The sequence below is a fragment of the Solenopsis invicta genome, chromosome 10 (assembly GCF_016802725.1).
Source record: "Solenopsis invicta isolate M01_SB chromosome 10, UNIL_Sinv_3.0, whole genome shotgun sequence".
In the NCBI taxonomy this organism is placed as follows: domain Eukaryota; kingdom Metazoa; phylum Arthropoda; class Insecta; order Hymenoptera; family Formicidae; genus Solenopsis; species Solenopsis invicta.
This window is the reverse complement of record NC_052673.1, coordinates 10,623,648-10,767,826: the sequence shown is the minus strand read 5'-3', so window position 1 is coordinate 10,767,826 and position 144,179 is coordinate 10,623,648. Positions and strand designations below refer to the sequence as shown.

Sequence of the window (144,179 nt, the reverse complement as noted above, 5' to 3'; positions counted from 1 at the left end):
AATGAAACATTCTTATAACAGCTCGAAATTTTTCGAAAGCAAATTTTTGTTTGAGTTCCTGCGGGTCGAGAAGAAAGTCCCAACTTTCATCATATCAACGAATGATGGAAGCGAAGACTCATTATGTCGTCAAGTTCGAAATTTCTTTCGAAAATTGCTTTCCTCGGCCCCCAAATATCTTCGTAGCCTCTGATAGCCCACAGAAGATATAGTACTTTTATCATGATGACTTTCTGACCAGGAAAGACTTACCGTCAGTTCTCGTTCTTGAGCAATGCAGCACTTTCTCCAATATTCGAAAGAGTTCTTAACTTTTATCATAGTGATCTCAATGCCAGTGAAAGAAAGTGAATATCAGTCGTGAGTAAAATTGCCGAATTTCCAATAGGTGTTTCTGATATTCACAGAAAGATATACCTTTTACTCACTGAAAGTGGTTTCATATCAGTCACCTCGAAATTTTTGACCAGCCTTGTGCGAATTCTTCAATATCTCGATTTCTCGATAGCTACTTCATTGACGAATCGCTGCTTATTGTTATCAGTCGTTCTCGAGTTTTGTAAAATAGTTCTTCATTACACTGTAAATGACGCTACCTCAAGAAGAGAGCATAGGCTCTTTGTCATGACTTCTAAAGAGCACTGAGACTGTCAAAAACTGAATGAGAAAATTTTTTGTATAGTTTGACTCAGACTTCAGTCCAAGGTTTCAACTTCTACTCCAATGGACGAATCGCTGGGTGCAAACATCTGGTGTTAGCCCTTGAGTAAAATTGTCACTCACGTCTTCCGACTCAGAAGATATACTTTTGCTCGTATGAATTTCTCTAGTGAAAGACTTATATCGTAAATTTGTGTGCTCTTTCGTTAATTTCTCCGTCAATATCTCTTCGCTCGGTCTCCTATAGGTTTCAACTTTCATCATAGTGATCGGGTTCAGTGAAAGACTTCAGTCAAAGCCGAAATTTTTGAGGTACTGATTTTTTTTTCCTGAATTTTTCAATATTCAGTTCACAGAAGATACTTTAAACATGACAGCCGGCCTTCACCGAATGAAAAGAACTGAGTAACGATTTTTGCGAATTCTTTTTATTGATTCTCTGATGAGAAGTTATTCTTAACTTAGGCAGTGAAGACCTTTGTTATATAACAGTCGCCCGAAATTTTGAAAAATTGCCTCGAATTTCTTCAAGATCTTCGTGTCTTCGATAGCCCTCACGTTACCTTTTATCATGACGAATGGAATTTGAATGAAAAATGGAGGTCAAATTTCTCGAAATATTTGAGTACTTGCATTCTTTCTCCGATTAGCTCGAGAAGACTTAACTTTTATCATGCTGTAAAGTGAAAAGAAGAAAGAGAAGAAAATAGTCAAAAAAGTTCGAAATTTCCTTGAGCAAAATTGCTTTCCGAATTTCAATATCTTCGTAACGATAGCTCCACAGAAAGATATATACCTTTACATGATGAATGGGAAGCTGAATCAGAATGAAAACAAAACAAATCAAATATTTCTGGGCTTGCGGTGAATTCTCCAATATGTCTTCTGCAATGAGTAAAGAAGTTCTGGCCCTTTATCATAGTGGATTCAATGCTTTAGTGAAAGATCATATTGGTATCATCAAAGTTCGAATCTTGAAAACAGCTTCTTCATCTTCTGACAGTCCACGCCATACCTTTATCAGATGTATCGAATTTCGAATGAAAGAAAGACGCATCGTCACTCGAGCTGGCGTGCGAGCGATTCGGCCGTTCTGGCCGATAGCCCGGTGTCCTAACAGCATTGATCGAATGACAGCGGAAGACGAAACAGTCGCCGAAAGAGCTCGAATTTCTTAATACCTTCAGGCTTTCTGATAGTTCACGCATTTCTTTGTCATGATGTCGAATTTCGAATCGAAAGAGTTATTTATCAGTCACCAAAGAGTGTGTTTTCTTTTGACTTCCGGGTTCTTCAGCCTTCTGATATCCAGTTGTGTTCTAACTTTATCAGGTAACTACCGCTGCAAGAAAATAGTCAAAGTTCGAAATTGAATTTCTTCAATATCTTCTGTAGCTGATAGCCCACAGAAGAGGCTATACTCTTATGATGGAAGACCATCGTGTCACTGACAAAAATCTTTGTGCGAATTTCTCCAGCTTTGAGTTCTACCGAGATGAAGACTAGATCATCGGCTCGAAATTTTTGCAAATTGCTTTTTTCCGAAATTCTGTCGTCTTCCGTGTCTTCGATTAATATTATAGCACTTATCGAACGAAAAAGCGAGCCATATCAGCAGCTCAGGCGAGAAAATTGGTGAATATTCCGTCATCTTCTGCAGCTGATAGTCTTCTATATTAGTTTAACTTTAATCATAACATCGAATCGCCAGTGAAAATGAGTACGCAGTCGAAATTTCAAAATTATTCTCTCAATACTCTTCTGCAGTTTCGATAGCCCACGAAGATATATACTTTTTTACGTATCGAATTTCTGAATCGAAAGGAAAGACTTCATGTGGTCGAAATTTGCGTGTATTTTTTGTTAATTAATATTTCGATGAGAATTTAACTTTCTTTATAGTGATCAAAGAGCAGCGAAAGACTTGAAAGAAAGTTATAACAAATAAAGTTCTATACTGGAGCAAAATTGATTTTTTCCATTTCTTTCAATACTCAGCCTTCGATAATAATAAGAAATTTACCTTTTGATCATGCAGTCGAATTTCGAACTGAAAACTGTTTGCGTCAAACTCGAAATTTTTTGAGTAAAACATATTCTTTGTCATCTTCTTCGTTCTTCTATATTCTGTCCATCATGGACGCCAGTGATCTGTTAGGCATATATCAGTCGTGTCGAAATTTCAAACTGCTTTCCGAACTTCTTCCATACCTTCTTCCTCACAGAAAGACATCTTTTTTATCAGTTTAGTCGGAATTTCGAACCGAAATGAAAGACATATATCAAATAAAATTTCCTCGAAATATTTGAGTAAGTTGTGTATCTGTCTTCGTAGCTCTAAGATGCCGAGAAGAACTTTATCATAGGATCCACTGCCAGTGAAAAGTTGTTGTTAGAGATATCAAAGCTCGAAAATTGTTTTCCGAATTTCGCCAATATTTCGTACTGATATTCACAGAAAGATATATGTCTTTATCATGATGAATGGAATTTTCGAATAAAGCGAGACATATAAAAACAAATGTTGATTGAGCGTGGCGCACTTCTCCGTGTCATCTCGAGTTGTTCTAACCTTTATCATAGTGGATCCTCAAGAAGAAAGAGACATCAAACAAAAGTTCTAGGAAAATGTTTCCGCTTGCCCACAGAAGATATACCTTTGTCATTTATTTAATGGAATTTCGAACTTTGCCGAAAGATCAGTCAAATTTCTCTAGGGCTTCTGAGCTGAGCAATGGGCTTATGAATTTCTCCGTCACTCGAGTAATAAAGTTTAGATCTATTATTATATCGCGAGGTGCCTAGTTTTTCCTTCGATCTTCGTGCTGATAGTAGCCCACAGAAGATATATACCTTTATCATGATGTATCATTAGAATCGCAAGGAAAGATGCCCAGTCAGCCCCGAGCGCTGGAGCGGATTTCGCAGCGCGCAAACACTGATCGAACGATAAAGTAAACATCTTCGAAAAGGATATCAGTCAAAAGCCTGAGCCTCTGAAAATTGGCTTTTTTTTTCCCACCCCTAATACTCCTGTAGCCTCGATAGCCACTGCACATACTTGTTACTGAAACAAATAAACTCTCGCCTTGAGTGTATAGTTAATTTCAACAGATTCCAGAAGGTTCTAACTTTGTCATGAGGAGAACCAATCGCTGTGGAAGATCAAAAGAAAGATAATAAGACTTTTAACGATTTTTTCCGATACACACACGATTCTCGAAAGACTTATATCACCGAAATTCTTGCGCGCCCTCCATAGCGGAATCCGCGAAATATAAAGTTACCATCAGCCCGAAACTTTTGAGTAAAACCACATCTCTGATGTATCGAATTTTCGAAGGAAGACTCATACGTCACCCTCGAAAGGAGTAGCTATGAATTTCAATACCTTCGTTCGACTAACTTTTATCATAGTGGATTCAATCGCTAAAGTGAAAGACGAAAGAGATATATCAGTCAAAGTTCGAAATTTTTGAGTAAAATTGGTTTTTTTCCGAATTTCTTCAATATCTCTGTGTCGTGATAGCCCACAGAAGATATATACCTTTTATCATGATGAATGGAATTTCTGAACTGAAAAAGGAAAGACATATATCAGTCAAATTTCGAAATTTTTGAGAAAAATTTTTGTGCGAATTTCTCCAATATTTCTGTGTTCTGATAGCCCAGAGAAGATTTCTAACTTTTATCATAATGGATCGAATCGCTAAATTGAAAGACGGAAGAGTTATATCAGTCAAAGTTCGAAAACTTTGAGGAAAATTTTTTTTGCGAATTTGTCCAATATCTCTGTGTTCTGATAGTCCCGAGAAGAGTTATAACATTTATCATAATGGATCGAATCGCTAAAGTAAAAGACGAAAGTGTTATATCAGTCAATGTTCGAAATTTTTTAGTAAAATTGCTTTTTTTGCGAATTTATCCAATATCTCTGTGTTCTGATAGCCCACAGAAGAGATATAACATTTATCATGATGTATCGAATCGCTGAACTGAAAAAGGAAAGTCTTATATCAGGCAAATTTCGAAATTTTTGAGTTAAATTTTTTTTGCGAATTTCTCCAATATCTCTGAGTTCTGATAGCCCCGAGAAGAGTTATAACTTTTATCATAATGGATCGAATGGCTAAAGTAAAAGACGAGACAGTTATATCAGTCAAAGTTCAAAATTTTTTAGTAAAATTGTTTTTTTTGCGAATTTCTTCAATATCTCTGTGTTCTGATAGCCCACAGAAGAGATATAACATTTAGCATGACGTATCGAATCGCTGACCTGAAAAAGGAAAGACTTATATCAGGCAAATTTCGAAATTTTTGAGTACAATTTTTTTTGCGAATTTCTCCAATATCTCTGTGTTCTGATAGCCCCGAGAAGAGTTCTAACTTTTATCATAATGGATCGAATCGCTAAAGTGAAAGACGAAAGAGTTATATCAGTCAAAGTTCGAAAATTTTAGGAAAATTTTTTTTGCGATTTTGTCCAATCTCTCTGTGTTCTGATAGCCCCGAGAAGAGTTATAACATTTATCATAATGGATCGAATCGCTAAAGTAAAAGACGAAAGAGTTATATCAGTCAAAGATCAAAATTTTTTAGTTAAATTGCTTTTTTTGCGAATTTCTCCAATATCTCTGTGTTCTGATAGCCCACAGAAGAGATATAACATTTATCATGATGTATCGAATCGATGAACTGAAAAAGGAAAGACGTATATCAGGCAAATTTCGAAATTTTTGAGTAAAATTTTTTTTCCGAATTTCTCCAATATCTCTGTGTTCTGATAGCCCCGAGAAGAGTTCTAACTTTTATCATAACGGATCGAACCGCTAAAGTGAAAGACGAAAGAGTTATATCAGTCAAAGTTCGAAAATTTTAGGAAAATTTTTTTTGCGATTTTGTCCAATATCTCTGTGTTCTGATAGCCCCGAGAAGATTTATAACATTTATCATAATGGATCGAATCGCTAAAGTAAAATACGAAAGTGTTATATCAGTCAAAGTTCGAAATTTTTTAGTAAAATTGCTTTTTTTGCGAATTTATCCAATATCTCTGTGTTCTGATAGCCCACAGAAGAGATATAACATTTATCATGATGTATCGAATCGCTGAACTGAAAAAGGAAAGACTTATATCAGGCAAATTTCGAAATTTTTGAGTAAAATTTTTTTTGCGAATTTCTCCAATATCTCTGAGTTCTGATAGCCCCGAGAAGAGTTATAACATTTATCATAATGGATCGAATCGCTAAAGTAAAAGACGAAAGCGTTATATCAGTCAAAGTTCGAAATTTTTTAGTAAAATTGCTTTTTTTGCGAATTTCTCCATTATCTTTGTGTTCTGATAGCCCACAGAAGAGATATAACTTTTATCATGATGTATCGAATCGCTGAACTGAAAAAGGAAAGACTTATATCAGGCAAATTTCGAAATTTTTGAGTAAAATTTTTTTTTTTTAATTTCTCCAATATTTCTGTGTTCTGATAGCCCAGAGAAGATTTCTAACTTTTATCATAATGGATCGAATCGCTAAATTGAAAGACGGAAGAGTTATATCAGTCAAAGTTCGAAAACTTTGAGGAAAATTTTTTTTGCGAATTTGTCCAATATCTCTGTGTTCTGATAGTCCCGAGAAGAGTTATAACATTTATCATAATGGATCGAATCGCTAAAGTAAAAGACGAATGTGTTATATCAGTCAAAGTTCGAAATTTTTTAGTAAAATTGCTTTTTTTGCGAATTTATCCAATATCTCTGTGTTCTGATAACCCACAGAAGAGATATAACATTTATCATGATGTATCGAATTGCTGAACTGAAAAAGGAAAGACTTATATCAGGCTAATTTCGAAATTTTTGAGTAAAATTTTTTTTGCGAATTTCTCCAATATCTCTGAGTTCTGATAGCCCCGAGAAGAGTTATAACATTTATCATAATGGATCGAATCGCTAAAGTAAAAGACGAAAGCGTTATATCAGTCAAAGTTCGAAATTTTTTAGTAAAATTGCTTTTTTTGCGAATTTCTCCATTATCTTTCTGTTCTGATAGCCCACAGAAGAGATATAACTTTTATCATGATGTATCGAATCGCTGAACTGAAAAAGGAAAGACTTATATCAGGCAAATTTCGAAATTTTTGAGTAAAATTTTTTTTTTAATTTCTCCAATATTTCTGTGTTCTGATAGCCCAGAGAAGATTTCTAACTTTTATCATAATGGATCGAATCGCTAAATTGAAAGACGGAAGAGTTATATCAGTCAAAGTTCGAAAACTTTGAGGAAAATTTTTTTTGCGAATTTGTCCAATATCTCTGTGTTCTGATAGTCCCGAGAAGTGTTATAACATTTATCATAATGGATCGAATCGCTAAAGTAAAAGACGAAAGTGTTATATCAGTCAATGTTCGAAATTTTTTAGTAAAATTGCTTTTTTTGCGAATTTATCCAATATCTCTGTGTTCTGATAGCCCACAGAAGAGATATAACATTTATCATGATGTATCGAATCGCTGAACTGAAAAAGGAAAGTCTTATATCAGGCAAATTTCGAAATTTTTGAGTTAAATTTTTTTTGCGAATTTCTCCAATATCTCTGAGTTCTGATAGCCCCGAGAAGAGTTATAACTTTTATCATAATGGATCGAATCGCTAAAGTAAAAGACGAGACAGTTATATCAGTCAAAGTTCAAAATTTTTTAGTAAAATTGCTTTTTTTGCGAATTTCGTCAATATCTCTGTGTTCTGATAGCCCACAGAAGAGATATAACATTTATCATGACGTATCGAATCGCTGACCTGAAAAAGGAAAGACTTATATCAGGCAAATTTCGAAATTTTTGAGTACAATTTTTTTTGCGAATTTCTCCAATATCTCTGTGTTCTGATAGCCCCGAGAAGAGTTCTAACTTTTATCATAATGGATCGAATCGCTAAAGTGAAAGACGAAAGAGTTATATCAGTCAAAGTTCGAAAATTTTAGGAAAATTTTTTTTGCGATTTTGTCCAATCTCTCTGTGTTCTGATAGCCCCGAGAAGAGTTATAACATTTATCATAATGGATCGAATCGCTAAAGTAAAATACGAAAGTGTTATATCAGTCAAAGTTCGAAATTTTTTAGTAAAATTGCTTTTTTTGCGAATTTATCCAATATCTCTGTGTTCTGATAGCCCACAGAAGAGATATAACATTTATCATGATGTATCGAATCGCTGAACTGAAAAAGGAAAGACTTATATCAGGCTAATTTCGAAATTTTTGAGTAAAATTTTTTTTGCGAATTTCTCCAATATCTCTGTGTTCTGATAGCCCCGAGAACAGTTCTAACTTTTATCATAATGGATCGAATCGCTAAAGTGAAAGACGAAAGAGTTATATCAGACAAAGTTCGAAAATTTTGAGGACAATTTTTTTTGCGAATTTGTCCAATATCTCTGTGTTCTGATAGCCCCGACAAGAGTTATAACATTTATCGTAATGGATCGAATCGCTAAAGTAAAAGACGAAAGATTTATATCAGTCAAAGTTCGAAATTTTATAGTAAAATTGCTTTTTTTGCGAATTTATCCAATATCTCTGTGTTCTGATAGCCCACAGAAGAGATATAACATTTATCATGATGTATCGAATCGCTGAACTGAAAAAGGAAGGCCTTATATCAGGCAAATTTCGAAATTTTTGAGTAAAATTTTTTTTGCGAATTTCTCCAATATCTCTGTGTTCTGATAGCCCCGAGAAGAGTTCTAACTTTTATCATAATGTATCGAATTGCTAAAGTAAAAAACGAAAGAGTTATATCAGTCAAAGTTCGAAAATTTTAGGAAAATTTTTTTTGCGAATTTGTCCAATATCTCTGTGTTCTGATAGCCCCGAGAAGAGTTATAACATTTATCATAATGGATCGAATCGCTAAAGTAAAAGACGAAAGTGTTATATCAGTCAAAGTTCGAAATTTTTTAGTAAAATTGCTTTTTTTGCGAATTTATCCAATATCTCTGTGTTCTGAAAGCCCACAGAAGAGATATAACATTTATCATGATGTATCGAATCGCTGAACTGAAAAAGGAAAGACTTATATCAGGCTAATTTCGAAATTTTTGAGTAAAATTTTTTTTGCGAATTTCTCCAATATCTCTGTGTTCTGATAGCCCCGAGAACAGTTCTAACTTTTATCATAATGGATCGAATCGCTATAGTGAAAGACGAAAGAGTTATATCAGACAAAGTTCGAAAATTTTGAGGACAATTTTTTTTGCGAATTTGTCCAATATCTCTGTGTTCTGATAGCCCCGACAAGAGTTATAACATTTATCGTAATGGATCGAATCGCTAAAGTAAAAGACGAAAGATTTATATCAGTCAAAGTTCGAAATTTTATAGTAAAATTGCTTTTTTTGCGAATTTATCCAATATCTCTGTGTTCTGATAGCCCACAGAAGAGATATAACATTTATCATGATGTATCGAATCGCTGAACTGAAAAAGGAAAGACTTATATCAGGCAAATTTCGAAATTTTTGAGTAAAATTTTTTTTGCGAATTTGTCCAATATCTCTGTGTTCTGATAGCCCCGAGAAGAGTTATAACATTTATCATAATGGATCGAATCGCTAAAGTAAAAGACGAAAGGTTTATATCAGTCAAAGTTCGAAATTTTTTAGTAAAATTGTTTTTTTGCGAATTTATCCAATATCTCTGTGTTCTGATAGCCCACAGAAGAGATATAACATTTATCATGACGTATCGAATCGCTGACCTGAAAAAGGAAAGACTTATATCAGGCAAATTTCGAAATTTTTGAGTACAATTTTTTTTGCGAATTTCTCCAATATCTCTGTGTTCTGATAGCCCCGAGAAGAGTTCTAACTTTTATCATAATGGATCGAATCGCTAAAGTGAAAGACGAAAGAGTTATATCAGTCAAAGTTCGAAAATTTTAGGAAAACTTTTTTTGCGATTTTGTCCAATCTCTCTGTGTTCTGATAGCCCCGAGAAGAGTTATAACATTTATCATAATGGATCGAAGCGCTAAAGTAAAATACGAAAGTGTTATATCAGTCAAAGTTCGAAATTTTTTAGTAAAATTGCTTTTTTTGCGAATTTATCCAATATCTCTGTGTTCTGATAGCCCACAGAAGAGATATAACATTTATCATGATGTATCGAATCGCTGAACTGAAAAAGGAAAGACTTATATCAGGCAAATTTCGAAATTTTTGAGTAAAATTTTTTTTGCGAATTTCTCCAATATCTCTGAGTTCTGATAGCCACGAGAAGAGATATAACATTTATCATAATGGATCGAATCGCTAAAGTAAAAGACGAAAGCGTTATATCAGTCAAAGTTCGAAATTTTTTAGTAAAATTGCTTTTTTTGCGAATTTTTCCATTATCTTTGTGTTCTGATAGCCCACAGAAGAGATATAACTTTTATCATGATGTATCGAATCGCTGAACTGAAAAAGGAAAGACTTATATCAGGCAAATTTCGAAATTTTTGAGTAAAATTTTTTTTTCGAATTTCTCCAATATCTCTGTGTTCTGATAGCCCAGAGAAGATTTCTAACTTTTATCATAATGGATCGAATCGCTAAATTGAAAGACGGAAGAGTTATATCAGTCAAAGTTCGAAAATTTTGAGGAAAATTTTTTTTGCGAATTTGTCCAATATCTCTGTGTTCTGATAGTCCCGAGAAGAGTTATAACATTTATCATAATGGATCGAATCGCTAAAGTAAAAGACGAAAGTGTTATATCAGTCAATGTTCGAAATTTTTTAGTAAAATTGCTTTTTTTGCGAATTTATCCAATATCTCTGTGTTCTGATAGCCCACAGAAGAGATATAACATTTATCATGATGTATCGAATCGCTGAACTGAAAAAGGAAAGTCTTATATCAGGCAAATTTCGAAATTTTTGAGTTAAATTTTTTTTGCGAATTTCTCCAATATCTCTGAGTTCTGATAGCCCCGAGAAGAGTTATAACTTTTATCATAATGGATCGAATCGCTAAAGTAAAAGACGAGACAGTTATATCAGTCAAAGTTCAAAATTTTTTAGTAAAATTGTTTTTTTTGCGAATTTCTTCAATATCTCTGTGTTCTGATAGCCCACAGAAGAGATATAACATTTATCATGACGTATCGAATCGCTGACCTGAAAAAGGAAAGACTTATATCAGGCAAATTTCGAAATATTTGAGTACAATTTTTTTTGCGAATTTCTCCAATATCTCTGTGTTCTGATAGCCCCGAGAAGAGTTCTAACTTTTATCATAATGGATCGAATCGCTAAAGTGAAAGACGAAAGAGTTATATCAGTCAAAGTTCGAAAATTTTAGGAAAATTTTTTTTGCGATTTTGTCCAATCTCTCTGTGTTCTGATATCCCCGAGAAGAGTTCTAACTTTTATCATAGTGGATCCAATCGCTAAAGTGAAAGACGAAAGAGTTATATCAGTCAAAGTTCGAAATTTTTGAGTAAAATTGGTTTTTTTCCGAATTTCTTCAATATCTCTGTGTCCTGATAGCCCACAGAAGATATATACCTTTTATCATGATGAATGGAATTTCTGAACTGAAAAAGGAAAGACATATATCAGTCAAATTTCGAAATTTTTGAGTAAAATTTTTGTGCGAATTTCTCTAATATCTCTGTGTTCTGATATGCCCGAGAAGATTTCTAACTTTTATCATAGTGGATCCAATCGCTAAAGTGAAAGACGAAAGAGTTATATCAGTCAAAGTTCGAAATTTTTGAGTAAAATTGGTTTTTTTCCGAATTTCTTCAATATCTCTGTGTTCTGATACCCCAAAGAAAAGATATATCTTTTATCATGATGTATCGAATCCCTGAACTGAAAAAGGAAAGACTTATATCAGTCAAAGTTCGAAAATTTTGAGGAAAATTTTTTGTGAGAATATTTCCAATATCTCTGTGTTCTGATAGCCCGAGAAGAGTTCTAACTTTAATCATAATGGATCGAATCGCTAAAGTGAAAGACGAAAGTGTTATATCAGTCAAAGTTCGAAATTTTTGAGTAAAATTAGTTTTTTTCCGAATTTCTTCAATATCTCTGTGTTCTGATAGCCCACAGAAGATATATACTTTTTATCATGTTGTATCGAATTTCTGAACTGAAAAAGGAAAGACTTATATCAGTCAAATTTCGAAATTTTTGAGTAAAATTTTTTTTGCTAATTTCTCCAATATCTCTCTGTTCTGATATCCCCGAGAAGAGTTCTAACTTTTATCATAGTGGATCCAATCGCTAAAGTGAAAGACGAAAGAGTTATATCAGTCAAAGTTCGAAATTTTTGAGTAAAATTGGTTTTTTTCCGAATTTCTTCAATATCTCTGTGTTCTGATAGCCCACAGAAGATATAAACCTTTTATCATGATGTATCGAATTTCTGAACTGAAAAAGGAAAGACTTATATCAGTCAAATTTCGAAATTTTTGAGTAAAATTTTTGTGCGAATTTCTCCAATATCTCTCTGTTCTGATATCCCCGAGAAGAGTTCTAACTTTTATCATAGTGGATTCAATCGCTAAAGTGAAAGACGAAAGAGATATATCAGTCAAAGTTCGAAATTTTTGAGTAAAATTGGTTTTTTTCCGAATTTCTTCAATATCTCTGTGTCCTGATAGCCCACAGAAGATATATACCTTTTATCATGATGAATGGAATTTCTGAACTGAAAAAGGAAAGACATATATCAGTCAAATTTCGAAATTTTTGAGTAAAATTTTTGTGCGAATTTCTCTAATATCTCTGTGTTCTGATAGCCCAGAGAAGATTTCTAACTTTTATCATAATGGATCGAATCGCTAAATTGAAAGACGGAAGAGTTATATCAGTCAAAGTTCGAAAACTTTGAGGAAAATTTTTTTTGCGAATTTGTCCAATATCTCTGTGTTCTGATAGTCCCGAGAAGAGTTATAACATTTATCATAATGGATCGAATCGCTAAAGTAAAAGACGAAAGTGTTATATCAGTCAATGTTCGAAATTTTTTAGTAAAATTGCTTTTTTTGCGAATTTATCCAATATCTCTGTGTTCTGATAGCCCACAGAAGAGATATAACATTTATCATGATGTATCGAATCGCTGAACTGAAAAAGGAAAGTCTTATATCAGGCAAATTTCGAAATTTTTGAGTTAAATTTTTTTTGCGAATTTCTCCAATATCTCTGAGTTCTGATAGCCCCGAGAAGAGTTATAACTTTTATCATAATGGATCGAATGGCTAAAGTAAAAGACGAGACAGTTATATCAGTCAAAGTTCAAAATTTTTTAGTAAAATTGTTTTTTTTGCGAATTTCTTCAATATCTCTGTGTTCTGATAGCCCACAGAAGAGATATAACATTTAGCATGACGTATCGAATCGCTGACCTGAAAAAGGAAAGACTTATATCAGGCAAATTTCGAAATTTTTGAGTACAATTTTTTTTGCGAATTTCTCCAATATCTCTGTGTTCTGATAGCCCCGAGAAGAGTTCTAACTTTTATCATAATGGATCGAATCGCTAAAGTGAAAGACGAAAGAGTTATATCAGTCAAAGTTCGAAAATTTTAGGAAAATTTTTTTTGCGATTTTGTCCAATCTCTCTGTGTTCTGATAGCCCCGAGAAGAGTTATAACATTTATCATAATGGATCGAATCGCTAAAGTAAAAGACGAAAGAGTTATATCAGTCAAAGATCAAAATTTTTTAGTTAAATTGCTTTTTTTGCGAATTTCTCCAATATCTCTGTGTTCTGATAGCCCACAGAAGAGATATAACATTTATCATGATGTATCGAATCGATGAACTGAAAAAGGAAAGACGTATATCAGGCAAATTTCGAAATTTTTGAGTAAAATTTTTTTTCCGAATTTCTCCAATATCTCTGTGTTCTGATAGCCCCGAGAAGAGTTCTAACTTTTATCATAACGGATCGAACCGCTAAAGTGAAAGACGAAAGAGTTATATCAGTCAAAGTTCGAAAATTTTAGGAAAATTTTTTTTGCGATTTTGTCCAATATCTCTGTGTTCTGATAGCCCCGAGAAGATTTATAACATTTATCATAATGGATCGAATCGCTAAAGTAAAAGACAAAAGATTTATATCAGTCAAAGTTCGAAATTTTATATTAAAATTGCTTTTTTTGCGAATTTATCCAATATCTCTGTGTTCTGATAGCCCACAGAAGAGATATAACATTTATCATGATGTATCGAATCGCTGAACTGAAAAAGGAAAGACTTATATCAGGCAAATTTCGAAATTTTTGAGTAAAATTTTTTTTGCGAATTTGTCCAATATCTCTGTGTTCTGATAGCCCCGAGAAGAGTTATAACATTTATCATAATGGATCGAATCGCTAAAGTAAAAGACGAAAGTGTTATATCAGTCAAAGTTCGAAATTTTTTAGTAAAATTGTTTTTTTGCGAATTTATCCAATATCTCTGTGTTCTGAAAGCCTACAGAAGAGATATAACATTTATCATGATATATCGAATCGCTGAACTGAAAAAGGAAAGACTTATATCAGGCAAATTTCGAAATTTTTGAGTTAAATTTTTTTTGCGAATTTCTCCAATAACTCTGAGTTCTGATAGCCCCGAGAAGAGTTATATCTTTTATCATAATGGATCGAATCGCTAAAGTAAAAGACGATAGTGTTATATCAGACAAAGTGCAAAATTTTTTAGTAAAATTGCTTTTTTTGCGAATTTATCCAATATCTCTGTGTTCTGATAGCCCACAGAAGAGATATAACATTTATCATGATGTATCGAATCGATGAACTGAAAAAGGAAAGACGTATATCAGGCAAATTTCGAAATTTTTGAGTAAAATTTTTTTTCCGAATTTCTCCAATATCTCTGTGTTCTGATAGCCCCGAGAAGAGTTCTAACTTTTATCATAATGGATCGAATCGCTAAAGTGAAAGACGAAAGAGTTATATCAGTCAAAGTTCGAAAATTTTAGGAAAATTTTTTTTGCGATTTTGTCCAATATCTCTGTGTTCTGATAGCCCCGAGAAAAGTTATAACATTTATCATAATGGATCGAATCGCTAAAGTAAAATACGAAAGTGTTATATCAGTCAAAGTTCGAAATTTTTTAGTAAAATTGCTTTTTTTGCGAATTTATCCAATATCTCTGTGTTCTGATAGCCCACAGAAGAGATATAACATTTATCATGATGTATCGAATCGCTGAACTGAAAAAGGAAAGACTTATATCAGGCAAATTTCGAAATTTTTGAGTAAAATTTTTTTTGCGAATTTCTCCAATATCTCTGAGTTCTGATAGCCCCGAGAAGAGTTATAACATTTATCATAATGGATCGAATCGCTAAAGTAAAAGACGAAAGCGTTATATCAGTCAAAGTTCGAAATTTTTTAGTAAAATTGCTTTTTTTGCGAATTTCTCCATTATCTTTGTGTTCTGATAGCCCACAGAAGAGATATAACTTTTATCATGATGTATCGAATCGCTGAACTGAAAAAGGAAAGACTTATATCAGGCAAATTTCGAAATTTTTGAGTAAAATTTTGTTTTTAAATTTCTCCAATATTTCTGTGTTCTGATAGCCCAGAGAAGATTTCTAACTTTTATCATAATGGATCGAATCGCTAAATTGAAAGACGGAAGAGTTATATCAGTCAAAGTTCGAAAATTTTGAGGAAAATTTTTTTTGCGAATTTGTCCAATATCTCTGTGTTCTGATAGTCCCGAGAAGAGTTATAACATTTATCATAATGGATCGAATCGCTAAAGTAAAAGACGAAAGTGTTATATCAGTCAAAGTTCGAAATTTTTTAGTAAAATTGCTTTTTTTGCGAATTTATCCAATATCTCTGTGTTCTGATAGCCCACAGAAGAGATATAACATTTATCATGATGTATCGAATCGCTGAACTGAAAAAGGAAAGTCTTATATCAGGCAAATTTCGAAATTTTTGAGTTAAATTTTTTTTGCGAATTTCTCCAATATCTCTGAGTTCTGATAGCCCCGAGAAGAGTAATAACTTTTATCATAATGGATCGAATCGCTAAAGTAAAAGACGAGACAGTTATATCAGTCAAAGTTCAAAATTTTTTAGTAAAATTGCTTTTTTTGCGAATTTCTTCAATATCTCTGTGTTCTGATAGCCCACAGAAGAGATATAACATTTATCATGACGTATCGAATCGCTGACCTGAAAAAGGAAAGACTTATATCAGGCAAATTTCGACATTTTTAGTACAATTTTTTTTGCGAATTTCTCCAATATCTCTGTGTTCTGATAGCCCCTGAGAAGAGTTCTAACTTTTATCATAATGGATCGAATCGCTAAAGTGAAAGACGAAAGAGTTATATCAGTCAAAGTTCGAAAATTTTAGGAAAATTTTTTTTGCGAATTTGTCCAATATCTCTGTGTTCTGATAGCCCCGAGAAGAGTTATAACATTTATCATAATGGATCGAATCGCTAAAGTAAAAGACGAAAGTGTTATATCAGTCAAAGTTCGAAATTTTTTAGTAAAATTGCTTTTTTTGCGAATTTATCCAATATCTCTGTGTTCTGATAGCCCACAGAAGAGATATAACATTTATCATGATGTATCGAATCGCTGAACTGAAAAAGGAAAGACTTATATCAGGCAAATTTCGAAATTTTTGAGTAAAATTTTTTTTGCGACTTTCTCCAATATCTCTGTGTTCTGATAGCCCCGAGAAGAGTTCTAACTTTTATCATAATGGATCGAATCGCTAAAGTGAAAGACGAAAGAGTTATATCATTCAAAGTTCGAAAATTTTAGGAAAAATTTTACAGCGAATTTGTCCAATATCTCTGTGTTCTGATAGCCCCGATAAGAGTTATAACATTTAGCATAACGGATCGAATCGCTAAAGTAAAAGACGAAAGTGTTATATCAGTCCAAGTTCGAAATTTTTTAGTAAAATTGCTTTTTTTGCGAATTTCTCCAATATCTCTGTGTTCTGATAGCCCCGAGAAGAGTTCTAACTTTTATCATAATGGATCGAATCGCTAAAGTGAAAGACGAAAGAGTTATAACAGTCAAAGTTCGAAAATTTTAGGAAAATTTTTTTTTTTTTTTTTGTCCAATATCTCTGTGTTCTGATAGCCCCGAGAAGTGTTATAACTTTTATCATAATGGATCGAATCGCTAAAGTAAAATACGAAAGTGTTATATCAGTCAAAGTTCGAAATTTTTTAGTAAAATTGCTTTTTTTGCGAATTTATCCAATATCTCTGTGTTCTGATAGCCCACAGAAGAGATATAACATTTATCATGATGTATCGAATCGCTGAACTGAAAAAGGAAAGACTTATATCATGCAAATTTCGAAATTTTTGAGTAAAATTTTTTTTGCGAATTTCTCCAATATCTCTGTGTTCTGATAGCCCCGAGAAGAGTTCTAACTTTTATCATAATGTATCGAATCGCTAAAGTGAAAAACGAAAGAGTTATATCAGTCAAAGTTCGAAAATTTTAGGAAAATTTTTTTTGCGAATTTGTCCAATATCTCTGTGTTCTGATAGCCCCGAGAAGAGTTATAACATTTATCATAATGGATCGAATCGCTAAAGTAAAAGACGAAAGTGTTATATCAGTCAAAGTTCGAAATTTTTTAGTAAAATTGCTTTTTTTGCGAATTTATCCAATATCTCTGTGTTCTGAAAGCCCACAGAAGAGATATAACATTTATCATGATGTATCGAATCGCTGAACTGAAAAAGGAAAGACTTATATCAGGCAAATTTCGAAATTTTTGAGTTAAATTTTTTTTGCGAATTTCTCCGATATCTCTGTGTTCTGATAGCCCACCGAAGCGTTCTAGTTTTTATCATAATGGATCGAATCGCTAAAGTCAAAAACGAAAGTGTTATATCAGACAAAATTTAAAATTTTTAAGTAAAATTTTTTTGCGAATTTTGCCATTATTTCGCGAGTTCTGATAGCCCCATAAGAGTTCTAACCCTTATCATAATGTATCAAATCGCTAAAGTGATAAACGAAAGAGTTATATCAGTCAAAGTACGAAATTTTTTAGTAAAACTATTTTTGCGAATTTCTCTAATATCTCTGTTCTGATTGCCCACCGAAGTGTTCTAACTTTTATCATACTGGATCTGTTGGGTTTAAGTGTTTGTAGATGGCGATGATAAGTAGTTCTTTGTTAGTTCGTGAGACTATCTAGTGTACTGTTGTATCTCTATGCACTGTGTGTACGGTCGTTCTTCATCTTCTTTGTCTAATCGTAATCGTGATAAATCGAAATTTTATACGTGCAAGTGCATATCATGTAATATTCTTTTAATTACTAAGTTGCAATATTTTTAGTTTAGTTTGCGAGAAATGAATTACTTGTATTCTTGTTGCAGGCGCTAGCCTATTGAGTGTACATTGAGTATAATTTTAATAAAAGTTCAAATTGCATTTCTATCTCAATTGGTCCGATTCAAGATTCCCTGATTTTTGCACGGTTCCCTGCACATCAATTGTATCTCACAATTATGGCAGGTTATGTGCCCAGGTGCAAAAATAGCGGAAATAGTAATGTAACCTCCAAAAAAAAACCGAGTAAAGCAAGTAAGAGTCAGTAAAGTGAGGTTATATAGACAAGAATAAAACAAGTACAGGATTGGGCAGAGGAACTTGACACATTTTAATAACCACTTGCGCGGCCGCTATTAATCGGAAGAGGTTGAAACTCCGGGAGAATAAACTAGACACTTGAAGGTTTTTTTGTTTATTTACCAAAAATTATATCGGCTAAATGATGGCCGTTACAAGCAATACAATTTTCGAAGCGTTTTTCGAAATTGTCATACACTTTTTTCAACATCGCTAGCTTTATTTCTGCAATTTCTCTCCGAATATTGGCTCTCAGCTGGTCCAAGGTTCGAGGTTTGTTAGCGTAGACACGTTGCTTCAAATAGCCCCACAAAAAGAAGTCGCACACTGAGAGATCGGGCGAACGTGGTGGCCATGGAAACTCAGTGTTGCGAGACAGCAGACGGGTTCCGAATTCTTCGCGTAGGAAATCCAACGTCTTTTTCGCCGTACGGCACGTGGCGCCATCTTGTTGGAAGAAGGTGCGACGAAACTTGCGTTTCTTCTTCAACTCCGGTATTAAGAACGTTTTTAACATCTCCAGATAGCGCTCCGTGTTGATCGTTCCTTGAAAGAAGTAAGGCCCCACTATTCCCCACTCTGCAACTCCACACCAAACAGTCACGCGTTCGGAATGTAACGGCTCCTCGACTATCTGCTGAGGGTTCTCCGTAGCATAATAACGACAGTTTTGTTTGTTTACTGTCTTGTTCAAATAAAAATGAGCTTCGTCGCTAATCATTAAAAACTTACGGTCAATTTCTTCGTTGTCCAACAACTCCTTCATTTTTTCTGCGAATCTTAATCGAGCTGCATAGTCGGTATATTTCAATTCCTGGGTTATGAGAATTTTGTAGGGATGAAAATTCATCGCTTTCAACATTCTGCTAAACGATCGACGAGACATTCCGAGAGCTTGAGCATGTTTACCGGCAGAACGGCGTGGACTTCGTTGCAAAGAGGTGCGAACGCGTGTCTCATTTTCAGGGGTTCTTACCGTTCTTGGTTGCCCTGGAGGCTTTTGTTTCGTGGCTGTAGCTGTTTGTCGGAAGTTTTTGACCCACAGATTCACAGAATTACGAGAGGGAACCGGATCTCGTGGACGAAGAGAATATTCAATACGAAAATCGCGAATTGCTTGAACGTAGGACTGAGTTATGAAAAAACGCTCGCAAACGAACGCGCGTTGTTGCGGCGGCCACTTCTCCATACTGGAACTGTACTGATATGTAAACATAAACCTTCAACCATCTATTTTTCGCTCCGGAGTTACAGCGCCCTCTTTTCACTTGGAGGGGAATAACGATTTTTTAAAATGTGTCAGGTTTTTCTGCCCAACCCTGTATTAGTATTGAAAGCTAATCATGGTTGAAGCAAAATTGAACTTGGACAAGCTAGTCGAAAAGTCTGATAATACAGGTCTAAGTAATTACACATCATGGCGCTTCAAAGTAAATCTTATACTAAGAACGAAAGCACTCTATAATATAGCCACAGGTGTTACAGTCAAGCCTTCTGAAAACGATGCTTCTTATGATGAATGGTGTAGGAAATACTTGGAAGCACAAACGATCATAGGCATAAACGTTGATGAAAGTATAGCATTGAAAATATGTGTATGCAAAACTGCTTCGGAAATGCTCGAACGTCTGGAAACGCTGTATGGTAAAAGGTCTCAATCGACCAAAGATGGACTACGCATGCAATTCTTCGCTTATAAATACGATGATAATAAAACTGCAGTCGACAACTGTCTTGCCATAGATGGGTTATCGCAGGAGCTGGGTGCTATTGGTGAAAAAATAGAAGATGATTGGATTATCTCTCGAATTTTGAATAGTCTACCAGAAAGGTTTAGTCACTTCCATTCTGCCTGGGATTCGACAGTATCAACTGATAAAACAATTTCAAAATTAATGGAGCGACTTCAACAAGAAGAACACCGTATAAAATTGAGAGACGGCAATTCAGTAGAAAGTCCATTAATTTCTAAAAGCAAAAATAACAAGCTCTATAATAAAACGCATCACAAGAAAAATTTATCACAATGGAAAGGAAATCAGAATCAGTCATCAAGCAATTACAACAATAAATGTTTTAAATGTGGCAAAGTTGGACATCAGAAAACTCAGTGTCATGGAAAGCCGTGTTAAGAGTATTTGGATTATTGTAAAAGAAACTATAAATGTAATAATTGTTAGGAAATTGGCCATTTTATAAAAGAGTGTCCTAAATTGCAAAAGGAAGATGTAAAAGCTTTCATATCAATTGCCTTGTCCGCAACGGAAATAGAATAAATATCAGATGATCATAAATCATGGTATCAAGATAGTGGAGCAACACATCACATGACTGGAAATCTAAGTTGGATGTCAAATCTCACAACGATAGAAAATTCTGCAATGATAATGTTAGGCGATTCAACAAAACTAAAATCATATAACATGGGCGATGTACACATGACAGCTTATAATGGTAAGGAATGGTATCCCATAGTACTTCAGCAAGTCTTGTATGTACCAGAGTTAACATTCAACCTTTTCTCGTTAACAACTGCATTAGATAAAGGATACACTCAACAAGCAAATGCAAGTCAGTCAATTATCCTTGAAAATAACAATCCAGTACTAATAGCAGACAGAACGAAAAGATTATTTCGAATGAGAGTAAGGAACAATAAAGATCAATGTTTGACAGCTATATCAATAAAAGATTGGCACAAACGACTTGCACACCAAAATGTCACTTATGTCAGAGACATACTGAAAAGAAACAACATAAAATATATCGACGACTGGAATGGTTACGAATGTGAAGGATGTGCTTACGGCAAGCAATGTCGCACTACACACAAAACGAATCCGAATACAGCTACAAAATGTCTGGATGTCATACACGTAGATTTAGGAGAATTTTCATTAGGAGGAGCCAAATACTTTCTCTTGTTTAAGGACGACTATAGCCATTATCGAACCATATATTTTTTGAAAAATAAGTCAGAAGCAATTGAAAAGCTCAATATTTTTCTAAAGTTGGTTAACAATCAATTTGGTCGACAGGTTAAAACTCTAAAGTCAGATAATGGAAAAGAAATTAAAAATACTGAAAGTCGAAAGATACTTGAAGAATTTGGAATATTTCATGAACGTTCTGCAAAGTACACTCCAGAACAGAATGGACGTATTGAAAGAGAAATGAGAACTATAGTGGAAGCTGCTCGTGCAGAACATACTGGAAATCTTAGCAAGTAACTTTGGGCTGAAGCTATGAATTATTCCGTGTTTACCATAAATCGTACAGGTACCAGCTCGGGGGTGACACTCTTTTGGACACAGCACGATTGGACACCAACCAATCATCTTGACTTATCTAACCAAACCAACGGAAAAACTCTAGGTATCAGCCGCTGTGAGTGGTGGTGTCCAATCGTGCGGTGTCCAATCGTGCGCACCCCCCAGCTCGGTCAAAGGTAAAAGTCCAGCTGAACTTTGGTTTGGACGTCATGTGAGTATCAAGTCTATGAAGCCATTTGGTTGTAAATGCTACATACTCATACCAAATAAGGATCGTAAGAGGTTGGATAAGAAAAGTCAGAAAGGCATCTTTGTCGGTTATGATCTTGAAGAAACAGGTTATCGTACATATGTTTCAGATAAAAGAAAAATAGAAATATCTTGCGATGTTATTTTTGATGAAAAATTGAATCAAAACCTAAACTCGACGGAAATCTTTCTTAATAGAAAACCAAAAGGCCTGAAAGAAGAAAAACACATCAAAAATTCTGAAAAAGAGGAGCATGTCAATCGACAGGAGGAGAATCATGATACAGAGTCAAGCGATGAAGAAAGCTTTGCCAGCGTTGATGAAGTGGACGAAGAATCACAAATTTTCGATGAAGGTGAAATTCAATCTCAAGATGTACTACAGCGAGGACTACGAGACAAAAAACTTCTGAAGCCACCCAACAGGTATGATCAATGTGCTTCAAATCTAATGGCATTAATCGGAGACGTGGAAGAGATATCGGTCGAGGATGCTTTAAACAATCCAAAGTGGAAACATGCAATGGACGATGAAATTCACTCATTGGACAAAACACATACATGGTCACTGACTGAACTGCTAGAACGTCGCAAAGCACTAAGTAACCGTTGGGTATTTCGAATTAAGGATGATGGAAAAATGAAAGCTCGCCTGGTCGCACGTGGATATGATCAACAGCAAGGCACTGATTATTTTGAAACCTTCTCGCCAGTGGTTCGACATGCCAGCATCAGATTACTATTGAGTTTCGCAGTAAAAGAATATAAACATGTAAAGACTTTTATCATTAAAACTGCCTTCTTGAATGGAGATCTTACTGAGAACATATATATGTCACAACCTCAAGGCTATGATGACGGATCTGGAAGTGTTTGCAAGTTATTGAAGAGTTTATATGGTCTGAAGCAAGCACCTAAATCTTGGAATGTAAAATTTACAAGTTACTTGAAAACATTAAATTTTGAAGCGACGAATGATCCTTGTTTGTTCTACAACGCAAAGAGAACTGTAATAATAGCACTGTTTGTTGACGACGGACTCATCGTAAGTAAAAATCACCAGGATTTGGATCAACTCTTGATTAATCTATCTGCAAATTTTGAAGTCACATCCAAAAATCCAAAATATGGAAAATTGAAATATGTCGGTATGGAAATAAATTTCCTACAGTATGGCATATATCCTTCGAAGTTGTTTCATAGTTCACCACATTTACACTATTTACTCTGCATTTGATTGATAAACGCGGAACTACGCGACGAACCGATCGATCGACTTTATTAATTACTATTAATCACTACTGTAAACACTACAATCATTTGATGCGTTAAAATTACTCGAAGAAACACATATTTACGTTACGATCACACAACACGTGTTCACTCGACGATATGAAGCAGTCGACTGAATGTTATTGGTTATGTCGTTATAAGGGTGTCGAACGATTGGTTAAAGCCATAAGTCAAAACGCGGTAATTCAAAATGAAAATATTGATTAATACGATTTACATCGATACAATTTATTAGAAAAATGTGGCAAATGCATGTTTATTATTACTTGTTAAAAATTGTAAGTGACTTTATCAAGATAATTATTTAGAATATTTATTATAAAAAAAACTTCAAGGATATAATTCTTGAAATCTCCTTGCAGCAACGGATAATCTGCCCTTTTCAGAGCAACCAAATATTTTATTTCGAGGAATATTTTCACAGTTTTCGCAAATATTCAAAAATAAGAAATAAAAAAAATGTTTAGAAAAAATTGATTTTGATAAAATTATTTCTTGAATATTTAGAATGAATAATAATTATCTTGATAAAGTCACTATCATACAATTTTTAACAAATATTGATAAACATGCATTTGCAACATTTTTCTAATAAATTGTATTGATGTAAATTGTATTAACCAATATTTTTATTTTAAATTGCCGCATTTTGACTTATGGCTTTAACCAATCGTTCGACACTCTTATAACAACATAACCAATAACATCCAGTCGACTGCTTCATATCGTCGAATGAACACGAGTTATGTGATCGTAACGTAAACACGTGTTTCTTCGAGTAATTTTAACGCATCGAATGATTGTAGTGATTAGAGTAGTAATTAATAAAGTTGATCGATCGGTTCGTCGCGTAGTTCCGCGTTTATCGATCAAGTGCAGAATAAATAGTGTAAATGTGGTAAAATATGAAACAACTTCGAGGGATAGATATGGATAAAGGACAAATTTAAATTGAACTGTCGCATCGTGGAAACAATAAACTGATTGCCGTGCGCGTGAGTGAACGTGCTTAAACTTGTTTAAAGCCCCTTTCTCCCCCGTCTCTCTCTCTCTCCTTTCCTTTTTGTGCGTTTTAAAAGTGCTACTTTTAACTTGCAAGTGCACATTTAAGTAATTTAATTTACATTAAATTTTATTATTCTCGGGCGTACATTTATTATAATAATGTAAACTTACTTGAAGATTTTACGGTCATCCCGATATTTGACGGCCGGATGACAGATCGAAATTTGACAAGTTAAATGTAGCATAATTAAAGTGACAGAGAGAGAGAGAGAGAGAAAGAAAGAGAGAGAGAAAAAAAGTTTAAATAGAAATGTGCTGTCCATATACTTTTGTCAGTCATTTGAGCACAAGAGGTGCCCCACGGAAACACCCGCGTGTAACAGTGAGTCGCGCCGCCCCTGTCTTGTACCTGACCCGTCATACGCTAACTAATTCTTATTGTAACTTGAAAACTAAGCTCCGGACAAATTTTTGCAAAAGGAAAAATCGTCTCAGAATTCCATTACGAATATGCCAGCTTCGGGACCAATAGGTTATTTTGAATCACCCTATATTTATTCGTGGAAAGACATTTATTTCTTCTTCATCATATGATGCGATGTTAATTACAATTATTTTTTAAGTACTGCGTAAAATGAATGTTTTTTTATTAAAGAACCAAATTCTCTCTGTTACTATTAAACATCTTTTTTAAGTAAAAATATGATTGTGCAAAATATGGGCATATACGTATTGATATGTATTAATATCAATGTTAATGTAAATAATTCAGACTATAATAAATAAAAAATTACGCGAAAGTAGACGTAATTAATCATTTGTGCACATTCTCGACCCCTGTTCTGGATGCAACATACGCGATACGCGACAGATTTTATTTGCAGCAAAATAGATGTTAGCACGGACAACAACCTACATCCATTTCTCGAGAGATGGATGTGGGTTGTTGTCCGTGCTAACATCCACACTGTTTTTAACGGCGGGTTGCAAAATGGATGTGACACGTAGTTCCCATTCTGACTAGGGATGTTCGATCTTGTCAAAAGAATCGATTTTTTGAATCGAACTGAATCGTAACTAAAAGTATCGATCCGTCCAAAAATCGAATGACAAAGAATCGATTTCGCAAAAATCGATCTTTTTTTATTCTTTTAATTTTATACAAAATTGTGCTGTACATTTCAAGATTACATCTGTACTTATTATTTACGTATTGTTTAAACAAAATTTTTTTTATGTAGACAATACAAACAATGTAAATTATTGGATAACATAATACTAAAAAATTAAGAAAGATAAATAAATAATTAAATTGTTAATATATCTGATTTTAATATTGATAAAATAAAATTATTAAAAATTCAAAAAAAAAATAATTTACGTTATTTCTGTATATTGGTAAAAATAAAAGCAGTACGCCTTAAATAAAATATTTTATATTTCTTTTATATTTATCATTATACATACTATTTACATAATTATATACGCGTTAAGGATTGTTGTAAGATAATTGTGTCTTACAGCGTGAGTATTAGTATTTGAGTGGAAGTTCATACACGGGAAGACTCATTTCAGTGTCCGGATAATTACGGAAAGTGGAAAATTATTGTCTCTCTCATTAATTTGTATGTATAACAAAATATTTATTATTTGTTCTCGATTTTAATAATAACGTAGTTTTTCTATTTACATTATAAACTTTTCTTACTTTCTAATTAGTAATGCATATAAAAAATTAATTGGTACTTTAATAACTTATACATACACTCATGTGCTCGTATTGATTAGCAATTATTAGATAACACTTGTAGCACTACTCGCATTCGTTATTCTATTCTTTTAATGTATTTATTAATACCAACGCTAATTTTTTTTAGCGACTTTTAATCGATTTACAGAAGAATAATCGACTATAATTGGTCACTTTCTTACAGATTCCGGCATAAGTTAGCGGTTATGACCTGCATAAACCAACCTTTATAGGCTTTCTACAATAAGCTATTAGTCGGAATCATAAATCATAAGCCATAAAAATTGATCACAGTCAAATATGAAGAGAATATTCGATGTGATTGATCAATTCTTATGGCTTATGACTTATGATATCGACTAAAGGGCCTCGCACATGAAATGCATCACAGAGCATAAACATAGCATAAGATCTCTGGACCAATGGGAATTTTATGTAAATCAATATGGCGATTTTATGTTGGATGCTTATTGGTGCATTGGTCTTATGTTGTGCTTATGTTATGTTATGCATTTCATGTGCGAGGCCCTTTATAGCCTTTATGGGTGCGAATCCATGCAACGGAATAGCGTAATGGAACGAGAGCAAAACCAATCACGAGCGTTCAACAGTTTTCGGAAACTGTTTAAAAAACTAAGAAACGCTCGTGATTGGTTCGCACCCTGAGAATCGAGACCCCGATCTTGGGCCTTGAGAATCGATTCGTCGATTAAATCGGAACTAAAGAATCGATCTAAAAAATCGAGAATTGATAGAAAAAGAATCGATTTTCTAAAAGATCGATTCAAAATCGAACATCCCTAATTCTGACCAGAATAGATGTGCGTCACTAGTGTACGGGAGTTTCGAAGCGTTATAGGAAAAAGGCCGCCGTGGACGCTCTCAGGTTCCTCTCTGGTAGCGCAATCTTTTTATCTTTTAGCATTTTAGCAGATGGAGTCGCTGGTTGGCCGTGTACCAGTAAGCGTGTTTGTAATAGAGTGAAAAAGCGCGGTCAGGATTGCTGATGCAATCCTCCTTATTCCTTGGGCAAGCATATCCTGTATTCCTATTTAAGTCTTTTTGTTTCCCATATAACTATTGAAAGCAAGATAAGAAATACCTTGGTTACTATGGTCAAATCGTCCCCGCCACGTTGTTACACTGGGGACGGGTACCATTAACGTTGAGAAGAAGAAGCATTTTAGCAGAGAGAAACCTGAGAGCCGAGAGGTGCCATAGCGGCCTTTCTCCTATAACGTTTCGAAACTCCCGTACACTAACGACGCACATCCATTTAGGCCAGAATGGAAACTACATGTCACATCCATTTGCAACTCGCCGTTAAAAACAGTGTGGATGTTAGCATAGACAACAACCTACATCCATTTCTCGTGAAATGGATGTGGGTTGTTGTCCATGCTAACATCCATTTTGCTGTTGACAAAAGCTGATGCGTCATGGACAAAAAATGTTGGACGTAAAGATTGGACGCCTATAAATAATTCGTATCTTTGTGAGGTTAAGTAACATATTCATTATAACAAAGTCATAAGAGAACATTAAATATAAAAATTATATCAACATATATTATTTAAATTAATATACAAAACAAGTTTGTAGTATTTTTTATAATATTTATTGATAAATATTATGTGTATTTAAAACACATTACCGATTCACCAGATTCTCATTACTGCTTTTCTTGAAGCATTTGTACATACAACGTACCCATCACAGTATAAATCTTTACTGAATACGGTCTTCGATTAAAATCAAGGTTCGAGATAAAGTGAGAAATTAAATCTTGTTTTTATTTTTCCTTTTTTTGCACAGTATATATATAAATATATACAATCCGCCAATTTAAATGAGCTATTTCGAGCACTTCTACACTTTATATATTTTTTGGTAAAAAAAGAAAAGATATGACACATTTACTATGTTTTTCTGTCTAAAAGGAAAAGCATAACTAGTATTATTAGATGTATAATATGAAGAGAAAATGGATAAGATTCGTAGAACGAATAGGAAATGTTTTATGGAAAAACAATCTCATATTTTTTTTTATATTTATTCTCTCTAATAATATAAAATTACGTTAATAACACGAGATGCGTATGTTACAATATTTCACAATGTAACATGTCTTCGATACAATTATATAGGAAGCGATTGAAGAATTGTCTTGCTCGCACGATCGCATTGAACTAATTCTTATATATCATCGTAGAAATACCGATACAAGTACATATTTTGATTCATAAATTGTAACAGACCTAAAACTAATTTTGTCGGATTTAAAATTAATATTCCTGTAAGATGTAAAAGAGTTTGGTTTGTAGATATGTAATTTAATTATTATAATATAAAAAGAAATATTGAATGCCAAGTCACATTAAAAAAATGGGAATATAAATATGCATAAAAAATTTATTTCTGATATTGTTTGGCATTTAATAAGTTTTTAAAATTTATAAGAAAAAAATTGCAAAATTTAAATTAAAAAAACAATATTAGCACATATTTATACGTCAGGAGACTCTTAACACATAGATCCGCCACTGTTTGTAATTATTGGCTATTTCCCGAAACTAAAAATTTGATTATTTCGGCGGAGACTCAACTTCAAGCCTATTCGCTTCCGAAGTACAAATAAAAAAAATCGAAGATTTCGCTTAAAAACAAACAATCGCGCGCATTCTGTTATGTAACCGTTGTAAATTAGATATACCTGGTATAAATAGTACGAGAACTATATTACAAAAATATACAGCGTCAGTAAAGTAACGCCAGTTACATCCACATTAAACCATCTCAACAATTATGATTTCTTATTTCTATAACTAATTACATAAATACATCTTATATACATCCTTCGCATATGATTCATGTTAGTTGGTAGAAACAGTATTGCATACATGTGTTGAATTCACTATTTTGAATAAAAAATACGGAAAATAATATATCGCGTGGCGACAATGGTATCATTCCTTTTTCTATTTGACCTGTCAAAAAATTAGATTTATGCAATTTATTTTATGCTGCGCGTCAATATGACACTTTTAAATAAGGTGACTAAATAGTCGATTATAAAGATCTTAAAATATAGCCGAAAAGCGATACAATCAAGTTAATCAGCGTAATTCCGTTAACCACCAGGCCTCTACACACAACTGAACTTGACACCTGAAAATTTGACATCAATGTAAATTCTGAGATGGAGATATCCTTCCGAGACATTTTCATTCATACGTTCACAATCGCGTTATGTATAATAATTGTCTTTACGTTTTTGTAATATGAAACTTTCAACGTATTAATGAATATTGCACACGCGCTTGCAATTATCTTTGACATGAAATTTTAAGACGTTCTTCTTTAGTTGTTTCGAAGGTAATGCGTATTAAATATTTTCTGAATCAAGATGCGTTCGATTGTACAATTATATTTAAAAAATTATATTTAACATTAATTTAGTTAAAATTATATTTAACTATTTTAAAGTAGAATTAAATGTTTGTACCATCATCACTGGAGTAGCAGTTATGGCAGTGGAGCTTGTGATTTCGGACGCGTACGTCCGTTCCCATCAATCCATCGCCGAGACGCACATGGCATACGCAACACTTAAAGCATTCCATATGATAGAACAATCGTAGACTTTCGATTATCATCGCAGCGCCTCGACCTAAAAGATTTTAAGGATATTTATAATGATGAAAGAATGTTTTATAGTTTTAACCTATTACATTACCTAATTCCTCTCCGCAGTGTGAACACTTCTTTTTCCCACTCACGCTCAACATTTTTTCCTGATTCCCGTTGTTATTTGCGATTGGCGCATGTTGCGTTTTTTGAGATTGTAGCGTGTATTGGGGCGATTGATGTTGCACAGTCAAGTGTTCTTGATTGTGAACTTGCTCCGGCCTGAAAAAATTTTTTTCATAAATCCTAAAAAGTAAGACTTTGATAAAAGTCTAGTTATAAGTCCAAATATAAATAAAAATTATTTTATTATTAAAGAGATATTTACGTATCATTATTGTAAAATAAATATAAATATCTACAATTTATAAAATAAATTCTTTTGTAAATTGCTAAATATCAGTTAAATTTACCTTCGCCTTGTTAGAAGAGGTTTCTCTTGCGTTTTATTCTGTACCCTTTGTGTTAGAGTTTGTATGATAGAATCTGGTAGCGGTTTACTATCTGCCCGAATTGGAGCGTTATATGGTACGGAAGTACCAGTTACATGCGGCTGAGATTTTCGCGCCGGTGATCGTTGATTTCTCTCATTAATCCTCCTTTGTTCTGCTTCCTGTCAAGAAATAGTAAAAATTTATCTATGTATGATTATATATTACTAGATAAGTATTCGATTTTATTAGAAATTAGATTAACTAAAAAATTAAATCTTTAAAAAAAACGTAATAAATTATTTACTCTCAACAAATTTAAGATTTAATATATCTAATGTATCTAATCTACCTTTATAAAAATTGCGGCCTATATAAAGAAAATAATGCTTGTTCGAATCAATAGAAATAATTATAATACATACTTGAATAAGCCAATGTTGATAGTTCACATCATGAGCACCTCTTGGCACATCACTTTTTCTTCGCTGAACCCACTGATCACCTTGAACAATTCGTGGACGCGGTACCGCGCTTAATGCCTGTAAGGTTTGCCTGGACATTTGTTGACCAGTGTGATTTCCGAGTGTTGTTTGTACCGCATTCTCCCGAATGGATGCATCTACTTGTTGAGGAATGGAATCCGCGGATGGTATACGGCTATTCCTATATAAATTCCCAATTTAATAATACCAATTATCATGTTGCTACATGTGTGATACAGTTTATTACAATCATACAAAAAGATTTTATTTTAATTTAGATATAATTTAGTTAACCTTTATTATATAATCAAAGAAAATTTAATATAATAATAAATATTAATGTGTAAGATGATTTGCGTATCGTATTTACCTGATTGTAACATCTCTTTGTCTCTGATCTAGCATACGTGGTTTAGAAAGTGGAATCGGCGGTGGCGGTGGTCTCCTTCTCGATGCATCTTGAAACTGCAAGTTCGGCATCGAAGATCTGTAATTCACCGCAGGCGTATGATATTTGTACTGTTGCGTGTTATTTTTAATAGAATTCTGCGCAACGTCTTGCAACGATTTCCACTGTTCCTGTAACTGCTCAGCCAATCTGAGCTGCTTCTGCTCGCGATAAACCAAATTATTGCGTTGTCTCTTTAATTCTTCTTGTTCCAATTGTAGAAGTTCCCTTTCCACTCGTAATACTTCCTAAAAGTATATACATATAAAAGTATACATATGCATACGATATATCTATAATTGCATTTATAATTTTTACATGCACGTTTAAAATATTAGATACAATTAGAAATTTTCAAGCTCTTTCGCGTTAATTTTAATTATTTTCTTTTAAATAGAAACAATTATTACTAAAACATAGCAAAAACTTTAAATATTTTTCATAAATACGTTAATTCAAAACATTGTTACTTTTTTGTTTGCTAACTATCCTTATATATGATTTATCTATTCAACATATTATTATGCAAAAAGATATCAATTCTATTGAATCAAGCTGAGATTAGTTAAGATATGTGAAAGAAATTTAAAAGAGATAGTAATAAGAAATGAAAGAGATTTCCTATATGAATATTTATATAAAAGAGTTCCGTGCAAACAAGCGACTAAAACAGTGGTGAAGACAACTGTTGTCTTACCCCAGAAGGGAATTCATCTTCGTTGCTGCTCAACCCAGCACCGACCAATGCCTTGTTCTGCGAATAATTAGCAACGATCCCTCTATCAATATTTACACTACGCTATATACTTGATTTACACCATACTACTGAACAATTAAATCTCTCGGGCAATGTTATAATAATAAACGTGACTACCGTGCAATTTCTCAATGTATAAATAAAAAATAATGAATACTAAAACATTGACGAGAATCAGGATAACATTGCCCAAAGGATAATATTTCCAAGCTACCGGTTAAAAATGCGTGCTTCGGCAAGAAGAAATTTGTGCATAGTTTCAAGTTTCCCCGGGAGGGGGGAGAAAATAAAAAATAAATAAATAAACGATTCAACAGAAATGTCATAGAAAGAATATACTCGGAAAATAAACAGATACCTAAAAAATTCACTATCTACTTCTAAATCAGCTTCTTTTTCCTCCGTTAGTCTCAAGTTCAAAGAATACAAAATTGAGTGAGTTCGCTTTACCTCTTGCTCGCGAATTTGACTTTCCATCGTTCGGATGCGCATCTCCTCCTTGCGACACGCATCAGCGACTCTGCGCTCTTTCGCCTCGATCTCGTTCTGCATCCTCAGTTGTTCCGACTGCGACTCAAGCTCCTCGTCCTTTCGCTTGTCTCCGATGTACTTTGCTTCCTCCTCGGTCATTTGTGCCTGAGTCTCCCGCTGTTTCGCTGTCTCATCGTGTTGCTGTTGCGGTTGCTCGTGTGAGGAATCTTCCTGCTTGCGTGCGCTGTCGTCCCTCTTACGAAATGCGTCCTCATTGCAGCGCAATATTGCCTCCCTCTCCAGTTGCATCTTTTCTTCCTCGAGTTCGCGCAGTTTATGGGCCAGTTTTTCCCCCAAGTCACTATGGCATTACAAATATATTTGATGATTTATCCATCCCCAATGTGAATTAAGCATTCTTTAAATAAATAAAATCTAGAAGATGCTTAAAAAACTTGAAATCTTTCGGATTGTTCTTTACATTTTTATTTTTAAAGAAATGTTTCTTTTATATCAGTCTTTTATATCCGAAAGAATAGCAGAAAAAATGTTACGATAATTCATCCTGTACCTGTTGTATTCGCGATTGTCACCGTATCGCCACTGTTCTTCCTTCTCGAGGACCTCGATGATCTCTCGCTCTTTCTTCGTTATTTCATCCTCTTCGGAGGAAGTGACACTGGCGCCGAAGGGCTCGCTGCTCTGTCTACTGTGCTGCGACATGTCGGGGCTAACCGGCTGCTTCGCCCAGTCCTCGACATGTCCCAACTCGACCCCGGAGTCTCTCTCGTGGCTCGAATCTTGCTCGTAATTACTGTCGGTGTCGTACGAGCGACGATGGAGTTGTTCGATGCGTCTCTCCTCGGCAAGAATCGCCGCCATATCTGGTGGTTTCGTTAGCGTCAACTCGGGTTCGAGATCGTCATCGTTGACCTGCTACAACAAAATCAAAAATGTTCTTCGTTTACAAATCTGTTGATTTAACGTGATTATTTTGGTAGAAGCTGAGATAAATAGAAACGACGGTTTCGCGCTTACCCCTTCAATACCAAGGAAATCGGAGCGTCTCGTGCGCAACTCTTTCTTGATTCTGCGAGTGGAGTTCAATCTCTTGAGCAGCTCCGGCGGAGGAGTCTCTTCGTCGCTCACATCCACTGGAGGTGGCGGTGGTTTCTCCTTCGGGGGTTCTACGCTCGTTGGTGGACTCAGAAGGAAAGATTGATCGGCGATTATCTCCTCGTTGTTGGACAAAGTTAGCGGTAAAATCTGTAAATAACAAAGAACATTTACGTTGTGAATGTCTCTGAATTATCCCATACAATTCTAGTACTGGAAGTGTGCAAATAGTTCAAATTCAAATTGCGTCGAATCCATTGTGATTCGAATCTGAAAGATTCAAATTCAAATAATTCGAAAATTTTGAATCAATTATTCGATTTTAAATCTATTTTTTAATTGTGTTATTTATATATTCTGCGCGAATATATAAATAGAACAATCTTGTCAGCGCATAACAATTTTCGTGCCTAATTGTCGATTAATAAAACTTTTCTACTCTTTTTAAATCTTATAAACTATTTGAAAATATGATAGATAATCGTCTTTGTAAATTTGTTTCAATTCAGATTTGTATCATGATCTTAAAAAATTTTAAACAAAATTTGAAATTGCTTCATTATATTTCCCTGATAAAATGTACTAAAATATTATCACAATTCGACAATAACACAATTTGTAATTATTTATCAGTACAAAACAATACTTAATGTTTATAACAGCTATTATAAATTTTTGCTTAACACATCTTTTGTAATTTTCCAAAAAAATTTTGCAATTAATTTTCTTGTCTATTAACAAAGATCTGCAACGTTGAAAATACTTTATTACTTTTAAATTAACATGTAATGCAAATCTCAGAAAATTTGATTTGAATTCAATTCGTATTCGAATCAAAGAGATTCACTTCGATTCGATCTCGATAAATGTTTCGCACAATGTTTCAAAAGAGATTGAGTCATATGATTTTAAACTAACTTGTTTGGAAATCGGCGAGGTTGGACTCGGAATATTTAGTGTGTCGGCCAAATTGACTTCCTGCTTGGCTAAACTCAGGTTCGTCGGTCGTTCCAGCGGTTGGCCAACTGTCGGCGTGGCGACCATGGTGTTTGGCGCGTCGTGCACATCGACGTCGACGTCGCACTTCTTCATGGTGACGGCAGCGGGCATCCCGACGCTCGCCGACGTCTCTGTCGTTTCCTGCTGCTTGTTCTCGACTGCGGGAGCCGCTGGGCGGTTCGCAACGGCGGTCGCCTCCTCCTCTAGATCCGCTTTCTCGATAACGATCCGTTCCTGAGGAGATGAGTCGCATGTAGCCGAGAGCAACGCATGTAAAATGCAGTTTCGCGCCGTGTGCCGAGATTTTGCAACGCTACATTCTATGCAAATCGACGGATGATGGTCTAGAATGGCGTTTCTCAAATTCGCGAAGATCGGAAACGGATGAAATTTTGATTAAAAGGACAAGATCGTCTCTCGATATCCCGATCGCGCTCATTAGTGCTGAAGGTTACAAAAGTATCCTCCCAACGGGCTAATTAACGTCTCAAGAATATGTTAAAAAATACGTTTTTTGAAACTGTTAATGAGAATAATCATGATACGCGGAGAAAAAAATGTGACACTGCGATATTACAAAAATTAAACTGTTTAATTGAAAAACATATCGCGATTTGCCTCTCCGTTTCTGATTACCCCGATTACCAGATACAGATCAGAAAATAATTTTATGTTGGGCCGTCAAAATAATTATATGCAATAGAAAGCTCAAGCATGATAATGTTGCTGCAACAATTTTGCCATTTTAGCAACCAAGTTAAACATCTGATACAATTTTTTTAATAGTTCAACATAATTATGTTCAGATCTGTATTTCAGCAAAATTATTTCTTTCGAATATTCAAGAAATGTTTATAAAAAAATACTCTGCAATACGTATCAAACAAATGATTAAGTATAAAAGTTATCACAGAGTTATCTCGTTAATGCGAGATAACAATATGCAATGACAAGTAATCGTATTGCAACACTTTCGAGTTGAGATAATACACTCTGAGATTTTCGAGGCGCGTGCATCCGCGTTCGCGAGTTCGATGACGTAATCGTTAAATGACATAATATAACATCGTGTACTTCGCCATCGTAATTCACTGCAATTGTGATCGGCGTATCTTCCCAGCGCCAGTAGTGGTTGCACGAAAAAGAAAAAAAAAGGACGTCGGGAGAATGTCTCGCGCGTACCAGATGTGAAATTCCTGCTGTGGGAATGCACAGGCGCATTTTACCAAGCACCGACGCACCGTTGCGTAATGGCCACATTGGTCTGATGAGTCTCGCAGATCTCCGCGCCTCTCAGAGTGCTCTTTTCTCCGCGATTTGACGCGCCTTTATGAAGACGTACGAGCTCGTATTACGATATCAACCGGCGCGGACTCGAGAAATGCACTGATTTTGGGTAATGATCCGAGTAACGACGATTTACGATCAAGATCCCTTGCATCTTTCGCGCGCATCCGTCACGGGTCTCGTCACAATCGTGACGAGATCAGTTTTGCGGGAGATTAATCTCGTCTACCGCGGATTCCTCGAATACTTTTGTGGAAAAGAACATATATTACTGCACGTAATCTTAATTGCGAAATGTGGGTCGTTGCAAAATCTCTTCGCATAACTGGCGCTGACCGTTTCTTAGAATATTTTAGCATAAATATTGCAAAAAAAAAAAAAAAAATAATTTGCTGAATGACGATGCGTAAAGCATCGTCGAATGAAAGCTTGTCAACTGTGTGTCAAAATCGTATGAGTGTTTCTCATGCATTTTGCGTAACGCCCTTTTCTCAAATTAAAAGAAAGTATAAAGCATTAAGATTAAAAGCGATGGAAAGAAAGAAGCTGCGAAAAAAATATTAAAGAATAAAATACGAAATGAGAGAAACGTTCGAGCAATCTTAATCGAATTGAACCCAGAAGAATTGTGTAGAAATTAATTAAATTCAATAAATTGTTAATATCCCTTATAGCATACTTGATCCTAAGGATGTCTCCAAGGACGTCTTCAGGACGTATAAACGTCCTGCGGATGTCTCATGGACGTCCATAGGAGATCTGTGCTATGTGGAATATCAGTCTGGAACTAATGTGTGCAAAACAAATTTTGTTCCCTACAACTCTTCTCATTTCCACTGTTTCTCAAAGCAAAAAAAAACCCAATAGTTAATAAAAACAGAAAATCATTGCGTTTCTATATAGATAACGTCACTAAAGCTAGTCGTTTATTCAGTACTCTAACATTCTATCTCGTTTCAAAAGTGGACACACGAGTGAGCTAAGGCTGTCAAAAGCTTCTTAGGCTGCCACGAGCTTCTTAGACTGTCAAAGAAATACTACAAGTGCCAAGTCGATCGAGGCAACTCGATCACGCGATCTCTTCAAATACTCTACACGGCAAAATTAAAAAAAACACTTCACTAACACACGCAACACAACCGTTCGGTAGTACCTCTTACCTCACGAGTCATACTCGCAAATCGCATGCAGGTGACGAGCACACAAACACACACACACACACACACACGCGGGGAAAGGGAGAGACTACGTTCACTTTCTCAAGTAATTGCAAGCGGATCGTGCACACGCCTCGAAAATCGCACGGCCGCTAGATCACCGTGATGTCAGGTGTTGTCGGACTGATTAAAGCCGACTGTGAGCGCGCACACGGCGCGATAAGAGGCGTCTTTCGGCGATCGAGGGAGAGAGAAAGAGAGATAAGAGGGCTATCTAGCCTCCGCTATCGAGACACGAGTTCTCCGATGAAGTGCAGGTGCGACGCAATATGGAATTCACCAACCAAATACATTTGTGTGTTGTCCGATTCCAAATAAGATTGATAAGGAAAGAATTTGATCAGGGCCTACCTCTTAGCCCGGCTTACGGACAAATCAGACGCGTGTACGCGATTCTGATAAACGACAACGGAGATAAATCAAACTAATATTATCGATAACGACTTCAACTTCATTTTTATCTTCAGATTACTGGAACTTTACTGATACTGTTCCTTTAGGGATTACTTCGGGCTTTTTTCAGCTGCTGATTAATCTTTAGACAGACGGCAGACGTTCTCAAGGTCTTACGCCCATTTCCACCAATTAACTTTGATTTCGGTTTGAATTATCTTTTCTAGTTTTAAAAATTAGAAAAAAAATAAGTTAAACAGAGATAAGAGTTTACATCTACACGTGTGGAAATGGATATTAGAAACTTTAGACGTTTTCCAACAAGTGATATAGATAACACGGTGCAATACAGTGAATCACCTGCATTTCATTCTTATTATCTATCAATATCAAAAGATGAAATGATTTTCTGTGTTACACTATCTGTGTCAAGTGTATCTCTTGCTGAAAAATGCCCTTTGTAATCCAAGTAAAAATCACTGAACGATTTTTTTTTTTAATTCTAAATCTCATTAAAATTTGTATGTAAGGGTTTTTTTCACTAATTACAAATTTGTTATTGATTTTGCAAAGTTAACAGAAATTACGGACCGAAATTCACAATTTTTATTTAAGCTTAGAAACTCAAATAAAAGAAAATAAAAATATACAATATAACTAAAAAAAAAAAAAATAGAAACTTTCTACGTCTACGTTGTTTAGTTCTAAGTTCTAAGTAGTTTGCTACAGGAAAGCTTATCATGCATTTAAATCTGTTTCAGCTCGATATACTAGACCAACTTGGAACTTTTAAAAATCTGCTTTCTAATCAGCGATATCAAAAGCGCATTTTTTATATTACAGCAACTGGGTTAAACAATTTCTCTAATTTTTCTCTCTCTTTCAAATTGAGATGTTATAACGTTTCAACGTTTGTTTTATTTTATTACTGGTTATCTATTGATCACATATATTTGTGACGCAATCTGTGCAATTGAAAAATAATGTACGATTCTCTCCAAAGGTTAATACGTTTTTTCTCTCTTGCTGTTAGGACAAGTCGTAGAGAAAATCCGATAACATATCGCGCGGAGGACTTCCGAAGGTAGGCCCTGAAGCCGAACGGGGCTATCCGTACAGACATGCGTGCCTCGTGAAATGGCCATTCGTTCTGGGAGTCTACTAAAAAAAGAAAAGAAGCCGTTCGTCGACACGGTGTCCCACACGGGGGCTAACACACAGCTCAAGCAAATCGCTGCTTGCTCGAAGCAATCAAGAGTACATGACGTCTTACCTCTTCGGCGGTATCGAGGACCGAGAGACGCGTGGAAAGAAAGCGATCGCGCGCCGACAAACGAGCGACAACCGTTGGATGAAAATATCGTTGACGGCGACGACGTGGCCTCACATGGTTGCTCTTTTTTACGGTCGGCGCGGTCGGTTCTTTATTAGTAATTAACTGTCACCGCGATTGACCCCCGACTCCGCGCGTCACGCGGCCGATATATCCATCGTACTTTGAACGTTGGCTGTTATTAAAAGAGCGTATTTATGCGCCCTATTAACCGTCGAGATGAACTGCACCAAGGTCTGCGACGACAAGTTGCTTATGTTGTTTAACGTCTTGACAGCTCCCGTAAACACTTCGTCAAAAGTTCATGATTTACGCGCCGTCATAAACGAATTAATTAATTTGTTGAATTTTGACGAGTTAAACGACAAGTTGAATTAAAACTTGCGGGCGCAATGTTTTTCAATCAAGTTTGTTCAATAATAACGTGATAAAAACAAATAAGGTAACTGTACTCTATATGGCCTACTTGCTGTTTCTAAGTAGTTACATGATGAATTGAACAAATAACGTTAGTATGTCGTACAGACTGACAACGTGACTCGTTTGCAACGATTGACTGCACAGTATTCTGTTGTTGACAGTGAGGTCAAAGAAATTTTCCTGATTGTATTTCTCATAATCTAATATTTCACGAGAAAGTTATTCTAGGTTGCATTCTATCGAAAGATGGTTATTATTCTCCGCAGTTTATATTATTGTAGGTAGCTCTATATTTATACTTCACGATGCTGTCTGTATTTAATTTATATTTTTGTCATAACGTTCTACTTATAACCAAAGAAAAAAAATTCTTTGTAAAGTTGAATCAATATGCCCTAAACCAATAATAAGTACACACATATCAATTTAATGTTTTTTACTACTTTTATTACTTCAAATCATAAATTTTAATCCTATTACAAACTACGATTCGTAAGCCATAATTTTAAGAAGGAAAAGTTAAGATACTAAGTCAAATGTTTACTAAATGAATTATTGATAAAAATTGAAATGAAAATACTTCTATATATACTTTAATATACATGTCAACATATTAATAAACATATAAATATAATATTTGGATCATTTTATCATTCATTTTCCTAACACTTTTTTGTGAAAAAGAAGAAAACACAATTAAGTCATATTGAGTACATATGCACTCAATTTAAACTAAATGGTACTTTGTCTAAAAATCTTCATTGCACTCACATAAATATTTGACAGTGTCCCATATTTTAAATTAATTGTTTAGAAATGTTTCCTACTTTAATTCTGGCCATCAATTTTTAATTTTGGATTCAGTAAAAAGTTAGAAAAAAATCGCAAAGTTTAAAACATACAGGGTACAGTTACCTTAGTAAAACTAAAAAAGAAGTTAGAAAAGTCAAAGAGCAAAACTTTGTTATATTTCGCGCGATAGAATGAAAAACGTGAATGTATGAGAAAATAATACGACATAGCAGGTTTCGTTGGCCAGTGTATCTTATATTTCATCGTTGTTCGTTCTCCCTCGGTCGATCTCTTATAATCCATGACAATTAGTCATAATCGCGCAACAAGTGTCGGCGAGGTCCTTTTAAAGTGCGCTACAGAACGTCGCAAGCGTTTCCTCGGGAAACGCCCCGCGATATCGCCGATATTTTAATTGGCCTGCTCGACTTAATACACGATCATAATTAAGATGAGGAGCGATCGAACGTGTTATCACAATGGTTTATTCCCACTTACGGTCGATATCGGCGGTCAACTTTAATCGACCGTTCGTTCGCGGCTTTCACCTTTCGCCGCACAATCGCGAAGGGGATAAAGTTAAACTGCCGATTAAAGTCAATTAATGCCGAGATCGGCCGTCTTTACGTCTTCCTTAAACGGCGTATATGCATATATACTCGATGACGCTTAGGCTGCCTGCCGTTACGTCGCAGACATCCGTAATACCGCAATTGTGAACTCTATTACAAGTCGTTGCGCCGCCGTTATAACGCGCGGTAGCGACGGAATTTCTGCATAACCCGATCTCTAAGTCTACACATCTTAACCGGAGATTATCTTATGGCTTCGCACCTGGGTCGCGCCTATTTACATGACTAACGAATGGTTTACGCAGCTTCGTCGCGCTCAACGAGCGCAGAGACGACAGCAATTCGTTAACGCTAAATTCCTTAAAGATAATAATCCCCTCCTGCGGAGAAGCCCTCGAGCCCCGAAGAACTGGGAAGCGGAACTCTCGAACCGGGTGACTTTTACGAAGCGCGAAGAAGAGCCGCACACGTGGAACGCCCACCCATTAGACGCACAGAGTTGGCACGCGACTGAGGTTGAAGCGACGACGGAGCCGCTTCCTGGAAACCTCGTTCTCTCAGCGTTTCACACCCTTGACGCACCCTGGCATTCCTCGCGCCCGACGAGACGATACGCTCTACGTAGTATAAGGCTTGTCTAGAGGCTGACCAAAAAAGCGGAGGACAGAGCGCCCGGTTGTTATTATCGGGGAAAGATAGTCCTCGCGTGTTTAGGAATTTTTCGAGGCGTTGCCGACTTGCTGATCGCTTCTAACCTCGGCGACGGGGGTTGTCCGCTTGTCCGACGCGCTGACGCAGTTCACCGTGATGAACGGCGTCACCGGCGGCGACGCGGGTGCCTTGCCCTGAGGTACCACTACTTTCTCGCACACTTCCACCACGGTGCGACGTCGTTCCGGAGACAGCAGCGTATCCTCGTGTCGTCGCACACTCGCTGGGGGTAATCTCGACGAGGGCGAGGGCGGAGGCTCCACTGAACTCGCTTGCGGGGACAGGGGCGAGGAGAGCTCGACGGTCGTCGCCGGTTCGGACGTTCTCCGAATCGGGCAGGGAGACTGGCTCGTTGAGGGTTTGTTACTCGCGCTGTGCGCCTTCGAGGGCGAGGTTTTGGAAATGGGCGAGATCAAGACAGAGTCGGGACTCGTTGGCGAGGACTTGGCGGCTTTGCGAGAGAGAGGGGTGGGAATCTTGGATGTGGTGCGGCAAGACGCGGGTTTGGAAACTGGACTGGCTTCGAGAGGGAGGCTAGTCGGGATCGTCGTCGCTCTGACGGCGGGAAACGACAATTGGTATGTCTCCGCGCTAGGGATGGTGTCCGAACACGGCTGAGATTGGGGGAGACTAGAGAGGGGTTCCTTAGACAGGTTCTGCCGCTTCGCTTGGCCAACGAATTTCGGTCTCGCCTGCTCGATGCAGAGTTTCAGACTGGCCGAGACTACAGACTCGTTGGGACTCGACTCGCAATCTGTCTTGAACTCGACCGTGTCTTTGCCGAACGCGCGTACTTTCGAAAAGCTTTCGGGAACCGTTGTTTCTCGCGGAGGTACTTTGGAACTCGGATGGGTGATCGCGCGAGGCACGGAAGTATGCGAACGAAGTGTATTAGAATTAGTAATGGTCTCAATGTGCGACTGTGGCTGTGATTTGTTAGTTGACAGTTTCCCAGAGATGTCAGCAGTACCCTACAGAATCAGAGAGTTACAAACCCAATATGTAGTTATCCGAAACCCATAACCAGAAAGGAAGAAAGAAGTACGAAGGATGTATTGAGACAGAAACAGTGTCCAATGTCTGAGCTTTCACGTGTGAATAGATGAAAAAAGAACGCAGATTTATAGCTAATTGAGTTTTCTTGAATAAGGTGTTTACTCATATTTTGAAAAAAAGTTTCCTAAGAATTCCCAAGAATTTTAGTTAAAATTTAAAGTAAAATTAGAGAATTCCTTAATACAGTTTTGAAATAAATTTATTTTATTTGTATTATTTTATTTTTTTTATCTTTCAATATTCTTTAATCATGCAATCGCAAAGAAAAGTAATTGAGTTTTGAATATTAAATTTGAAAAGATACTAAAAAGAAACTAAATGACGTATAAAGATAATGCACGAATTTAATTCACCGGAAGTCCAGAATTCAAAAGGTTAAACATATAATGCATCGTCTTCTATTGTCACTAATTTTTAAAGAGACAATTTTGTCAAAAAAAAAAGATGAAATTTAAATTTAAAAGTTTCTCAACAATTTTCCTGAGTCATAAAGTCTCATAAAAATTCATGATTTTCAAGAATACAAAATTCTTTGGAAAATTTCAGGTTTACCTAGTAGTAAACACCCTGTTGAATATGAGTATCAGTTAAAAATACGTGAAAATTCGATTTAAAAGTACGAAAAAATACGAATAATTTATTTTTTCTTCGAATATGGGACTTCAGACATTTGAAATGCGAGTTCTCAAAAGTGCATCAATATTTCTCTTACCTTATTCACTGCTACTGCCTCCCGGTGGTTGGTGAACTGTGAATGATTAGCCGTCGCGGTATCGTTCGGCGCTTCTACCGTCGTGCCCGACGTCGATGCATCCTCCTGGACGATAGACGTAGTCTTGACCCTTTCCTCAATAACTTCTCGTCGTTCGATAATCGCACCGCCGGTGTGCTGCACGATTTCCTCGTCGATCGGCTCATCCGCCTGGCTGACCGAGCAACTTACGTCCGCGGTGTGGATACCCGAGTCTTCGCGGTCGGTGTCGTTCAGGAGTTCCGCGGACGACGACGAGGCGGGATACTGGCGTCCATAATCGAGCTCCTCGAGGCTTTGCACGCGCTCGAAAGTGTCCGGACCGCTGGACGCGTCCGCGTCCAAGGAGTCCAGGCTCCTGTGGAAGACGGCTCGCGGTACGCGATACTCCGAATCGGGCGACGAACTCCTCTCGCTGGGCGTCGAGGTGTCGACTCTGTTCTCCGGGTCACGGAAACAGAGCGGATGCTTGCCGACATGTACGACGGGCCCTCGTTTGTCCATCGTATCCTTACCCCTAGAAGCATCCAGAGCGCTGAGACGATCCTTGATTGTCCTGGCGGTAAGCTCGCCATTATGCGAGCGCGACTCATTTGTCGTAGTCGGCACCGAGGACTCGTCGCTGCTACTGTATTTCTCCAAGGTGGACAGTCTCTCCCTGAGAGGCCTCACCGTCTCCAGATCCTCCGTGCTGAGCTTGCGGTGAACGGAACTCTTGCTCTCTCGCTCCGAAGCTTGCTTTTCTAAGTGAGTGAGCCTCTCCCGGATAGAACTCATGTCGCCGGACAATCGGTTGAGGGTTTTACTAGTGGCCTTGTCGCCGTTTTCCGTCTCGTATTTCTGTCTCTCGAGACTTGACAGCCTCTCTTTGATCGATTTCGTGCCAGTGAAGTCACCGGACAGCCTGTTGTTCGTCTTGCCGTCGTTGCTCTTTTGCGACGCCTTCTCAAACACCTCGCGTCGCTTCAATATGTCTACCTTCACCACCGACAGCGGGGATTTACTACTGTCATCGTTTAAGTTCGTCTTCGAACCATTCACTGACGATTTTGCCACTTCCAATTTAGAGTCGATCCCGGTCAAAGATCTCCGCGGTATGTTTTGTGACACTCTCGATACGTAACCGCGAATGGCGCCTTCGTACGTATATTCCTCCGGCTCGGGCGAGCTCGTTGTCGCGGTAGTGCCGGAATCGTACTCCTGATTGTGATTTAGGTGGCCGTGATAAGCACCGCCGAACATCTTTCTCGCGGTAGACGCCGTCGCTGTTGCCGCCGTTGTCGATGCTATTGCTGTACTTGTATCCGTCGTCGCCGTCAGCATCGTTGTTGCTGACGTCATCGTTGCTGTTGCTGATGTGCTCGCGATTATTGCCGTCGTCGTCGTTGCAGTGCTCGTTGTCGTGGATGAGGTCATGTCGGTGGCGTTATCGACATCCGAATGACTCTTTTCGATCTCGCTGTCCCTGTCGCTCTATAAATTTGATAAACAAACATAATGTCATCGAATGACTATTCTCTGAGAATAGACGTCTATAAAATTTTACGCGGTAGAAATTGCACGTTTAATTTGTAATGTTAGACACTTCCTATCGAGCTAATGTAGAAATGACTATTGATTGCACGACAGGTAATTAGGTCAATATTTGTGGGTGACGCATAACGTAAAAAAAATGTAAAAATATATAACGGCCGTGACTATGCGATCAATATTCGGTGAGATCATCGCAATGTGGCGATAAGTTTTCAATTCACAAGCCAACACTCGCATGTAGATTCATGAATTCATGATTTAAAAAAAATTACAAATCTCAAAATTGTATAACTAATGCAATAAGTTTTTGTTTGCCTCATTGAAAAAAAGATATGTATAATTTAATGAATTTTGCCTGAAATGAAAAAAAATGAATAAAAGATATATAAGTTAATAATTAAAAAAAAGATTAATTTCCTTCGTAGAACCTACGTTAATAGGTTTAACGGAATCAAAAAAATACTGTTTCTGAATAAAAGCGAGTCGACGCGTGCGTATCACGCACGAGTTTGAATAATTGCGTACCAAAACACTATGCGTGTCGTCATGCGTATCGCCGCTGACCGAGCTCTTGCCGCTGCTGGTACCGATCCCGAGGTCACTGAGATCATTCGCGTCCTCGTCGTTGTACATAGCCAAGCTAATGCTCAGCTTACGGCCCCTGTTACCGCGCTCCTCCATCATCTCCGAGAAGGTTTTGTTCCGACGACGCTGACGATCGTGCTCCTCTAACTCGAGTTTCTTCACCTCCACCACCCGCTCGATTATATGTTCCTGCCGCTTCCTCCGGCTACTCTTCCAGTTATCCAAATTCTGCAAACGGAATGTTCTCTTTCATTACTGAGAAAACCGCCACTAGTCTTTTAAATAAACTCAAAATATCATATATCAAATTATATATTTAATTTCAATAAAAAATTGAACGTCTATAAATTTTGATAATAATATTTAATTCGATTAATCATTAATTAAAATCAATAAAACAAATAATATAGTAAACATTTTTGTAGCGTAATGACTTAATCTACTGTGCAACATATTATTTTAATTAAAAAAGTTATAAAAATAAAAAAAACAAAATTTGACAATTTTTTGTGTATAAAAATTTCTCGTTTGGAGATGTAAATTTAACTTTGCGTAACAAATTATATAACTAAAGTAAAAACTATTGAATGCAAATACAAGAGTTACTGAATCGTATCATTTCCCTTTTCATTACTAAAAAAGTGTCTTTGAAATTATTTACCGATTGCCAATCCTCCGGATCATCGCGGACTTCCTGTTTGATTTTCTTTACTTCTTGGACTTTCTGCAATTGCTCCTGCGCGGTTCGATACAGCGAACATGGTCCGACTTTGACGAATTGCAAAGGATTGGTTGCTTGCTTGGGAGGCGTTTTCAAGGTCGTTTTCAATTTCGGTGGTTCATGCGTCGTCAGCTGTAAAAATAATGGAAAATCATATGCAATACATTTTTGTCTATATATTTCATATATTGTCAAATAATCATAAAATAAAATGGATAAAAATCAGAATCCCAAGTAAACAACATTTCTTAAATTAAAATGGAATGATTTGTAGACAATTTTCTGCAAACAAGCGTTTCGAAATGTTGTGACAGGGATCAGGATTTAAAAAATATACAAAATCTGTTTCGAAACCGTAAAATTAATCTGTTTTTAAACAATTATAAGCATATTTAACTCGTTCCTATTATTTGTATATTTAACTTGTTTTGAACGCAATCACTTTCAAAGAAAGTTTGAAAAAGAAAAGAAAACGTTCGCAAAGAATACTAACCGCCCTTTCGTTTCGCCGCTCGGATGCGGCGGTTTGCGACGAAGCAGGCATCCTTCGCGCTTTCCTGCTTTTCTCGCTTTTTTGAGATACTCCTCCTCTTCAATGTTGAACGACACCTGCTCGCACGGCTCGGCCCATCCTATATCCTGCTCCTGTCAAAAACAAGTGATAAACATTAATAGAAAATCTTCAATTTATAGTCTGACAATAAATCATATATAATAACGTTTGCTTCTTTCGAACGTCTCATATGATTAACACAATATTTCAAATTAATTACTTAAAATTTCAACGAGAATAAGAAAGAATCGTTGATGTAATTTATGATAATGTTGATATATTTCTTTACTGGAATAATTCGGCAATATTAATTTATGACTTTTTTGTGTTCAGTAAAATAAAAAAAAATGAATAACTAATAATACGAATGATCTATCACAGATATATTTCGCCTTAAATAGACTTTTATTTACAGCAGATGTTCGCCTTGAATTCCCGAGATATGTTTATCGCCTTGCGCACAAATATTATCATACTCCGTTTATGTATTCACGCGTCATATCCGTTACACGTGTGTTATTTCCGAAAGCGCTCCATTCCAAAATATCACTTCCTTTCCAATAGTAAAAATTGAAAACTTGCGGTAAAAGAAAAGAAAATGAATTCTTGAAATTCTCTCAGAGGTTTCCAAGATATTTCAGAATCACACCATAGTTTTTTTTTCTTTCCCTTGCACATTAAAAAAAAAAAAAAAAAAAACTCTACATCTTTGTCATAAATATGATATATTTCTTCAGAAATATAAAGCATTTTAAGAAGACGCTTCAGTCGCGATTTTTAAAGGATCGATCTCAAGACGCTCTGAAGCGATTGAAATCGCATTTTTCCCGACGATCATTGCGGATGTCTACGGATGCACATCGAGATGCATTCGCCGATAGCTGCCTCTCGCTCGCCACGGCGCGGCCGAGCCATGTCGCGCTCGGGGTCGTAGACTTCGATACGTCCGATTGCATCGCGCGCCAGTCGATAGAATGTCTGTGACACCTATGACACGCGCGGCATCGCGATCATTTCGATGGCATTGCATGGTAGGCGATCGTGCCTACCGGCGTGTACCAAACCGCCGCGCCGTGCCGCGCGTCGCAAGGAGACGAGCAACACGACGACGAGAGGGCAACACGCTTCAGATCTCTGTCCGGTGCTGATCGCTCGCGCGAGCCCCGCCGAGAGCAAACAACCCTTTCAAAGCAGTTCTGGAGCGAACGGCGCGGAATGCAGTCTTCGCAGAAGGAAATCAACGCGAAAAGAGAAAAAAAGAGAGAGAGAGAGATCGCGAGGAAGTCAAGGCTGGATATTTCTGTCCGGCTCGTGTGCGAGCGCGCGTAATAGTCTGTGTGTTTTCCAGTCTTATTTAGTTTATCCAAGATCGCGGTGAACTGCAGTCGATCCGATTATTTCGGCTCGTTGAATCTCGGACATGATTTTTCATTGAGGTTTTGAGGTTCGCGCTTTCGTGTAAAATTCGCTAAAGACCGATGAAGCGTGAGTCTCAGCGTTTGCATGAAGAATGTGAACAATTAAGGCATTAACTGGCATGTCGTGACGATATCGCGTGTTCAGTTCAGTCAATCTAGGAATAATAATTTCACAAGGTTATACGAATAACTTCTCTCTCTCTTTCTTGACAAATAAAAGCAACTCTATCCTCGACATTTGAAAATAACATTTAAACAGTAATATACAAAAAGACTTGTTAAAAGTTACATGGATTGACAAATAATATAATAAATATTAAATTCACCTTGACAAGAATTTGGTAGTAATAAAACTTTAGTAAAGTAAGTTCAATTCTCTTCTTCGAAAGGTTTCTTCGAGTAAAATATTTGTTTCAATCAAAGAAATTTATTACACTGCTGTTAAGTTTAAAGAAAAGTTTCTTTGGTTTAAAGAATCTTTTTAGTTATTCCTTTTGTAGAAATTTAATTGTGCAATACAAATTATTTTTTAAACAAAAAAAAAATATATTTTTTAAATCAGAACAACTAAATTATTTCGCACATATTTGTTAATACTTTATTTAAATTGAATAATTGTTTGAATTAAATATATTTTAAAATTTATTTCAAAAAAGTTAATAACGTTTTTCTCAAAATTAAATTTTTATTTTTCTTAAAGGTATTTTTATTTCAACTTAAAAAAATAAGTTAAAGAAACGATTTCATCAATTTAAACATAATTTTGCTCTGGGTGTAAATATTTAGTTAATTAGTGTACATTAACAGCAATCAAACGAACTAAATATTTCATTATCATCAAACAACGAATTGAAATTATTTCATCAAAACTTAGTAACTGTCATCTATATTTGATTATTATCTTCAAACTCTTTTTAATGCAGTGAAAAACAAAAATAAAGATTGCTGCAATGAATTGTGAGCAAAGTGATTCAGTCAATCCAAATGTACACAAAGAAATAACGTAACGAGCGCATCCGATGCACGCGTGACACTCGTTCAAACATCTTATATAATCCACACTACAAATTAATTAACCAGCAGCCACGAGATTGCATCTAAATTGATACTCGTTAGCTCACAGGAGAATACATTTTTATACATTTTTATTATATGTAATATCACTATATAATATCACATAATATTTATAATGCACGTTACTGCATCCCGGTGCAGCGCGGCGAATCGCGGTTGCAGTCGCATACGTTCTGAAAATATCACGGCCCGCTATTTCGTGCGCGCAACCACGTCTAAAAAGCCGCCCGGATCACGCGGCAAATCCGCCAGTATTCGCCGAAATAATCTCGTATTTTTCGAATCTTACGAGGGCCCTGGTCCTTTTACGCAAACGCGTTCTTTCGTCTCGGGGGGAAACGCGACATTTCGTTCCTTTTTAGCCCTGCAAGCTAACTGCGTATATTTTTTCTCTCCGTGTATATATATAACTTTCGTTTCGTAAATAAGCAACAGCAATCGAGAATCATTTCAATTAATCGCTGTGCCCCCTTTCCTCCAAAAAAAAAAAACTAGAAACGGCGAACGGTTAACTAGTTGTTGACAAGCAATTATTTTTTTATTACCGTGTTATTATTATTGAGATAACCCATGTTCCGTGGAGCAAAGTATAATGTTTGTTTATAAGTGTATTTAAAATTGAAAAAAATACATAAATGCAAATAAGTAATGAGAACACGATCCAATAAACAGGCACAGATCAAAGGTGAAATTAAACTTCATTACTTCACTTTTATGCGGATCATAAAAATTCGTACAAATTAAACAAAAAGAAGTTTCAAGTTCTACTGGCCCTTTTTCAGTTTGAAAATACATATCGCTAACGTAAAATTAAATTCATAGTCATGCATCGATCTAGATTCAAATTAAGAATTGCATTGTTGTAAAGTTAATAACGATTATTCCTAAACGTCAAGTCCAAATTCCACAAAAACAATAAACAGATAATAATAATGATAATAATAATGATGATAAATGTAATACATTCGCACGGAATTCTCAGAACTCATTACACTCATTCTCAGTCGATTAGTTGTAAAACTTTTTCGCAACGAACGCAGTTGTTAATATCCAGGATGAATTCTTCATTATGAGGCGCAAATTACTCTTGTCCATTCTTCTTCCTTGCGTTGTTACCGTAGACTCACATAATTATGATCATAAATTATTCATAAATTGAAGCCTTTGACTTCAATTTACAATTTCTACGTTATAAACAGAGCAATATTGATAGCTATAAATTTAAAAAGGCGTTACATTTATATATTTCGTGATTAATTTCATTAGAGTCTTAAATGTAGCTTGTGTTAACTTATAAATTAAAAATTTTTTAAACGCAGCACTCGTGGAAAATTATTTTGAGAAAATGTATCATTAAAACACATGATACAAAGTTTTATTCTTTATTATTATTAATTATTATATTTTTCATTTATCACGGCAGTCGATATACTTGTTTCTTATTCGACATACGCGAGTTAATCTTACACAGCAAATTATCAGCGACTTGTTGCTCCTTTTTTTAAAACTCGACCTGGATTAGATAGATTTCCACGAAGTTTCACTCATTGCCAGGACAACAGATGATTGCGTAACAATCGCAGTGGCGTATTCAGTCGTCGATATGAATGCAATTTCAAAAGTGGCAATTGATACAACTGACGTTAAAAGGATATATAATACATTGACTTAAGCATTTCCATATTCAGATCGAGAATGATCGATCCGAAGCGAGTCGCCGTACGCTCGGCAGCGAGCATTGAACCGGACACGCGTTTATCGTGATGCGTCGCCGTCGCGACGCCTCGTCATCTGTACTTTTATTTATTTTTTCCGGACGCGCGACGCGACGCGACGGGCCCTTACGCGCGAGGAGCCGCCGTAACATTTTATGGTACATAAAACGATTGCTTTATGCCACCGAACCCCCGTTGGTCGGCTTCGGTCTTTTATTAAACTATGTCAGGGTGTTTTACGGTCATCGAGCACTCTCGTCATCGTAAACCATAAACGTCAAGTTCGCGCGCGCTGCCGCCTTTATGGAACGTCCAATTCATCTACGGTTGGTCGACGATTGATCCCAGCTATATTATAGAACTGCTTTCTACGCTACTTTTTTTTCTATTAGAGGCGCTTGTGCGCGCCGCCTCAAGGATCCTCAATATTCACGCGTATTATACGCCATAAATTATGCACACCATGTCATAAATGACTTCATAAAAGAAAAAAAAAAGAAATTAAAGCGGTTCGAAAAAGAAGAGGCAAAGACACTAGGCAAATAGCTTGTTGTAACAGCTGAAAGTGTTACGTAAAAAAAAAGATATTAAGCGCGCCCTCAAAGAGTAAATTCGAAGCCTAGATATATAAACCTTTCCGAAAACCGTTTTATACACACACGCACAGACATACTTTTACGTTGTTACGATCACGGGGATTTGACGCCATACAAAATACTCGGTAAATCGATTTATCGTAGCGGAACAGCCAATCGTCGAGGAGGAGGAAAGTCATTTACGCGGATAGGTAAGCTACACATTATTATTCACGGGTGTCTTCTCCTTCGCCTTTTCGACGCGCCACGCGCGGCAAGGCGAGACGCAAGAGCGCCGGGATACCTTTGATGCCGCGCCATTAGGACGAAAAGAAAAGCAAGGAGGGCCGGGATTTATAACGCGCTTATGTAAGCGCGACGCGGCTAGGCCGAGACGTCGCGCGGCAAATCCGCGACGAAATATACGCGGAGGAAGGCAACCTTCGCGTATACATAATGCGAAGGCAGCTCCTCGCGGCGGCGTGCAGAGCTCGGGCCGGTTTCGCCGTCGCGTCGCGTCGCGTCGCCGCGTCGGTCCAGACGTGCATGCGGGCCTATACGTACGATCGGTACGCACGCATAGGCGCGTTTCTCGGGGCCAGATCGCGTGATCGTGAGTATATGCCTCTCCGCCTCCTCCTACGCGTGTATGCCGCGTGCGTGTGTATTCGGAAAGACGTCGGAGGAGCGCGTGTCTGTGCGCTTGTACCGCGGCTATCTCGCGATTATTTGTCAAGAATTTTCTAACACTGACGCCTCATACGTGTTGCTTCGGCTACCATTCGTGCGAACAAGATGCGGGAAATGAGTTGTGTTTGAAGTTTGAAGAGACGAGCAAAGAGAGACCTCACGATTTGGATTTCATCAAAGTGAAATGTAAAAATATATAATTTACCCCGGTGATAAAAAGCGTGTGATTTAGTGATGCGAACAGAAACCATTTTACGCAGCGTGATACAAGTGTAATACTTTTACATCTGCGAAATTTTAGACTTCTAATTACGCGCGATGTTTGCCGTTAACTACACTTAGAGAAATATATTTTAAATAAATAAAAAAAAAACGTATTTTCTTAAAATCATATATTTTTGATACAAGCATTTGTTTGTTCGTTTAAGTAAAAATGTTTACTTTTACGTAAATATAGAGATGTTACCTTAAGTGTGTAATTTTATATTTTTACACTTTTTACATTTAAATAATTTTACAAAACTAATAATATTATTAAACTCAATTAAATTGTTTTCTTAGATTAAAAAATCTCATTATCTTGAATATAAAAATAGTCCAACAGTAAATATTTTTTAGAACTGCAAGAAAAAAATTGCTTGAATAAAAATGATTTCTTCGTTTTATTTAAATAAATATTTCAATAAGTGCAAGTAAATAAGCTATTGAGACTACCGAGTAAATCATTCTTTTGTGTTAAGTAAAATCTTTTTATCTTTATCTTGATCATTATAATGTAACTTCATCTTCACCTTAGACAAAAAAAGAGTCATCTTCTTTAAATTATCTAAGAAAATGTGAAGAATAACAAGAATGACGTATTGTTCTCTTAACTCAATCGTCAAGTTATCATTTATCCTAACGAGAGAATTTTTCAAAGTGATAATAACAGAGTTGCGTTCTAAAACTCATTGCCAGTACTGAAAATCTAATATGTATGTGAATCATAGATTTTTATAGTACTGACACTATATTACGAAACACAGCTCATATTGCACGGATCAGTATTAGTACAATATAAAAATTGCCTCAAAACTATGTTATATAAATTCGAAAACTTTGACAAAACATTTTGTCAATCATTATTTTACGTGAGTTATGTATTCCTTTTATTTTTTAACTTTGATTTTTATTTATGTATTGATTCCAAAGAGAAATATTTTCCGTCAGATTAAATTATTTGAAGAACTTTTGCTTTTAAGGAATAAAGATTTACAAGTAAAAGTATGAATATATTGTTTTCAAGTCCTACATTGTTTTGTTCAATAGCGACATTATCTAAAAATTTAGATTTTTAGATAAAACCATGTATAATATTTCACTTAGAAAATATTGAGCACTAAGATCTGCTTTCAATCGGTACAGCCATTTTTCGTCGTTCAAATGTGTTGATATGTGTTGTGAATTTCCTTATTAGGATTTTATTTGTAGTATTCAATTTTGTCCTTTATCTATATAAATTAAAATTATATCATCTTTGTCTTATCTGTGATACCCTTCTTACATGCAATTTATCTTTTCTTAATCTAGATAATTTTAAGTTATCTAAGTGCAACACTGATTATACATCATATTTCTCCCTACCCCCTCCAAATAAAAAAAAGCTTCAAGATTTATCGTAATCGCGATACTCTGGTCCAAGGCCGGTCAAACCGTAATGAAGAATTGTCCCGTGGCGTTTGTTTTTTGTTAACCAATAAACAACGACGGAGCACACGCACGCGGAGGGAACACACCTCGTACGTGGAGGAGAGATGCGCACGTGTGTTGCCCGAGCCGCTACAAACTGGCCGCTTCGCGTGCTGGTCGATCGCGGCGTAGAATGTTGCGCGTACGTGTAAGCGTACGTGCACGTTTGTTTGTCCGTGGAGAGCGGTGGCTAGGTCACGGTCAGGGCGATGCCCTCATCTTCCCTTGGGCAGAAAGAGAGGTGGCCGCCGCCGCCGCCGCCACCGCCGCTGCGATGCTCCGAAGCTGCATCTCGCTGGCCACGCGACCAACGACGAATCGCGCGTACGTGCGAGGTCCTCCTCCCTTCCCGATATATATCGCGATCGGACTCGCTGAGAACTCAATTAGAGCGCGAGGGATAAATCTTCGCGGGCCGCGATGATCCAGCGGTGGTAGCTGCTGCTCACGATCGAGCGCGGATTCAGACAATCGTTAACGCGCGATGGAGGAGAAACGGCGAAGAGTCTCGATTCGGTCGATTTTTGCGGAGAAACGAGATTTCGATTGCGCCAGGGGTCTATCGACTCTCTCTCAAGATTTTCCAACTCGATTCGCGAGTTATTTATAAATCTGTAAATGTATATCCGTTTCCATTAATTTTCGCGAAGAAATCTCGTTATCGTCAATGCCCGTCTTCGAACGCGTGTTAATTTGAATAAGTTAGAGAGCGCGCAGTCCCGCATGTACCTGCATTAAAACGTAAATTAAAACATAATGATAGAAAGCATGTAGCGTATATCGCTCGTTCTAAGGCTGGAATATATTTATGAATCACCTTCTTGAAATTATGAATTATTTCAACTGGTTTTAAAAGCCTGCCTGTATCGCGTTGCAAAGTTATCCTGCAGTGCGAGCCCTGCGGGCTCCAAGTAATTCTATATGCATACACCGCGATGTTTTCTTGCGAATTGATATGAAAGAAGAGAAAAGAGCAGAGGACTTGCATACATTGTGTACAATGCTTCGTCAGTGCAGTTATATACATGCAACGTAGCAGAAACCGATCGTTGAAGGAGCTAATCACAGCACGCAAAAGGAAGTCGAGAGAGAGAGAAAGAGGAAAAAAAAGAGCAGAGACGTTAAATGAAAGCACGGTCCTCGGCGTCATCGCTGTCGTTCGCGTCGGAGGAGACCGGGGGAAGGGGTCATCATTTGCGAGACTGCATCGTGTCTCGGTGCGCAATAAACGTCCGTTGTATAAATATGCATAGCGCAGGCGAGCGAGGCGCCTATCTCGCCGTCGGACGGAGGTCGTCTGAATTGTTGGACGCGTGATACGCGCCCGCGACGACGACGACGACGACGACGACGAAGACGACGTTGCGTTCGTTGGGTGCACTTGAACCAGGAAATTGTCTGCACCCTTGGCGGCGCGACGGGCAATAAATAGACGTTCCCCGACCGCGCTAGTACACGCGGAGATTAATCGGACGCATCGCAGGCATTTTCCGCGTCGCGGAAAAAGAATCTTGCGAGCGAAGTTCGGATCCAGAATACGAGATTAGCGCGATTACATCTTGATTCTCTTTATAAAAGAAATAGAGAATAATGTGGATTTAAGACCATGATTTGTATACAGATTGAAGAAAGGCCATGACGATCATAGCAAAGTCTCGGTGCTAAAATAATTCTTTGAGCTTCATAGATCTTGGTGCTGAGGAAACGGAAAAGCTTGCTCGACCGCAAGTTTAATAAAGATGTTCAGAGGGACCTACTTTGCTCGTGAACGAAATGTATGGTACAAGACCAAGTGATGCATAAAATTAGAGAAATTGGGAAAAGAAGCAAGATTAAACTAGCTAATTAGATTCATATACTAAGCAATAGAAAATTTATTTTGCCGCTTATCAATATGCACTTAATTACAGAGTCAAATTTTTCTTATTGAGAATTACCCAATTGTTTTGTTTAGGTACAGCTGGACAAGATAAAAAACTTGACCTTATATTTCTTAAAATTCTTAATTATTAAAAGTAATATCGAATAATATATCACTGAGTAAATATGTTCTTCAAAATTTTCCTAAGCCTATACACTGAAAAAAAGAATTTGGCTATCAACAATAATGATAATAGCTACCAATGTTGGGTGAAATGTGTAATGCCAATTAAATATTTGGCTAATATAAATAAAAATAATTTTACTTTTCTAAACATTTTGCAAATATTATGAAATTTGATACTTGCTAAATATTCAGAAAAGTAAAATTATTTTCGGTTATATTAATCAAATATTTAATTGGCATTACCTCGCTCAACATTTGGTAACTATTATCAAACTCTTCCTTCAGTGTTACGTTTAGTAGCATTTTAGGTATGAAATTAAAACGTTCGTTCCGGAATATATCTGGAATATTACTATAGATACACAACAAAGGGAAGGACACTTTCTTACGGTAAATCTTACGTCGGTTCGTGCCTCGACTCGTTCCGCTCTAGTTTCTACAGCACGGTGAAAATTTATTTCCTACTCCTTATACACTTGCCGGTAAACTTTCATGACATATTACTATGCGACAATGCCGTCAGACACGAACGTACTTAAAAAAAAAAAAATAAAAAAAAATCACGATTATAATTATATCTATCACGTACTTGCCATTTGATTGCAAAATATATATTCATAGTATTCATAGCAAAAACTTAATTTGAAAACCTAATAACTCAATCATGCCCACATAGATTTATCTAAAAAAAAAAGCTATACATTCTTTTTTTATATTTAAAAATTGAAAATATCAGATTTAAAAATCTAAAATATCAGATCCTAAACAAATATTCTAAGTACTTTGAAATAATATTTATAAAGAATAAATATATTTTGCACTCTCTTTTTTAACCGACTGTTTAACTTTTCCTGAGACTTTTATTTTACGTTCATTTTCGCACCGAGAATCATTAAATTTAATTCCTATTTATCCCCACCACAAAAAAAAATTGCCGAAAACATTTGCATTCCAGTGATAAATAATAAAAGAATAAAATCATCGTAATTTTTAACGAATTACGCCACTGGCTCTTCGCGCTCCGAGGCGAAATCAATGGTGTCGCGCAATGAGCGTAATTGAATTACACTGTAGCCTTACAACCTCCCGACACGTGATCCATATGGACGTGCGGTCGCGTATCGTACTGGAAAAAAAAAATTCCTACGGCCTACATTCAATGTTACGTCATGCATCCGTTCTTCGTGCACAATAGTTGATGCTGAAATTGCTTGGTTTAATTACAGTTTATCCAGCTTACGGAGGCGATTATATCGTCTCTGTCCGATCGGCCGTGATTAGCATCTGGTGGCACGCCATAGAAATCGCTCGCTGGCCCGATCCTCGAACGAAAGTTCTTTCTCGGCAACGGAAATTAAACCGGTACGCCGAATAAATTTGCACGTAAAATGTATAGCTTTAAAAAAACGATCCTTATCTCAAAGCTTAATTAATTAAATCTCGTAAAATATATCGTCTCGGGTTATTTTGCTATTTTATGTTGCTATTTTAATAAACTTTAATTGTATGTGTAATAATTACGTCATTCCATATAGTCATCTTTTCATTTAGAGAGTTCTTTCTCACTCGTAATCCTTTTTGCTACAAATAGCTAGGTTTTCATTCCGTTTTAAAAATATAATCTACTCATTTTGTAAATTACGTACAGAGAGAAATATAGGGGACTAGGATAACACTTGTTACCGCTGACACTTGACTGGTAAAGGTTAAATTTCTTACGAAATGCGTAATCGCCGCTGCAAGAGAAAGTATTGTACATTGCGCGAAAACCGAGAATGCAGGCCTCATATGAAATTACGAAAGAGCGATTTTCTAAAACAAATGCACATATACGTTTGTACATAAAAATTGTCTCGTGCGCTCGCATATATTCTAGTCGCCGTCCTTGACGGGGAGTCGCACGGAAAGGTTCCTTTCGAATCGAAAGAGACGAAAGTCCGACGAAACGTAATAACAGTCGGCTTTTTAACATTAATTCACATCCACTCCCTCATTTACGGTAGTGATCACACGGGCAATTAACCTTGGAACAGTTAGCTTTTACAAACACGCCAGATTTGTCACAGTTGAAAATATAGCCACCGGCTGATAACTAATAATTATCGAGTTCCACTATCAATCGTAAAATCGAGACTTCGATCCTTTCCGCTTTACTTTATCTCACGTCGGCGCGCGGCGTGGCTCACCCTATTCAACTTTTCTCCTTTGTCTTCCTTCTTTTTATCTTTCTCAGGTAATTCTCGGACTAATCTCGGAGCGCCTCTCCGATAAATCTTAATTAAGTTTCTCGAACAGTTGCACGTTTGTTTTACCCTCTAATCCCCCGCTCATTCCGAAGCCGCGCGATCCGGAGCTAATTTCTTCTTGCGCATATTTCGGAATCCCGGCGACCGAGACGCTCCTTGTTGAACAACAAGATCGCCATACTTCAGGTTTATTTTTACCCCCCTGCTAACTCACAGGGCAACAGGAATATGAATGAAGGGAAGCGATAGGCAGGCTGCCAAAGCGTGAGCTATTAATACAGCGATACAGGGGACGCAGAGTAGCCGGCTTGATCGCGAGACGCCACGCCGCATCGCGTCACGCTCGAATTCTCAAAACTCGCGCTCGCGATTCGATCGATCGGACAAGTCCCGTCTCGATAGCGGGAGGATACGCACAGTCGACAGTTCAAGGTTCAGCACGTATGTGGAAGGAAAAAAAAATGCGACACGCATGACGACATATGGCGCGCACGTGCGTGATCTCTTTCTGTTTCTCTCTCTCTCTCTCTCTCTTTCCATCTACGAGCAATGTTTCAGTGGCGTGTTTCCCTATAGCGTGCATTACCCTAGACCGAAATACGAGCAAGACCGTGGAACATCAACCCTCCCCGGTTGGCGATATATTTTTGGAATTAGTATCGCCAGCTCACTCCTCTGTCCCTCCGCATCAGACAGCGAGATACGAAAGTCATAAAGATCTCCGATATTTAAACTTCTGGTGCGACGCGTTTATCGCCGTCGGGTTCTCGCAGGCTCAGCGATAAATGTTGCACGCACCAGATATAACTCTCGAGATTCACTTCGTGTTACGTTTATCAGAGATATTCGTAAGAATATTTTGAAAACAGATCTGAATCGAGAGAGAGAGAGAGAGAGAGAGAGAGAGAGAGAGAGAGAGAGAGAGAATTTTGTAGCTGTGTGCATGTGAAGCACGAGGAGGATAGTATAAATGTATTAATTATTATCGCGGCGCAAATTATCATTCCCAATAATTCACTCGGGATCGAAAGGCGCGGAACACGCGAGTGCACGCGTCTATCTGTTGCTCTTATATCACGTTCGTTAAACGACTATGCAAGCGAATTGTAAATTTATCTCGTTTACCTTGATAAAGTAATGCGGATGAGATACGAGCCTCGGTGGACGCGACGCGACGCAACGCAACGGGTGGAGGTACAATGTCAGAGAGACGTCTGGTGCACGCGATTGCGCAGAGGCATCGTTCATTATGCATGCCTGGGAGACGCTCGCGTGTAAGATAACTGCTAAATCTACCGTCGGAACGAGATGAACTTTATTTTCATCTGGTGCTCGAAGCAGACGTTCTGCCGTTAAAAATTGCGTCATACGATTTAGGGGGGGAGGAGGAGGGGGGAGATCATAAATTGTTAATCTTTTCTAGTTAATAAATAATGACGAACAAGTGTTAATTAATTCATTCGAAATTTCAGATGGTAATAAATGACCATAGTTATGCAAGAAACGTTCAACCCACGTGAAGTCCCTTTCAAAAATGCAAATAATATTGAATGTGATTTAAAAGTTTCGACAAAAGCTACTTTTTAATTTTAGGCATATATTAGACTTGAATTTTTTTCGTTTAATGTAGAAAAATGTACGGTCTACCCACTGATTATAATAATTTTGTGAAATAGATGTTTCTTGCATATTTATGGCCAAACCATCTGTAATTTAACTTTAATCTGTCCAGAGTAGATAATATAATAAGAATGTGTTTTGGAAGCACCTATACGTAATTTTTTTATGTTTGTAGAAATAAATTATAAGGAATAACATAATTATAGTAAATATTTTCATTTTCTTTATAAAATCGCAATATTGTCAAGCTAAAAAAGTATCCAATAACGTATTTATATATTTCAATTTTCATATTGCAACATTTATATTTAATAAATAAATAAACATAGCGACTGTAGATAAGATGACAAAGGCAAGGTAAAGCATAGGCAAAGTAATGCATTTGTGCATTAGTTTTTTTGGTCTTGACAGTATTTTGGTTGCGTATAACGCAATTTTAATCGCAATATGTACCGTAATACATATCACAATTTTAAATAATTTTATTTTTTGCAGTTAACATAAATATTTTTCGTTCCATTTACATTTTTCCTTATCTATATTGTAATATCAAAATAGTATAAGATTATATTATGATAAATTCATAAGAGTACGTTTTTAACTTTATTTAACTGTTTTTCATCTTGCTCATTATTAAAAATTATTTTACCCACATATGGGGACAGATGACGAAACTGATGTCCTAAACAAATTCTAGTTTATGTATAGCAGCTTCTAATTTTTACTGACGATAAACAAGACTTTAGTGAACTTAAAAAAAAATAGATTGTTATTTTTACATAATCACAGAAATTAGGAAAAATTAACAAACCAAGATCGTCATTTTACCCCCTTTCCACACATTGATGGCTCACGCTGGCTCGTACAAACTAACGAAATTGCATTTTATAAAGGAGAAGGCAATGCCTATAACGAGGCAAAATACGATCGTATTCTTGTAAAACAAATGTTTCGCTCGCAATTCTTTTTTTTTTTTTTTGCTCAGCAGCGCTTGCCTCGCTTCTATTCGTGTGACCCATTGTTTTTAAAAGCCGCAATAAAAACATCATAATTTTCCACGGTTACCGATCGGGCAAACGACGGTAGACGAAGCGTTCTATTTTATGCCGCTAGAAAAGACGCAGCGGGCAATAAAGAGAAGAAGAAAAAAAAAGAAGAAAGGCTCGCGGTGCATCGGGCGGAAGAGCGAAGTGCGTTCACCTCATCTTATCTATCAATGCGTTGCAGCACCAAACAGCCGGTCAGTTCCGCGCGAGCTCTCGACTTCCTTCTTCCTGATATCGAGCCGAATTATCCCGCGCGAGTGAAAGGAGAGGCATGAACGATTCTCGGGCGATTTCAGGCGATTCCCGAACGTTTTGTTTACCCTTCGCGAGACTGCCGGCACGGCCGAGCTCGCTGCCTGAGGAAGGACGAGGACGGAAAAAACGAGTCAACGACATCCGTGAACGGCTACGTGGCTGCAGCCCGGCTCGTAAAAGAGTTTAGTGCCGGTTGTGGGACGAGGTCGTTCCTCGGAGATGACGTACTAAAATTTACGGTGGGCGTGCGCAGCAGCCTTCTTCTGACCGGCATACCTGGATCGTACGGGCGATTTCTACTCTCGATGCGGAGTGGAAATGTCCCGAACGTGCGTCTCTCGGAGCTAGGTAACGCCTGGCAAGGAGCAAGAACGAATTCGTTGTATCTATGCCAGTCCGTCCGTGCTAACTGCATTCGCGAATCATTAAGTCCAATAGCGGTATGAGTCAGACGGGTAAAAACGCATAGAGAAACACACAATATTTTTACACACGCACCAGTTTTCTGTGTCCACCCTCTCAGAAAAGATTTCCAATAACAAGACTAAAAATATTCTTGACATACTTAATCTTATTGCAGCCTTGTGTAATATAAAAATAAAGCAATATTAAGATGAAATATATGCTTTCTGTTCTTCTTCATCGAATTAAATAAGATTGACTTACTATTTTGAGACGGGAGTAATATACAAATTTCAGCTTATATACTCTTACATTTAGAATAAAAATTCGCTCGTTATAACGCACGATGATTAATCGCTACGCAGTTCGGATATCATCAATAGAAGATCGTGCGAACGAGCGCTCTCTCGTAAGAAAGATTCACATGCGATGCATTATAGTTAATGCACGGGGACTCGCACTCGAAAGAATTTTTGTGGAAATACAGATATGAAAATAATTATGTTGGATCGTTAAAATAATTACATTGCACTGAAAAAAAATGGATTTGGTAGCTATTACCAAATTTGGTAAAGTTACCAAGTTATTTTCGTAACTGTATTTTCAACAAAATCGTTCTTTCCATTTCTTTCAGTGCAGCAGCCTTGTGATATTTTATCAGAAAGAATATTCTACAAATTTTTCTCAGATCATTCTATTGTTGAATCAAGAATATTATGGGATTCACCATAAATTTCCATTGTCTAATTTAATTTGTTTCCGTCTGAGAAAATTAATTAGAGCCAGCACTAAGATCATTTTATGCTGGATTTAAGAAATCTTTTCTGTCGGTGCACTATTACTTTGACACGAGGCGCATGTTATAAAATAGCGCAAACGTATCACCGTAAGATAAAACTGGATTTATATTTTGATTGGACGACCGAGTTGAGTACGTCGAGTATTCTCAATGATTTTGGATGTTACAATTTGTTTGGCTAACGAGCGCCCGATCGAGAGTGTGCGAACGATCGGGACATTCCCACAGGAGCGTTCTGAAAGGAGATACGTGGTCGTCGGTGTCATGTAGGAAATAAATTAATGCAATTCACGTGATTAGCAATGTCGCAATTTGTCGTCGGGGCCGGTAACGGGTCTGCCGTTCCTAAGGAGAATGTCACCGAACATTGTAATTTGCTGAAAGTGGCGCACAAGCTCGCGACGAGGACGGCGCCCGACACAGTGCGACATTATGAACAGGCACAGACGCGGATTCCAATTAAACGGAACGCTCGTTAACTGCTTATTTCATTGGGCTATCGTAAATTCCCTTCCCCTCTCGAGCAGTTAAACGGTAAAGAAATGGCATGATATCAAAATTGGTTTTCATTACGTGTACGGTACGCACATGTGGACCGTTAAAAATAAACGACTCTGCAACTGCCAGGCGTGCATATTCGCGCGGATTTTTCGACATACGACGTAGAAGGAAACAAAAATAATTAAGGCAATATTACTGCAAAAACAAGCCTTTCAATTTTTTTTTAATATTTTCTTTTATCCCTAAAGTATTATATTAATTTATTATTACGTAACGTTATTTAAAAAAATATATAAAAGAGTAAAATGATATATAATTTATAAAAAATAGAGAATTGAATGTGTTCTTTTATTGCGTAAAAAAAGAAATTTAGATACAATTAAAGTTTCTCCTTATTTATTAAATTTTATATAATTTGATATTTTACTTTTGATCGACTTCAAAATCACTAAGCTGACTTAAAAACATTAAGAGAAAGATACCCACAAGTTGGGTCCATATGTTACTTTAAAGTCAGTCAAAAATGAAATACCAAATCAATTTCACGGACCAAACAAAATTTTATTGGTGGGACATAAAATGACTTCACTGAAACAAATCTTTATTTACGGCGAAATAAAATTTTGTTCGTAGCAGATGTGCCAATCGATAAGAAGAATGAGATATGTTTCACACAGAAATGAATATTTCATCAGGACAATTTTTATAACCCATAAATATCGAAAAAAAGTGTTTTGCAAGTAACATTTATTTGCTAATATTTCAACATTCTTTTTCTCACTGAACAAGTCATACGTATGCGAGCTTGTGTGATGACTTTAGCGATTTTTAGACGAGTATGTGCGTTTCTTTGCAAACACACAGAGATCACTTTATTTACCCGTCTGCAAAGTTCGCTAGAAAATGGATCGAACTTTTGAAGTTATTTTACAGTGGGGCGAGACAACCGGATCGAAGCCTTTCAAAGGGACGACGTTTCCGAAAACTCGTCAGCGCGGAGAAACAACAAATCTTCGTCTAACTGAAGCCCGGTAACGATCTCGGGGTAGGAGGACCACGATGGAATGGAATAAAGGAGCCTAAAATAGCCGCGGACCCGTTCGTTTTCGTCCGATGACCTATCTGAGCTTTTATAAGAATAGGCGCCGTATATTTCATGCAAGCGGCTTTGCGGAGACAAATGACACGTGGCACTAAGAAGAGTGCCACTCGCACGCGTTAATTTGTCAATTTTCCAGAATTGTAAGTTTGAAATTCCGCATTTATGAACGAATAAAAACAAAACCTCTATCACACTTTTCCTAAAGAAAATGCAGCTTTGTCATTTCGAATATACGCGATATAAATTTTAAAGGAAACGTAATCATCGGGCTGTCGTAATTATACATTTTTTGAGATCAACGAAATGCATCTGGCAGACAAAAAGAAAGCTTTATCAATCGCACGCGACTCTGTCGTTTCCTATCTTTCGTGCGCGCAAAGTCATTCGAAAGACGTTCACTTTTATCACCGCTCGAGGGTACGATTGTTGCGACCTTTCGCCTCGTTCTTTTTCCCTCAGCCTCCTTCAAAAGTTCACGCAGCTCGTGGTCTTTCTCTTTTGCGAAATAATGGCACGCCATTTCTCGCGATTACTGATATTTTCTCGCCGCAATATTTTCTTGTTGGGCAATGATATTGTTATAAATTAGCAGTTTGTTTGGCGCAACGCGCGTATCTATTTCGTTTATGACGATATTTATTAACGTACTTATGTGAACGATAGCTGGAGAAACACGCATATTAATAAACGTTAATTATTTGATTTTCGAGAGAAAAATTTTATTAAAGGGACAAACGCAACGTTTTTTCTTCGTCCATCTCGAAAAAAAAAAAGAGAAAATAAAATATCGATGGAAGAAATGCGTTTACGAGGCCAATGCTCCCTCCGGACCCGGTTGCACAATCCTGCCGTAATCCTGTGCCGCACTGAATGAATCTCGCGACCCCTTCTTTCTCCCATTTGTAAACAGGAAGTACGGAACGTCCTGCGCGTCCAAGTGCAAAGCCTAGCTGTGTACATACGCGCGTGCGCGCGCGTGTCCTATCTCACGCACCGTATCGTCGTAATTTGCAATTTATATCATGGATTTACATATTAAGCTAATCGAACGCGATGTTCGGAGACGGGATTACCGTTAGCCGTCTCCGATCGCCCGGGCTTTCCGCGCTGGAATGCACCGATCGCGCTTAATCGTCATCGCTCCCCTTGCCTCGCCAATAAATTTTCATAGGTCGTTCGAGTGACTCTTTATCGCGGGGAAATTGCCTCGTAAGGGCCTCCGCCGTCGCGAAGATCGGGATCGAGATCGGGGAGCGTTCGTTTATAAATCGCGCGCGGGAACCATTAGAGGATCGTCGCTCGCGAGATGCGATCTCGCGTTCGCTGGGAGCAACGCGCGCGCCGATATCGCGCTATCCGCGCGAAAGATCTCGCGGACGACGAACGAGCGGCTGCTGCTCTTTCCACGGCTTTCTGCGGACTTGCCTCGATGCCCACGAGCGTCCACGCGACGGTATTGACCGGCACGTATGTGGTGCGTACGTATACGTGTGTGTGTGTGTGTACGCGCGATAGTTTCCCTTCGAGATAATTACTTATGTGCGTCGGATGGAGGTGAATCGAGATGCTTCAAGACTTCGATCTTGAAAACTGGTTTTAAGATTCTCTCCTTTTTTTTCGTCTCTCTTTCTAAAGTAGCTAAAAACAGGAAAGTGGACAGAAAGAAGGATGCTACATCCGTACACTGAAAAAAGAGTTTGATAGTAGCTACCAAATGTTGAGTGAAATAACGGCAGTTAAATATTTGGTTAATACAACTAAAAACAAGTTTACTATTCCGAATATTTAGCAAAGTTGGGTAAGACATTATGTAATTTTTAACTAAATTAAGTTAAAGTTAATGGTTTGCAAAATTAATTTAGTTAAATTAAAAGTTAATTGTGGAAAAGCATTATTCATTATTAAATTAGAAATTCGTAACTTTTAAAGTTAAATTAAATTACTCAAAAAGCAATTTTAATATAGATCATCAAATAAATTTAATATTTTATTTGTAAATTATGTTTGTATGAAATAACAAAGAAATATTGTTTTTTATGTGGAAATGTATTTTTTTTTGTTATATCTTTTTTTTACATACACAAATTTTTAACTTTTTAGTAACTTAACTTAGTAAATTAAAGTTGTGTTTCAAAGATAACTTAAAATTAGAAATTAATAATAGTACAAATAAGTTCAAATTAAAAATTAAATCATTCAAAATCAATCGAGCCAAGTTAAAAGTTATTAACTTTTGAACTACCCAACCTTAACACCTATTTAGAAAAGTAAAATTATTTTTGATTATACCAACCATGCACAAATATTTAATGGCATTATTTCATTCAACATTTGATAGCTATTACCAAATTTTATTTTCAGCGCATTATTATTTCAGAAATAAGTGCAGTTAGAACGAAAAATTTTAACGCCATTTTTATGCGATCACTCGCGGAGTCGCGGATACTCTTGGAAAAACTCTCCCCTCGTTAGAATGAAAGTTCGTCAGTTCGACAGTTGCGCGCCGGATATCCGGCTATAGTCGCGAGAAAGACGCCACTTTCGGAGAACTCGTCATCTATAACAAGCTAGACGTTCGTTTTCCGATATACATCGCCGGTTCGGGAATTATCAGCGCCTCGTTATTAAACGCCATGTCATCCTCGCAGAGATCGACTCGCGGATCACGCGTAACGAGAGTCGCGTTCTCACTCGCCGCCGCCTGAGATATCGATGTACATAATAAAACGCGCCGAATGACGAGGAAACAGGAAGAATATCTACGCCCCGTGCGAACGAACGTTCGAAAGACGCCAGCGCCCGCGATTGCATCGGGGCTTTCCTCCTTTCCGCGCGCGCGCGTCGTCGTCATCGTCGCGCCGGGTGCAACCGGAATAAAAGGTGGATTGCATTGTGGAAAGCATCGAAGCCGGTGCCGGCGCTACATACATACGAACCGTACGAACGTACGTACGTATTCTCGCGGCAAGGGTAGAAAGTGAACGTAATCGTGGAGTGTGTACGAGAGAGGAGTGGCGTTCCTCCATTCGAGAGGAAACGCAAGGACGTGGCACCGGCACGAGCGAATTCTTTCGCCCGCGCGCGGTAATACAGGCGCGCGCGACGACGGCGCGCGTGCACACGCACATACACACGTGGGCCTTTTATCTACGTGCTAGTGGTTACACCGGCTCTCCGCTCCGTGACGATTATGCCAAGTTATTTTATATCCCAGCATCCAGCTCGCCTCGAACTCCTCCTACCATTTTGCCTTTTACGATTTGCACTCGCGTGTTCGTACTCGCGCATTCGCGTACACTCGCGTATTAATTATCCCCCTGCATGTCGGTTATTTATACGTTTGATACGTGTATCACGGTATCGTAGCTGGGAGTTATGCGACATCGAGTTATCGCTAGTTGCACCGCCGTCGATGAACTGCGGCTCGAGAGATCTTTATCACACATGCGAAACGATCTTCCATCTTCATTTTGCTTCCGTCGTTAAATTAAAACGAATCGGGAATACAGAATCTCGCAGAAAGAAGAGTTGATATAATATATGAGAAAAGAAACAGTCGTCACAGGGCGCGATTCTAAGGCGTTAAATATGAGGAAATGGTTGTTTTTCTCCCATCTATCGTTTTCAGAACATTTGCATCTTTAGAAATTGATTATAGCTTTGAAATTATTCCGCGACTCTCGTTCACGGCACTACTCTCTCAGAAAAGATTTTCTAATAACACAAGGCTAAAAATATTCTTGATGTACTCAATCTCATTACAACCTTGTGCAATATAAAAATAAAGCTATATTAAGATGAGGTCTATAATTCTCATCAAGGGGTTACTCGCTCATGAACAGTGTGCTTGACCGATTTCCTGTGATTTTAAAGTGATTTCGATTTTTTATAAATTTAAAACAACTTCGAATGATTTCGTACAGTGAGAGAAAAAAAATTACTAAATTTTAATAAATATTTATTAAAATAGTTGCAATAAAATATTTATTTAGTACAAAAACCACTAATTTATCATTTTTTATTGAATAATTATTTGTGTACCGTAAGTAAATATTTCAATGCGACTATTCAAACAAATATTTATTAAAATTTAATAAATTTTTTTTCTCAGTGTACAATTTCAAACGATTCATTTGTTTTGACATTTCAGCAGCCAAGTTAAACATCCGATACAATTTTTTAAATGGTTGAACAGAATTCTTTTCAGATCTGTATTTCAGTAAAATTATTCTTTTCGTGCAATGATAATTATGATTGTCTCTACATCAATCTTATGTTATGATTCATAAAAAAGTAATAGCATCGAAACCTTTTCTGTGGGTGTAGTCTTTGCTCTTGCAATACCTCCCGGAGGAAAGTAATAACCAAGCGCTTCGACATTTCAGAAATCGAGGCGGAAATCTAAGATGGGTGGCCAAGGCATTCTCGCTCCTTCTCCTCTTTTGCAAACTTGCCTATGCTTTACAACCTTCCTTTCGCCGTTAACATCAGAGAACTCGCGATTTCCATCGGGCGTTACACAACGACCTTGTGCCGGTAGCATATAGCCACGTTGTTGCCCGGGAACGCCGACGTTCGTCGCGTTTTACTCTCGCGGCACATTATCGCAATGCCTCGCCGAGGAAATCGTTTTCCTCCCGAGATCAAATCGTGCTTAGCGCCGCCGTTTAAAGGCTTAAGACGCACCTTCGTACAAGCTACGTGGGCGTGCATCGTTGGTACCGTATTATTAGTATTTAATGACAACATTGAAGACCGAATTGTATGGCGCACGATCAATTTCATCGATAAAGCGAGAACTATTAATTAATCTCATTCTAGCTGTATCTATGAAAAGACACCGTGTAATTAACATGCCGTATCATTCGTATATAAATGGCATCAGATGCAAATGGCATTGTTTCGATTGGTCAATGTATGTAACTCATGAATGTATAATGCTATCGGTTAACTTATGAATAAATTTACCAACGAATAATATATTCAAGTACGTATCATCATATGTATACATTGATCGAGCAGTACATTAACCATGACGACTTTAGTCATCATGAACCACCTCAGGTGCGAGATATCAAAAACGGCTAAGCGAATGATAATAATCATAATTAAATTCTCCGGTACGCGAAGGGAGTAAAGGGAGATCAATTTCGCGCAGCTGTTATATCCCGGCAATATCTGACACTATCCGCAATGCTAATAAAACGAACTTTATTAGTGTTATACCCAACGTAAACACGTAATACGTCGGCTGCACGTGCGAACGCGTCTATCCGCCAAGAAGTCGTTTGCAGCAGCAGCCTTCCCTGCCGTTTTACTTCCACGCTTGTGGTTTACGATTAATTTCATAACGTTGTCTTGCGGCATTACAGCTCTATGAAATATGTATGCACGCATATAGTATGTGCCTACGTATGTATAAATATGCGCGCGAGCGCAAAAGTATTTTCTCGGCTGATTATCACAAGTAATTAATCCTACTTTAGTACCGCACCTACTTCACAATCACACAGGCACCGCTGTAGAGTTCCCTGAACCGCGCTCGTTCCTTTGGCGCTGCCGCTACGGTTGTAATCATTACCTGTCAATCAATAAATAGGTAGACTGAGTAACATGCCTATTAAATGATATGCCTGTCAATAGGAAGTGGAGGTTTCAGTTATAATTTCCATATAATAACGTTTAGAAACTCGAGTCTCATACAAATCTAACTTTTTATGGCGGGGCTGCAGAAGTAGGAAATAAAGCCACGTTCTCTTCTTGGTACAAAAAACTTTGGGATTTTTGTGTCATGCTGTTGCAAAAGTTCTGTTTTTTTTTTTATTCAATTGAAAGACGTAGACATATGATATTCGCCAGAGATTCACTGAATTATTCCGAATAACATGGAAATGTCAAATGAAAGCCTTTCAGTTGAAATTTCCACAGAATTGCATTTAGAAAGCCAAGTTTCTTAAATCTGACTTTTTACGACAAAATTGCCAAAATTTTTTATCAATATAAAAAGCACTAAAAATTTTTTGTCTATATTTTATTTTATGCTATTGGAATTTTAACTCGTGTTCAATATGGCTGCCTCAATAAGAATGTTTGAGTGTGCGGTGTGAACATTAATGTGGAATTATCCTTATTGAGGCGGCCATAGTTAAAATCCAAATTACAAAAGTAATTTCTTTTTTATACGAAAGACGCGTAGGCACATGAAATTCGTGTAAGATTTACTCGATGTTATTCCAAATGACATGAAAATATCAAATGAAAACATTCTAGTGAAGATACTCCAAAATAAAGATTGGCATTGTTACAATATGGATTGTGGAATAAAAGACGGTACTTTTGTCTTACAACGCGGAAATAAAATACCCATGCCCACCATGTCGCCATTTAAATCGCCACGTAAGAACCGGAGCCAAAAATACCGATAATCTTGAGAATGCCTGGGTCGATGCCAGTTGAATCCGCAAAGGATACTTGGCTAATAATATGAAATCTTTTCGATCACGCCATGACGCATTCGAAAGGAATTCATTTAAAAGGAAAAAAAAATAACAGGAAAATGCACCGTTGGAAGAAACGCATAATTGCGCATTGTGCAACAGTTTATGTAAGCTTCACACATCAGTTGATTTTCCTTATTTCCGATCAGAACCTGATCAGCGAGACGCATAATTACGCACTGCAGACTGTTCCCGATAATGCAGCAAAAATAGTGTTTGAATCACCAGGCTGTCAGTCGGTCGACAGCTCGAACAAGAAAGAAGAAACAGAGCCAGAGAGATGAAAAGAAACATTTTATCGCGGATCCTCCTCTTCCCTTTAATCCTCCCTTCTAAATATACACGGTATTCGGTAACAGGCGAATACAAAGATAGCGGGAAACTTCTAATCTAATGGGTCTCTAAACTGTTTGGATGAACTTCGCAGGCGTCACGAGCGAGTCTTTTCCTATAGCAAGAAGGATAGATGGCTTGACCGCCGTCCTTTCTTTTCTCAGGTCGCAGGAATGATTTCAGTAACGTTCTGTATAAACGGGCGATGATAAATCTCTCCTGCTAGATTCCCGGGAAATAACGATGCGCGATTAGAGAACATGCGAACCAGGCGAAACAAGGTTTTCCCTCTCGCTCTATCGTCGGCGAACGGCGAACGGTAACCGGCTACTGGATTTTTGCCCGACGCCGCGCCGTCGGCATCGCGTGCATCGTCCTTCGGGGAATCATATGGAATCCATAGTTTACCGTATACGCGCGTCGCGTTCCATGACGACGCGGCGACGACGCAATACGACGCGACGACGCAAGGCGACGCGACGCGATGCGATGCACGACACAGCCTACGGCGGAATGTTACTCTTGCCAGTGTCCAGTATCCAAGGTCCAGTTCTTCCTTGAGAGCGTCAGATAGCCTTTCCTTAAACCGCGCTTCTCGGAAGATCTACCTGGAAACCGTTACGATAATACGGGCAGCGGCCGATGCTGCTCGTCCAGACGGACGCGAATCGTTTTGTGTCGAGTGGATCGTTTCGCGACCGTTTCACGGCCATTCCGTGCGACCGAGAGAAATTCTTCGGCGGCTCTCGACTTGAGGGAAACGTCTCAAGAATTTTTTCCGAAGAAACGCCGCGCCGCGAAGAAACTCCGCATCACCGAGAGATAAAACCGCTTCGAGTCAAGTGCAATCAAACGTGTGTCGATGTAATAATTAGCGACGGACGATAGATAAAGTAGGAGCTTGTGTCTTCGCCAAGAGCGCGACGATAAATATAATAAAAATTCACAATACACTTAATTGATGTTGATAATGTACAAAAAAATTCGTTTCTTAGCTTCAATCGCTCTTAGCTAGAATTCATTATCTCTCCTTCTGATACTATAATCACAATCGGTTTTCTTTGGAAACCAAACAAGTTCAAAGAAAAATTAAATTGTTAGAAAACAAAAACTTACTTTTAACTCGATCGTTGTATAAACGTAATAATTTTTCTTTGGACATATGAGAACAAAATTTTGATTAATATTACATTTTGAGACTCTATTAAAAAAATTTTTTTGAACTTTTGGATTTGACTTTTGCGAAAATATTACATTTACTATTTGTTTATATTTTCTGTGTACTGAAAGAAATATTATTAAATTTTAATCAATTCCTTGTTTGGATATAGTTGCAATAAATTACTTACGGTATATAAATATTTACTGAATAAAAAATGATAATTAAATTAAATTAACGATTCTTGTATTAAATATTTATTTACATTTAGTAAATATTTCATTGCAACTATTAAAATAAATATTTATCAAGTTTTAGTCATTTTTTTCTCTCAGTGTATTGTTTTACTCTTGCCAAAACAAAATCGTTCATGATGTGATGAGGAATAATTTGTCGCCGTAACTCAGATTTTGAAAAAAAATAAACTTGTTTGGTATTTGCAGGAAATTCTTCAATTAAATCTAATATTCGAGCACTTTAAGAGCGTTTTAAACTTCGTTCAAACAGTATAGTCGTGTTAACCTTGCATGTTTGCACAAAAGAATTTTTTAATATCTCTTAATAACTTCCGTTGTTCGCCCGTTATATTTTTCACGTCGGCATCGAAGTGCACAAGTCACTCCCGTCAGTCGTGTCTAAAAATTGACAAAATAGAGAACGTGGAGCTCGAGTGTTAGCGGTGCAAGCGTCACGCGCGTTGCGTGCTGCACGATGCAGCTGTTGTCTAAATCCGCGACTAATCGTCCTCTTCCGTGCAGGCTGCTCGACAAAGCTAAATGCTCAGGTATCGCCATACTTGAATTTCAGGTATCATCATCACGAAACGAATCTCACTGATATTATGTATCTTTTTTTTATATTCTGTTTACTAGTTTTAACTTTTAGTTTTTATACAATTATTTAAAATGCAATAGCGAAATAATCTTTCACAGAGAGAATAAAAGATTTTGTTGAAGAATTTAAATATTTACATAGCTCTGGATACAGACCTGTTTTAACATAATTTTATTGGAGCAAGAAAATAATTGTGATGAATATTCAAGCATGATAAGCAATGTTGCAACAAATTTTGACATACTAGCAATTCAATTTGAGAGTTCAACGTAATCATTTTGATGGCCTAACAAAATTATTTTCAGATCTGTATCCAATTAAACTTTTAGATACTTTAGCATTCTTTTCATGCTAAAATGTAAAAAAAGACATTGCGATATTTAGCAGTTAACTTCTAAATCTAGCGTCGGAACAAGATGAACTTCATTTTCATCTGGTGCTCGAAGTAGACGTTCTGCCGTTAAAAATTGCGTCATATGATTTAGGAGAAAGGAAGGAGAGAAGGGAAGATGACAAATTATTAATCTTTTCAAGTTAATAAATAATGACAAACAAGTGTTAATTAATTCATTCTAAATTTCAGGTGATAATAAATGGCCATAGTTATGCAAGAAACATCCAACCCACGTGAAGTCCGTTTGAAAAATGCAAATAATATTAGATGTGATTTAAAAGTGTCGTTAAAAGCTATTTTTTAATTTTAGACACATATTAGGCTTAAATTTTTTTCGTTTAATGTAGAAAAATGTACGGTCTACCCACTGATTATAATAATTTAAAAATTATAATTTTGTGAATTGGATGTTTCTTGCATAATTATGGCTAAATCATCTGTAATTTGACTTTAATCTGTCCAGAGTGAATAATATAATAAGAATGTGTTTTGGAAGCACCATAATTATTTTTACATATACACAAAAATTAGAAAAAATCAACAAACTTTAAGATCTTGCCCCCTTTCCTTACATTGATTTCCCCTCACGCTGGCTCGTACAAACTAACAAAATTGCATTTTATAAAAGAGAAGGCAATTCCGTTGCGATATTATAATTATACGTGAGAAATAATGCGATAATACAAACTGCATTATCATTGCACTATTCAGCATATTTGCTCTCTCGGATGAACAAGTATTTACACGCAGAAATAATTTCCGGTACTGTCGATATTAATGGTATCTTTTTTTTTCAAATTATGTCAATGATTAAGTATGTTTATACAGCCGACATAAGAAATGTAAACAGATTTCTAAAAAACAAAGACGAAGAAAGTGGAGGATGAGAGAACAAAAGATGAAAGAGACGAGGAATAACAGTTACAAGTAGTTTTGTTTGAGAGTCGTGCAGATTTAATTACTAACTATGCAAAGACGGAAATCTATGTTAAAACTCGTCTTGTGGGAATGTCCGGGATCTCATTTCACGATTCTCAAGTGACGAAAAAGTCGAGTGCGAAGTAATATCATATGCATACGAGAATATCTATGAACGGAAACACTATACTGGACAGATTGTTTGCATGTATGCTACATAGACGTGTCATTCACGTGGTTCATATTGTGCAAATGGAAATAAAAGTCCCTTTTCTAATATGATATTTACTCTAAAATTAATTTCTTTTTCAATCTTTTTCCCAGTTCCTCGTGTAATTTTGCATTAAAGTCCATCAGAGTAATCACGATGTGTTGTTCAATAAAGTTATTAAAACCATAAAAAGGCAATTTATTTAATAACTAGAAAAATAAAAATTATAATCTTACCATTGCGATAATGCGTTCAATAATTTTATTCAATTGATATAAACGTTGTCTTAATATTGTTCAATTAAACCGTTAATTATTGCAGTTTTGTTAGTATATTGACTTCATATAACGTAGCGCGTAAAAAAATCTGAAAGACGCAAAAGATATCTAAGATATCTAAGACGCGAGCATTGTAGCTCTCTAAAACAATTATTCCAGTGAACGGAAGTGAGAATAAGCCGCCTACCGTCGGAGAGCAAGCGCGCGTGATTCTCATTAATTTGGTCTCGTTAATTTACTCCTCAGTTGTGTAAAAGATTAGGTCGCTCGTATAGTGGAAGGATTTGTTGATAGCAAACTTCCTTATCAGAGGAAAGCGAAGGAAACTTGGCTGTCTCCAGAATGTGTTCGTGTCGTCACCTTAATTAAAACTTAACAACCGACTCAACTAATCCGTGGTTTTAAAGATCGTCGTCCGGCGCGCCCTAAACCTCGTGGGGTTAATTAGATAAATTACCGTGGCGTGGTGACGACTAACGCGATGTCACGCCGATTAGATCGCTGATCTTATTTTATAATAAGCGAAAGTTAACGCCACTCTCCCTCTCTCTTTTCGAGATCAAATTAATTACTCTCGCTATGTGAGAACCCAACTCACCCGATGTGATTCGCGTATGCAATTGTATCGCATTGTGTTTCTTGAAATTAATACGAGGCGACGGTGAAGAATTCAGTACACTTATAAATTTCAGTCCATATTATCGTCCAAGTATTTGCGATGACGAGACTCGCGAGTTTTTCATCGTTTTATAGTAACGTTGTAACACAAATATTTCCATTGTATACGTAATTTCCGGAAAGATATCTTGCAGATATGCGTTCGACTTGATGAAAAGAGCTCGTAATACAGAAAAAGATAAGAGATGTAAAAAAATGAAAGATTTTTCTGACAGAAATAACAATAAAATTTCTAATCGAAAGCATCTTCAGCAAGAAATAGAAGATGTGTGTTGTAATCCAAGTATGACACACAAATTCAAGATAAAAATATAAAAAAATTCAATTATTATATTGTTAAAGTATAGTCAGTCTCACAAGAACATGTGCAAAAAAGCTTGTAAAAATTTAGAAAAAGTACACGGAAAGAATGGTTTCGCTAAAGTATCTAAAAATTTAGCTGGATACAGATCTAAAGAAAATAATTTTGTCAGGCTATCAAAATAATGATTGCTGGACTCTGAAACTGATTTCTAGAATGTCAACATTTTTTGCAGCACTGCTCATCACGCTTGATCCGTCATAATTATTTTGATGGTCCAACAGGATTATTTTCAGATCTCTATCCAGCTGAATCTTTAGATACTTTAACAAAATCGTTCTTTCCGGGTATATGCCATTTTAAAGTACAGTTAAAAACCCATTTCGTCATTGCCTGACGTCGTCTAAATCTCTATTGTTGCTCATTACATCCTAATAACCATAATCTGGACGTGCTGTTGACTAATTTTCTAACATAACTGAGAAAAGTGACTTTCTGGATTTGATAGCGTAACTGCTTCAGGTACATGAACGTACGTTTTCTCTAAAGTGTTTTCTAAAGACTCATTTTTCGGACCAGGTAGTTGTCAGCCAGTCATAATGTCTTTTTCGAGCTTCCAAGTAAAACGTGCCTGGAACACTGTTAAGCTATAATGAACAACAATGACTGGGACATCAAGCAATGAATGTACTTTAAAACTGGTTTCAAAACAAATTCTTGTAAAACTTTGCAGATGTTCAAACGACAAAATTTTTCAGTAAATGAATGTTTTGAATCATTAAAACTTTGCAGTATCACTTTTAAATGCGATTTTAATGTAACGATTTAGTCTGTTGATCGTAGATGAATAAAGGTATCATTAGTTCTTCGCTCAGTGTAATAAATTCTCGTCAGAATTCTCTGTTTTTACATAAAAAGTGGCAATTTTTTTTACTGCTTTGCCGTTGTAGCAAATGAGCTTCGCTTGTTGTACGCTCTTGCGGGATAGATTGTAGCTGAGAATTATTCTGAGAAAGAGAGAAAACTCACAAGGAGCGTAGGCAGTGAGGTGCGTAGAAATAGAAATATGATAGGATATACCCACTTTACGCATTGATATAATAACGGTTCTGAAATCAAATGCGGGATTACATTGTAATCTTGGCGTGTCGTAATCGATCGCGCGAAAACGGCAGATATACGCGTTATACGCGTACGTCGTGCGAATCCGGGGGCGCGGGTAATCTCTCCTTCCGTGGAACGAGGAAACGTTTCTCGAGGCGTGGCATCGTGGCCGTAACGTAAGCGCTTTCTGGCTGCGGGTAAAGCGCGCGTTTACCTCGCGTTATACAACTCGACGTGATATATCCAACACACACGGTGTTCACCCAGAGAATAGAGGCCTCTTACCGAGCCGCCCGCCCGCCCGTTACCTCGGATTCATATACGGGGTTACTTGGCCTATTGCTGATGTAACCAGCTGTCGACGCCGCCCGCAACACATTCCACTGAGAAAACGCTCGCGGATCGTGCGCTCGCTAAATCCTCGACTCTCGCCGCCATTCCCGGCGTCCGTCGATACGTCAAGATTCGCTGAGACGTTCTTCAGATTTTCTCTATGAGGCAAGATGTGACATTTCCGAGACGTTCCTGAGTGATACGCCTACGTTTTGAACACGCGGTGGTGGTCGAGAACGGCGAGAGATCAAAGGTTTGTTCGCGTCGCATGCTCCAAGAGCACTTGGATCACTTTTATCACCAATCACAGCATTAGTTCTAATGCTGTGATTGGTGATAAAAGTGATCCAAGTGATCCAAGTGCTCTTGGAGCATGCGACGCGAACAAACCTCTTGCCGTCATCGGCTCCGTCAACGTCGGAAGTCCAGGGGACGCGAGCGCGACAGGGGCTCTAAGACTCGATGTTAAACGACGCGTGGACAATAGACGATTTTTACGCGCATTATCATATATATTTCTCGCGCTAATGTGGGGCAGACACCGGAGCGGCGAAACCTACGGCGTGCGCCGATATCGATCGGTATGTATGTTAATTCGCTATTTAGGAGAGTGATTTAACGCGCGACCAGGTCTCCCCGATGCGCCCCGATAGATAACCGCGTTATGTAAAATACGGGAGATAAAATTGGCCGCACTTATCTCTGCATCGGGGAGCGAGCGATACCGGTATTACTCGATATATCGAGCTGCCGATTCCATTACGCGCCGCAGCAGGAAGCAAATCCGATGTAAATCGAAACGGTCTCTATCGGCGTTTCGCGAACGTTTTGCCCTCAATTCTGTCAAACGGTCGCAAATATCAGGGTTGTGTGCTTACGCGTAAACAATGCGTAAACTATGTTCAAACAAAATGTTCATCTATGTGAACTACTAGGTTGGCAAAAGTCATGTCGTTTTGTTTTCTAATGTAAATGAAAAAAGTTTCTGTTTTATATGAAAAAATGCCTTCCATCCGAATAGAGGAAAACCACATTTTTGTCAACTCAATATAATTTACGGATCACAGAAGATTTGAACCCGATATGTATGTATTTAGTATTATACATTTATTGTATAATATTAAATATTAAATTATATTTACGTAATTTAATACTCTATATTTTTACTATTAATATAATACATTACAATCAAAGGTATTACTTTTTTCTGTATTGTATTCTGTGTTATCCAATTTACAATATTTCACATGTTTGTACTATCTACAAACATGAAAGATTCGTGTAAACATCACGTACTGTTTACGTAAAAAACCCGTGTAGACGTAATCTCGGAATATACACAACTGACAAATATTATAAAATAAATGTAAGCACAGTATCAACTTTCGCGTGTGTATCTCGCCACTTTAGAGTGCGAGTCACGATCGGAACAATCGACAAAAACGCGCAATGCAAATCAAATATAAATAAACATGCGCTTCTACCTCTTGTGCGCCTGGAATTCATCTTCGTACGCAACGCGTCATTCTCCGATATAAATGCTAATTAGAACAATCGCGAAAGAGAGACAAACCGCATGACGACAGATGAAAAGTAGACAATGAGAAATGGTTAACGGGCGGACGCGTCGAGTTTCGAGTTACGTGCAACAAAGGCGAATTACAATCCAGATGCGGCCGTCCTTGCTGCTGTGCTCGCGCAGCGCAACAATCGCACAGGGCCGGGGAATTGCAATAATGGTGCACGCGCGTGGCACTCCCGATCCGTTCTGCGTATTTCCCGCACGGTACATGACGTACTACGTGTGTATGCGCATAATGCAGCGTGCGAAGAAGAGGGCGGACGGGGAAGATGGACGAAGCTCCGAACGCGGTATATCCCATTATCTCCGGGCTTATACACTTACGCGGAACGAGATTAATTCTCGGCGCGGAGATCCCTTCTATCTCCGGCGGCGCGGAGCCGCGTGTCTACCGTCTCAAGAAGGAGAGAAAGGAACCCGCTCTTTTTCACCAGCCTTCACCTTAGACGACAACGACGACGACGACGGTGACGACGACGACGACGATGACGATCGTCGCAAGCGAGGCGAGAACTCGTTATGCCGCAGCATTAAATCTCGAATGATTTATGCGTGCGCAAAATGATCGCGCGATCGTTGTTGCACGGGCACCTGTAGGTACGTACGACATAATGCTCGCGCGTCGAGAATGAAAAGGATCGTCCTTGGTGAGGGAAAGGCAAGGGAGGTTCGACGCAATTCGATCGCGTTTCTGAAAACTCGTAAGTTTCACGATGCATTTTAGTCTGGCACCAACGACGCTTACACTGCCCTATTTAAAAAGTGCAATAATTTCTAATGAGATTTCTAATACAGAGAAAATAATTATTAAACAAATCAAATTTCTTTTATCACTCAAGGGGTTATATTAACTTATTATGAAGCTTATGAATGTAGTAATTAATTTTTAAGTCATAGTTAACACTGGTTAATCATATATGGTTTTAAAACAGCAATTCTTAGCATAGTAACATAATTATAATAGCAGCGTTTGAAATATTACTAGTACGGAAGAATTATCGTTCATTGGATTTATAAATTTATTATCAATAAGTTTAGTATTACTGAACTTTTCTTCTAATAATAGAGGAATTAATAGTAACACTTGAAGAGTTAGTTTCGTGCTGGCACTTAGTCGGGGTCATTTAAAGCAGGAAGAATCGAAGACACGGACAGCACTTGGCAGCGGATACGATTGATTGCATATCCCATCGGTCGTTCTCTCCATTACAAATATAGATCAGGGATACCAGGTAGATCGCGTCACGCGGCCCCTTTTGGCGATATTCCACGTGGTTACACGTACCACTCGAAACTACTAATGAGGCAATTGGCCTCTCTTTCGTACCATGATGACTTCATCCACGTTTTACATCGTTATATACTGAAATTTCTCGCTCCGAAATTAAATCTACCGATATTTTCGACGGTACACCGAGAGAAAAACAATTCTTCAATTTTAATAAATATTTATTCGAATAGTACTATTGAAATATTTATTTACGGCACAAAAATATTTACTCTGTAAGAAAAAATGCTACTTAAATTAAATTAGATATTCTTGCATTAAATATATTTACATGTAGTAAATATTTCATTCAGTGCTATTCGAATAAATATTTATTAACATTTATTAATTTCAGCGTAAAGTAAATAAAGATTCGATGACTAACGTAAATGATGATCACGGACGCGAAAGTGTCTATGCAAATGATTCACGCACAGAATTTCTTTACCAGACACCGTTTGTAAAGCAAAGTAACGATCCGTAACTATAACGACAGAAACGATAATTTTTTTTTCAAAGTTATAAAAAATCGACAAGGCAATACAAGAACGATTAAATCGTCGTTCGAAAGTTAATTGGCGACGGTGAAAACAGCTGGTGGGATCAAAATTTCGGTCTCTCGGAGTCGCAGCAGGGTTTCGGATTTCCATTTCTGATACATGCATCACGCGGTTCGGCATGCACCTCGTAGCTTCGAGCTCTCACGACCTCTCACTCTCGTCACGACGCATCGACCGTACGTCACCGCGAAGCGGCGACCGAGTTCGACCCGGGCTCGCTTTTTCCCCGTCGCTTTCCAAAGAAGCGAACGAGCGAGCGTACGTAGACGCGCGCGCGGCCGTACATGCACCTTGCGCGCATTGTGCGCGGGATGCACGTAGATAGGTAGCTGCTGCAGCGGCCGATCTATACGTGCGGCCGCCGCCGCCGCCGCCGAAGGCGTAAGCGTAGAAGGCTCCGACGCGGATCGTGGGAATTGGGCCTTCGGGAAAGTTTTTCCTACGATGCCCGCCCGACGTCGCGTATATCTATACAGTCGACAACGAGCTGCGGCTGCGGTGATTGCGGCGATTGCGGCGTGCCTTCGTCGATTCCCTCGATTAACGCCGTCGCGAATCGAACACAATCGTAGGATGCGGTCGCGGAACGATGCGCACCCGGTGAAAAAGGTGACCAACCGCGCCGTAGTATTTCGTCCTTCGCGCACTCGTCACGTCTCGAGCTGCCGCTTGCTTCCCTTCGTTTAATCAAAGAGAGACGGCGGCGGCGGCGGTGGCGGCCGGCGCGACGGCCGAGGGAATCCGCAGACGCGAATGAACGAACGGTCGAGGTAATAAAGCTTGTTCCAAACGCGGGAAATTGCGTACCGTCCAGGCAACGACGCGGTATCATTATCCGCCTTCAGACAGCGATCTCGCTCGATTAAGATTCACGTACGCGCTGTAATACCAAGACATTGCGCGGCCTTAACGATCGCGAGAGAAATTTTTCAGCTGCGCTTTTAATGCGACTGTCGAAACTCTTCCTCTTGCCGTTGCCGATTCGAATCTATACACGTCTTTTTATTTCGACGTTTCACATCGCGTAATGAATATGTATGGCCGTTGTAATATCGACATTTTTTAAACGTACGATATCGCAAATTATTAAATATTTGCAGGTATAAAGATGTTACTTCTTATTATCATGCTCAATTATGTATTTAATTATATTAACATCCTTTTGTTGCATTTGCCAATGAAGAAATTGTCTAATATGTTATTTTCCTTTTAAATGTACATTTTTTTTGTTATATTTGTTGTACTAAAAAATTAGCAAAAGGAGCAAAAATTTATTATAGCTCAAAAATGAATAGATATTTTATTTTTTTACTACACATTAAAATTAATTTGTATATTCCTATTTTATATTAGTTTAAAAATAATTTGTACGCATGTCAATGCGTACAAGATCATTGGAATTTTGAAAAGTAAAAAAAACTTGAAAAAACAGAACATAATCACATTTTATACAGCATATGTTAAGAATGTATGCGTCATATCTTAAAGTACTATCAAAAATTAAAAAATTTCATAGATTGAGTTATTATGTTTAAGGAAAATTTCTCTGTAAAATTTGAGCATAATTCTCACATTAGTTTAAAAGTTTTCAAATATTTTGTTTGCTCGTGATTCTTATGGAATCGCGTTTTGTAATATTTATTTGCAAATTTGATAAGTAACATTACGAATTAAATAAAACTTTTTACATGTACTAATAAAACTAATAAATATTTGTGTTAAAGTTCATTTGGATCCATTTACTCGTTTACTTGCCTAAAACTGCAGCAAAATAGAATTATTTTTGCTGCATAAAGGTAAAGTTACAAAAGATAAAGTTACCAAATATTTTTTTCAATGCAACGTAATTAATTTCATATATGTATTTTCAACAAAATCGTTTCTTTTAACGCACAAGCCATTACAAGTTATATATTCCACTGTAGTTTTTCTTTGCAGCTGATTTCATGGTTAAAATTCGAGTATTCATAATCAAAACTTTTTTTAGTGGATCAAGTAAGAAAAAAAATAATAAAATTAAATAGCCTACAGTGTTTAAATTTCAGTAACATTTAGCTGATATTGTAGAGCCGAAACGTCCTTAATGCCAAGTTGCATAGATAACTCAGATAAGATAAACTAAATCCAATGATTAACCTTTTTTCTAGATAGTTTTATTTACGATTATATATTCGGAGGAGAGAATTTGCCTAACCAGAGCTAGTCTCAAGGAACGTTGGTAGGTCCGGACCTTTAAGGTCGAGGCGAGGCCAATTGCTCGCCCTTTCTGGACAGTCTCCCATTGTTAAGAGCCCTTTCCGGCCGGCCTCTGTTGAATTATAATAATGCCCGAGAAGGTGCGGCAGGCGATTCTCCGCGTCCTTGAAGGGGGCGAGAAGGTGCCGAGAAACGCACGCCGCTTTCTACTTCTTCACGACGATGACGATAATACGTGATCGCCAGCCGAATCGATAGTCATTTTTCCGTGCGTATATAGGTGTATGGATCGCTGCTCAATCGGCGTTGCAACCGCACGATATTTCGCCACGGTACCGACTGCCAGAGATGGAGAGGTATCGAATATATGGAACGAGATATTCAGAGGAACGGCGCGGCGGGGGAGGAAAGGAAAGGTGGGCAAAGGAGGTTCCCTCGTACGAGGAGAATGGCCGAGTACGCTAAACCGCTTCACAATGAGGCAGGTGTCTGCTTTTACGTAAGCCACGCTCGCGTTCTCCTCGTCATCGTCGTTTTTGCACCGATGGGCCGCGTCCCGTCATTGTCTTGCTCTCTTTTTCCCTCTCTCTCTCTTTTTCTCCCTGTCCGCGCCTCGAAAATACGGCGCCGAGTTATTCTGTTATATTCCCGACGGGGAATTGTGATTTCTCGCGTCGTTCGGAGTTTACGCATCCTCGTAAAACACGGACGTTCGAGAATTAAGCCGGCTACGTCTTAAGTGCGTCGAGTAAGCGCTGAGAAGAGGCGGGTGTGGCGTGGGAGAGGAAGCGCGAAGCCGTTTCATCGGCATTCTCTCACTGCACTAAGTTGCGTACAGTTTATGTATGACGATTAATTTTGTTGCCGACGCATTAAATCACCGTGAGAATTTCGACGAGAATTTTACGAGATTAAGATAGTAAAAATTAGAGTAGGCATTAATAATTATTAAACGTATTACACCTATTTAAGTAATGCACCTCCATTACTGGTGCCATATTTTTAATCTTATAATTTTAAGACGAAGCTGTGGATTAATCAACACGCTGATTACGCAAAATGCATAAAAATCTCTTAAATTAGATATTATTGTTGAAATCGAGAAACAAGATCGAATATGCACGTTTCAAGCTCTGAAAAGTTAAAATTCGACTTTTTATTCTCGCTTAATAATAATCTTACAATTTTAAGACGGAGCTGTGGAACAATCAACACGTTAATTACGTACAATAAAATATGTAGAAATTTCTTAAATTGGATATTATTGATACAATCGAGAAATAAGAATACGCATGTTTCAAGCCCTGAAAAGTTAAAATTAGACTTTTATTCTCGCATAAAGAATAGCATCAATGCTAATTAAAAAAAATTTTATGCATTTATATAAGAAAACTGATTATTTCGCATTGTAACTTCGTCTTAAAATAAATGTATAATAGTATTGTTATTAATAATGTATACTAATGCGTTATTATAAGTCAGAATTACCTATTATTAGCATATTAAAAAGTTAATACATATAATAATACTGTAATAATTACAATTGTGTAATTACATGTGTGTGATAATAGCGCGTATAAAATATAACCGAATCGACGGTAAGTTTTCATTAATACAGTTTCGTGAGCGTCATGCGCGCTGCCCGTTACAACCGAATGAATAACAAAGCGAAATTGCGCGCATGTGCATTTTCAGACGCAGTTTCCGACGCGGCGATGATGCACCTAGGATGATACACTAGACTCGGAGTCCGAACTCGATCGAGGCTGATACCAAGAAGAATCGTCGAGTCGTGCGCGTTTTAAACTGCGGAAATGCTCCGTTATTCCTTTATTACTACTGACTGTTACCAACTTTCCGTTACGCCGCGTCGACTCGACGAGAAAAAGCGGGGCTCGCGGTTGCACCGAGCTCCGGTGCCACGTCCTTTCCTCGGTATGAAATTGGAAAACGTATTTTCACGTATTTTCATTGCACACGAAACGGGACATAGAAAAGAATTTAACTAGATTAAAGAAACGTAACGCGCGATTGAACAGTTTCTCCATTGAATTGCGAAAATTTCGAGTACCACGCCGATGAGAATCTAGAAGCGAACTGCTACGAAAAATCATGTCGTTACAATTGAACTAGAAATCTTATGTAACATACTTATCATCTCTCAAGGATCTAACTCGCTATTGCGTAATCGTAGCTAACGTTGCGCTAATATAAACCTCAATCTCGTTCGGCTGACCCGTGCCATTTGTGAATTTTAAGCGTATCGTATCGAGAATTAAAATCAAATATACACGTTTCAAGCTCTGAAAACTTAAAATGTGACTCCTTATTCTTGCTTCATTCTACAATAATAATAAAAGAATAATAAAACGTAACGATAACATCTATGCCGATTTGAAAAAATGTTATGCATTTATATAAGCAAAGTGATTATTTCATGTTGTAATTTTGTCTTAAAATTGCGAAATAAAACAAATTAGCAATTCATAAATTGTTATGCATTAAATGGGTATAAGTAATATATCAATTAGTTAATTTTTCTTGTAGTATGTCAAAATTTTCACAGTTCAATAAATATTTATGCAAGAAAGTAATGATAAAACATAACTTTGACGTATAACACGTTACATATAATTTAAATAGTAAAGATCAAAATATTTTATTTCTTAACATCCAACTGTATAATTAAAATGTATAAACTTGTAAGAAAAAATATCAAATTGCGGATTTAAGATAAGTTTTTATTAATTTTTGCCGTTTTTCATCAATCTACTAAGAATGTGACGTAATAGAAATTCGCGTGAGTCAGCAGCAGTTGATGAAACAATGAAATAACTTTACAAAAGAAATTCGTGGACGGAGAAGAGAAGAGGTGGGAGCGAGAAATATGTCAATAAGATCGAATATGCATGTTTCAAGGTTTGAAAAATTAAAATTCAACTCTTTATTCTTGCTTAATAATTCTAATAATAAAAGATTAATGGTAATAATAGTATTAGTAATTTCAATTATAGTTAATTTGTGTTACTTTGTCAAAATTCTCACAATTCAACATCTAATTGTAACATCTACAGTTCTAACATCTAAGTGTTGCGTAGTAAAGAATAGCACATTTTTATTCCTTAAGATCCAAGTTGGATATTAAATTACATGTAACATACTATTATATACCAAAGTTATGTTTTATTGTCATTTTCTTATCGCACTATGTATGTATGAACTCTGAGAATTTTGACATACTGCGACAAAAATTAATTAATTGATTAATAAATAAATTAATTAATATTACTAATACCCATTTAGGGCATAACAATTTATGAATTATTAATTTTTTTTAATTTCGCAATTTTAAGACAAAATTACAACATGAAATAATCAATTCGCTTAATCCATTTAATACATAATAATTTCAATTACATATACTGTTAAGTATTAAAGAATCAAATTTAAACCAATTCTTTGAGTTATAACTTCTATGCACGTCGAAATTTATTATTTTAACACAAAATATGTATTTAAAAGAGCAACCTCATTTATGTGGGTACGTATTTTGCTTAGTTTCAAGGTAAGTAGTGTCCGTATTAGTGTAAGCACTTAGTAAATAGTAAATTAAATGCAAATTGAATAACTTTTTTTTAATAACTTGCTCAACTTTATTGTTTCAGTTTAAGTTAACGACATATTAAATAGGAGCAATGGGAGACCTATAAGAGTGATTAAAAATAACTCAAATTGGATAGAATTTTGATACTACGAATTTAACAATGTAATTAAAATGTACAACTTGTAAGAAAAAATATAAATCAATTTTCATTAATTTCTGCTCTGTTTCTTATCCCATCTACTAAGAATGTGACGCAATAGAAAATTCGCGTAAGAGTCAGCACTTGCCGAAACAACGGATGCTTCTGCAAAAGAAATTCGTACAGGCGGAAGGAAGGAGGGAGGGAGGGAGGGAGGGAGGGAGGGAAGGGGGAGAAGGGAAATCTGTCAATCGCAATGCGAAATCGCGATCCGTCAGTCGTCGCGAACATCGATGCGTTCCCGTTAGCGTTCTTAACGGGTCGTCGTATTTATCGGGCGCGCACGTCAGCTGCCGATGAAAGCGCGGAGACGAGCGATTAATCCGTTAATCGACCGGCCGCATCCACTCGGGAAGCGCCGCGCCATCGCGTCTTCCGAGCACGAAGCCGCGTACAATTCCGCGCGACAGCTGTTTACGCGCGAGCGAGTACGCCGAAGCGTTTTCTTACTTTACGCTCGAGCGGAAATGCGCGTCGTAACGAGCGAGCGTATTACGCGCATGGGAACCTCCGCCGTTCGCAGATCGGTCAGGGAATGTACATACGAATAATTGCTCTGTCGTTTGCCATCGCCGTTCGCCTCGGCGAAGAAACGAGCCGTCGTAATCGCGACAAGTTCGCCCGTAAACACTTCCGTGTTTTGAGGTACGCTTTCGGAATACACAGCCGCGGTTAAACGTGTTAATTAACGCTGACGATCCTGAATTCGCGCCGTTCTTATTTCTAATACATAGTTACGCGTTAATATGCGCTACGAGCGTTATTACATTATTGCGTTATGTCATTAAGTCGTTAGAATATATAATATAATTGCTCTCTCGTTACGCTATCAGATCATAAACTTTTCGCGAATGAAAACGTCGATACGCTACGCATGCAGTTTGGGCGAGGTGTAATTTTGGAAAAGTGTGCCGGAGCAAGACGCGTAAAGGCGCGTAAAGGCGAGCGCGAGTGATTTAACAACGAACGGCTTCGCCGCGATCTCCAGCACATGTTCCGCCCTATATTATACCATAAGATCCAACCGGATTAAGATTAAGTCCGAGACTATCCTCGTGCTACCTGGCTTTGCAAAATAATTTTACGAGGTACCGTTAGCCGTGCGCGCGCGGCGCTGACGGGCGCCGAAAGCTGTAAAATCGCATGAATAAGCGTGCCGGCGTGCGCGCCGATGCTAAATGCTCTCGCCTATCTGAAACGACAGTACGTATTTTAGCGAGTTACCGGCTGCTGCGTTGCGCACTAAGTTGTAGGGCGACGCAACTTTGCGGCCGCGAGCGCATTTTTATGCAACGGGGCGCAACGGGAGTAGCACGCATTCACGCGTATACGCGTGTGTTGTAGTACGCGCAGCAAGCAAGGCGAAAAGTCAGCGATCCTGCACGCGGCCGCGTCTCCCTCTCTCTCTCTTTCTCTCTTTCTGTTTCGTGCGTACGTGTCGTCGTTCGTGCGTACGCATGCATGTGGGACGTACTGTGCGTGTATGCGCGTGACCGTTATGCAATTGCACGAGCGCCAACCGAAAGCATGAAAATAAAACGCGAGTACTCCTCTCCCTCTGAGGTGAAGGACGCGCTGGAATGCCGCACCGCGCCGCAACGAGGCTCGATGCAACGCCATGCAACGCAACATGACACGATGGGAGTCTTTTCGTCACCTGGATCCGCGAGACTTAGACTGCGAAGTTCTATTTTATTTTACGACGTTGGCTCCCAGTTATGTTTTTCTAACAAATAACTCACATTTGATTTTAATAAAATGCAAACTTCTTGACCTACTTAAAATTTTTTTTAAGCCCGAGAATTCAAAATAAACTTCAGCGTCACAATTAAACGCGCGAAGATGTTCTTAAAATTCATCTAATCAAAAATTTTTTTAGTTTTTTGTGTGCGTAATAGCTGTCTTCAGATTCGTCGAAAGGGTAGGTTTACTTTTTTCTAATCAATGAAAAAAAATTTTGGTCGTGAACATCTGAATTTTGGTTCTGAAACTAGCCGCAAAGAGGAAAACAATGAAAAATTTGGTTTCATAATGAGTTTTGCAACAAAAGTTACTACTTATATTTTGTTTCAGTTCTGGACAAATAACTTTTAAATGGATCTAAATGAATTTTTGAACAAATATTTATTAAAGTTTTATTAGTATATGTAAAAACTTTGATTTAATTGGTAATGATATTTCTTCATCAGACTTGTAAATAAGTACCGTAAAACGCGATTTTACGTAAGAATTAAATTACGTAAACAAAACATTAAATAACTTTCAAACCAATAGTAAATAGTGCACAGATATTGCACAAAGATACTAGAACGTAATATTAAAATATTCTACGAAATTTGTATATTTTTGGTAATGTTTTAAGATACGACTCATACATCCTTAAGATTGTATAAAACTCGAATACGTAACTGATTTGTTACGACACGTAGGTATAGTAGGCACATTTAAAAATTGAGATGAAAACTCGCGTGGAAGTTAGTTTTTCTCATTAATTGTGACTCTCTCTCTCTCTCTCTCTCTCTTTTGTGGCAACGATGTGGCATCGCTGGCCACGTAATTCACACCGAGCCGAAGAGTGATGGACTAAAACGACAACGTCACGATATCGGCGACCTCCGCGGAGTCCTCTCGCGCGGAACGCGGAGGCGAAGAAGAAGCGAGCGAACGAGTGAGCGCTCGCTGCCGCCGCTTGCGTTGCATCGTCACTAGCGGCGGCGCGGAACAGGTGCATCTATGTCGGTGACTCGTGCCAACGGTATCTCGCATGTGCGTTTTTGCGTCTTAAGGATCCTAAGGATGGGGTCAACGACATCCTCGCGGTACGCGCCAATGACAGGCCGGCGCGGCGGAGGCGCGGAGGACGGATGCACCGCAAAGAACGACAGCCGACGCCGCGACGATTATACGAGCGATTATACGAGCACACTTGAATTGGATCACGTTAGCAAAATGAGCAACTATTCAGTCGGCATTAGCACAATTCCGTTGCGGAAGAAGGCGCAAGAAATAGAAACACTACGAGTCCGAAACGCGCGCGGCTTTCAAGGAAATATAAATTTTCCATGGATTTATACGTGTATACATACACGCACATCTTGAAATATTTTTATATTGTATATATGCATATAAAGGAAATGCAAAAATGTCGAAAGCTGAAATCCCGTCCGCGTGGAGGCCGCTGTGTCGAAAGGCTGATGTATCGGCGAGGCATAATAAAAATCGAATGGACACCACCCATTCCATAAAGTCACGGATCTAATTTTGCGGTTTAGAAGTGTAATGGGTATTCCCGCCGTACGCCCATTAAGTTAATGAGAACATCGAAACGGAAGAAAGCGGAGTCGACGGAGTAAGTCGAGAGCACGCCTCTATACCGTCTTTAGCCGCGAGGCAGCGTAACCGAGTCCGCGAGTTTACGAACGGCTATCGCCGATAATTGTTACGCGCGAGGACTACGCTTACGCGATAGGCGCATCGTGGTTCCGCATCGCTCGCTTCAGCTGTCCTCGTTTGCTCGGTTACTGGCTCATTTTCAACGTTTTCCGCGCGTTTCCGCGAAGCATCGGGAGGATTTATCGGTCTACGGATAGCATTAATTTTAAACAGACGCATTTTTGCGGCTACTCCACTCTCTACCATCTTCCCCCTTGTAATATCGGCGCTCCGGCGATCCCGACCGAGTGCACGAGGTACGTTATTCAGATTTGGCACACACTTATCGCAACGCGTAAAAAGATCGGTTCTGCTTACCGCACCTTGCTTGCAGCACTTTGCTGTACTTAAAATGAAAGAAGTACGCAATTACGCTTCGAAAAGAGAGAGGGAGGAAAGAAAACGTGCCTAGAAAGTACAGCTTCAAAAAAATAAAACAAAAGTTTTCCTTTTAGCATTAGTCCAATTATCGTAATAGGTTTTTTCCGTATATATTAATAGTGATTTCTGTCTGTGAAAAAAGAAATATTTAAATTATTTATCTATAGTATGTCTGATCTAATTTAGTGTGTTCATGATTTAAAGTCGAAGTAAGTTGATACTTGAAAATCTACCACAGTTGGTATCCAAATTATCCGCAACATATTATTTTGGCATAAATAAAATTGAAAGTAAACATGTTTGTGTGCTGTACTGCCAAGAAGGAAAATGCACGTGATGAAGCAATGTTGACATAATGACCATCCAATAAGAAAATTTACGGTTTTCTTTCTGCATTGTTCGCGCATACTGCTCGTACACTTTTCAGACGCTGCGCTATTCTCGTTGAAAACATGTTTTGAATGGGCAGAAAGGGCTCTCTCATAGACTCGCGCACCTCAGTGCCTCGAACGAGCAAAAATACGCCTCGAGAGACCGCGAGAGACGAGAGACTACGACGACGCGTTCGACGAGCTAAAGCAGGTCGGTCGGAAATAAGCACAAAGCCTACTGTCAGCTGCCAAAAGATTTAATCTTCCGTGGATTGTATTGTGCGACCCTGCCTAACTTCTAAAGATTCAAGAGTACCGTGAAACCCGCACGGATCCGTTTGCTCAAAGCAACACAATGTTTAACGGCTTACGCTCTATTGTTAAACCGCGAGATCTAATGAACGCCTCGTGAAAAGGATGCGACCGCTAAAAATATCTCGGAAAAGGACTGCCCAGATAAATAATAATTTAGCTAAAATAATATGAGTAATTTGCATTGCCGTCTCAATGTTCTCACCAATTTTATTTAAAATGTAACTTTTTCAATTTATAAATCAATCTTTCTTGTAACGAAAAATACCTTCTTACATAAGTTTGATTTTTTTTTTTTTCAGTTACATCATTCATGTTTATTTTATGATGTAAATGTAATGTTATATCAAGAGAATTTTATTTGTGCACACAAAAAAATATCAGTTGTATTGCTATAAGAAAGTTTAATGAATTTACTTTTTTTTTCTCGTAAGTGATTATCTTTAATAAAGTATATTTTTTTATAACTGTCTTGAAATCTACTCATCACAAATTTTAAAAAATTCATTATCTTGTACTGAAAAAAAAGAACTTATACTCTTTCGAAGAATAGTATAAAATTAAAGAAAAATCAAAATAATATGCAAATTGAATTAATTTAATATTCTTGATTGTGAAGTAATAAATTACTAAAATTCAGAATATATTTTGAATATATTTGATACTTACGATAAATTTATGAAATATTTGAAATAAGCATCTAATATTTAAATATATATAATTTTCTGGGTACACAGAAATTTATTTTAAATAAATATTACTTGTTTCAAATAAATAATAAGTGCATTTTGAGATTATTGTTAAGGAAATATTCTTTGCAAAAATAACTGTTACTTAAAAGAAGACTGGTGAGAAATCGCTTTTCTTAGCAGGAGAATGACGTTTTTCTGTTTGCGCAGGCATACCGAGCAATCTAACGAAGTAGATTCTGCAAAAGGATCCGCCGGTATCTCGGTATTTTAATAAGAATCGACTGTTCACCCCTCTCCGGCACAGTAGAAACGCGATCCGCAGATTGCACGGTGGCGAAGCATTACGCGTTTAAATCGAGCGAGCAGTTGGCGAGTACCCAATCGTTGATCCGATCGCCTAATGAGACTTTAATCGCCGGTAGATTAAATTTAAATTACGGCCTAGCCGTCCAAGTATTCCGTCGCACTCTCTCGCTCTCGCCTCCTCTGCCGCGTCGCCTTTCGCGCCGGTCGCGGTATTTATTTTTTTTCCTCTCCCCCCTCCTCCCCCTTGCCCCGTGACAAAGGTTATACACATCGGGGTCCACGTAAGTGCAGTGCATCCGACGCACGCCGGAATGTGGTTCAATCTACCCGTGCCACACCGGGCGGGCGGCGATACGCGGCCGCGCGGTTTGATTTATGCACGGAGATACTTAGGAGCAAAATAGAAGAGGGGCCTCGTCGCAAACCGAGCGTGTGTGTCGCGTGATTGCGAAGGTATTATCGGGGACGTGCAGCAGCCTGGCCGCGCGCATTCCGCTGAAAAGTTATCTCCGTCTCCGAAGTGTCTCGGCTTCCTCCTCGCGGATTAATTTTTTAAGCGGCTGGGGAAGAGGGGAGGGGGGGAGCAGGGGGATCGTAAATTTATTAAAAGCGTACGGCAGTGGTGAGATTCTGTACGATATTCCGCCGTTTCACCTTGCTATCTCGTTTCAAAGCAACGATGATCCTTTGACTTCGCGTTAATCGCGGAGCTCTTTTCACGCGGACGAGCAGCTCTCTTGCATAAATTGCACGCACACGCGCACCGGTCGCATGTGTTTTTCCCCCCGGACAGCTGTACGCGGTTTGGAGAGTAAGCCTTCATTTCTGCCATGATTTATTCCGGTCAGTAACGTGTTCTTTTTGTTCCGACACCAAAGTAAAGTCTCATGACTGTACGAACCAGTTTGAGAACCGCTATTCTAAACTGACAAGGCACAATTCACACGCAGCGCGTACGCTACATATAAATAGCTAGAAGATGATGCTGTTATATTAATAGTATACCATTTTTGCAAATTTACGGATAATTTTAGCGATGAAAACTGCAACAGAGGCTAATTATAGCCACTACTATTGTGAGGCAATTCCATTAGATCATTTTTCTCAAGTCAGATTTTCCGTTGTTTAAATCTTTGGTCTCTTTTTAGGATCTAGGAAACAATCAAGAGGCAAACAATCAATTAAATTATGATTGATATTAATTCGAATCGAGGAACTTCTCTCTCGACCGAGTAAAGGTTACCCTATAAGCACACAATGTTTTTACAGTATTATTCAATATTTTTAATATTATTTTAATATTATGGGAATATTGTATTAATGTATGTCCATTTTTACATAATATTCGTAGTATATTACATAATATCCGTAGAATATTATAAAAACGTTTTGCAAATATTTATGCAAAAAATGCATAAACTTTATAATTATTACATTTAAAAGTTATAATATTCCCAATAATAAAAAATATTAAAGTAATAAAATATTAAATAATATTATTTACTTCATACAATATTCATATAATATTATCAGCAGTGGACATGTCATGTGGACACTTTTTATATCAGAAATATTGTTCAATATAAAATTACGCGCTTACTAGGGTAACAGCTGAAGTTGCAATATCCGAGCGGAATGTTACTTTAGGAGATTCTCGCGGTCAATAAAACGGACGAGACACGCTCGCAGCTGTCGTTCGGCGGCTCTCTCGCTACATTCTCGAAGTACCCGGATTCCTACGTGCGTAATAACAGACGACAGGCCGATGACTATAATTATCGTATCTACGCGTAACAGGTGTCGCACCTACTCGGCGCGCTTTTATCAACACTGTACGTGACCAGGATAGTAGGTACGAAGCGGACTACTAACTACTGGGCGCGTGCGTACAGTTGCGTAAAGTAATCAACGGCGCCACGGATAATCACTTGTTTAATCCGCCTGTGACAATATGTCATGACAAGTATGCAACATAAATTTCGACATGGCTGTACACACGTGCCTGCTTTGATGTCATTAGATTGAAGCAAATTATTCTCGTTATAAACTCGAAATAAATTTAAGTAGCTGAAGAAGCATCAATTATCGAAGCTGAATCAAGTGCCTAATGAAATGGTTATTCAGTATTTATTATTTCAAATACGTTCTTATAACCTCTTTCTTATTTTTAAAAGTCGTATGAGTTATTTCCGATCTCTGGTTTTTATAAACTGCGTGCCGAACACCGTCGGTCTTGAAATGCAATCACAATTAAACTAAAGTTTGAAATAATATTATAAATTAAATTAATCGTCAATTTAATAACGATGCTATCAGCATCTTAATGTACGTAAATATATATGGCATATTTATTGCTAATTGATTTTGCATTATCAAGGAAAAATGATCAAAGAGATAATTTTGTTAAGAATAGAGAAATGGAATTTAAACGTAGTTTTCAAAAAAAATTCTCTGATTGCTAAAAAAATTTCCTGAAAATCTATCATTTTTAAGGGAAAAAAAAATTCCTAAAATTGCCAGGTTTTCTTAGTTTTTACCAATTTTTTCTGTAGTAAATTCCATATTTTTAGAGAGAGAGAGAGAATGTTATTTTAGACACTTATTGTCACAGAGTAGCTGTATGACACTGTACACTCCTCACGTTGAAATCTAAAGATGAAACAAAAATCGATGACACGATATTCAGACGAATTTTTGAGAAACGTCAAAAGCTACATTATTATATTTTTCTTATACCAATAGTTACCTCAGTTCCTGTTTTGTAATAAAATAAAGATTCTAAGCTTGGCGTGCCAACAAAGGATTGAGAAGCCACATGTGAATAGGATAAACTCATCGCACAAATGTAATTTCTGAATGTCTGTCTGTTTCTGTTTTTTATCTGTGCATGCAATGAGCATTATACAGCCGATACGAACAACGGATTTAGCCATGTCTACACCCACGCCAGTATCATCTTTCCCGTTGAACAAAGTGCCGAAGGCGAAGGTTTCTCCATGTTCGATGCGGAAAAAATTATACGTCATGGATACGTGAACGAGTGAAAAGTGAAAATAGACTTTTTATTTTTTTGTCGCAACTACAATTTAATTATATAAGTATATAAGATTTAAAAGTTATTAGAATTAAAATATTCAATTAAGAGTCATTCTACTCTGAAATGATCGACGCGTACGCGCTTGGAATCAAGATCCCATGTTATAGAGGTCAGAAAGAGAGACAGAAAATACTACGCGAGAGGGAGACGGACTGCGTGTGAACGTTTCTTTTATCTCATTGAGAATTTCCTCGCAGGAGAGTGAACAGTCACCTGTGAGAAGGGGGTCATTTTCACAAAAACGAGGGGAAAGCTCTTAGGCAACGCGGAGGCGCGCATCGCGTAGAGTTCACTCCGGTAAGCATTCCCAAGTTTATCTCGGCTCCATTGTTCGTGCGCGTTACCTCAAAAAAAAAAAATAACTTTCATGCGCGATTTCGTGTGAAGTGTCCTAATCGCGACATTTGTCCCGCTGAGATTAACCTTCAAAAAAAAAATTCCCCGTCTTACGGAGAGAGACAAACGAACGATCGTACGGTTTCTCGATGAAGATGGACGTGCGATGTGGATCTTGAGATTTCACTCTTTCGTTCTGCCAAGATCCACGATTTATCATTGTGATGATTAGACTTGCGTGACCCGCGCGCAAGAAAACTCGCGGAGTAATGATACGTTGACGGCAAGAAAGAGTGAAATTCTGTAAATCACGCGTTGCCAGAACGGACGTAATTTTCATTCAAGTTTCCGTTACGCGGTATAAGAACATTAAAATAATTTATGCCTGCGGATTAGTCGTATATTACTCGCTCTAACGGATATACTCGACAACTCAAAAAGGAGAAAAGACAAAACAACCTTAACATTTAGTTTATTATGTAATTATGCCCCATCAAATTAAGATTAACCTCATTACTAGCTAATTCTCTTGCTCGTATCGCTCGTTACATCGCTCTCTTAAGGCTGCCGAAAACTCTTGGAGAGCAAGTGACTAAATTTGAGACAGCAGAGGTTAATTGGACAGGTCGTAACATCGTCAATGATATTATCTTGTTACAATAAAGAAGAATATTGAAGTATGTAAATTGAAAAAGGAACGATTTTGCTGAAGAGAGTATTCTAACTTGAAGAATTATTTTAAAAGTTTAGTTTTTACAAATTTTTACAAACTTTTTTGCTCTAAATTGAAAATATCTAAAGAATTAGCGTTTTAGATTGGCGTTTATTATTCCTTTTACTTTATAAAAATTTAATTTTTAGTCATTATTAATATAGAGATATTATTTATAAATACCGCGCGATTTTTAGAAAATCATGTTTGTACACCCAGAAAAAAGTTATGTTTAAATTGATGAAATCGTTTCTCTTAGTTTTTTTTTTAAATTAAAGTGAAAATATCTTTGAGAAAAATAATTTATTTGATTTTAAGAAATGACATTAGCTTTTTTCAAAATAAATATTCAAAGAATATTCAACATGATTATTTTGATAATCTAACAATTATTTTCAAATTAAAATTTTTAAGTGCTATAGCAAAGCAGTTCTTTCCGTGTATCATGTACATATTTTCACTGAGAAAGTGTTGAAAAACCAAAATATTTATTTGAGTTGGTTTAATTAATTCTTGGTTAGAACATTTGAATGGTTGATATAAATGAACTATACCTATTTTGTGCAAATAATGAATTATTGAATCGAATGTTTAGTTGATCGTCTTGGACTAAACACTTTAATTTTTTAACAAATTTCTTTTCCCAGTATATATAATCTCACTTTTTCGTAATTCTAAAAGATTGAAATTATTTCGTGCGTAATCGCACAAAATGACGTATTTTGCGCGTGATATTAAACGAGTCGCCGAGGAAAGAGCTTCGCGGATTACGAAATTCCGTTGTAATCGCAGGGCCTGGACTCGCGTCATTACTCAAGAATTAAAACACGCAGCGGGTGTGCTGGATGGAAATCTGCTTGGTAGCAAACCACCGACGCAGAGAAAGTTAGTCGCGACGCGCACCTCCTTCATCATCTTTCGCGGCATCCTCGCGGCATCCTCGCGGCACATCGCTCGCTGTCGTCGAGAACGGCTGAAATCGGCGATAACAAGAAAGTAGACAAGCGCGAGCCTCGCGTCTCGCGTCGCTCGCCCGTACGCATACTTCGGCGACGATGAACCGGTTTTCTAAACTGGGAGAAAATGGCGAATGCAAATGCGAACGAGTAATTATAATGACGTATAATTTGATATGCCGGCTGCGTTCGATCGATTAATTCATGCGCGGGTGATCTATATATAGATACTTGAGTCGAATAAAATTTAGAAGGTGAGCCACTGTAGAAGGCTAACTTTTGAATTTATCACTTGAAAACGCACTTGCGTGTAAGTGATCCTAAAGTATGGCACGGAAAGAAGATACGTTTATTATTGCCATTGCTATTTGTTATGTGTGTAGCTTGCAACAAAGGATAACAATTTTCAATGCTGCTAACTTTTGAAAAGCTAAAATTGCTAAGAATTTCCAAAAGTTAAAAAATTAATTACAGACAATAAAATAAAAAATAATTGTGATGTTCAATAGTAGAGTAGACTCTAGGGGATATCGTTTTTGTGTTTAATAATTAATCATTTTAAAAGTGATTTGAAAGATAATGTTTATTATTTGTTTATTTTCAAATTATTAATGCAACAATCCAAATTTTTTGTTGTTGATTAGAAAAAAGAAGAATAAACTCAAGAAACATTCAGTTTTTAAATTTTGATAACTTTTAGCTCGTACAGCTAAAACATTCTTAATCCTTTCGCACCCGTCATTGTCTTGAGGCAACAGATCCATTCAGACTGATCGATATTTAAACACAACAACAGCAACAATGTTTTGATTTTTTTTCAAAAACGTTAATAAAAAAATTATGAAAAAAAAATCAGATACCATCTTCATAACATTAGAAATAAAAAAAAAATTTTTTTTTTATAGAATTAGTTCAGGGTTGAAAGGGTTAACACGACAATCTTGAATCCGCGCAACAGGATATTCGAAAAAGCGAATTATTATTTATGTTGCAGCTGATTCGTTTACAATGTGACCGTGTCGCGCGGATATACGGCCGCGCTGCTCAAGACCGCCGTAAGAAGAAATAATTGCCAAGTGCATTAAGTCTATTAGCGCTTTTGCCATCCAGGAACCGACGAGTCAGTCTACTGCGTACCACTACGCGCGTTTAATTAATCGCCCGTTCAATATATTTTGTCCTTGCACGGTCATTCTCGTGCATCGACCTTCCCTGCGAAACTAATTTTTACTCGAACAAAAATATTCGACGCAGAGGCATCAAGAAGGCATCGATGGATTCCTTCAAGGGGATATGCCGACGAAAGTACAATGGTCGTGAAAGCGCGACAGTCCGACTTCCTCCGTGACTATCAAAAGCGGACGAACAAACGGCTAGAGCGAATCATCGATTTCTACCGGCGCGGCGGCGGCCATCCTCTCCTCTCCTGTCTCTCTACCTGCTCGCGCATTACGATTGTTGGGATTTCCGGCGCTGGGATATAAAGAACGGGAAGCGACGCGTTTCCTCCACCTGTGTTCCGCATGTAGAGCAAATCGCGTCGATTACGGTGCTGGAGAAAAACGCGCGATACGCGTTCTTAACGACGCGCAGCGGCTACGGGATTATAGCCGAGCGGAGCCGAGCGCACAAGTTTTGTAGAATAAGAAATTATATATTATATATATAATGCGCAGTCGGCACTAATATCAGCCTCGGCACTGTATTATGTACGCTAACATTCAATTAAATACTAAAACACTTTATGTTACAACTCGAGGAAAGCGAATAGGCGCTTCGACCGTAAACTTTAGAAGTGTCTCGCACTTTTTTTTGCAGTATTCTTCAATATACATGTGCGATAGACTTTCACGTGTATCCGGAATATATCCATAAAGCCCAAAATTTTTGAAATGAGACAGCGAGGAAGTCTGCCATTTGCATAAAGACGCGAATGGCACAGGCGGCTTTCTAAATTTGTATCAAATACCGAGAAGCGTCACTTTCACCGGTAGATCGATAAGCTCCGCGCCGCAACGTGCAGTTAGAAGACACGACGAAGAATCGTTTGCGGTCGAAATCGTCTGCGGATTTCGACGGAATTTCGGGGGAGGCAATTTGAGGATCGCCACGGAAACCGAACGTGTGTCATCGACACTCGATCGAGCTGTAATATAAACGAGATGTGGCGATAACAGGAATTTTTTTCGGAGTGAGGCCACGGGGAGAGATCTACACGATCTCATCGTCACGTAAATATTAACCTGACGATAGACACGCCGAGATATCTATCTCATAAGACAGACAGGCTGTTAAATAATCCAAAGTGTCCCCAGGCTATTTCTTTCTATCGTTGCGGCGAGAAAATGATGAATAATACTCGGGTGAAAACGCGAAACTCTTATCCCAAGATGTAAACAAATATGAGAGAGAGAGAGAGAGAGAGAGAGAGAGAGAGAGAGCAAAAATAGTCTTATCTGATTATCAAGGTGTTTACTTAAATTTTATTAAAAAATTCTCTGAGTATTCTCGAATTTTCTAAGACTTTTATTCAAAATTTCAGATACGAGAGCTTTTTACTACAGCTCTGTGAAACAAATTTATTTTATTATACCTTTTAACGTTCCTTAATAATACAACGACAAAGAAAAGCCACTTGTATTTTGATCATTAAATTTGAGAAAGTAAAGAAAAATATTTTATAAACTAAACGACATATAATCATTTGTCTACAATAACAATGTGTATTATTCTCTTCTATAATATTGTCACTAACCTTTTTATAAAAATTTGTAAGTTACGTACGCAAATGTACATGCCATTTATTGCTTTTTCATTGTCGATAATTTGTATTATCAAGAACAAAAGATCAAAGAAACAATTTTGTTAGAAAGAGATAGAATTTAAATTTAAAAAAAATTTTTTTAATTTTTCAGAATATCGATAAAGTCTCATGAAATCCAAGATTTAAAAATTTCCAATTAATTTTTCCTGATTTTTTCAGGTAGTAAATTCTCTGATTATTTACGGAATTATTACAAATTATTTACATTGCATTAAATTTTAATTGACTTGAGTTGACACGTTTGAGAAACAAAGAGTTCCAAAGAACACCTAAAAAAAAATTGAAGATTTACAATTGTCCATTCTCTATCGATACAAATTAACTTATTCAGATTTGTGCCGTAAACAGGAGTGCAGTCTACATGAATCATTCACGTATTGTTTACGTTATGTTATGTTTACACGAATCTTTTTCATGTAGATAATACAAGCAATGCAAGTTATTATAAATTTAATAATATAATACAGAAAAAGTACTTAAGTTATAAGTTTGTTAATATATCTAATTGTATTGATAAAATAAACATATAATTAAAAATTAACAAAAAAACAACATAATTTTCATTACTTCTAAATATCCTGTGGATATTAAACCTCCGTGATCTAAACGGGAATTTGAAAACCCAGACAAATTTTCAATTTTGAATTATTTTGCCTCAAATTCGAACACAAAAGTAACAAAATGATTTCGGGTTAAACAATTTGTGAAATCGTATTCTGAAATGTTGGAAGAGTATGCCAGAAATTTTTTAGATTCTTTTTAGATCACAAAAACCCTTTCAAAAACATTATCAGGCACGAGTGACCCGTTCAGACTAGAAGAGCAGCGAAAAGTTATTGTTTACTTAGATGACACATTACATCCGAATTTTCCGTAGATTATTGTTTACGCAGGTAAGTCACATAAAACATAGTTTACACAATTTACATTGCGTACGCGTAGAGCATTTGTACATGTTTTGCGCGTACATGTCCACAACTCTGATTTTCATCTTGCTTTAGTTCACTCTTTATCGTTTTTTAATTTTTGGAACTGGAAAAGAAAAACGGTTAAACCGAGATAAAGTTCATTTACATTGATAGAAATCGGACTTGAAAGCTTTCGCAATGTTCCTCGGACGTTCGCAATTCGAATGCCTACGTTCTGAACTAAAAGAAAAAAAAAAAAAAAAGTTCGCGCTGTCATTCCGAATAAATTTAATTGCGCCACCGCGCAATTGGACTTCCCGCATACGTGACGCTTCTCGCGACGAGAAACACATCGTTTTCGCGGTGGAAATATCGGCAAGCTCGCGTGTCGCGGTTTGCGGAATTATTTCGCAAACCGCGCCGTTATAAATCAACTCCGCTTTAATGGAGTCTATTATGTAACACGCCAAAATAACACGCGAAACATACTCGAGCGCCGGGTTGTGCTAATGGAAACACGTTCGCACGACACGTCGCACGCAAACGGAGCCGCGCGGCGACGGCGACGACGGCGACGACGGCACCATCCGTCCAATCTGCAATCGTTAATTATCAACCACCGTAATAACATTCGCGCCGGCGTTTTATACGAAGACCGGTGACCCGCGCAGCGGCGTCGAGTCGTCGACGAACAAGACGTACTCGTATGTACCACTCGTATACGCGTAGCCGGAATTTATTAAAATGTCCTGCGTGTGTCGCTTGTTAGCACTGTGACTCCTCGCTCGAGCGTGTTTTCTCCTTTTCCTCGCGGACAATTTCGCATCTATGCGGGTATGCAATAATCGGAAAGGATTGCGAATCGGCGAGCCTGGGCTTGCCTAACTTGGCGACCAGCAGCGGAGCTGTCGCGAGCGGTGCGATTCCCCGTTGCATACCGAAAATCGAGCGTCTCAATTTCCACGCACGCACGCACGCACGTATTCTCACACAGCTGGTCAAATAACGAGGAACAGTTGTTTCCGCGAGTTAATCGAAACTTCGGTTACATCAGAGACGAAAAGAAATTATCAGCGAGAGACTCGACGTCTCTCTTTCGTCACGTCGCGATACGATCAATCCGCCCAATCGCCATGCCATATACGAGACTCGTCTGCATTCCTACCTGTGACTAACCTACGACTGCTGCTCGACCGTCGAGAAACGTCTGCCTCTCTGCGAAAGAGAGCGACGGAAGATAGGAGCGATGGAAATTTACGCCGGATTTTCGTTTCCGCCCTTGTCGCCGAACGCCCACGGCGCGGCGCGCCAGACACCCCTCCTGGCCAGGCGCCGCCGCCGCCACTCGGCGGCAATCGCATTGTGCGTTTCGAGCCTCGCCACGCAATACGCATACCGGGACGTCGTCGCGCGACGTCGAATTAAGCGCGGATTTGGGTCAGACGCGGAGGGCGCAGCGGCTAACACGGTAGCTTACGTGCGCTGAGAGACGAGAATCGCGTACGATCTCTCGTCGTCTTCCCGGAACGCAGACACGCTCGCTCGTACGCCTTTCTAAACTCTCGCGCGCGCGCGCGATTTACGCAGATCCCTCGCGGGTATCTCTCTCACTTACCTTTTGCGCGAGAGGCTCCCTGCGTCGAGTAAATATCCACAGACGGGGGCGATCCTCTCCTGCGGAGCGACGAGGAGCTATGGCGGGCGAGCGGGTGGCTGGCTGCTTCTTCACCGGGTCCGTGCGCTTGTCAAAACCAACTTATCGATCGCACTTGAATCCGGCGGTGCAGGAAAACGCGGACGACGATCACGACGACGACGACGACGAGCGCACGATCTCTCGCCGCTCGATGGAACCGGGTATCACTGCCGCTGGCGTTGCGTTAGTCGCGGAATCCGAGGCGCGCGAGAGATCAAGAACGCTCTCCGTTCTGAGTGCGGAAGAGAGAAGGAGAGAGAGACGGAGAAAGAGAGAGCGCGCGAGAGAAAGAAAGAGAGAGAGAGAGAGAGAGACAGACAGGGACGCGGAGAGACGAATCGAGAGAACCGACCGAGCCGGTTTACCGTGAGGAACTGAGCGGACGGGGTTGTTTGGTCGTGGCCGCGACTTCGGTTACTTACGCCGCGGCTCGGCGAGCCTCGTGACTGCTCGACGTTTACGGGCGCCGTCGCTCGTCGCAGCGGCGGGTGAGCGCGGCCTGCCTTCGGCTCGACTCGGCCGTCCTCGGGTCGCCTCGTACGCGGGCAACCTCGACGAACTTTTGTACGGGTCGAGGCCGAACGAGAAGACGAAGGTGGCGCAGCGGCGGGAAGGAGGAGGGTGAGGCTTCCCGCGGCGGCTTCCCATTCTTACGGCCGTTACATACCTCCTCATCCTCGACCTATCTCGTTAACTTCATAACAATTCGTCACTTTCTGCTTCTCGCTTAATGAAGCCGAACGGCCGTCAATGTTCCCGCGACGAAGAACGACCGCGTCAATCGCCACCGTCGTCGTCGTCGTCGTTGTTGTCGGCGCGCGGAGTTTCGAAGGTTCTTTGTTGAAGAAGATCCGGGGCGCGCGTACGGTAGCCCGCGCGAAAATATATGCTACGATACCTCCGTTCACGCGTGTAACAATGTGTAGGTACGCGAGAACGGAACAAGGACGAGTGTGAAACGAGGACGAGAGGATAATCTCGCGTTACGCTCCAGAGTAAGTCCCGTGTAAGATCTGATTCGGCCGATAAACGCGTATCCATCATCTGTCGCCGCGACAGAGTGCTGTATGAAAAAAAGTAGCTGCCATATCCATATCCTTGCACTTCGCGATATCGATACAGCTTCGCCCAGCTGGAATTTATTAAAGTGCACGCGATAAATGCGTAGCAACAGTTATTCGGTTCTCTTTTCGATCAACGTTATTGTGAGAGATGGTCTTGTGCAAATCAGAGGTTATGGCGTTCAATTTCAAGGTTGATTACTTATACATGTGTTACATTATGTTTATACAAATCTGACCTTTTAATACACTCAGAGAAGTTTTATTTAAATTAAAAAAATTTGTTTGAATCAAAGAAATTTGCATTACTACATGATTAAAGAAAAATTTCTTTGATTTGAAGAAATTTTTTGGCTGTGTGCTTTTTATTAGAATTAAAGTAATTTTGCAATGCAAGTCTTTTTTTAAATAAAAGAAACATATTTGATTTAAAAATCAGGACAACTAAATTATTTCTTACATTTCTATTAGTATACTTTCTTTGAATTAAAAAAATTATTTGTTTAAATGAAACAAATAATTTCAATAAATAATTTCAATTTATTTGTTTGAAAAAAGACTAATATCATCATTTCTCGAAATCAAATAAATTTTTACTTTCTTTAGAGGTATTTTCACTTTAACTTGAAAAACCCAAATTAAAAAAATGATTTCATCAATTTATTGTAAACATACTTTTCTCTGGGTGTATGGACAATGAAAATTATTCGCGTACTATTATAAATTGGATAACGATACAAAAAACGTAATCAAATTATAAATTTTCAATATATCTGGCTTTAGAATATTGATAAAATAAAAAGATACAATATTAAAAATATAAAAGTGGACGAGTTCCTTTATTTTCAAATGTAATCAATCGAAGGTTAACGATCATTAACAAACAAATTAAAAAAATTATTTGTCATAATATTCAATTATTTAAGAGCATACATTAGATAATATCAGATTCTAAATAAAAATAAATGAGTTTTTACTATTGAATTTTTCTAATAAATTTTGAATCTTCTATGATTTATTGATTATTATTCATAAAACATTGAGACTTTGTAGATATTTAAAAGACGTTTTATTAAAGATCTTTATAAGATATTTCTAGAAAAAGTCTAGAAGTTATGTTATCTTAGAAGAACAGAGTTGTCTAAAAAAATTTTATTAAAAATAACTTTTATAATTTAAAAAATCTATAAACAAAGATATTTTTTACGTATTTATCATGTCTTTCTAGATTTCTAAAAGATATCTTCAAGAATCTCTGAAAAATACTCAAAAAATATTGTGTAAGATATCTTTTAAATTTTTATAAAGTTTCTAAAAGGAATTTTTTGAAATCTTTTTAAAAAATGCAAGACATTTCGAGACATAAAAGATATCTTAGAAATATGCAAAATATCCTTTTTTTATTTGGGTATATACATAAATGACATATAAATCATAATTTACATATAAATCATAATTTACATAGTTACATTATATAAATACAATACAGATTATTTAAATTTTACCCATATAAACGCTCAACCCTGATATAAATAGCATTACTCGTTAAATTTAATTACAAATTTGACACAAATAGCATTATTCATTAAATTTAATTGCAAGTTTAATCTTTCAGACATTTATTTGCAATATTAAATCAAGTGCATTCTGCTTTTTCGTGTGATTCCCGAGGAACATCCCTACGGTCAAAAATAAATAATTCCAGAGGCGTTACGCGCGCGTCATGTTTGCGAACCGTACGATCGGCAACGCCAAAATCTTACTCATGTCCCGGGCGCGCGCTTTAAATTACGACCAGGAAGATGGTCGCCGCGTTCTCCTTCTTGCCGTTCTCTCTCCTCCAGCTGGATCCTTTGTTTCAGAGATCCCGGCTCTCGTCCTTCCCTAGATGCGCGACACGTGCGTCTCTCCCTCCCTTCGCCGGACTGGAAATGTGAAACGCCGAGGGCGAGGCTCGTTTTGCCGCGTTTGGACGAACGAAAAACGCGAGGTTCGAAGGAATTCAGGTGAATAATTGAGATAGACTCTCGCATGCTTTTTGAAAATACAAAGATACTTGAGTGAGAGGAGTCAAACGTCGACAATTTAATTCTTGCATTATCAACTATTACATGTTTAATCTCAAGTTTCATTGTCGTCTCGTACACGACATTTTGTCATATAATATATTTATTATTTCCTAAGTATACTAATCTTTTTTACAAACGCGTTATTCCTCCGTGATCCAACCGGGATGAAGACCCAGGCGAATTTTCAATTTTAAATTAATTTGCTTCAAATTTAAACACAAACAAAAAAATGAAAAACGTTTTGGATTAAATAATTATGAAATTGTATTCTGGAATGTTGGAAGAGAGTACCAGAATTTTTTCAGATTTTTTTAGAGCTTAAAAATTGTTTTAAAAACAATATCAGACATTAATGATCTGGTGGATCAGGAAATCGATGTAAAGTAGTGAAAAAAATATTGGATCTCGGTTTTAAAACATAATTCTATAATTTGAGAATTTAACTGAAATATATCTTATCCATCATTGCAATTAAAGAAATTTTCTTGATAATCTCAAAGATAAATAAATTAATGTGTTAATAGTGTACTATAATAGTGTACTATAAATAAATTATAAAATATATTATTTCTTTTAGTAATATAAGAGTCAATGTTTGTAGACGATAACGCAATTATATATCAAATCTGAAGAATCTATTGTTAAAATGATTAAACGGTATTGAGAATGCATCAGACATACAATTCTTGCAAAGTAAATAAAATTAAAAAATGTATTTAATATTAACACTTTAAATGAACTATATACATATGAAAGTTGTACGTAGCTTAGATTTTTATTTAATAACATATTTTTATAGATTATTAAAAAGTTAATTATTTTTTATTATTTTTTATCATTAAAAAAATCCGAGTTTTTTGTGTAAGTACTTTAAGTATTTAAGAGAATTTATACAAAGTTTATTGTGATTGTTTAGTTATTTTGTAAGTAAATAAATTTTGTTTATTTTACAGAACTGATCTCTGCATCATAATAAAACTTTACATGAATCATCTTGAATATTTAAAATACTTAAATAAAAAAATTCAGATTTTTTTTAAATTATTTCTTATTCCATTATTAATTATATTTTCATTAGATCATGTATCTACTTTTTATCAAAATAATTTTTTATCCAGATAGAAAATCGCCGCCAAATTTTTTCTGCCACTTTCAAATGCAATATAAAACAATTTTTTCATAATTTTCTGAATGTTTTAAGAAATGTTCTATATGTCCTTAAAGATAATCAATTTAATTATAGCTTAAATATTAACAATTATTCGTTGAAATAGAACGGTGAGTTAAAAAACAATGTAATAGCATGTAGATATTTAAAATCAAAAACGAAGAAACAGAATTTATTTTAGTCTTCTGAATCATATTCGTCTCCAGGTCTCTCTTGATCGTTGAATTGCGCTTGCCAGCCAGTTACAGGTCTCGTTCGCGGCTCGATACGTGTCGAATATATTTGGCATTCCGAGCACCTGCACTCGTCGTACCTTGCATTTTGATTTCGGGGTAAAAAATAGAGTCTGTAACGAGTGCCGGTCTATGGCGGGCTACGCCGTTCGCATAGCGATTCGCGTATACGCAGCCGTCGTATTCGCGTGTGTTTTCGAAACAAAACTTTCTACCGATTACGCGTTTCCGCGCGCGTTTCGCCGGACCGGCGCGAAAAGTTTTGCTAGATCGGACGAAAAGAGGAAGAGGTCAACGAAAGTGATCTCTCAACTTCCGCGGCGATCGCCTTATTCCTATTCCCGTCGCGTTTGTCCGACGAAAGCGATACTGTAAACACATTCCCCGCTTCTCGGCGAGCGGTCGCGGAATCTGCTTATTCACGAAGCAACAGTCATGGCAGAGCGAATGACCTTACTGCTTTTCACTAAAAAAACCCGTGATGTAACCCGCGGCGACATAGAAAGTGCACCAAAAAGTATCCCGGACGCACGGCCGGGTGCCATGCCGTTTCGCGATCTTTATGCGTCTCGCGGAACATTTACTGCGTACTCGCGCAGCGCATCGATCACACGCGGAGAGAGGAAGAGAGATCTCCAGCTGGCGGTCTTGAATTGCGCAAAAACAAGGGTATTGTGAGGGGTAAGAGTAACGATCGCGCACGAGCGTTTACGAGCGTTTACAATGCGGTAATAACGCCCCGTGTGCGCGCTCCATCGCCTACTAATCCAAATCTCGAAACGCGACATTCTCGGATGAGTTCCACCTGCGTTGATGTATGCGCGCGGTGGATTAGTCACGCGGCCTCCGAGAGCGCGAGTCGAAATAGAACGCTTAGTCAGACGTCACCAGGAATTGCATCGGGGGAGTCACCGGCCGCCGCGCGCCGGCCCGCTTTATACTTTGTTACGCTTTATATGCCCATTCGGCATTTCGCAGCGGTCTACAGCAGTGATCTGCACGGATCAGTGCTGAGATTGGCTGAAGATTGTATCGGGTAGTTGAACCGATTCAGCCTTATAGAACACCTTTATAACTCTCTAAATCTCGTAGGATGCAAAACCGCAAACTGAATTGCGCAATTGCTCAATTTTCACTCCGCAGGAGTGAATTTTGACTCTCGGTAGAATGGCAAATCACTAAAATTGCACAAGCTTGAGATCAGCTCTTTTAGGCCGTTATTCATAGCCGTAAACGATTTTCAATCTTTTATTGACAGCGTAATTTATTACAGATTTATCTAATCATTCATTTTCTTTCAATCAAAGATTGAAAATTACTTACGACTATAAATACCGACTCTAATCTACGAGATTTAGAGAAAACGTATTTTTCGATAATTAATTATTGAGAAAAATGCTTGCTCGATATTTTGCAGTGATTTATAACATCTGCACAGATCTGTTTATCAGACTAAAATTGCAAGCTGAAAAAAATTGGTTTAAAAAACTAAAATATTTAGAAATTACATTTATAATATTTATGGAAAACAGTTCTTATATAAATTATATATTTAATACATTTTTAATATTTATATCACATAATATAATATATTATATTTATTAATTGTCTTTCACTAAAATTCTGTTTTGCGGATTGCTGCAATTCATTTTTATATATTTTTTGCAGTATTTTCATGCGCGCATATTCAATTTCAAGTTAATGTAATTTCTTCTGAAATGAATTTAATAACAGATTAACAAGAGAAATAATTGCCTTTCCGCTTGCGGAAAGCAATTAAAAATTTATAAAGATATAGCACAGGCTTCACGGGTAGTGTTAACGATATAGTAACGGCAGCCGCATGCCACGATGGTTGGCGTATATGTAGGAGCTAGTTTCAGAGATCCCAGATCTTAAAAGGGAAGCGCACCTGGATCGCTCGAGATGTTTATTTGTACCAGCGAAGCGGCTCCGATCGCACAGCGTCGATCTCGGCACTCGATGCACGCTTTAAGCTTCGACCGACTTTGCAATAGCCTATTGCTGTGGAAACTACCAATGCAAATCGCGGAATCCAACGCCAGAAGACTTAAAGTATCAATTAGGCGACATACAATATCTGTCTGATATAACGGTACTTAGGGGAAAGTTACTGAATACTTTTTGGTCTCCTAAAGCGTATTTTCAATATTTTACATTTTTTTTATATTTTATATACTTATGCACCATTTAGTGACAAAAATAAAAAAAATAAATAAATAAGAGAACAATTTAACAAGTTTTATTTTGTTTTGTGCTATCATACTGAGAAAAAAATTATTTAAAAAATTAAAATATTTAGATTTAAGCGATCAACTAAATATTGCTAATTTAACAATTATTTAGTTGTACAAAAAAAGTTTATTTATATCCATCATTTAAATTTTTTGACTAAGAGTTGATTAAATTTATTCAATATTTAGTTGCACATATTGGACTAAATATTTTAGTTTCTTTTTTAATCAATTTTTTTCTCAATGCAACATTTTAGAAAATCAATTAAATTTGGTATAAATTTTCCGTCAATTTAAATAACTGACGATAACAATTATGTAATTGATTTTGATCATTTATTACTTTTATAAAAGAAGGTTTATAGAATATTTTATATACGTTGTATATATATTTATAATTATTATAAAGATTAATCAGTATTTTTATAAATTCTATCAAGTTTCTCACTTATAATCTAACCACCACAAATTTTACTACTTATTATTAACAAAATAAATATTAATTAATAATTACTTTAATTCATAAATTCGATGTTTTCAATGATTTAAGATATGATTTAAGAGATTATATAGATACGCTTTAGGCGATCGGTTTTTTAAATCACACTCGTAGCATGTTACAAAAAAGCTTATAATAAATTAATTTGTTATTACTAAAAGGTTTAATATGTAATAACGTCAAGCTGTAATTTCGAATTTTGATTTACATCTAAAACAATGCTAAATGCAAAATAGAACGATAAAAAATAGTTTAATTATTACGCATTTGATAACTCTCCCTTAATTATAAATACTGTTAAATAATAGTGAAATAAAAAGGTCTGCCCTTCTTAGCTAAACTCTTTCTCTCTCCAACGTGAAAAGAAAAAAAAAGAGAAAGGATGAGCCATACAAGAAGCTCGGCTAAAAAAAACGTGCCTAATGATGATAGAAACACATCCAGCTAGTTTCATCATTGTTATTCACCGAGTATCTCTATCCACTTGAATACCACCTTCCGATTCGATATTTGAATCAGACGTAATCGACGAGTCCTTGAATAACGTGTGGGCGGATAGATTGTTGACGAAGGAAGTTCCTTCGCGGCAACCTCTTCGCCACGAACATATGTACGTACGCGAGCATATGTACGCTCGTTCGTCCGCTGCGTTCGTTCGCTCGCACACGTGTAAAAGCGCACCTTTTACGAGCCACTGTCGCCGCGTTCCATCGCGTTGATATTCCGCCTTAGAAAACTAGATGCGACGAGCGAGCGCCGTGAATTCACGCGCCCTGCAAGCCAGGCGCATTGTTACGACGATGATTGCACGCGTCCGCTCGCGTGACGCCCAGCCATTCGCTTTCTCTCTATTTTGCTTCTTTTCATTTCTATTTACGTATGATTTATGCGACATCGCGCTTGTTGCACGACAACACCGTGTCGTTCGCATACCAAAAAATGCCCCACGTAGTACCACCACATATGCATATAAGGGTAACGATACCGTCGAGAGCGTCGCGCAATCAGAGTTCGCTATAAAATCGGACGATCGGACGCGCGGACTAAAGTGCAGGGAAATGTCAACCGAGTCGGTATCAAGTCAAATTGATTTACCATTACTTAACCAGATTGCAACCGGTTAATTGATAATTAACGGGAGAAAGTACAGTCAAGAAATTCGTTTACGCGGGTAATCGAAGTAAGCAGAAAATGCCAGTTACGTGAGCGCGGCCGGTTTCATCAACGTTGTTTAACTTTAATTGTAACTTGTTCCTCGCCTACCGCTAATTCTAGCCCTGGGAAGAAGCCCGGGGATTCGGTTAAAATTAAGTTTACAGTTAACCAACATTCACGGTATTAAGAAAGAGAGAAGGACAGGCCATTGATCGGGAGAAGCTGCCGCGGCGGGCACGACACCCACCGAATTTATGTCTGTGAACTCCGATGAACTCCTGAACCCTCGTCGTTCCGACTCCTCGGAGCGACAATGACGAAAGAATGGCATCCTCGGCCGTTCGCGTTTCGATGTCGCGCACACGTGCGTATACGTGGAACGATCGCTAACGGGGTTACGGGACTTTAGGACGTAGCTATCGCATCAATTCTTTTCAGTTTCGAATTTCGGAGTCGTAACAAGCGAGTGGTATTACGCGATATGAAATATCTGCCTGTCAAGGGAACATATACAATCTCTAAAATGTCATAATAGCTTACCTTGAAAAATCCTACAAGTTATGAGATAACAAATGTACATTCCTTTTTACGCTTTCCAAGCTTAATGTTAATCTTGTATCAGTCCCTGAGATTATTCAAATCCTCGGATGTTGAAATCTTTCAGTAAGCATCATTAAGAAAAAAAAAAAAAAGAACTAGCAGAGCGTGGTTTCGATCCACGGACCTCTGGGTTATGGGCCCAGCACGCTTCCACTGCGCCACTCTGCTTGTTGATTGCATCTCGTAAAGGGTGGATAAGTATAAGGGTAGTTTTAACCCGCTGCAAATTAATCATTTTATCGAACAAAGTTAAATTCTATTTTAATAATTGCAACGTTTGATAGAATAACAATATTTACAATTAAAATGTTTATAGCAATTAAGCTTTTTTTTCATTTTTTAATATGTCCAGTAGGAGAGAGGGCGTTCCACTATTATCCGTTCTTTAGAGAGTTGCTGTACGAATAGCAGAGTGGCGCAGTGGAAGCGTGCTGGGCCCATAACCCAGAGGTCCGTGGATCGAAACCACGCTCTGCTAAATTTTTTTTTTTTCGTTAAATGGATCTTTACATCAAAGTTTAATGCACTTTAATTTAATTAAGTGGAATGGTTTAATTAACAAACCAGTCCACTATTTAAAAAAAATAATTTGTATTAGAAAAAAAAAAACATTTTCTCTTTAATTCTGCGAGCCTTATAATTTCACATAGTGAAGACATTTTGTACTTATATTATAAAACCGGTCCTTTTTAAAATTTTTATATTAAATTTTTAACATATTTAAATGTTAATTTAACAACATAATGTGATTATGAACAAATAAATAACATAAAAGTAATGTGGTTTTTAAACATAAACAAATAATACAGTTTTAAAACATAAAATCTAAGATTAATGAATAAAATGTATGTACAACATATTATAAATATTAATTTTACTGAAGAAATATTTCCACACTCTGTTTCTAAAATTGTGTCGAAATGTTACATTTTTCGAGTAAATTTTTTACATATACATTATCTTTAATGTTATATTTACTACATTGAGACTTGATAATTTTACATTTGTTTAATTAAGCAATTACAAGAAAAAAATTACCATTTTTTTATGCTCAAATTTAATTCATATTTTTGGTTTATACAGGCATGTTATAGGTATGTTAATGGCAAAATTGTATAAAGTAAAGAAATTATATAAATAATTATATAAAGATCTCAGGGATTAAGGGCCAGTTTTAGTATCTTTGATTAGCTAAATCAGCTAATTAAATTTAAGAATAATTAACTGCAGAACTTAAAATTGATCGTATTATTTTGTTTTCTCTATCTTCTGCAAATTATAATTTATGTAAAATAGAATACTTTAAAATATAATAATTAAGTAATTGTTTAATCAAAATAATGCAAATAATTAAAAATTTAGGCTTGATATGATTAGTTTTAAGTTTTGCAGTTGTTAAATTTAATCGGTTGATTAAATTAATCGGTGATGATGAAGCCAGTCCTAACAAAGATTAGTTAGATCACTTTTGTGACACGTACAGGGACATTTTCTAATATTAGAGAAATATGCGCATACAAACTGGCGACGATGTCGAGACTAACCTTGCAAAATCTTGCGTGCGAATTTATGCTCTCGATTCCGTCGACTTTGAAGTCATTCCCATGGCAAGGGCTGAAGAAAGGGCGACATATCATGGTTCTTTACCGGCGACATTAGGAATGAAACAAGGACGGTTTAGCGTAGTTGAGGTTCATTTCACGATGTTATGTTAGACTTTTACGTATTAATATACCGGCACATCGCTATCATCTTAAATGCCCAAAGAAATGGGTAAACTATGCGCCGCTTTGATATTTAACGCTTTGGTGAAATGTGAAATAATATTTTGACATATGAATTACCGTACTATTTACAAGAGTTATCAGAAATACTCGTAACCCAAACATTACGAGGAGATGACTGAAAGACGTTTAAAGGCACGTCTGAAGGACGTTCGAAAGAATGGAATTCTTTCCAGACGTTTACTTTGCAAAGTACGTACGCTGTTCCTGTCATACCTTATTTGCACTTGTTTTTATTCCATCTAATAAGATGAGTATTTAAAAACGCAGATTCCAAGTTTCATCTTTTTTCTTAATTTTAGAAGCTGTTTTGTTTATCTCCTTTTTTTTTAATTAAAAATCAAACGCGCGAAATTTATATTTAGCAGAATATTATTCACACACATACTTACATTTCATACAATATAAAAATTTTAATGTTTATGTTGATTATAAAAACTCGGGGGAAAACTAGGTTGATATGACTCATGAATATATATACATGTGCAAAAAGACACAGAACTTTTGTCGAGACTGAATGTTTTAGCTTCTATCGAGTTAGGTGTCTAGGAATTGCCGTTATATTAAGTGCACTACAAAAATCATGTACTCTTAACTTACAAATCTCTCTCTCTCTCTCTCTCTTCTTTCAAGTTGGTCCTTCACCGAAGGTCATGATCTCCATTTGATGCATACTCATGCATGCTTCATGGTGACTATCTTGGCAAAGGTACTCACCTCTCTCGGTGCCATTTACCTTTTAAGAGAGGTGATAATCAATTAAAAATCTGATATTGTTCCGCGTGGATTTAAACCTAGATTATTGGCACAGAAAATACACGCACGATTATATCTTATGTTACGATTATCTCTTATAGATACGCAAGTCAAAATGATACAAAGATGTCGTTTATTCTAATATTACAAGCATCATAATATTTTATGTGTAAAATGCTTTTCTTAAAACGAGTTTCGAGGATAAAAAATCTTCAAAATTTTCTTTTCTTTTATTTATTATTTATATTATTCTACACTTTTTTTAAATTTAGAATAAAATTTATTCTGATTTTATTTTAAAGCATTAATGCATATATTTTATGTATTCAATATTAAAAGACATTGTTAAAATGATCACATATCGAATTGAATTATTTTCTCCACACGTAGTGATCGTAAATTCTTAAGGAATCTGTAACAATGTGGACACATGTAACAAAGTAGAAAGTAGACGACTTTTGATGTGTATCGTGTATGTTCTGTATCAACAATCATCCGCTATTTACTCGGGTCGTTTGCTGAAAGCTACACCCGCACGTGTTTCGCGGTTAGTAACGGCAACTTACGATACATCCGGAATGTGTGGTCGAGGACATTGTATTGCCAAGAAGGCTATTCACAAGCTTATTAAAATTCCACAGGGCCGACATATCGGCAATTTTGTCGTGCACGATCTTTCCGGCACGTTTATCGAGCAATCAAGTTATGTCAATTGGCGTCTTCTTACGTGATTTTTGAGCAATTTTTCGGAAGAAGAAAAGATCATATACGAAAATATATCCGACATTTCTCAATAAAAATAAATATTTCAAAATATTTTGTTAAAAAAAATTAAAAAATTATGTAGATTGTTCTATTATCTGAGTGTTTGTGTAAAATTTAAGCATATTTCATTCATTAATTTAAAAGTTATTTATTTTATTATTTGTTTACTCTTGATTATTATATAAAATCTCATTTTATAATACTTATTTGCAAATTTTATGAGAAAGTATTATACATTATGACTTAAATCAAATTTTTTACGAATATAAATAAAACTCTAACAAATATTCGTACATAGTTTTATTTGGATCTACTTAGTGAAAGTTATTTACCTAAAATTGCAGCAAAATAAGATAATTTTCGCTGTAAAAACCATTATGAACTAAATTTTTCATTATTTATTTTTTTGGTTCAGGGCCAAAATTTTTTTGTCGTTAAAATAACTTTTAGCTTGTATTGTATAGTCAAAACTTTTCCTTAATCAAAAATGTAATCGTACACAGAAAAAAATTAGTATTAAATCAACAATTCATGGTTTTATATATAAGCAAAAATATAAAATCTTAGAAGAATTTATAATGTTAAATAGACATAATTTTACATGAAAACAGTTTGTTATATGAAATTATGTCTATTTAAAATTATAAATTCTTCCAAAAAGATTTTATATTCTTGCTTATATGTATACGAAACAATAAATTGCTAATATTTTTCCGTGTAATAAGTATGTAATATTTATGTAAGATAAATAAGACATTAAAAATCTCAGATGATCGTGTTTAAAGGTGACATGTGAATTAGTACCTGTACAAGATCTTTATCTGATCCGTTGTTCCATGTATGCTTATCAATGCGTAAAGTGGAAAATGCGGTCTCTATATCGGTAAGATAACAGCGGAGATGTTGACGTAAGAGTTGAAAATTGAGTGTCGGCAGAGCCGCGAAAGATTATCTCACGCGAGGAGGCAGTATGAACTAAAACTAATTTCCTGTCGCGGTATCGTGACGTGTCGCCAACTCGTGGCGACCGTTATATAAACTTTTCTTAGAGTTACATAAGAGCGTTGCATATATTTTTCTTAAGCTCGCTGTATAACTTTGATCGATACCATAACCAAACATACGGCATTTCAATTTAACCGAGCAGATAGATGCGTACCATAATCGTCTGCGCGGATGATTATGTAAAGGTGGCAACTAAAACGTTTTTCGCACGCGATATTTACTTTATACGATCGCTTGAAATTACGCGCAGGAAAGCGGAATCAAGTTTTAGTCGCGTGATACGGTTATCAAACGTTCGACTTGGTTTGCTTATTAAATTATCGTTACGATATATTAGTGTAGCTTTTCTTAAAAATTGGAAGAGAAATGAATAATGTAATTATTAATTAATCAACGTTAACTTTCTATTTAGCCGATTAGTTATTATTTAAATTTGTAATTGAAACATAAATTTAAATGTATTACTAAAGTAGAGCGTTCACTGATCACTTGTATTGAAGACTAATGCGATAAACGAGACGAATAAACAAATATTCGAGGTGGATCATGATGACCGAAGATGCACCGTAACCTCCGGGTTTCTATGCTAAGGTTGTCTATAGTAACACCGTTCGTTAGTGATGATTTATTTTCTACAGTCCATCGAACGGAATTCATTTTATACCCGGAAGAACGAATGATCCTGATTGTCCCGATATCGAACCGTTATAGATACATTTTAATAGCGGTTAACATATGTGGTTTGACGATGAAAAGTATTTCTCATTGGATTCTACGAGCTTGTTACGAGCTGCTACTTATTGGCTACTTTTATGCATTCCAATCAATCGAAGACGAAAAATATTACGTGCAAATACGCATAATTATAGAAAAAATATACTAAACCGGGAATATATATAAAAAAGGATTTTATATATTCTAGTAAAAATTTTTTTCAAAATTTGTATATGCATTAAAACACTTTCAGAAATATTGAGAACGTCTATATTTTTTTCTTAGAATTTTTGTATATAAATTTTGAAATATTCTAAGATTAATTAAATTTTTTTAATTCTATAAATACTTAAAAATACTTTAACTTTTTTCAGATTTTATACGATTTTATTAAAAATTGTAGAATGAGAAATCTTAGAGAAATTTCAGGATATTTCATAAGTCATATGCATGTATTAAAAATTCTAAGAAAGATGTAGAGTACTTTAATATTTCTAAAGATATTTCAATTTGTATAAAAAATCACATTAATTTCTTAAAAAATTATAAAATTATACAGACTCTAAAGAATTCTGAAAAATTATAGGTATGAAAAATTCTGAGTAAAATTTTCAATAGAAAAACATCTCTCTTTTTATGACAAGGTTACGTTCTGAGATTTTCGTCGTAAGATTTTGTCAACAGTATATCGTTAACTGACGCTAAATTCCCATCATATATACATATCATTCAAACTGACATATTAATGATATTATTTTATATAAATAAACACTTAATCTATAAGCACACTTCACTCATGGAAAAAAATTATTTTATTATTAAAAATATGTTTAAAGAAATATGTTCAATTTAAAAAATGACAAAACACAGCTATTCTTTTAAGAATAACATAACGTTTGGTGTTATAAAATTAATATTTAGTTTAAATACACAGATTAACTTCAACAAATAACTAAAGAAAGTACACTAAAGAAAGTACTGCGAGCGCGTATGGCTTTTGTAAATCTGAAAACTCATAAGTCGTAGAGGGATATTTGTATTATTATACAGTACATAATTACATGATAATAAAGGAAAAAAATTTTAAGTTATGATGATGACAACGCCGGCAGTAACACAACAACGTTGCGCTGATTGCGAGCCCTTTGCGTTGCCCGCGGGACGGGCACGCAAGCCCGACGAATTAGCCGATAGAGTGGGCAGCGAGCGTAATGATCGCCGGCACATAAATTTAGCAAGGAGACGAGGCGAGAGACGAAATGCCGGGCGAATAATCCAAACGTGATGAATGCTGGTCAGCTTTACTTTGGAACGGATCCACGCGAGCGCGAGCTCGGCGCTCCGGCACCAAAGACTACGAGGCATCTCGGATCTCTCCGTAGGCTTGTAGCTCGGACACGCAACGTCAAGCTCGCGGACGAAATTCTCTAACGCTTTTCGACGTTTGACATATTCGCCCACACGCACCTGCTGACTCTCCCTCAAATCTCTGAACCGCGCGCCTCGTTTCCGCTTCGTTGCGCGGCATCCGTCCCCGCCCGTTTTTAATTCTTCCTCGGGCCCCCGTTGACAAATGTTCATTTGACTTACTTGAGATCGCGGGATGGCACATAGACTTTTAAATAACATTTAAAGTTTAATCGCTTGGTATGCAACACTTGACATTTAATACACCACATCGTTCTGTCATTTTATCTGAATATTTTAAAAATTCATGCGTTTGAACTGTTATGTTTTTTTTATATTTATTATATTTATTTTGCTCGACATCTCTTCATCCATTATCTTTACCGTGCGAGATAATTGTCCTCGATAGATAAGAGATTTCGAGCACGTTGTCCGACAATCGAACACGATTTTAACACGCACGCTCCCTCAGGCAGGCAGGCAGGTACATTTTACCTTCTTCGCGATGCCAGGCGTTTGGCTAATAAAATTATAACTTCGCAGCGTAGGACCCGCGTACAAAGGGGCTTTGAACGCCATCAACCGATCGTCTGTGTGCAAATGCACCTTTAAGTATTTATAGCACGTGACGTGTGTATCTGACCGCGACGGAAGGATTTATCGCGCTGCCGAAAGCAGCGTCAACTATTTCGCGAGATAAACAGGCTCGTTGTTTCCGCCGATCTTTTACAGTGAAAATGCAAGCCAGGAGCTCGGCTGGGGATCGAGCGCGCACAGCGGCGGTATACGGAGCCTGCCGGAATTATTAGCTTGTCAAGAAATTAATGTTACTCCGAGAAATTGTCACGCACCGCTTTCACTTACGCGCCATGCAGCACGCCGACTCTGGAATGCTCGGGGATGAATAATTCCTGTGATTTTCTGCGGCTTCATTGTGATGCTAAAAGTAGGTGTTGCACCTGACAGCAGATCAGCCATTCTCCTCGTTTTCATGATACAAGACGAATTACGTGTTTCTCTACTTCAGTCAGCGGCGTCTATCAGTTGCTAAATTGATACCGTATGACGTTCCACCGCGAATATAATTGGATCCTTCGTCTCTCGCTACCTCCACCAAAGATAATTCTCATAGTTTAAATGTCTACTTATCCTACTTATTTTTAATTTTGAGGGAAAAAAATGTTAATTAGGATCAGCTTGGGTCAGGCGTAATTGATTTAAGTTTCAGCCCCACCACGTGATGGATCTTCCTCAAATAATTTTAATCTCAAGTATATAATTTTCATTGCGGTATGAATTAATACGTTTTATATCTATGCGTTTGAAAACGCAGAGCAAAACGATAATGAAGTGGGACAGTGACGAGGGTCAATGGAAAGGTTTATTTGAGCTTAAAAAGCGACGGAGAAATGGGTTTTCTACAGTAAGCTGTTAGTAATAGATCAGAAGTCAGGAGCGAATTACGAGTGAGTCAGTGGTGTGTCACAAGACTGTAATAAGTCAGTAATCAGCGATTGCGTAGAGATGGCTAAATTCCATTTCTTACGACTTAAAACTTAGATTACGTTACGACCGACCAATCAACGAGCAATATATGTTTGTCATCTTTATCGAGAGACCTGATCAGACTAGACTGACGCAACGGTCTAATATGACTTATTCTGGATGCGAGTTTTCTAAGATTTACGACTTATAATTCTGACTTATTGTTAGTGTGATGCGAATGATGGTGATTAACTCATTGTCGAAAGGCCAAAACAATTATCTTCTACTAGGAATTTTGGTGGAAACTTGAGGAAGTTACAATTGTGATTGTTCGACTCTTTTACTGCGAATGTAAACCTTTCATGTATATGTATTTGATTATGCGGACTGTTTGTTAGTGTTCTGCAATTTTATGCGATTGCAAGGGGCACATTCCTGACCGATTTGTGCCGCCGCTTTTATGTTACTTTTTGCAGCGCATAAGTCGCCCGCGATATTGTACATGCAGAAAAGAAACGAAAATACTTTCGTGCGCGTCATTTCCATAAATATTAGTTAAAGCTGCTAGGACTTTAAGCGAGTCGTCGACTCTTTTTAGAGAGAGAGAACTGGAAAGAGGCGGGAGGTCGGTTAAGCTCGAGTTAACTTTAACGAATCTTTATGGGAATGGCCCTACGGGATGATTGCAGGAGGGATGATAGTTGGCACTAGAGGCTAGCCCTGCGGAGATCGCGCGATAAATTTTTGCCCGCGGGCATATCGCGCGGAGTGCCAGGAGGTGGGTAAGAGAGAAGAAAGAGAAGGGAGAGAGAACCGGCACGCTAACTTACTTCGCAGCCCGCATTTTCCGCGACATCGGATGGCGAACCGGACAGAAACGGCCGTAAAATCTCTACCACTCTCGCGATTAAGGCGCGCCGCGGCAACTCTCTGGGCATCCCAGAGATATTAGCCTGTACCAGCGCCGATCATACCCGGCGAGGTACAAACCGCGCCTTCGCCGCCGCATCGCGACCATATTTCTTTCTCTCAACGAGCGGTGCCGCGCGCGGGTGCCCGCTATTTGGAGTCGCTATTCGGAGGCGCCCAATATGTCGTACCGGCACGAGAATTGGTCGCCATTCGGCCAGTTATTTGGGGACAGAGAGAGGCACTATCACGAATATAAACATCCAACGACCGCGATCCTTATGGTGGTACGGAGTTAGCAGGCAACTCCGCCCGGTTGCCAAGAATCTCACGTCCCTACAGCATCCGCCTTGCCGCAGTGCCAAGAGAACGTATTCTGTTTCTTCGTCTTGCTCGCTCCTTCCGTCTCTCTCGTTCTTTCTCCCTCTCTCTCTCTCTCTCTCTCTTTTTCTTTCTCCTTCTCTTGCACGATCCTCTTGCAGTCTTGCGTTTTGCTCGCCATCTCGCTCTCTTTCTCTTGGTAGAAGAGGTTCCATCTTGACCTGGACTAGGGCATGCTGGTAACCATTTTTCCTCCGACACCCGTTGCTCCGCTCGATCGGTGATCCCTAGGCCAGAAAACATGGAACGAGAGATTAGTACAGCACGCAGCTGATACACCTTCTCTGTCTATCTTCCTCTCTGCCTTGCCGCTCGCTCTCGCGCGGAAAATACGCGCGGTAGGATAGGGAGAGAGGTGCGACGAACAGCGACAACGCCGTCGACGGCGTGTCCATTCTCAATGATGGAATGGCGTGATGCATCAACATGATATTCGAAATTGTCGCAATTCGTATCGCCTAATGGCGCTCACCTCTACCGGTTATTTTCGTCAGCGTTTGAGTGATGAATTGATGTCGCCTGACATTGTGCTCCACGCAACGTTTCTCTTGTTAGTGGTAATCATAATGAATTCTCTGCGCTTATATAGGGCAGAGTTGCCGCATGCGTGCCATTTAAGTTATTTTTTTATTCAATTTTAAATTCGGTAATAATTTTTACACAAAAGTTAGAAATTATAACTTGATGTTTTGAGTACCTACTACATTGTTTAGTTTTTCGTCAATAACAAATTAATTTATTATAAGTCTTTATGCAATATTCTACAAGAGATACGAGTGAGACCATCGGTTGCCCAAAACGTATCTGTGAGTTATTTAAACTGTATTATCTTTAAAAGTATCAAATTTATGAATTAAAATAATTAAGGTTGTAAAGAATCATTAACTTATTTTATATTTATTTTATTAATAGTTTATCGGAGTCTCCAATATTTAATAATTAAAATATAACAATAATAAAAAGGTAAAGACGTTAAAATAAAATTAGCTTGAATTTATTTTTACAATTTACATATTTTTATTTGTTTCATTTGATTATTAATTTTATTATTATTACTTATCAGTCTTATATTAATATTATTTATTGTAATATTTGTGATTATACGATTTAGAAAACTTGATAGATTTTATAAAAAAATATCAATTTAATCTTCATAATAATTACGAATATACTATGAATATAAAATATTTCACTTTCTTTTATGAAAATAAAAGTTCAGTATAAAATTGGACTATTGCATTGTTAACTATTGCATTGTTATTAGTTATCTAAATGAATAAAAAATTAACATAAATTCTATTAGATTTTTTAAAATGTTATTAGTGTACATCAATCTGTTAAATTTTTGTTCATTACTCACTTTTTATTTATTTTATATTTTTGTCATTAAATATTGTTTATATCAAGTAAAAATATAAAATATTGAGACATGATTTAGGCGACTAGTACTCATTCAGTAATTCTCTCTTAGCTAAGAAAAAATATTTATATAATAAAGAAAATGTAATTCTCAATTACATTTTCTTTATTACATAGGTGATAGGTGATATTACATAATTTTATTCCATTAAAAGCAACTTTGCATCAATGAAGGAAGGAAATTTATAAACTTCTAAGACCAGTGGCGTAAAGCTTTTTTGACGCAAAATAATTCCACAACGTGAATAGCGTGGATTATCTCAGTGATTTAACCATTTTGATAGACGCGGCGTGATCGGACAGATCGATAAACGCGATCGGTTCGTCGTATTGTTCGAAAGCGTTCCGTGTTCGCGCAATTTTGCCGCAAGGTCCGCGGTATCTCCTTGTAAATCTAGTTTAAGTGTCTACTTTACATAATTAGAGTTGTTTGAATACCGCGCGATTTTCCTTTTACAATACACGCGCGATTCCATCGCGGATATTGCGAACGTTGATTGGAGCCACTTCGAACGGTTTGGTTTACGTGAGGGAAAGACCAGCCATTAAATTTATTATTGGCCGTCACGAATACACGTAGCGAAAAAGGTGTAATAAAGTTTACGTATGTTCGCAAAATGTCTAGGCGCAGCCAACAAAATTAAAAATTCGGAAGCTATACAACTATAACTACAAGCTTATAAATCTATTTTCACGCTTGTAACTTATACTACACTTACAACGAAGCATGACGCCGTCATTAAAAAGAATATTTATTTTATTTTATTATAATTTTTTCTTTATTCACGTATTTTTTTCTTTAACAAATTGTAGATTAGTTTTAGAAGATCACCAAATTTATAACACAATGTGTTTGAGCACTGTGGCAATTAGGGAACGCAAATTTTACCGTTATCATAGAAACATGACTCGTTAGCACACTCGTCAACACGGTTAAAGAATACAGTTAAATAATACATTAGGTAAATGTTTTAATATCACAATGTACCTCTGGCGGCTAGTTCCGTATGGCACGCTTGCTACAAGGTAAGCAAATGCAAATTACGCTTTAGTTTGTTCGATAGAGCTATTATATTGATTTTTGCTTTTCCCTGTAATAATTCGTGTTTGATTAATAGTCAATAATTCACGTAGATGTGGTGATTCGCGCTGATTACGCATTCCTCGTAAGGGCATACGAGGCCACAACTGTGCGCCGTTGCAGCTAACGCAATCGCGTCATAATTGAACCATTACGAGCGTCAGGGAAAATGTAAGACTCGAGTCGTGCCGCCTCTGCGAATCGGTGATCGATGCTTTACGACCCAAATGATCTACGATCGAATGCTCGGTCCTATTTTGGTTGGAAAGTTGCGCGATCCGTGATTGACGACGCGGTGCATCTTTATATTATAATACAGCGTCAGTTTTATTCTTTTACAGAATAATGGATAGAGGAGAGATCTCAATTGACGATTCTTCCTTTTTGTACGATGTTTTAACGCATGTACGTTGCGAAAGATGCCAAGAAATCTGACATTTATTATATTTTATTTTTACAATTCTAAAGATTAGAATGTTGAAAACACTGCAGTTATTTAACAAGTTTCGTGCGCACTATAGCATTGATTTAAAATTCAAATTATTTTAAATGCAGGTTATTTTTATATCGACATTAATTCGGAATTAATTCGGCAAGGACAGAAATCGTTGAAGACGATATAATACCGCGAATGTTTTACGAAGTGGCCCCGGAAGTTTCGTTCAACGTGAAATTTTATCGTTCAGTCTTTCACGGAAATTATCATTCTGATTGAAGAACAGTATCGGGTGTTTTTTTTGCGATTTAACAGAACGAGACCGTGATACGACGCGTGAAGTAAAAGTATTTATAGGCTGAAGCTTCTTGAACGGAATCTGGAGCAGACTCATTCATCTGAGACGAACGATCGAACACCCGATATTTATCATATTGTTTTATTCATCTATCGATTATCATCCTTGTCGTTTTACAAGAATTACGCAGCAAACGCTGCGTAAAATGGGCAGAAAGAAAGGTCGAGGCGCAAATGTTTTCGAATGAGGCAAATCTGTATAAATTGGCGAAACTACCGAACGGAATTTATTCATTGAATGTGCAGGATAAGTTACAAAAAATGCTGCAAAATATTTGCTGCAGAGAAAGTATTCTTTTTAAATCATTTTTTTCAAATTTCTTTATTTGCCGGCTCTATATAATTGTTAACATACCATTATGAATTATGAACTTATACTAATACATTAATGTACTTTTAATTAATTTACATTAAGTTCTGAATGATTTAAAATGAATTTAATATAAAATCACGTTGAGAACAAAATAGTGTCTTGTATATTACAAATTGTAATAAAATTACTCTTTTCTCATTTTATATAGGGTTGGTTAAGTTAATTCTTTTCTGTTAACTAAAATAAAATAAAATAAAATAAAAATTAATTGCTTATAAAATTAATTTGATCACGTTGAATGTTGCATAAACAAAAACCTAACTCATTTAAAAGTTACTTTAAGTTAAATCAGAAGTTAATTTTCAGAAGCATTATTTAACTCTTACAGTACAATATAAAAATGGATACTTTATTGGCCATTGATGCGTATCTCGCTTTCGATCTCTTTAAGTAGCTACTTAAAGTAATTAAAAACGCTCCCAGCTATTTAAAGTAATTAAAAAATATTTATGTACATAACTTTCAAGTTTCTACAACAAATGTCTTTTTTTGAAAAAGATGTAGTATAATTTAATTACTTTTGAAACTTTTAGAAACTTCTAAAGAGAGAAATTGGTTTAACACAGAAAATAATTTAATGTTAACAAATGATGACATTTTAATTTAATATAACTCTTAAGATATATTTCTCTATGATTAATCCTTAGGATTATATTGATTTAGAATTTCGTCATTATTTAAAAATTAGATTATTCAAACAAAACAATTGCAATGTAGATCGCTAAATAAGTTTAATATTTTATCTGCAAATTAAATTTATATGAAATAACAAAAAAATATCGTTTCTTTATATGTGGAAATATATTCTTTTTTTACAATTTTTTCTCTTTTACATCGATGCACTTTTAACTTATTGTTAGAAAACAATTTAATAATTTAAAATTTATGCGTTTTAAAAGTAATTCTATTATAGTTGAAGAAAATGATCTCGTTTGAAACTAATTAAGATAAAAGTTATTAACCTTTAAACTTTATTACTTCACTTTTGACTTTTTAACTAGTTACCACCCAACCCTGATGTTACGATAAACTTTTAACGTGATAAAGTATGCGACATTTGTTTGGAACTCTTTTTAAAATGCTGTAAATTATCGCTCTTATCGTACAATTAATTTTCGCACCACGATTTTGATTAATATTGAACCCGATTGACAAACGAGAGCTATTACCAGTATGCCAACTAGATCTGATCTCATCTATAATGATGACTACTGTGCCCATTCGTTGTTTCGCAATCGTCGACCGGTTCAGGTGTTCGGATAGAATGGATTATTGCCAGTATAGACGCAGACAATCTTGTAACCGAGCACACGCAAATGGTACAGTGCATTCCGTAGTGGTGAAGTTGCGGGCACACGTACGGGCGTTACAGCCCGTTACAATGGCGTCCGTACCATGAGAGCCCGAAACGCCAGTCAATACAATCGCCATCCTACGCGTTCTTCGAGATTCTCCGCGCGGATAGAGGCAGGAACTAGTTCTGCAGATCAGCCAAGGCCTAGATCACTGCCGTCGATGTCACGGCAATTCGTGTTGGTAGATTATCAATGACATCCACATCGACGTGAATGACCTCGGCCGTTAGCTCGAAGATCAATCTTGCGCAATTTCGGTATTACATTTTACACAAGGAATAACAATAACATCTTACATGGACACGCACTTAACGAAGTAAATATACAAAAGTGTTTCTTATGATCATTTAAAGATCATCGGTATTTTTTTTTTTAATGGGATGGCATATCTTCATCAACATAATGTAATTTGAAAAAAAACAAATTTAGCCATACAGGATATTGACATTAAGATAATCTTAAACATAAAAAATATATAAAACTAACTATGCTATCCTATTTAAAAAAATGTTGATAATCTTGCAGAAAAATAAACATAAAAAACGCTGTCACATAATATTTGTCTCTTCGAAACGGACAACTTTTTCCTTTGGTATTATCAGAAATAATAAGAATATTCCAATTGATCGAGTTGCAAGAAACTCTGTATGGTAATAAACAGTAAAAGAGAAATAATTACAAATGTTTGTATTTTATTAATTGCAAAGTTTCTATAAAATTGTTTGCAAGAATTGGTAATATCTTCTACTTTTTCTTTTTAGAGAGAAAATAGAATATTTCTATTTTACTTCATCACCTTTCACGTGGAAATTTATTCTTCACGAAACTCTGTTTGGAAATTCTTACGATAAAATATCAAAGTTGAAGTCTCCGCTTTGGGATTGGTCGGAATCCCGTAAAATATCTATACTTCGCTCATAGATTAATAGAGTTCGATTAGGAGTTTGATTTTTTTCTATATTCTTGCCTCTTTCCTAAGAGATTCTGGTTAATATAATACCCACACAGTCGAGCAGCGGCTATTGATTCATGCGCGCGTCTAATAGGTTCTTCATGATGTTTAAGACATAACTTAAATCGAGCATCGGATAGCTTGATATGTTTTAACGGATATATATTTCTTCAGGCGTAACAAAAATTTCTATCAGATGGCTTGAATTCTCGATGCGTAATGATGGATGTAAAACTGGAGCATCGCAGGCTGCTATAGTTGTTCCTGTGATAGTTTTATTAATATTGCTTTTATCTTTACGTCGGTATTATACTTGCATGTAATTTATTACATACGATAAATGATGCATTTTGTTAATTGGCACACATTGATAAATAATATTGGTAATAAATGAACTAGGATTACATTAATGAGCGATTATTAATATCTATGAATTAAAGGAAAGAAAATATAATGAATAGAATCTCGAAAGTAATATTAAAATAAAAATGTCAGTTATAATTGCAGGAGTATATGAGATCGATAATTAATTACGTTGTCTGAATCGCGTGCTTTTTGCAGTCAATAATTAGATTCAGTGTCGAGATTCTTGATTGATCAATAAGAAAGCAGCGGGCGGATATGATAATTTCACGATAAATCTATAGAACGCGACAGCATAATGTAATATCGTTGTCTCTAGCGATCTCAAAACTCAGACAAGGAAGCTTTTGCGGGATCGCCTTCACCAAGATATTTGTAATAGATTGTCTATAACACGAGACGAGAAAAACTTGATCCACACGTGGATAACCGTAGAATACACCTACGTTCAGCGAGCTAACGGCTATATCGAGCGTATCGATGGTCTTGGCTGGTTTGGCCGGTCACCTACTTTCGGTATCTTAATCTCCGTACGCGCGACGCGATACCGATTAGGTTCAACCGTGATCAATGTGTTTTTGCCCGTTGCAACAAGACGTACGCCACGCCGACGAATCCGATTTGACGATCGCTTCTCGCCGTTTTCTTCCAGGACATCGCCAACAATATTTCTGTTTCATCTCTTTTCCGTTTTGAATCCGTTTTAATAATGAGAAAATATAATGCCGGACTACGGCCCTATAAGCGCTATAATATCCCTAGCATATTATACTAATATTATTAAAAATTGAAATATTAAAATAATATTCCGAGAATATTATTCAATATTTTTAATATTATTTTAATAATATTATGGGAATATTGTATTAATATTATATGTATGTCTGTTTTATAATATTCGTGATATAATATTTCAATATCCGGGGAATGCTATAAACATGTTCTACGAATATTATTGTGGTTCAAAATTAATTTAAATTATTTTCTGCATAAAATATTCATAAATTTTATAATTATTACATTTAAAAGTTACAATACACCCGATAATTTATAATATTGAAGTAAAAACTATCGTTTACTTTTCATATAACATTTATGTAATATTATCAAGAATGGACAAACTCACTTTTTATTAATATCAAATAATATTTCAAGAATATTATTTAATATTAAATAATATTGTAGCGTTCATAGGGGGCAACTGAAATATAGGCTGTCTAGAATGCGGAAGTGCACTCGCGGATCAATTACGCGACGATCGATTCTTAACGATTTAGCGTCATTTGCGTTTGGAATGCATATATTATCGCGGGCGTTAATTCCATATAATACCGTTGCCATATAATAAGTTTTGCAGCTGTAGCATGTGTCTCGCGATTTGATATTTTTATCTATACGAAAAGGAGACATTACGCGTTTATCGCACGTTTTCGCGCGATTTTAATTGCCCTCAAGATATATGTAACTCTTAAACGTTGCTTTGCAGATCGGACATTTTATGTGCATTCCGGTAATATGTGTACACGAATCGTCACCGAGCAGTTTTCTGAAAATAAATAACGTCACACCTCGGCGCGCTTGAAGAAAAATTCAATCGTATTTCATATTTCTATATCTTCTCCCGCGGATTTCAACATCGATTTGATAAATAATGAAAAGAGACATATACCTATTTGCAGGAGAATATTGGAAACTTTCCATGGTGCAGGGGTTAAAGGAACAAAGATAGCACCGGGATGCGAGACGACGTCGTGTAGTACCATAACGCGTACTCATTTAGATAGATCATGGCTATCATGAGATATCCAAATGGCGGCCCGCGAAAAAGCGGCGCGCATCGCGCGCCGAGCAACATCGCTCGTAAATTCACGCGGACGAGCGAGACGGCGTTAACGCAAGGTTTACCGTCAACAGCGTGAAATATTCTCGGTAACTCGCGGCATAATTTACGCCGGTAATTGCGGGATAAGACGAAGCGAGCTATGCCTGCGTACCGCGAGGGATACGTTGGGGCGCCAGGTTTTTCCGTCCGGACGAAAACTTTAGCACGTTTTTCATTGTAGTGCGGAAGTTTCCCCGCGAAGGAAAGCAGTTACGATGATACGCGGAGAGTTCAAACTTCTTTGTTTAGATTTGAAAATGTGTTAAGGATATGCGTGTCACACATTGAAGTATTACCAAAAATTTTTTAACTTCATAGATTGCTCTGTTATTAAGGAATTATCTTCTCGATGCTGAAAAAGTACTAATTTTTGAGAATTTTTTTTTGGAAAGGTTAATAAATAAGTTTGATATTTAAAAAGAGATGTTTGCAAATATGATGAAGAAGTAGCATTAAAGTATTAATTAAAATTTAAATTTTTTATATACAATATATTAATAAAACTCTAATAAATATTTATACAAAAGTTTATTTAAATTCACTTATACTCGGTTAAAAGTAATTAATCTAAAACTGCAGCGAAATAGAGATATTTTCTTTAAGCCAAATTTTTCGTTATTTTTTTTTTGCAACTGGTTTCAAAGTCAAAATTCTGATTAAAATTGCTATTGATTATGGAAAAGAAAAAATAAACTTAGGAATCTAAAGTTTTATAATTTTGATAATTTTTAACTGGCATTGCAAAGTCAAAAAACATCTTTAAGCGCGTGGGTGTAAAATATTAGAGAGATATAACTTCTCTCAATCGCCGTAAAATTTCTGAATCTTATTAGGTAATAAAATCTTACCTAATAATGAAACGTAGAATCTTGTGTAAGAGAAATGATTAATTTATTATAATCTGATAAACTTGATAAACTTCCACGGTTTATAAAATATAAAATGCGACATTTCGTACTTAATATAGTCTGTATTGAATAATCGCCGTAATGACAAAACAAATGTACAGTTAATTATCCTTTCGGAATTTACTCACGTTCAGTGATTAACGTTACGAGTGCGCCTGTACATTTTAATTTCCGCTTGTATTTCATTCAACGGTAGAATACACTCTGTTACGTCAATTGGCGGCACAATGATTACATTAACTTTCACTTCTTCCGAAGTAGTTAAATGAACAAGTAGACCACTAGCCACTTTTAGTGCTTCGAAGTTCACGCCTGCAGTGAACTCTTACACGAAATTATTCGTACCTTTCACACTTTAACGACAGCTTTTAATACTAAAAATGTTTATTTTTGGGGGAAAACTTGACTTTGATATGTTTTTTTTTTTTTTTCATTACTTTCCCATCATTATTCTCATTATTATTTATTGTAAATATATTTATTAAATTAAATGTTCAATTAGGAAACTATTTTTCAAAATTGCAAAGATAACATTCACTTTTTTTGCGTATCATAAACATTTTTCGCACAATACGGTATTGTTTGAAACGAAAGCGAACATTACGCGGTCTCTATCTCGTTACCGTATCGCAATGACAATAATCGATCGGGCCGACAATGGGGAAAGTTACATGGATAAAGGAACCGAGTTGAGGCCAGGCATTGCTTACAATGAGAGAAACAGCCAATTCGTTCGCGTTAGCCGGTTTTTACAAGACATTCTCAAAATTATGGCAAACCATTACAGTAATAGCTGGTTTCACTAACCACTTTCGTCACTTAACCTTAGCTCATAAGGAGTTCAAGCAACTTCTTATCTCTTTTTAAAACTAGAAATTCGACAATAAATTTACGAATTGCGACACGCTTAATTTAATTGGCCCATTTCTTACCAGAGAGAAAAAAATCACGATTTTTTTTCACAAAGTGACGTTTGTCCCCGTTTTGCGCGGCAGAGAAGTCATCATCCAGTAACGTGACTGCGTACTTTTAGCGACGTGCATATTAATTAGAGAAAAGTTTTAGCCGCGTTACGCCGCGACGACACTTACATTGCGATTCGAGCAGATACCAAGCAGATTACGACTCTTAATTCGGACGAATAAAAACGAAACAGCGGTGAAATCCGAAGGGAATTAGACTCGCTCGGCAATCGGTGGGAGGTCGTCGACCGTTCGCAATATCGCATGATCACATTCTAACTAGAAACGCAATATATAGATATATCGCGTGCTTACAATTGACAGAGTGGCATAGAAATCATAAAATAGCCAGCATCACTCTGTAATTACGTGCGTATGCGAAAATTGTTCGCGCAATTCCAGCGCAATTCTAACGCAATTCTAACGCAAGTGCATTTTATTGCGATAATTTGAAAATTAAAATGTATGACTCGGAATGTTATCAGATACGTGAGATACAGATCTATAAGAGCAGATTTGATGTAAGGTACAAGTTTTGTTATAACCGCACGCAGGTACATACCTATACGTTGCGAGCTGTCCTTTCTACTTTCTTTTCTTTTTTTTTCTAAGAAGTTTCTATTTTACATCTGTATTCCCCGAGTGTTGCTCGTATACCATAATATGAGAAGAAAGAGCGAAGAAAGAGTAAATGCAGAATGAAGTATCTGTAGAGAAAACCACATGACAATGACACTATTATGTGTCCTCTATATGTAAACTCGAGTGCACGTTGATTCTCAAATTAGAAGAAAGTTAAGAAAGCTGATTGACTATTCGATCGATATAAGGCTGTCGGCGGTCGCTTCACTTTCGTTAGAATTAGAACGACGAATGCAACGTCTCGCGTCGCCGCTTCCTCTCGCGGTTCGTGAATTATTAACCACGACTGTATCCGTCTACGATTACAAACGATGACCGTTGCAAATGCAACAATGACACGACATAATTGTCGTCGGTTGATTTAATTCATCACTATTTGGTGGCGGTTTACACTCTGACGTACGTACGCGATACACGCCGCCTATTGCGAGATATTTGCGCCGTGTATCATAAAAGGATAGATATTTATAGAATGATTTATGGGGCGCGCGTTCGTTCTTAGGTCGTTCTTCCTGGATTGATAATACGTAGAAGTTAAAGAACTTCCCGAGCGCACATTTGCATTCGGACTCCGTGTGAGGAACGTCGCGCATCATGTTAGATATCCGCGGCGGCGATAAATCGTAAATCCGTAGGCATTACAAATTTGTCACTCGAGTATTACATTAAAACGTCAGCCGGAGCAAGCTTGGAAGCTGGTTAGCCGCGAGATCGATTTTGGATAACGTCCTAACGTCCTGTGCGCGTAGCACGGACGCAACGTGCGTACGGCAACTCCGGCGCGACTCGACTCTCGAGCTCCGGACGCCTGACATCCGGACGTTAATGGATTAACTTGGCAAAAGCGCGATCGCGCCACGATAGAATCACCGCGGGACATTACCAGCTGCATTCAATGTTACATCCATCGCCATTCTGTTAGCCCGACACGGGACGGCATCGCGGATAGCCACGTAGATTGATAAATGCGTAACGCGCGCGCATAAGATCACAAAGCGTCGATTTATGGTTCCGCGCCGTCGCCATCCGCCGTCGCGACGATTCTATTTATAATTGCGCGGAAACCGAAGGAACTCACCCGGCTGGACGAGGCTGCTAGATGGACGATATCGTCTTTCGATTCACGGGGGAGCGCGCGAGCTCCTTGGCAATCGAGCATACAGAAATGTCCAGAATCTCTATTTATGTATAGAAAAACGAGAGCGAGATGCTGATATACGGATATGTAAACAGATACAATGCAGAGACCAGAGAAGTTATAACTGTCATAAGAATTACGAGAAGCTGCATAACTTTAATTTCTGTTATTCAAAAGCTACGACTATCAATTGCGCCGGTTGAAAATATGTCCCGATAGGACAACGTTTATTAAATTATGTGACGAGATGTTGCATGAAAATTATAATTTACAATTATGCGAGTATATTTACGAAAAGTGTTCTGGCCTTTTATAAAATATTGATACTGTTTGCGCAATTAATTTTGAAATAGTATTTCAACAAAACTATAACGATATGACGAATCATCTTAATGGTATACTTGCAAAATTGAATTTAGAAACCAATTGTTTAATAATTGAATAAAATATTTCAGCTCTATCATAAAATATTCAAAAAAACATAATTAATCTACATACACGTTTACAAAAATGCATAATTATTCCTAAATTACAATATATGTAGAAATATTGTAACATGAAATATTACACACCCAGCATGGTAACATTTAAAAAAAAATTAGATTTGTCTAATTTTTGACAATTATTATTTAGAAATTTTATTTCGATAAAATTGTGGTCGGTTATGACATATCATCTTAGCGCAATTATTGTAAAAAGTTTTGTTAATGCCATTATTATGCAATGTTTGCACAATGTGTCTATCCAGATAGCTATATTGCCTCTAATAATATAGAACAACTTGAATGCTTGAGTCTTTCTCTTTTAATTATTGTGTAATATGTAACTGTTTGTTTTTATATGTATAATTGCAGGAAAGGATAATAAGATAATTTCCATTTGCTATTTTATTGGCTATTATGAAGAATGTATCGAATATACAATTCTTGCAAAGTAAATAAAATTTGGAAATGTGTTTAATATTAACACTTCAAATAAACTGTATACATTTTTATTCAATAACATATTTTCTAATTTACTCTATTTGTTATTAAAAATTAAATTATTTTTTACAATGCTAAAAAAATTCTCAATTTTTTTGTAAGTACTTTAAGTATTTAAGATAATTTTTAGAAAATTTTATTGTAATTGTTTAGTTATTTTATAAACAAATAAATAAATAAATTTTGTTTATTTTACAGAACTGATCTCTACATCGCAATGAAACTTTACATAAATCATCTTGAATATTTAAAGTACTTAAATAAAAAGATATAGATTTTTTCATTATTCTTTATTTCATAATTTTATTATATTACATTTTTTATTACAGCACAATTTCTACTTCGTATTGAAATAATTTTTATCCAGACAGAGAATTGTTGCCAATTTTTTTCTATCACTTTCAAATACAATACTTATAAAACAATCTGTAATTTTTTCATAATTTTCTTAATGTTTTGAGAAATGTCTTACATCCTTAGCGTCAGAAATGACATTTCGTATTTCGATTCCAATTTGTCTCAAATTAAAAAAAAAAAAAAAAAGAGATTGACTCAAGAGCACTTACGTCTGCTGTCGTAAGTGCTTTGTTTTTGCGATTTCTCCCGCGAAAGCCAAGTATATCTTTGATATTGACAAATGGATGTAAAAATCAAGTATGCTATCGGAGGAAGAATAAACTGATGCTTTCTCTCAACGCGTACGAGTCTTTTACGATTTATTATCGAGGTTTCTATACTGGTAGATAGAGATAATAGCGAAATCGTTAAATCCAATGCACTTTTGATGGCCTCGAGCGGCATCAGGTTTCGCAGTAAAATTTAGAAGCGGTGCGTAACGGTGCAGAATCGTTTTATAAAGTTATAACTCGCGTAAAAGAGACTCGGTCCCTTTCGCTTCGCGTTCACTTTGGCGCGAGACGCCACTTGATATAATTAAACAGATGTAATTTTCTTACACAAAGTAATTTTGTGTATACAAAGGCTCTCAACTGTTATCTAAAATTTGTTGAGAAATCTCTTTGAGTTTCTAATGTTTTTCAGGCCCATAATTGTTTACTTGAGCGATTATATAATGAAAAATTTTATTTATTATCTGTCGTATAAATTTCCACTTCATGGCATAGCGAAATATAAAACTGAAAATATAAAAAGAAATTATTACAACTATTATCATTACGGACATAAGAGTAGCAATATAAATACTTAGATAATTGACCTATGTCCTAGTTATAAAGAGTTTGTAAGTGCTTACTTATTATTACTTTTGAGAAGTAATAATAGTAATAATTGATATAAATAAAAATATATTAATTGCGAAAGAAATTTAAACCAGTTTTATTTTGACGTTATCTTCTTATCCTTATTTATTCATTATTAAACATTTGATACTTTCTAATAAGTAATTTCTTGTATTTTTAATTATTTTAATTAATAAATTCAATACTTTCAAAGATGATACAATTTAGAAGATCTGATCGATTACTTAAATCCTAATATTTATTGCACTATATTGGTAATAGCTAATTAAGTTACAATACAGAAAAATTGCAGTGATATTGAAGAATTATTTCAAGATTATTGCAACATCGCAAGAAACTTGAGAAATGTTGCAATATTACTACAATATTGGTAAAATGTCGTCCTTTAAAATTATTGCAATGCAATATTGCAAAAATACAATATTCAATAAGGCAACGTTGAAACAATGTTGCTGTATATGAAAAGCTTATAATATATTAATTTGTTTTTGATGAAAAAGTTAAACATTATTGTAATAAATTTGAATCAATGTTTATTTGCATACAAATCAATACTTAGTGTAAAATATAATAAAAAGTAATTAAATGTTATCTAATTAAATTAAAAATTAAATTGCACGCATTTGGCAACTTTTCGCTATATGTTCACCTGTAGGTTTTATAAGTAATCCATTCCGCGTAACTCATTGACGCATACAAATGCGGCATGCTTACGTATCCATGGCGAATAATACTATCATCTTGTAATGCATGGAGAGCAAAGGATAATAATTAAATGATTCGATAAAATATCTCGTCATGTATTACATCATTTTGGTGTAATATTATTAAAATTACTCAACGTCAATTCATATAAATCTCGAGTACGGTGTTTTATTTCCTTGAGATTGCCACGGCAGATGTTATACTTGAAGAAATTATATAAATATAAAATATAAAATCTCACGCTTTATTTATACAAACGAAATATGAAGTTGTTAATAAGTCAATCAAGAGCAAAACAAATATAGGTGTCAATAAATAGATATGTAATTAATACTTAGTGTGTACAGTAAACACATAAAGAAGAATATAAACTCATGAAATTTCATCATCACGTATTTATATTCGCTTGAATGTTTTGACATCTTTCCAGCAGTATTCATATACTGAAAAAAATATCCCGAATTTAAAAAAATTTTATTTGATTCAGAAACATAATTTCATTGAATACTTGCAAAGGAATTTTTTATTTAAGTCAAATATCAAATATGTTTGAATTAAAAAGGTATATCGTAAAAGCAGAAACGTGATTTTGTTTGCGAATAATAAATTTAATTTAAATAAATGTTTTTTTTTTTTTAATTGAACGCGCTAATGGTGAGAAAGCTCTCAGAAAAACTCGAGACAAATATTAATTGAATTCCACGATCTCGACCGTCGACTTCCTTCTGACAACGATTTGAACAGAGAATAATAACACGAATAGATTTGAATTTATATCTGAGCGACATATTACAAGAACGAATTCAGTTTACATATGACTTGAAACATATTACTATTAGAATTAATTTAATCTACGTTTGAACCGATATATATATGATACAGATTTTATTTATATGTTAAAAGGAAAATTCCGGAGGGGAGGATCTTTCAATCAGGCGTAGCTGAGATTGAGTTTAATGCCTAGCAGAGTGAATTATATAAGTATGTGTCAAAAAGAGATTTTTATGAATTATAAAATTGATTCAACAAACACCCCACTGGTACTTAAGGGAGATAACGGAAAAGAAGAGTCGCTAAGAACACGCACTCAGCTCTAAAGAAAAGGTAGAAGAAAAATGAGAATGAGAGAGAGAGAGAGAGAGACACTGGCGATGAAGTAGTGAAGCTTTACTATGATTGAAGAAATTCAGTAAGAATCGAGGCTTCTCGGGATTATTTTTTTACTTATTTTACTACTTTATTTATTTACTTTTTATTTTATTTTATTTTCAATAATCATTTTATTGTTTTCAATAACTATAACCATAAATATATATTCTACTCTAAATTAAAAGTGAAAATAAACGTGACTTGTGTGGCGTTTCTATTTTATAGAGGCATATATTTCAACTTTTCGCTCTCGAAAACCATTCGCGGCGGCTGACTGCGTCTCGGCCACCGGCATTCGTCAAGAGGAAAAGTCTCGTTGCAAAGACTTTTTCATTCTTTCGCACAGACCATCTGGTTCTCGCGATTTCCTAATGCGGTTGATACAATTGGTACAATGCGGCTGTACAGAACGGGAGGTACTGGGAACAGTGAGCGGGACAATGCGCCGTAAAGTATCCGGGATTATTCTTTAAGAGGCACGCTCGTATTTTCTTTACGCACAGAATATCGCGCGCTGTTAAAGTTACTAAGATACGCATTCGGAAATGCGATTGGTTTCCAGACGACTCGCCTGTTTGGTGCGCGTGGTGAGCCTCGTGGGCCGCCGCGCCGCCGCCGCCGTCCGACGCAGATTATATTATGCAAGAGCTCAATTAAAAGTGCACGGTTAAAATGAAAAGCACGTGTGCGCCACGCGCTTTATCAAACGCGAAGCATCGTACGGCACATAAATCCTGCGAGGCGCGATCGTTACTTCAGCAGGGCGCGGTCGGACGAACTCGTTTTGCTCGTACGCGTCGCTTTTGACTCCTCCATGTCGCGCCGCTTCTCGTATTTCTGTCTCATATGGTCACGTTCTAAGTGCCGGGGCTCGATGGCACTTTGTATCAATGATCGCGTTGAGGAAATATAATGGCGCACTCGCGATCTCTGGCAGCCGCGGCGATTGAGTATGATTGGTCGGATCTATCAGTATGCATCAATCATCAAACTCAATTTGCTATCGTAGCTCTGTGCAACAGTTTAATTTCCCGAACGGAAAACGCCAATTATGGAAATTACCCAACCCAATTTGCTTTGAGATTGCCCTTAGATGCCCGTCTAATAAGGTTGAGCCTTGTGTCAGCGATTCCGCTTCCGTCGAGGGAAATGTACGACGGTAAAAAAGCGGACGAGGCTAAGAAATAAGGATGCGAATGTATTTTAGGTGTAATTCAGAATTTGACTTGGTGTCACCCACTAAAATTTTCTTTCTCTCTCTCTCTCTCTTTGCTGCTTTATTGCCAAATTTTAATTACGATGTGATTCTGAAATCTATATTTTTATCGAATAACTTGGTAAAGTTATTCAATGAAAACGGATGACTTGTTACCCTCTTCCTCTCTATCGATTCTAAAAACCAATTCCTTTTTGCGCTACGATCTTTTTTGGAGCAACGTTGCAGATAAGATTCCGCTCTAACGTTATATCTAGAGTTAGCCACTGGATATCACATTTCATTTGAAACACACGCTCTCGGAATAATATATTAGGCTCTCTTTTCTTCTAATCAATCAGGCAAAATTTTGCAACGCAGACCCAGAAATTCCGAAGATAATAATTGCTTCCACATTGCACGCGCAATCTTTCAATGTCCGCATATTACTTTGCGAAATATGATCGCGGCAACGTCACTTCCGGGACTATCGCGTGCGGGGAGAGAAAGAGAGCCAGGCGGCGATCAATCCTCCAATTCATCTCGGCGCCATTCTTTTCGTTTCGCGTTAGATCGTTAGAGCCCTATGAAATTCAATTCGCGCCCCGTCATTCCAGTGTATCATTTCTGGATCCGCGTTACGCAAGTGCCTTTCACTGGCACGCTAGCTGTCACCTTCTTCTGCGGCGAGCCACATTGTCCGCGTCTATGCGCGACTCGGCGCGACTCGGCGCGACTCGGCGCGATGCGGCGCGGCGGTTGCACCGCGGAGCAGCGTCGCGACGCGACGCGTCACGAAGCGTCGTGCCATACGGCTGCACGGCTGCACGGCATGCGGACCGATGGTATTCTCGATGCGATGCGCGGCCCCTCTCTATTTTCGTCCGGCACTGGAATCCGCGTCGAATTCTATCATCCGCGTCCACAAACGTCCCCCGGCCGTGAGCGATCTCGGAGCTCGCGCGAATATGAATATGCACGCGCGCGACGTAGTTAAGAAAGTCCCCGGAGTCTCGGGCTAGGACGGCGGTATTTTTCATTTTCTCGCTCGGGTAATCGCACTTACGAGGACTTTCGCGCGACTTACACGCTCTTTACATAACAAGGAAGTTCAATAATTTCTTCAGTGACTCATGACGCGAACAATGCATGCATTAAAGAAGACGAAACAGAATGTAACGTAAATATAAATATTATTACGTTAAATGACAAATATGGTGACTCAAAAGAAATATTGACGAACGATTGAAAGTGTATATTAACGCAACATATAATACGTCGAAAATAACATATAATACGTCGAAAATAATATACTTTCAATGCGACGTTTTACGGCAAGAAAAGCATAGGAAGCAAAGAAATTATTAAATTCCATCTAAATACATACTTTGAAGTTTTCAGCGAATTGCGTGGACCTAGTAAAAGCAAAAGTCGATAGCTGCTACATAGATCTGCTATTCTAGCGAGATAACGAGATACGCGGTTGGAACGAATATTACTAGAATAATTTATGCCTTGAGGAAAGTAGAAGCGGGCTTCTGTCACCTATCTCTCTCTCCCCTTTAATCCCTCCCGCCGACGGTTCATATCCTTTCTCATCTTTATGCGCATATTGTGCTTCGTTGCATCTTCACGAGAGTGCTCAACTACTTCGACATTACGCATCCCGCGATTGCATAATGCACCGGCGTACCGTTATTTCCCATAAACGCAGCTGGTAGCCGGCCAATCTCTTATAATAAATCACTTTCCTTAACAACACGATTAGCTTCGGCCGAACGAAGAAAAATGATTATCTTGAGAGAGACAGAAAGAAAGTAAGGCCCAGGCCCTTTATTCTACAAAGAAATCTCTGTTCCATGATTACAAGGAATTCGGTTGTTTAACGATAGTTTTTTCGACGAGTCGTTAATCACTAGGTATAACAAGCCGCTAACGATTTGGAGGAACGTTCGAGGAGCGCACGAATTAATTTCGAATTAGTAAAGATTAATCTTGGGAATCGAGACGGTAATAAATTAAGCGGCTAGAATGGATTATCTCACTTGAGGCGAGATAAGTTATTAAGCGGTCCACGGGGATACGGATCGTTTGTGTTCTACGCACTATTCCGTTCCGAAGATTCTCTTCCTCAAACTTATACCATGTAAGGAGATACCGCGGGAAATGACGCGTTTAACTGTTTGGCGATAACGCGTTTACACATGCCGGGATGACAAGGACTAATACCGGCATTCGAGAAATAACTTGACTTAGCGAAACTTGACCAACGTGTCACGGCTTTATTATGGAAATAACTTAGACGTGTCGCATCCTCTCTGCGAACGCTGACAGGCAACTGTCGCGAATTCATCGGCTCGGTGGCCCGAAGAAAGCCGCGTGGGCATTCTTCTCGCGAAATTAACGTCTCCGCGTTAATGTCGCGCGAGCCGCGAAATTACGCGGCTCCGTAAAAAGTACGGCTACGCGATAGGACTGTGTGGTTTAATAATTGGACCGAATGAATTTTAGCACGTTGGGCTTGATTGCGGCCGTAAAAAGTCGGATTTAAGAGCGGGATCATGTGTAACTGTCGCGGACGACTAACAAATCGCGGTAACTGAGCCGCGCGTTGGATTAAGCGTGTGTCGCTATCATATCGAATAATTTAAACGCAGCGCTTGCAGAAACGCCCGACACACCGCACTAAACATCTCGTAACGCACGTTGACACGTGCGCAAGCACTACTTATTCTTCTATTTTAATACGTCCCTCCCTTATTTCATTCAAAAGCTCTCTAAAAGTACGGACTGGACTTTGAAAATATTTAGCGATTTAGATCGAACCTCATTGATTTGATTTGAGTTAAAGTTTTGAGCTCGAAAGTTCTTGCGTAACGTTTGTATTTATAAAAAAAATTGTATTAAAGATAAAAAAATTTAAATTATAATATATCTACACAATGTACACAGAAAAAAATTACTATTAAGTCAATTCATTGTTTCATATACGTATAAGTAAAAATATAAAATCTTCTTGAAAGAATTTGTAATCTTAAACAGACATAATTTGCTTACATGAAGAAATTTTGTTTCTATTTAAGACTATAAATTCTTCCAAGATTTTATTTTCTTGCTTATATAAGAAACAATGAATTGTTGATTTACTAATTTTTATTTTGTGTATACTAATTTTTTTACTAATTCTTTTTTGTGTATAAAACATATTATATTTATGAAATTGTTTCTAAGAAGAAGTAGTTACAAAAAGTGCCCCGAGAAAAATATGCGTTAATAATGATGTAAAAGATTTTTTCACAACTAAATGGAGATAATCAAACGAATTAATTAAATGATTCATAATTCAACTACTAGAGGCAAGAGATATCGGCGTGGCGTACTCTAATGGTAATCTAACATTCCAAACTTACTCGCGCCAGATGGTGAAAGTACTGCGGCAACCTTTAGCCACTTTGCCCGTCAGCGTTTCTTCCGTTTACGTACTTGAGAGGAGACCTGGGAACTCCGGTCACGGAGAAATGTGATTGACCCTTCTAGCCCCTGAACCTTCGAGGGTCGTAATGGAATTACTCCAGGGCAATCTTTCTACCCGTCTGTAATTTTCTGTAAAAGTGCGTTTTGTTGTGGTTGGCTCATGCATTATTCTCTTTAAGATGCACATTTACATTTTAATTCAATTCAAGGCTATAATCGAAATCTTTTACATTTTAATTCAATTCAAGGCTATAATCGAAATCTTTTCCTGATTAAAATATTGCTCTGGAATTATAATAATAATAATAATAATTGCAAACCGATATTTGCGTCTCTTGTATTACATACGTATTATTTTTTTCGTCTTTTATGTTTCTGGTTGGCTATACTAACGAAAATTATTGAGAGATTAAACGGTAGCGAAACTGTTTTGGAAGAACTTTTATCATTTCTCTTTCACTCTTGATGATATAAGAACATTGCGACTAGCGAGAGATTTACTCGAAACGAGTTTGACTGCGAAAGCACTGCCGCTGGAACAATGCCATGATCTGTTCTTTAGGAGGTACCGTTAAGTCACTAAGAGAGCCTCGTTCGCGTCTCGTTCGACTCGGTGTGAGACGAAAAGTGAGAAACTACACGAGCACCGCAAATCTAGATGTGTGAAGATAGATCGCGATATCTCAGACTTTAGCTGATAAGCGCATCTCAATGAGGGCTTTTGTAGCTAATTTGACGATACTGAATGAAGAAGAACAAAGCCAACATGGCACCATAAATCATCCACGCGTGATTTAAGGTTCTGTAATTATCTAAATTTTCGAAACTTAAGGTAAACTATGAGAACGTAATTAACAAAGACTCTAATTAATTAGCTTCCTCTTGCTAATTGTGAGTCTATTAAAGTTCACAATCAGATATGAAACGATCTTGAATGAACAGCGATTCGCGTCTTTCTTTGTAATAAATCGATATGAATAAGTCAGACTTTATCTCTGACTTACGAAAATGTGCACATTATAATATATAAAGGATTTCCTACTAAAATCAAACAAGTTTCAAAAGTTAAATTTTTAGGAAATAAAGTTTAACTTTATATTAAACCGTTTATTGTATAAATATAATAATAATTTTTCTCCGCACATTTAATAAATGTAAGAACGGTTGTAAATTGCAAGCCTTAATTAACATTTTGAAAACCCAATTAAAAGAAGAAAATAAAAAGTTCAGACTTTTTCTTACAGGAATTTTATATTTGTTATTTATTTATCCCATAATAATTTACTTTTATCTCTTTTTATAATATTAATAATAATAAAAGTTAAGGGGAAAATATTATTTAAAATATAATAATTTTCTTATTTTTTAATTATAAAATTTTACAAATTGCTTTTAACAAAAACATCCTCTTACATGTCTCTTTGCATTTATATGGTAAATTTTTTCCGGACATGTAATACATATACAAACAAAGAGATTTATGCTTTGGGATTAATGTGTTGAAGAATTCATTAGAAAAAATAAAAATAAAAAATCTCTGAACTTTTTAGTTTTTATTGGAAATCGTTTATATTTACTATCTATTTATATTTTCCGTTTTCTATTTAATTTTTGTCGGAATAATTACGGTGAAAAAATCAGAATTGAATCAAAGAAATTTATGCATTGCTATATGATTAAAGAAAAGTTTCTTTGATTTGAAGAATTCTTTGGTTGTTCTGTTTATTAAAATTAATGAGTTAGTTTGGTTGTGCAACGCAAATCTTTTTTTAAATGAAACAAGTATATTTTAAAATCAGAACAATTAAATAATTTCTTACACTTCTGTTAGTACTTTCTTTGAATAAAAAAAATCATTGTTTGAATTATAAATTTCAATAAATTATTTACTTTAAAAAAACTAATAACATTTTTTGGAAATCAAATACATTTTTATTTTTCTCGAAGGTGTATATTTTCACTTCGACTTCAAAGAACCAAGTTGAAGACACGATTTCATCAATTTAAACGTAATATAAAAATCTGCGTTTTCGTAGTCTTTCCCAAGACTTTTCTCGAGTAGCCGTTAAGAGGGGCGACTGTACGTATATTTATAACGCCAGTTGCGTTGCGTCGGTCGGGAGATTAATTCACTGCGGGGCTTTTTTTTTTACAAGGATGCAATTTACGTGGGTTAAGTAAGTGGGTAAGTGAGAGCACAGAGAACGGAGCGGTCGGCCGCGACCGTCTGGGGATGATTAGGGCGGCGGGCGCCACGCAAAGTACACGCACTCGCGCGAGCGAGCGCGCTGCATCGCCGGCCGCCGCGACTGCATTCTGCGACGGCCACTGGCGAGTCCGAGAGTACGCATGCCATCGGGACTTACGTCGTCGGATGCAAATAATACATAAGTGCGCGTACGGCGCACGGGGTGGGAGCGGGTGCCTACGGTGGTACGAGCTAATGACCGAAAGAGTATGAGGCCGCGTCCTCGAGTTTCCACGACGTGAGAAAAGAGATCGTACGCGACTCGGCCGTGCGTTCCACGTCCGCGTATCGCTTGAACTTTACGGTCCACCTGCGGTTATTATTTCAGCATTATTTCACCGTTGCCATTTGCGGCGGAATAAACGTGGATTATCCTCCTTTATCCGCGGATTCCGAGGCTCGCGGTCGGTTTCTTTTTTTTTTTTCCTTTAACGAAAGTTATCCTTTGTCGCGGCTGTAATCTTCCACGTTAGGTGTCCCGACGATTAAATCTTAAACACCTGTAAGAGAAAGTTTCGAGGATTAATATTTAAACAAGATTTAGTTATCTGTTTATATCATCGCGAGGATTTATCATCGCGATAGCTTTCCAGTTTGAATGTTAACTGTGTGATTTCATAATCCTCAATACTTTTCGACTGCAAAGGTTTGAAAGCGAGAATATGTCAGAAGTCGAGATTCGCTCAAATTTCCACGTGTCCCTTCTATATTTGGCTTCAGATATAATGCAGGAAATCTGTAAGGACCAAACTCTCTCGATGCCGTCATCGCTTTTAAGTTGAAGGCGGCGATGATCGTTTATCTGAGACACTTCCGTTGAGAAAACGCAATTGAGATCGCCACACTGTGCGCTGTTTTTTTTTTTTTTGTCTCAGCTCTACGCGCCGGCATCGGCGCCCGACTAATTATCCGCAATGGCAGATAGTTTCGCTGCATTTCGCACCGGCGAGGCGCATTAATTTCCGTCCGCGTGGTTGTTTATGCGAGTCTCCGCCTTCTGCTTTCGTGTCGGTGACCGCGCGAATGCCGAAGCGCGAGTCGAGCGTTGCCGCTTTTAATTAATAGTCATAAGCCGCGCTGATAGGAGAACGTCGGTATCAAGGATACCGACCCGTTCATGCATTCCGTTCTGGAATGATGTGACACTGATTTCCTCAGCTTGCGCTTATCGAGTT

General features: G+C 37.1%; 2 protein-coding genes, 1 long non-coding RNA gene and 2 other non-coding genes across 10 annotated transcripts; 2 read left to right on the top strand and 3 right to left on the bottom strand.

Annotated features, from left to right (window-relative positions):
* Positions 1-18,407: 18,407 nt before the first annotated feature.
* On the bottom strand, positions 18,408-20,260 carry LOC120358836. Its single transcript, XM_039454392.1, has 2 exons — positions 19,034-20,260; positions 18,408-18,880 (listed from the first exon to the last, which is right to left on the bottom strand). The coding sequence occupies exons 1-2, from the start codon at positions 19,515-19,517 to the stop codon at positions 18,417-18,419; spliced, it is 948 nt and encodes a 315-aa protein (XP_039310326.1). The 5' UTR covers positions 19,518-20,260; the 3' UTR covers positions 18,408-18,416.
* A 7,647-nt stretch (positions 20,261-27,907) lies between these two features.
* Positions 27,908-102,210, bottom strand: LOC105194984 (serine-rich adhesin for platelets). Of its 6 annotated transcripts, none has more exons than XM_039454693.1 (18): positions 101,797-102,209; positions 68,901-68,987; positions 46,129-46,280; positions 45,576-45,767; positions 44,855-45,142; positions 42,758-44,269; positions 41,034-41,960; positions 34,184-34,498; positions 33,188-33,415; positions 32,721-33,085; positions 32,129-32,510; positions 31,619-31,675; positions 30,844-31,169; positions 30,414-30,654; positions 29,971-30,170; positions 29,607-29,779; positions 29,376-29,540; positions 29,016-29,038 (listed from the first exon to the last, which is right to left on the bottom strand). In XM_039454693.1, exons 3-18 carry the CDS (start codon positions 46,177-46,179, stop codon positions 29,016-29,018), a joined length of 5,445 nt encoding a protein of 1,814 aa, XP_039310627.1. In that variant the 5' UTR covers positions 46,180-46,280; positions 68,901-68,987; positions 101,797-102,209. The 6 variants fall into 6 exon arrangements, with proteins under 6 accessions (XP_011158450.2, XP_011158477.2, XP_011158487.2 ...); XM_039454694.1 differs by having other exon boundaries at positions 68,905-68,987; XM_011160148.3 differs by lacking the exon at positions 68,901-68,987 and having other exon boundaries at positions 27,908-29,038; positions 101,797-102,208.
* A 120-nt stretch (positions 102,211-102,330) lies between these two features.
* On the top strand, positions 102,331-137,971 carry LOC120358908. Its single transcript, XR_005575783.1, has 3 exons — positions 102,331-102,872; positions 104,801-104,944; positions 135,842-137,971. It is a non-coding gene; the product is annotated as an uncharacterized LOC120358908 (long non-coding RNA).
* Positions 111,014-111,085, bottom strand: Trnam-cau. The gene has a single exon. It is a non-coding gene; the product is annotated as a tRNA-Met (tRNA).
* On the top strand, positions 111,324-111,395 carry Trnam-cau. The gene has a single exon. It is a non-coding gene; the product is annotated as a tRNA-Met (tRNA).
* Positions 137,972-144,179: the final 6,208 nt, after the last annotated feature.

Bases quoted from the DNA above. Each gene is read 5' to 3' on its own strand.
- LOC105194984 (XM_039454693.1), bottom strand. From the start codon at position 46,179: ATGCCTGCTTCGTCGCAAACCGCCGCATCCGAGCGGCGAAACGAAAGG. The intron at 32,511-32,720 runs GTACAGGATGAA...GTAATGCCATAG, and splicing joins GACAATCGCGAATACAACAG to TGACTTGGGGGAAAAACTGG. The intron at 30,171-30,413 runs GTATGTATTATA...ATTTCTTGACAG, and splicing joins ATCAACATTGGCTTATTCAA to GAAGCAGAACAAAGGAGGAT.
- LOC120358836 (XM_039454392.1), bottom strand. From the start codon at position 19,517: ATGTTTACATATCAGTACAGTTCCAGTATGGAGAAGTGGCCGCCGCAA. The intron at 18,881-19,033 runs GTAAGTTTTTAA...GTGGAGTTGCAG, and splicing joins GGACAACGAAGAAATTGACC to AGTGGGGAATAGTGGGGCCT.